The 144,179-nt window shown below is 45.6% G+C and overlaps 2 protein-coding genes across 13 annotated transcripts in view; one reads left to right on the plus strand and one right to left on the minus strand.

The window, feature by feature from the left end:
* Positions 1-25,718, plus strand: part of meis2a (Meis homeobox 2a) — an 88,689-nt gene extending 62,971 nt beyond the window's left edge. For 5 of the 10 annotated variants that reach the window (XM_048227383.1, XM_048227385.1, XM_048227387.1 and 2 more), the window contains exons 10-13: positions 17,762-17,820; positions 19,518-19,628; positions 20,140-20,239; positions 23,779-23,916. In XM_048227383.1, the coding sequence (XP_048083340.1) occupies positions 17,762-17,820; positions 19,518-19,628; positions 20,140-20,198 (229 nt within the window). In that variant the 3' untranslated portion in view covers positions 20,199-20,239; positions 23,779-23,916. Of the gene's footprint in view, positions 1-17,761; positions 17,821-19,517; positions 19,634-20,139; positions 20,240-22,376; positions 22,401-22,575; positions 22,589-23,778 lie in introns of all 10 variants that reach the window. The other 5 variants (XM_048227388.1, XM_048227389.1, XM_048227390.1 and 2 more) reach the window with 3 other exon arrangements.
* Positions 25,719-38,715: 12,997 nt separating this feature from the next.
* cdin1 (CDAN1 interacting nuclease 1) lies at positions 38,716-97,636 on the minus strand. 3 transcript variants are annotated; one of them, XR_007191830.1, is made up of 13 exons: positions 97,546-97,636; positions 96,991-97,128; positions 86,067-86,112; positions 84,901-84,965; positions 83,999-84,059; positions 79,525-79,597; positions 70,943-71,022; positions 70,516-70,565; positions 67,953-68,020; positions 66,015-66,080; positions 65,575-65,680; positions 61,605-61,840; positions 40,009-40,068 (listed from the first exon to the last, which is right to left on the minus strand). XR_007191830.1 is itself a non-coding variant. In XM_048227865.1 (12 exons), the coding sequence occupies exons 2-12, from the start codon at positions 97,089-97,091 to the stop codon at positions 39,933-39,935; spliced, it is 852 nt and encodes a 283-aa protein (XP_048083822.1). In that variant the 5' UTR covers positions 97,092-97,128; positions 97,546-97,636; the 3' UTR covers positions 38,716-39,932. The 3 variants fall into 3 exon arrangements, 2 of the variants coding, with proteins under 2 accessions (XP_048083822.1, XP_048083824.1); XM_048227865.1 differs by lacking the exon at positions 61,605-61,840 and having other exon boundaries at positions 38,716-40,068; XM_048227867.1 differs by lacking the exons at positions 61,605-61,840; positions 86,067-86,112; positions 97,546-97,636 and having other exon boundaries at positions 38,716-40,068; positions 96,991-97,074.
* Between the last annotated feature and the right edge of the window lie 46,543 nt (positions 97,637-144,179).

Raw genomic sequence — 144,179 nt, forward strand, 5'->3', positions numbered from 1 at the left:
ACTGTTCCCTCTGTTAATGCGTCCTAATGCATGTAAGCACGGCCCCACCTGTGTCTGACCATACAGAGACACACAGAGACAGTGTGCGTGTGTGTGTGTGTGTGTGTGTGTGTGTGTGTGTGTGTGTGTGTGTGTGTGTGTGTATGTTTTAACCACACTCATGTACTTGCATTCTGTACAGTATTGTGTCTATTTTGATGATATGTACATTTCCACTTCCCTTTGCATAGTCATGCCATCAGTGCAAATTGAATGGAATTAAACTGAATTGAATTGAGTGTGGGAGGGCGTTGGAGTGAGAGATAGAAAGGCAGGTTAAAGTACACCCCACCGGTAGTATTACGCACAAGGGAGGGGCCGTTAACAGCAGCTGAGCATGTGTCATTGTAATGGCTGACACCAGCATGGTCCTCTCAGTCGCTGGAAATAGTGTATGCACAGTAACAGTGCTTAGGGCGAGGATTTCGCCCTCACTGCTGCCTATCTACACACACACACACACACACACACACACACACACACACATACACACACACACACACACACAGGCACACACACAGGCACACACACACACACACACACACACACACACACCTAGCCATCAATGCAGTGTCATATTTCCCAAAGTGCAGTTCCTGATAGGCAGGCAATGGAACCCCACTAGGTAGGGGATTGTTTGCCTTAAAGGGGGAAGGCACTCAGGTAAGAGAAGAGAGACAGAGAAAGAGAGAGAGAGTCACAGAGAAAGAGAGAGAAAGAAAGAGAGAGAGAGAGAGAGGGAAAGAGAGAGAGGGAAAGAGAGAGAGAGAGAGATAGAGAGAGCGAGCAGGATCCAGCAGCAGTTGTCATTCTTTGAGCACTGTGTGTTATTCTATCAGTCTGGGCTAAATGGGGCCTGACCGCATCCTTTCATGTCTCAGCATCAGGCTCAGCATGACGCGGCCGTGCTTACCAGCATAAACACACTCTCTGCTGCTGCCACTTAGCCCTCTCTCTCTCTCTCTCTGTCTCCCTCTCTCTCTCACTCTCTCTCTCTCTCTCTACATCTCTCTGTCTCTTCATCCTCTCTCTCTCTATCTACCACTCTGTCTGTCCCATCCCTCGCTACGCCCCAGCTTGGCACAGATCAGCTGCTTTGACTGAAAGATGAGCCCGCTGACAGACGGGCAGAGAGGTCGAAAAAGAGAGAGAGAAAAAAGCGACAGCTAAAAAAAGGAAGGAAATTACCCCCCTCGCCCCTCGTTGCACTCCTGTGTCGTGTGTTTGTGTGCGTGTGTGTGCGTGTGTGTGTGGGCAGCGGGCATCAGGCCATATCCATGCCACGGGAGGCATGAGGAGCGCCAGTGCCACGGCAGATTCACCAAACAACAATAGAGCGGGCACGGAGCCACGCGGCCTATTTTTAACCCTCCGCCCCCGCTGCCCCTGCCGCCGCCCGTCTCCTCCGTATCTCTCTCTCTCTCTCTCTCTCTCTCGTGTGTCGAGGAACAAAGACGCACGGCCCCTCATTAGCGGCGAGCCCAGAGGCCAATGGGTGACTTATTAAGAGACGGCCGACCTTTGGCCTCGTGGTGACGTCGGGTTCACGTGAGGGAGGGACAGACGGTTTCGATGTGACCGATGCGTCGGCTGCTCTCTCCCTCTTTTTTCCTCTCTCTCTCCGTGATTCACCCTCATCTCTGAGAGAGGCTCCTCCCATTGGTACTCACCTCCATCGAGGGAAGGGAGCCACTCACTTGTTTTTGTTGCTGTTTTTTTCACTCCATCTCCCCCATGCTCACTGTGCAGGTTTGAAAGCCACACAGTCAGACTAGCTCCCTGACCCCGTTAAGGTCTCCCCGCGGTGTCCTCACAGATAACATCTCTCCCTCTCTCTCTCTCTCTCTCTCTCTGTCCCTCTCTCTATCACTCTCTCTTTCTATCTTCATACTTCTGTTCTTTGTCTCAGAACTCTCCCCATGGAGGCCTGCCTTGGCACAGTAGAACACACACTTCATACGGCCGTCTTATGAGCGAAGACGTTTGTCTATGAATGGTGTCAGGCACGACAACTAAAAACTGAAGGCAGTTTTTCCTCCATCCGTTCGTTCGTTCGTTCATTCTTTCTCTAGATGTCTCATTTTCCCCCCTCTCTCTGAAGCAGCCCCGAATAGGCACGCAAGAGCAAAGCCGTTTTTATGATTTTTCATGATTTTTTATGACCCTCCAGCCTGGCACGAGCAGCCGTTATGAAATGCAAAATAATAACTAATATTTTCCAAATGTAATGCACCAAAAAAGTTTAAATTGGCCTGCAGTGGTGGTGTTCTTTTTCTTGTATTAACACTCTATCCTGATCAGAGCATGGGAATTTTTTACACAAGAGGCATTTAAGTTGAGGCCCCCTCTTTGCACCCAATACTCCCTTTTTCTCTCTTAATCTCAAACACACACACACACACACACACACACACACACACACACACACACACATGCTTACACATCGACACACATGCTCACACATCGACAGGCTAGTTGACTGAAGTTGCTGGTTATCCGTTTAACTTTGACCCAGATGGAAAATGTCAGGCCTTTTTTTGGAAGCCACCTGGGAGTCCCGCGGACGACCATTTTGTGCCCTCTGCTTTCTAAATATACAGCGAGCTAGAGCAGAGGAGGAGGCGGAGGATGCCGCGCTGCCCGAGGAGGGGGCGCACCGCGAGCCTGGCCACTGCCAGAAAGGCCACCGCGCTCCCTGTCATTTAGGGACCGCTAATTGGCACTTAATTAGCAGAATTGCCTCTGTTGTCACATCCCGTGTGTCTGCTTCATCCCCGTCATTACACACAAATATACATATAAATGCATACTGTACACACTCACATACACACACACACACACACACACACCTTCAGCCCTCAACATTTTCAGGCATCTCTTACTATACCTCATCTGTCTTTGCTCCTAGTGCCACTATGATAATCGGTTGGCCGTACGCAATGGAAAACACATATTTACACACGCTGTCTTTGTTTTATTTTTATCAGAGCAGACACCCACGCTTGGCTTCATCTCCAAAGCCCTCATAAAGGAGTGTATTGAAGTATCACGATATTTGGATATGGGGGATATGCGGGTGATATATCACATGTGACGGGTCTACCCATCCATGCAGTGGCCGGACCAATCAGAGGCCTCCCATCCTCAGGCCGCAGTAAATCACACATGCCTCGCTGTGGCATGGGTGCAGCCTGTGCCAGGGTCGGTGCCAGGCGGTGCCAGGCAGTGCCTGCGCATGAATGCCTGAGTGGCTTTAACAGCTCTCCTGCCCACCTGTTAAGAGGCTGTATCCGGGGGTTGGTTGGCAGGTTGGGTGGCATCCTGGCAAGAGTGGACCCATAGCCTTCATGCCCTCAGCAGGGTCTCTCCCTCAACCCACCCCATCCCACCGCCCGCCTCGCGGTGAAATGGCAGCTACGGTGCCGCCAGGTTGGCGGTCCTGGAAACGGCCAGGTGACCAGCACCAACTGGCACCACATGAACAATGAGGCAGATCAGACCCTCTCCCTGTAGCACTGTCTCCCTCACTCAGTGCTACCCCATCACAGCACAGGCAGAGAAATCAGCATGGGCCAATGGAGGGGTGAGTGAAAGCGATTTGAAGAAGAGGAGGAGGAGGAGGAGGTGAAGCAGGGGGAGGGAGAGGGGGGGGTCTTTGTACTCCTCCACTGCGTTTGGCTTCCCCTTCCCCCTTTTTATCCCTCAATGGCCTGGTTTTATTGGCGGGTCGTTTTATAACGAGGCTTTCGTGCTTCAAATGAAAGTGAGCGCCGTATGTGTGGGTGCACTCCTTGTTTTATTTGAAGATGGTAATTTTTTTTTGGGGGGGGTGTGGGGTGCAGAGGGTAGAGATGGGAAAGTGAATAGTGTGTGAGGGAGAGAATGAGTGAGGGAGAGTGGGATGAGAGAGAAAGGGAAGAGGTAGAGGAGGAGGAGGAGAGGAGGGGTGGAAGGAGAACACAAGGGGAAATAAGTAGGTTAATTTATTTCATTTGCAGGTATAGTTTAAGGAAGATGGGGTGGGGGAGAGAGAGAAGGAAGATGGGGTGGGGGAGAGAGAGAGAGTAAAGAAGAAAAAAGGCAGAGAAGGAGGGATGCAGTTTTCATGAATAAGCAGCTTAATGCGCTCTGGCACCCCGAGTGAGTCTTGCCGAAGCTCTCAGTGCCTCTGGCCATCTGTGAGCAGAATAGCAATTTTATTACTTTGTCATTAAACCAATTTCACAGCAGTATTGTTTGTTAATGAGCAGCCGCAAACGAGCGAAGATGTCACGTACTGGAATAGCGCAGAGATTTGTGACCCGATGCTCTCCCTCACTCTTTCTCTCATCCTCTCTCTCTCTCTCATCCTCTCTCTCTCTCTTTCTCTCTCTCTTTCACTCTCCCATCGTTTGTCCTCACTGCTTTTCTCCATCCATCTCTCCCTTGCTCTTTGTGTCCTCCTCTTGCTCTCTCTCTGTCTCTCTTCCTCTCTCTCTCTCTCTCTCCTCTTCATGACCATGAGATAGAGGAGACTGTCGCCCATAAAAGAGAAAACTGCTTAAAGATAAAATGTAAAGTCTATACAGTCAAGGCTCTGTTTATGGGCTTCCATTTGACTTTAGTGCTCATGGGAAGGAATGGTGCTCTCTCTCTCTCACACACTCTCTCTTTCTCTCTCCCTCTCTCTCCCTCCCTCCCTCCCTCCCTCCATGCAGCTGTGAGTGCAGGAATATTGGCTTTGATATGGGACACTAAAGCGCAACATTTTCTGTTCCCTTGGAGGCACCCAAAGAGTAGTTATTTGCACATAATTTAGCCTCAATAAGTACCACAACACATCACTCTTTGAATTAGGAATTGCCCTTAAATGGCTGTTGTTGAGATTTTTTGTTTGTAAGCGGATGTCCGTAAGCTTGGGTACATGGCTTATAGCAGCAATCCGTTTCTTTTAAAAGGATCTTAATTCTACTTACCCACACACATTCTGTTTCTCTCTCACACACAAACACACAGACACCATTTCCATGTTGTGTTGCAGGGTCATGCTTGTGCTTGCGTGACTTGGGTGAAGATGGGTGGCTTTGGTGTGTGTGTGGGGGGGGGGGGTGGTTGTCAGGTCCACGGCTTCCTGTTGCTCTCGCTCTGGCATTAATACTGACGGCGCGGGTCTGAGACAGATCAATTGGCTCTTTCCATTCCTGACGTTATTTATAGAAAGCCATATATCTGGTCCTCCTCGCCAGCCAAGCATGGGGTAAATACAGCCCACATTAGTGAAATAAAGCCCACAGTGTGGGAGGAGAGGAAGGAGAGAAAGAGAGATGGGAAGAGAGGGAGATGGAGTGAGGGAGAGGAGGAGGGAGAGGGGTGTGTGTGTGTGGGTCGCTCCTTTCTGCTGACGCTTCAAATGCACATGGTGAACAGAGAACAGAGTGAAGGAGATGGAGGAAGAGAGAAATGAAAAGAGAGAGAGAAAGAAGAGAGAAAGAGAGAGAGAGATAGACTCCAGAGACAACCTTACAGATAAGACTTTATATAATTAGTCTCTCTGTTTGAGGTGTGGATGGATTGCTGCCGAGTTTGCCCACAGGGAAGGGTACGCTAGGCATGTGTGCAGCCATGCATGCTTGTGAATGTATGGAAGTGTATAGGATTCCATGTGTGTGTGTGGTTTAGCAGAGCTGACCAGGTGTGAGTGGCTGGCCCCTGGGGGGCTTTGGAGGGGGACGGGCTCCTCCTGACAGGCCTGATCCATGTAAAACCTCCTCACCCTGATCCCAGCATTCCCACTCTGTCCAGACACGCTCTCTCTCTCTCTCTCTCTTTCTCTTTCTCTCTCTCTCTCTCTTTCCCCCTTTCCCCCCCTCCCTATCTCTCCCTCCCTCTCCCTTACTCCCTATCAATCACTTAACTTCATAATCACATCCGAAAACAAGCCCTAATATAGCTTTTCCCACCTGCCGTCCCCTTTTCTCTCCCTCACTTCCTTGTTTTTCTTTCCTTCTTCTTCTCCTTCTTTCCTTTCCCCCCCCTCTCTCTTTCTCTTTAATTTATCGCCCGTTGCCCTATGGGTCTGAAGCGCATGCCAATAACCTCATCATGGAGGACGCCATAAATCAATACATGCTTTTGTTTACTTAAGTACGCCTTGCCAGAGTTCAGGCAGTTATGGATGAGGTACCAGCGGAATTAGCGCCAGGAACGCCGTGCCTCGAGTCCCTCGGCGCTGGGCAACAATCCACCCGATGCTGGAGCGCCTCCCAAAAAATCCCGTCGCGGATAGCAACACACCAATTTGCAATTTGGGGAGAGTTAGAAAATAAACAGCGCGGTGCGACAAGGTGGCGTTGGCTGGGCACAGTTAGTTATCAATGGGAGACACTCGATATTAAAATCATTATGCACAGCAGGGCTGAGGAGAACAATGCTTTGCCTATCAGTATAATCAAGGATTCCCCCATTCAGGCTTATGAATATTTATCTCCCTCTGTTGCAGTGATGGTTTCATTTGGGTGTGTTTGTGTGGATGCATATTGTTGGATTGCATTGCTGTAAGATTAGTGCTTGCAATACCAAGCCAGTGTCAAAATGTGCTAGTAAAATGGTGAACTAATATCAATGCATTATTAGGTCAAATTGGTTTTCATTTTTAATATTCTTTTGCTTTACTCACTAAAATGTGCGTATGTGTGAGAGAGATGTGTGTGTGTGTGTGTGTGTGTGTGTGTGTGTGTGTGTGTGTGTGTGTGTGTGTGTGTGTGTGTAGAAAGATCATTGGAGTCACCTACAGCCTTAGGCAGTGGCATCAGCACTTAAGAGAGCAGGAATTATTCCCACATTCCCTCTCTCCTGCCTCCTACCTTCATTAGCAAGGTCTTGGCTGGGTTGAAGAAAGAGAGGGAAAAAAACATGCAGTCGTTGCTTTGATATATTTGCCTAGTTAAGTATAGCAGTAGATTTGCTTATTACATGCCTCTGTTTAGACATAGGCTCACACGGGTCCTATTTGTGAAGCTCCTTTCTCCGGGTGTGTAGGCAGAGAGAGGACCAAACCTGGCTGTGCCCTGGTGACGTTCTACTCTGTTATTTTCGTTTTATATATCACTGGGAGCTGCTCTAGCACAACGCTACACCCCAATAAAGCCTCACAGTAAATTCCGCTAGTTGTGTGAAGCGCTTTTATGCAGATCTAAACACCTGTTATGGTAAAAAAAGTAAAAGGCAGGGGGAAATGGTGAAGTGGAACGGTGTTATCCTCAATGTGCTGCTCCGACATGAATTAGCATGCTGCTGTTCAGTTCTAATTGGGAGAGGGAGTCACTCAAGAGGTAGAGGGGATATACGGCTTCTGCAACTCTTTCTTTTCATGCCTCCCCCCACTACCCTCCCTCTTACTCTCTCTCTCTCTCTCTCTCTCTCTCCCTCTCTCCCTCCCTCTCTCCCTCTCTCTCTCATAGCTCAGGAGTGTTCTCTGGTTCCTTTAGTGTTGAAATAATGTGTTTGGCAGTGGCGACGCTAAGTTGCCAACTTGTCATCCTTGGATGTGAGTGGAGTGGATGCCGTGAGCGGCCAGAGCCTTGTCACATCCAGTATGAGAGCGCAGGCCTGACCTGGGCCAGTGGGCAGACAGCAGGGATGGGGGGTAGTGTGAGGGCGCTGGACACAGCTCAGTGGTGTCAGTGCCACCAGCGCACACACCAGCACACACAGCTATTTTTAGGGGCTGTTGTGTTGCTAGGTCCAGGCCACCAAAACAGACCGCCTGTGTGTGGGGAGGTTAGCAGTGTTTGTGTACAGTAGGCAGTTTGTGTTTCTTTGTGTGTGTGTGTGTGTGTGTGTGTGTGTGTGTGTGTGTGTGTGTTTCTACAATGCTGGGCAGAGTAGCCAATCAATTATTTAAGAGCAAGTCCGGCAAAGTGATAGTAGTGAGACGTTTCGGTTAAACATTTCAATCCAGACACAGACACCACTCACACACACACAGACACTGGGGGCACACTGGGAGATGGAAGAATGCTGACACACACACGCACACACACACACACACACACACACACACACACACACACACAGACACACACACACACACACTGTGTGTTTTATAGTCTGGCCTCTCTTTACAGCACGCTCCTGGAGATACCAGCTAACAGGAGCTCGGTCAGTCTCGTCCAATTTAATAAAGATCACCACACTGCTTTGCCTCTACCTTGCCCCCAAATTTAGTTTGAGCTAAACACATTGAGATACAGACTACAAGCAAAACCAAAACAAAATAAGGTCATCAAAAGGAGGAAGGAGAGTGAACTGTTTCCTCTCTTTCCTTGGAGAGAAAAAGAGGGCTCAACCCGTTTCCAAATCTGAGGTATTTGTGTTACATAAGAGCCGTGGTTGAAGGCTCTCCTCTCCACTGCCAGCCCATTATAGTCTCATCACAGGGAGGGAGAGAGGGGATGGGGGCGTTTGATAGGGGTGCACAGGAAATAGATTGAACTTATTTCGTGTCTGGCTGGCTGGCGGCAGGAGTGTCGGGAGCGGCTACGTCGCTCCCACTGCCAAGACGATGCAGTCAATTGACACTCAATTTTGTTTGAAATATCACGCCTCCGCCGTGTCATTATCAGTTTCCCCTGGTAATCCACAAAGCCGCCCTGTTTGATTCCCGACAATGAAAGATGTGGGGTCGTGGAATTCTGTTACTCGATGACTACGGGGGTTTGATGGAGGAGAGAGAGAGAGAGAGATGGAAAAGTGAGAGGGAGAGAGAGGGGAGTGTGGGAAGGGAAATGAAAGGAAGAAGAGGAGCAGGAGACAGAGGAGGGGAGCGCGCAGGGAAGAGAGGCCCCGGTGTTTTGGATGGCGTGATGGCGTGTGGAGATTAGAGGTGCGGGGGTGCCGGGGATGGGTTGGGAGCGGAGATTATACCTGCCCTCCCTGCCGCGCCGCACAAAAGGTAGCCGAGGCGTGCAGGGGCCGACGTGGGGACCCACCGAATGGGCCCGCTGACCTCTCCACTGCACCCACTCATTTTCAGCAGGCCAGACTGCTGCTGCTGCTGCGCCTCGGTCCCCCAGTAATGATAGGATAGGGGAGCCCTCATTCTCTCTCTTTCTGTCTCTCTCTCTCTCTCTTTGTGTCTCTGTGTCTTTCTCTCCCTCGCACTGTTTCCTTCTGTGGCTCTCCCTGCAGAGTCAATAAAAGGCAGATAATGGAGACGTTTTGTGGTGCCGTGGCCAGCAGCGGCTCTCGCTTGAATGACAGGAGGTCTCGCCGACCCCTGGTGCCCTCGCTGTTGGGCCGCCAAAGCATTAACCAACCCAGCACACACACACACACACACATGCTATTGAACAGAGAGCAAAGCCAGTGCATTGTGTGTGTGGGTGTGTGTGTGTGTGTATGAGCCACAGCAGGATGCTTTGCATATGTACCTGTATGGGTATGGGTGTGTGTGTGTGTGTGTGTGTGTGTGTGTGTGTGTACAAATCATGTTCAGGCGCCTCTTCAGCTGGATGCACATGAAAGAACAGAGCAAAATAAACAAACAAATACACTAACAAATAAATGGGTGACGGCCTGGCTTTTTGAGAAATAAGTGTACCTTACAGCGTTGATCACCCCTGTCAAGTCATATATAGACAGCCTTGACTCAGAGCCAGATTGACATGCACTGGATGTTTTGAAAGGCACTCCTTCAAAAAAAAAAAAAACAGCTGTTATTTCCTGGTGCATTAAATAGCCACGGGTGGATACCGAGTGTGCACCTATGCACGTTAATAAGTTGGGTCTTTCTTGTTCTGAGGAAGGGTTGGAGGTGAGTCAGGCAGTGAGTGCTGGGGGAGGGAGAAGGAGAAGAGAAGATGAGAGGAGGAGGAGGAGGAAGAGGAGGAGGGGGGCGGGGTAGTGAACCAGCTCTCTTAATCCCTCTTCTGCCGGTGATCATCAGAAACAAAAAATAGCAGCAACGAAAACATTCCAGCGTCGAGGTGCCAACCCACAGAGGCACTTGGGATTAATGAGAGGAAAGATTAGGTGCCGTCAGAGAGAGATAGTGAGAGAGAGAGAGAAAGAGAGAGAGAGAGACAGAGAAAGAGAGAGAGAGAGAGACAGAGACATTCTTCCCCCCACAACAGCTTTTTTTAAGGAACTGGTAGTGCTGGAGCAGGTTAGCCTTGCTCTGTTGCTACAATAAGGGCCCTTTCACACAGGTGTGTTGACGCCTGGGGCAGGCTTGGCTAAGGCCCATTCCATTCACAGACAGGCTGATTTGAACAATAACTATCATATCTTTTAAAGAAGGGCGCAAGAGGAGGGTGGATGGGGGATAGTGGGGGTGGGTCGGTGGGGTGGGAGAAGCGTCAAAGGAGATGCCTGAGAGCTTTGTCGGGGCCAAGAAAAACCCCGGTGCAGTTGTCAGAGCTTGTTGATGTAGCAGGAAGAAAAACGCCAGGGTTTCTCTCTCTCTCCCTCTCTCTCTTTCGTTCTTTGTCTCTCTCTCTCTCTCCCTTGCTCACTCGCTCGCTCTCCAGATTCTGTTTTGTGCCGCAGGACAGAACGTGGCGAGCAGAACGGGAAGAACAAAGTTGGGCCGTGCGAGCCAGCAGCTGCTGCTCCCAGGATCAAAGGCGCGACAGCGCCGGCTTCCTGGCCTGCCTGTCCACTCGAGGTGTTTGACGGACAGTTAACAGCTGGGCTCGCCACCACCACCACCACCACCCCCATCCAGCAGCAGCCTGCTTTGCCACACAGGGGTCGGGTCTGGCCATCCTGATGGTGGTGGGGGGTTCAGTTGTGGAAGGCAGGGAGCGAGAGGGTGGTGTGGTGTGCAGCTGGGTGACTGGAGGTTGGGGTTGGGGGTCTGGTGGAGTGGGTGATGGTTATGGTGATGGGTAAAGGTGGGGGTGATGCCCCAGTAAGGGGGGATTCCCTGCTGTGTGATGAGTTTTTTTTAACACCCCCACCCCACCCCCCTTTTAACCCCCAACCGGGGGAGTGCCCGTATCCCTGACCAGGCCACAGGTGTCTGAGTCCAACTGTGCTTATCTGAGGAATTAAGCAGGGAGGGCAGCGAGGTCTTTAGGAGCCCCACTGCAGGCCTGGCATAGCACAGCACAGCACAGCTCTGCTGGGGTTTTTAAGCTCACACAGGTCTGCTCTGGTCTGTGTCACTGTGTTCGGCTGGTACACAGTATGTGTGTGTGTGTGTGTGTGTTGTTTAATAGGCCACAGCACCAGACCTCTGACTGATTCCAGCCTGGCTTCAATGAGCTCTCTGCTATCAGCGCATGCCTAAGAGTGCTAAACCCTGAGTCAAGCACAGCTTAGCCTTCACTGCAGAGAGAAGAAGGGAGAGGGAGAGGAGAAGAGAGGAGAGGAGAGGAGAGAGAGGGTGAAAGAGAGAGAGAGAGTTAGACAGAGAAGGAATGCCGCAGTGCTATTGATTTATTTTAATTAAAAGCTCGTTAAATCGTGTCAGTTTGCAAAACAAATATATAATTCTTTGTCTGATTTTCCACGTCCCGTCTTAATGACTCCTTCTACTTCTGGAGTCCAAGAGGGAGGAAACAGCTTTTAAACAAAGAGGAGAAGAAGTATGTTCTAAAAGAGAACAGACAGGCTCCGGAAAAAAAGAAAGAATAAAAGTGAAAGAGAGAGAGATAGGGGGAGGGGGAGGGGGAGGGAGGGAGGGGGGGGCAAAAACAGGCCTAACAAATGTGGGCCGAGGCTCATGGAAGGTGAGCAGATTTTCCCCTCGGAGAGGTGCTGGGGGAAGGGAGGTATGTAAACACAGTGGCAGGCCTGAACACCAGGGCCCTTGCGGCATGGCCACTCCAAAAACAGCCGTGTGACTCACCACACCACGCCACACCACGCTACACCACACCACGCTACACCACACCACACCACGCTACACCACACCACACCACGCTACACCACTCTGTCCTGCTCCCACTGCCATCTGCACTAAATCAAACACAGGGGTGAGGTAATGCTCACTCCTCGGCTTATGTCTCTTGACTCCTGTTTTAACTTAAGGAAGAGAGAGAGAGAGAGAGAGAGAGAGAGAGGAGAGAGACATAATAGAAATAGCTTGAGGAAGCCTCAGGTCGCTCCTCCTCCTCCTTCTCTTCCGTGCCCTCCCCCTTTCTTTTTAAGTAGCTCCGCAAAGATCTTTTCAGATGGTTTATGATAAATCCGCAGATAGGCACAATCAGGTGGCCGGCTTAAATAGCTACAGTGTCTCTCCAAGACACCGGCGCGCGGCACGGAGATTGCATCTGTGTTTACCCCACACCAGATTAAGGGCCGCCATTGGCCGGCAGACAGCGCGTGACCCTTTTAGGGAGTGATAATTGGGCCATGTTTGCTTTTATTAAATCCACCCTCCCACCGCTTAATCTGTGTACACTTCCTAGGTCAAAGTGGACACTAGTATTCTTTCCCCTCCTTCTCACCCCCCTGGCTACAAGGGGCTGCTTCCTCCTTTGAGCGTTCCACGGACTAGGATTTAATTAGTTTGTGTTGGACTTGTTTTTTTTTTTTGGTTGTTGTTTTTTCTGAGATGGAAGCGTGGAAGGGGATGAGATTTAATTTGAACCAGAGAATCCGTATTGGCAAAGGATGATGAAAGTTGAGCATGTTGAAACTTTTTGTTGTTGTGTGAAGTTTCCCTGTACAAAATTAGGTTCACAGAGTTTGACTGGCAAGCAGAGACTTACTCTCCCGTGCCCTAAAGCAGAATTGCTCACAGACCACGCTTTTACAGTTTTGTTTTCAAACAACAAACTCCAAGACTCAGACGGGTCCTAAAGAAAACGGAATCAGCTGGAACAATATGACAGGTTCTGAGGGACAACACATTTGTAGCCTCTCTCTCTCTCTCTCTCTCTCTCTCTCTCTCTCCTTACCATGTGTAACTATCTCATCATAAACTCGTCAAACCAGTGACCCCGTTCCCGATTGGCTGGGCTGGCATAGTTCCTGCTCCTGATAGGCTGAAGCTCTCTCTCACTCTCTCTCTCTCTCTCTCTTGGCCGTGCTCCAGGGCAGGGTGGTTTGGCATGAGGATTTGTCAGGGAAAGGAATGCTGACAACAGGAGCCAGTTACCAGGTGTGGCGAGCAGTCGGCTCACAACCAGAGGACACAAGTCCCCATTTCCCCCCCTCCCTCCTCTCCCTGACACTCCCAGAGGCACAGAACATACCCTGGCCAGCCCCCAAATGCACTGAGCCACCACGGGCCGACCCTGCCACAACACACACACACACACAGCAGTGCAGTCGGAGCCACAATGAAGAGGGGAGGTGGCAGGTAAATAGCAAGAGCCTGCTAAGCACCAGTGCTCAGGAGTCACACAGCGTAGTGGGGCAGAGCCCTGTGATCCGTCCCCACACCACGCTGGGTACTTTACTTCTTAAAAAAAGTCAAAAAACTCAACTGACCCCCTCCCTACACACACACACACACACACTCCCCTTCTCTCTTCACCCCCTTTTATGTTTGTTTGAGCTGCGATTTCTGGCCTGGGGATCGAATGTTGATCCTGCTCCACGGAAGGCTGGGGTCAAGTGGACTCCTGCAGCTAGGTCTCCATTATTCATATCTTATTGTGTTATGAATCTTTAGTGGGAGAAAGAGAGGGAGGGAAGGAGGGAGGAGAGGAGAGGAGGGGGGGTTGAGTGCTCAGTGCAGCAGTAATTCCTTCAGTCTGGGTTGATTGTGAAAGCCAGTGCACTGACAGGGAAAGGAGAGGAGAGGAGGAGAGGAAGGGGTGAGGAGGTTTGCGGCGTGGTGGTGGCGGCACGTGAGGCACACAGTTTTGGCGCACACCCCCTCACCTCAGTGAAACTGGCAGATGAAAAGGCGCCCCTCGAAAGACTAGAGTCTGCCTCCTAAGGGCCTTTCACAGTAGGCTGTGAGGAACATGCCCTCTCTTTCTACCCCTCTCTCTTTCTCTCTCTCTCACACACACACATACACACGACACACACACACACACCACACACACACACAAACACACACACACTCGCAGACGTTTGCTCATATATACATAGAAACTTGTCATCCACCGAAAGAATTCTGGGTAGTTTGGAACAGACCTTTTCTTCTCTCCTCCTTCTCTTCCCCCCTCCCCCCTCCCCCCTTCTCTTTTTTTCATACACACCCCGCAATTGATTTGTAAAACCTGCTGGCCCTCCCGTTAAAAAAGCGGAGGCCTGTCGGAGTGTTTTCCCCCGGCAGTAATGTACACATTCTGCAGAGTATCCAAAGGAATGACCTCCCTGTGACCCGCTAACCTTGCCTTTAATTATTTGTTTGAAGACAGCGTAGAGTTCCCATGCTGAGAGGTGCAGGGGGAGAGAGAGAGGGGAGGGTGATAATACCAGCCAGTGTGCCTCATGGGGGAATGTGCAGCCAAGGCGGGGGCTGTGTGTGTGTGTGTGTGTGTGTGTATGTGTGTGCGCACACGTAGGGCGTTGGGGAGTTGGGGGGGGGTAGGCTAGTGGTGGTAAAATTGTAGAGGGCCATATTAAAGAGACTACCAGATGTAAATAATAAAATTTAAAAATGGCAGTGGGTGAAACTCGTGTCGCTCCGTCGGCAAGGGAATGGACTCCAGAGGATGACAACCGTGGCAGAGAGACATGGTGTGTGTGTGTGTGTGTGTGTGTGTGTGTGTGTGTTTCTTTCTGCATGTGTGTGAATGTCTGTGAGTGTGTTTGAGGTATGCAGGCTGATGTAATGCATGTAGAACTGTGAATGCATGTGTGTATGTATGTATTTATGTTCACATGTATGTATGTATGTATGTATGTATGTGGGCATTTGTGTACAAATATGTATGAAGACGAAGTGTGTGTGTGTGTGTGTGTGTGTGTGTGTGTGTGTGTGTGTGTGTGTCAGCATTCTTCCATCTCCCAGTGTGCCCCCAGCCTCGGTATGCCAGCGCGCTCTCGCTCCCATCTCTGGAGGGTTCGGCGTGTGTTGTTCTAAGCACACACCATTAGCAGCTCATGGGGGGAGAGAAAACAGTGTTATCAGCCCCAGCTCTGATAATCTCAATTGGCTTCACTCGGCCCGATAAAAGGCGCTCGGGGGGCAGGAGAGGGCTCTGGTCAATCCCCTGGAACCCCCCACGGAACTCTGGCAACTTGTTTGGGGAATGAAAACAGACACGTGTGTGTGTGTGTGTTGAGTGTGTGTGTGTGTGTGTGTGTATGTGTGTGTTGAGTGTGTGTGTATGTGTGTGTGTGTGTGTGTGTGTATGTATGTGTGTGGGGCATTGTTGGTGAGACACATGTGGCCACCAGGGACAGTGCTGACATGAAGGTGGGAAGACGCCTGTCGGAGCTGTGAAGGAAGTGTAGGAATGCCTATTTGTGAATTTGTGAGTGTGTGTGTGTTGAGTGTGTGTGTGTGTGTGTGTGTGTGTGTGTGTGTGCATGTATGTGTGTGATGGCACCATCTTGCCTCCATATCCCCCATCTCTTCCCGCATGTGACTCATTAAACAACTCTCTCATTCTTCCCATTCCGCTGGCGTCATGAACAGAGCTCTCTGGCCATAAAGCGCTCTGATCGGTGGACTAATATAGTGTATGAATCACAAATCAAAACTCCGAGCCCAGCGCTCGTCTCACGTGGCTGTGCGTAGAGAGGCCTTCTGCTCTCATAACCGCTGATACAGCCTGGCCATATTTCACACGTGAGGAACCTCCTTAATGTTACGTGTTTATGGTCCAGTAGCACAAAATGGGTCAAATTCTCATGCTGGAGAGTCTGGAGCATACTACCTGAGAGAGAGGGGACAGAAGAGTCTACTGGTAGTCAGCGTTCTGAAAAGTCTTATTTTCCCCCATGTTTACCCACTCAGCTGGTTTTGATGCGGGATGCCTGAAACTGGGTTCCAGTACTGGCAAAACAACATTTCAGACAGAGCTTAAGCATGAAGGCAATGACAGGTCAATGCCAGCCAGCTTTTTAAAATGGCTGAGTGCGGAAATTAGCTAAATTCTTTATTTTTTCTTCTTTTTGAAGAGAAATATGCATATATGTGAGCTAAAGGGGAGGGACCTGTTTCCGAGAAAGAAATATCTTCGAAACGATTGGGTAAATTCGGCGAAATTCGGAGCTAGTCATTATGGCATTCCAGAACACCCCACCAACCATCACCAGCACAACCACGGAGCCCTGTTCTGTGCTCCGCTCTCCTCTCCTCTGAAGCTCACTCTGCTAATACAGAAGACTTTTCTCTCTTTCATGTCTGACCCTCTCATCCTTCGCTCCCGAGCCTAGAGAAAGAAAGGGACCGAGAGCAGAGAACTTTCTGTGCACTCCCACAAATGAGCTTGACGTCTCTTTTTTACCCCTCCCCAACTGTACGTTTTGTACATTTAAGCATGTCACTTTGAAAAGCCCAGATTACGGCCATTTAAGTTAATAGGAGAAGGTAAGGGCAGGTATCAGGGGTTCATGGGGGATTTGGAGCCCAAATTGATTCCAGCCCTCTCCGGCATCTAATGACCAGTGCTAGACCACTGCCCTCTGTGTGTGCTAGCAGGCCTTTTTTTCCTCCCTTTTCTGTGTGGAATCAGGCGGCAGGCCGTGCAGGATAGCCCCGCGATGATTTGAAACCTCCCCCTAATCTCAAACACATGTTCCTACCTGTAGTGTTAACTCCTCCATGCATTTTTTAATGCTCGGGATGAGGGGGAGTCTCTCTCTCTCTTTCTCTCTCGGGAGTGGCCAGCCTCTCGTTGACATGAACCTGGGCGTCCAGTGCACTCTCTCCCTCACTCTTTGCCTCCTTTCCCCCACACTCCCAGCCCTTCAGGGGGTGGTGGGGGCAGAAAAAAGCTGCTTGCCCCTGGCTGGCACTAACCTCCAGATGACCCCGCTGGCTTTACAGTCAAAAGCCGCAGGAGCGAGGAGGGCCACGGAGTCTTTGTGGAGCTGCACTTATTTGCCGCTATGGCGGTGATAAAACTTCAGACAGCCTAATTGATGGGCTCGCTGACATAACAATACCTCGTGAAAGCGCGGAGTGGCAATGCCTGCTCCTCATTTATGGACAGCTGGAAGGGGTGCGGAGCCCCCTACAATGAAGCCAGCAGGGGGGGGGGGGGCAAAGGGAAGGGAGGGCTTTCTGGGGTGGGGGGGCACTGAATGAAAGGAGCCATTTGTGTTGTGGCCCTTGCAAACTTTTAACTTATTCTGAATTTCTAATGAGTGATAACACACCAAGAATAATGTTTATGTGCACGAGAGAGAGAGAGAGACAGAGAGAGTGGAGAGAGAGAGAGAGGAGAGAGAGAGAGTGGAGAGAGATTTGGGGTGCTAAAGAGGTCCAGTGGGTTTGTGGCATGGTGGCCCCAGTGCCGTGGCTACATTTAATGCCTGTGGAATGTCTCCCCGGTAGCCATGGCGACCCAGTGTAATCAAGGGCTGTATTAAACAACAGGGATATATCATAAGCGACATTAAAAGGATACCTCGTTGGGCTCCCAAGTCTGGGCACAATCGGCCCTTTGTGGAGCGGTTTGGGCTTTGGAAGGCTTGGAGGGCCAAGTCGTTAATGCCACCATAAAGTCATGCAAATTGTATTGTTTTGTTTCTTGTGGCCTCTAATGAATATTTGTCTCACTGAATGGTAGCGGGTGATTTAACGTGTGCCTTTCTCTCTCTCTCTCTCCCTCTCTCTTTCATCCCTCCCTCCTTCCCACCCTTTTCTTGTCTTTCCCAGGTTCATTAACGCCAGAAGAAGAATAGTACAGCCTATGATTGACCAGTCAAATCGAGCAGGTAAAAAAAAAAAGATACACACACATGCTCACACATAAACCCATGCTCACACACACAAAAAACATACCCTAGCCTCTCTATCTGTTCCCATAGCTCTGTCAAATCTGCCCCCTCCCTCTCCGTTGCCAGGATAAACATTCACCCTGATGCCCTCTTGCCGAGGAAAGTCCCCTCCTCCTCCCCCCCTTTCTCTTCCCCTTCTTCTCCTCCAGCACATCTTCTCTTTCCCTTCTTCCTTGAAATGAGAAGTGTTCCACTAGGACCTGACATGTTGCCTGATTGACTCTAATTGGAGATTTCCCAGGCTAACCAGTAACCAGACAGAAGTATACTAGTGCATGATGTCTGTGCATCACTAATTGAACTCCAGAGGAGTTCCATACACGCTTTAAGCACCTTGATGTAATTTTATTTAAATAATCTGCCATATCCTGCTGCATAACACATCCAGTAATTGTTGGTAATCTCTTCATTTTAGTAGAAAGGGCAAAAAAACAGCCATTCCATGTCATCAATTGAATTCACATGACATAGTTTCAGATGCAGATTTATTATTTCCTTATGGCCAGATTAAAATCAGAGGGCCTTGGTATTGCAAACTGATTCGGCATTGATTTCCCATATCTTTGCATAGCACAGATCGAACAGACCTTGCTGTCAGATTAAGTCATAAACATGTCACTCTGAAAATCCACCACGAACCCCACGAGCACATGCATGCTTTACACAGCAACCCCAGGCTCTCAGGCTGTGCAACACATTACTGCAGCAGCCGAAACAAAATACTGAGCAATTTGTCTCTGAGTAGCGCTGAGGCTCTTTGTCGATTATCTGGGGTAAAGAAGCACAAATTGGGGTGGAGATTGTGCAAATGAAGTTAGGCAATTATTGAAATGAGATGCGTTCCAAAACGAAATCCCAGCGAGTCCCCGCCACGGGTTTTTCTTTTGCGAAGGGGGGATTCGCTTTGCCGTGGATATGTGAACGGGTGCTTCCAAACTGTCGCAATCAGCATGCCTCCCAAAGACAGCATGCCTAACAGCTTCCCCCTAATCTTCTGGGCTTACAGATTACTCCGGATAATGCACTCTAGCCCTGGAATACACTCATGTGTACAGACTTCTTTCAGAGAATCAAATCCTTTTAGTGCAATACGACATACACGCAACATATTGTTCAGCGAAAGAGTTTGTCAATTCGATTCATTTTCAGCAGTGTAATTTGTAATGACTAGAATGACAAAGTCAATCAAAAATACCCAGCATAGTCTTCATTCATGGTTGGATACATGGTGTCTGGCAGTAAAGTGTATTTATATTGTCAATATGCTTAAAGTGGACTACTAGTAACATGATGCAAATGGTTTTGATAGGATACAATATACGTTGCATATGTTGTGTATAAGTGTTTCCTTACCGCATTGGAGAACAGCATGACAGCTTGGCTGTTTTCTAATGAAAGAGTGAAAGATGTGTGTGTGTGTGTGTGTGTGTGTGTCTGTGTGTGCATGTGTGTGGATTTACATGAGGATTTGCATGCATGCCCTTTCATGTTGTGTGTATGTGTGTGTGGGGACCATGTGAATGTAGCACAATGTCTTGCAGTATGCACGGGCTGGAGCTTGAGACACTATCTGATTGTCTGGTGTGTCTTCTCTCTCTCCCTTCCCCTGGCGTCCGCGTTCTTACTACAATCAGGTTTTCTTCTTGATCCTTCAGTGAGCCAAGGAGCAGCGTACAGTCCGGAGGGGCAGCCCATGGGCAGCTTCGTGCTGGACGGTCAGCAACACATGGGAATCCGGCCAGCCGGTAAGGCCCAGAAACACACACACACACACACACACACACACTCACTCACACTCACACTCTCTCCGGCCTCTCATCAAAGTACACCACACAATAAACACCAGCCACTACACACTCCCAGACTAACACACCCTCACACACCCAAACTAAACACTGAAGCGACAAAAAGCACCCACCTGCTAGTCAGGCCCAAGCAAACCCTTGGGCTGAGATACTGCCTGCTGCCTGCCTTCCTCATCCTCTTCCTCCCTTTCTTCTATAATGGTGGGATACAGAGCGCTCCACAGCTGTAAGATAGGACTCATGCAGTTCTACTGTATCAAGGGATTCCTACTTTTGATGGCACTCCCCCCCCCCCCCCCCCACACCTGCTTTGATTGATATTTCAGGTGCTTTAAATGAAAGGTGTTTCTCTTCATGTTGGGTTCTTGCTCTGATCAGCTGTGATTCAACCTTTTGCTGACCTATCTGGTGTCTTCTCTCTCTCTCTCTCTCTCTCTCTCTGTTGTTCCAGGGCCTATGAGTGGAATGGGCATGAATATGGGTATGGATGGGCAATGGCACTACATGTAACCTCCATCTTGTAAAGCAAAATCACAAAGAAAAAGGGGGAAGTAAGTACTAGGCTCCTTATCTCTTGGCTTATCTCCTTACCTGTTTGCCCTTTTCAACCAAAAATGCTCACTGATTCTCCTTGATCCACAATCCAATACCACACAACACCCTCTCAAACACGACCCTCTGCTGGCCTTCCCTGTGTGCTTTTCCAACGGGGGGGTGGTGGGGAGTGAGAGGGAAAACTAGCCCCAGGATGAATGGGGGCGCTGGGAATAGTGGGAAGCTCTGTGCTCGCTTCTGATGGCCCCCGGGGAGACGACTTGTGGCGCCAGGCGACCACAACCAGGAAGAGAGAGATGGAAAGAGAGAGAAAAGGAGAAAAAAAAAGTAGGAGGACAGCAAAGAAAAGTGCCGGCACACAAATTTATTTATCACAACAGCGGTGGCGGTGGTGGCGGCATCGCTCTGCACATCTCGCGGGCAGCCAATGCAAATGTTGGACATTTAGGGGAAAAAACAACATCTCCAGGGGCAAGGGGCTGACGGGGAGAAATTAAGCAGGCTCCAGTGAAGCGATAAAGAAGGAGAAGTGAAGCTGTCCTCCGAGTGACATAAATCTGTCAGGCCCAAGGATTGATGCCCAAATTATCTTATATGCAAAGACGGGAGCGCCGCAGTACATTACGGTCCCCGAGCGAGATATACGGGCTGGGGGTGACACATCCGATCCTTCACTGGGGAGGGGTATGGTTGGGGGCCGGGTGGCTGGCTGTTGGGGGGGACCTGAGTGTTTTGATTATTTTTTACTGGGTATTGGGGTGTATGAGGGTGGGAATAGGAGGAGGAGGAGGAGGAGGAGGAGGAGGGGGGGGTAGGCGGGTTTGGGGGTGGCAGTGACTCCAAACATGAGACAGAGATTCAGAGATAAATTTAAAGGGACATAGATGTTTAAAACAGCCACACACAGGAAGACGGGAGAGGAGGGGGTGTTTCTCTGTTCTCTCACAACTCTCCTGTCTTTCCACTTGCTGTGGCTAAATGGCCGCAGCCTGATTAAGACGCCCATTACACCACCCATCCCCACCCCCCCCCCCACCCATCCCCCTCAAGTGCCGCGGCGCTGACATTTGAGAAATCAAGACATATCGCATCCTAACGCCAGCAGGGCACAGGGAATTTTATTTAACACCTACCCGGCTCTGCTCAATGAGCCACAGTATAATAACACTTACCTTGATTAAAAGAACCCTTTATATGTAAATAGGCGGCGGATTTTTCTATAGGGTCACCATGGCGATTCTTCCGACAGAGACCCCCTCCCACACACACACACAACCAACTCCCTCCTTTGCCCCCAGCTTCCCTTACTAATGGAGTCAGAAAAAAACTAGAGTGCAATGTTCCCTAAAACAGCCACATAGAGACAACATTTGCTCAGCTTGAATAATTCTTAATATAGGCTATATAATTTCTAGACTATTTAATTACATAACATATTTTATGCTTCATGACCAATTACATTAATAGCTTAATACAGGGGAATATTACCCCTCTCTTGATTTGATTACGCAGCCACACAATATGGTATATTTGGTAGTTAATTATCGTCAGCCATTGAGCGGGTTGCTCTGCTATAACCGGCAGGAGGAGAGTGGGCCTTTCTGAGCGCGGCGTTATTGTCTTCAGATGGTTTTACCACTCCTGTTAATAAAGGAGCGCTCCGCAGATCTACTTAACAGAATGACTGCAGCTTACAAGGCTTGAGATTACCAGCTTACAGTGTCAAAAACATCTGCTGGGCCTTTTAACGGGGACCCGCTCTAGGTTATATGGAGGTGAGCGTACTCCTTGCATGGCGCTCACCCCCCTGCCCCACACCGCACCTCACCCCGACTCACACACTCACACTCACCCCTCAGCCGGATTGATTTACCTTTTTTTATGACCCCGATAGTGGGCTTTTAAAAGACCGCTTTAACAAACATGTGCATTCGCAATGAACCTGCGTGGAGGAGCGGGTATTAGAAAATGGCGCGGCTTTCAGCCAATGAGATTGGCCATTAATCTCCCCCTTCGCCTGTCCTGTTTTTTTCCTTCTCTTTCTCTCCTCTCTCACTCCCTCTTTCTTTCGCTCTCTCCCCTCCTTCTGGGCCCTCCTGTGTAATTTCTTAATTGCGCCGTACCAAGGTAGAGGAATGTCGAGAGTTAGCATGCCTGGTGACCTTGGTGCGACCCCTCTCTCCCCCCGTCCCTCCCCACCACCCCCTGTACTGTTGCTAATCCCCAGGGGTTCACATTACAAAGCAGTGAAGCCCAGGCCTCTGCCCTGCTCCTTACCTAGACCTGCAGGAGCCCAGCACAACCTAGCCTAGCCTAGCCTAGCTTAGCCTAGCCTATAGCCCCAGGCTCATCTGGCCTTGCCCCACTCCCCTTCAGCCTCTCCAGGCTTCACTGTTCACTTCTAGGCCAGGTTGTTCCCTCCATCCCCAGGTCCATCTCACCCACCCACCACCACCCTCCAATCACCCTCCCTTACCTGCCTGGGTCTGTTTACTGCAAATACAACTCTGAATAACTAAACAGTGACACTACAGAGCAGCCTCTGTCCCCACGGCCGCCACTCACAGCACGGCTCACGCCAGCCTGCCCAGGCCTCCACACATGAAGGAGTCTCAATGCTCTAATCCCAAGGAATCAGCAATCAGCATTTTCCCCTGCCTATCACTGACACCAACCACATACAAACCACACACACATACACACACACACACACACACACACACACACACACACACACACAGTCTTTGCATCTCTCTCCATTTCCTTACTGAAGATGCAGTCTTCCTTCCTGACCAACAAGTAGAATTACCACTCGGACCATATCTTTTTTTTTGTTGCTAGACAAACAAGAAGCTTTGCTAATACAGTATATTCTTAGAACTAGTGTATTGTTACAGTTAACTGGCTTCCTAAATTATTAAAGAAAACTTATTTGAGAGGGTTTCAAATCAAATATGCTCACTGCAGCCCGTACCTCGTGAGAGATGCTTTTCCTGTTACTTAATTCAGCTGGGTAGCGGACGTCTCTCATCTCCCAGCAGTGTGCAATCACATATCACTGCTGAGAACATCAATACAGCTCTTTGCTTCCTTCCCATCCTGCCAGACGTCAGTGTCAGTGGATGCACGCGGGATCGTTTTACAACCTGAACTGACCAGGAATGTATCAGACACTGTATAGCCCACCCTGTCCCTGAAATAGCGCAACGCTTTGTGTGCGTTCGCTAAGTGCTCCTCTGCTAAATTGTGCAGTGCATGCATTTTGGTGGGGGCTGTGGGGCGTGGGGAGGTGTTATGGAAAGTGGGAAAGGGGAGGTGGGGCAAGATTTGGAGGAAGGGAAGCCGTCCAAAAAGTACCCAGCCAGCAGATGTTTCTGTTTGCTAATGAACAAGTCATTCATGTTGCCTGGCGGTCAGGGCGGACAATTATGTGTGTATCAGGGAGTGTTAGCAGTGGGAGTGCACTGTGTGTGAAACTTCCCCTATCAGTTGGCACTGCCACTAACCAATCTCTCTCTCTCTCTCTTTTCCACAGGGGAGTACGTACCTCAGACTGGCCCAGTGGGTATGAGCATGGCCCCACCTGGTTTCGCCCCTCCCCAGATGTCCCCGCACCCCTCCCAGCTCCGACACGCCCCAGCCCTGCACCCGTACCTGCCCGGACACCCGCACCACCCCCACCACCACCACCCGCACCACCACCACCCTCACCATGCCCAGCCCCACCCGGCCATGCTGATGCACGGAGGCCCACCTCCTCACCCAGGAATGACCATGTCCGCACAGAGCCCCCCCCTCATCACCCCCCTCGACCACAGCACTGCTGGACAAGACCTGGACATCCACGTTCAATAGGGCAAGGGAACCCGCCTACATGAGCAAGCGACGATAACAACACAGCTAAGAAAACAGTGACCGCAACATCGCCGCCCCTCCCTGGCAAACACGTCATTTTGAGACTATTTTTTAAGGAAAAAAGGAAAATCATTTTGACCACAATTAGAGAAACAGAGAAAGAAAAAAAAAACAGAGATGGAATTCCATTACGAGCTGTGAGAAGTTTTTTTTAAATCTTGTCAATTTTGTTACTTTCACCAACGGAGGACCAAGCTGACAAGAACACTTTGTAAAGTCTTGGGCTTTTGTTAAAGATCAACAGAAGATGTTTCAATTTACAACATGACTCCAAATGCACACTCTCACATACAAAACACACACACACACACACACACACATGTACACACACACACACACACACACATTTTCACACATACTAACCTATACACTTTCAAAAACACTCCTTGAGTGACTGACACCTTCAAACAATTTTAAAGAAAATCACTCTGGAAGGGTTAAAAGAGGAAAAAAACAACACAAAAACAGACTCCAAGAGTTATAACTACTGTAGTATAAAAACGTATAGAAACTAAGTTAAAACTTGTGCATTTTTTTTCATTGGATCACACAATTTATGTTTCCTGAGCTTAGTTCTAGAGTATGAAAAAAAAGGTTAACCCCCCCTTGCTTTTCACACTGTGTGTGCTGTTCCCTGAAGGAGAGACTGTCTTGTTGCAGCAATAAATAAGGAAAACATCTCAACCAATCTCGGCCCCCTTACAAACACAAACTCTGAAGCTTGCAAGGGCTGCAGCTCTGTGTGTTCCACACCAGGAAAAGAAATCGCACGATGAGAAAGAGAGAAAGAGAGAGAGGCTGCCAACCGACTCCCTGTTCTCTCTGGAAGATACAGTTTGAACAGTTTTTTTTTTTCAATCAACTCCCAATTTTTTTTTTTTTTTTGGTTCATGAATGAATGTTGCCCCATAGGTAAAGTCCTTAGTTTTGAATTGCCCAAGCACTGGATTGTGTTGGTTTTATACATTTTTATTTTATTATTTTTATTGTTTTTTTGTTTTTTTTTGTATCTGGGACTCTTTGAGAAAGAGCCTATGGAAGGAAACTGACCGGTGGGAAGCATCCTGCAGTAGTTTTCTTCGCCTCGGGATCGACATAACTTGCCATATGGACAATGCTGACACAATGTTGGATTCTTTGGCACTGAGAGAAGCTATTGATGGTCGATGCACCAAAAAAACCTAAAGCGTACAAAAAAGAAGACAAAAAAAGAACTTAAATTATGAACTCAAAGCTTGGAGAAAAAAGCTAAGAGAATATTGTAACAAACTTCGTACAGAGTTCAGTCTATTAATTGTTTCATGTTAGATATTCTATGTGTTTACCTCAATTGAAAAAGAATGTTTTTTGCTAGTTTCAGATCTGCTGTGGCATTGATATTGTATGTCCATGAATTCCTTCCTTTTTCAGCACGTGTTCCTCACTAGATGAAAAAAAAATGCTGTCTCCCTTAAGCTTTGTCAAAATACATTAAATACTTGTATGAGGACTGTGACGTAATGTTTAAAAGGTGTTCAGTCACAAATGCTGTAATAAATATTTCATTTTTTGATTTTGTTAGATTTTGTGTTAAGTGTGTGTTGCAAAAAAAAAAAAATCATGCAAGACAGTGTAAACCATTCCCCATCAAAGGCTGCAGTTATTGAGAAAGTAAGCGTCATTTCTTATGTCAGACGCAGTGAGTAGGCCTAGTGAAAAGAGTTCTGTGACATATTCAGGGCCAACAAGTAAACTATCTTAGATGACAGGCCATGACCTAAGTCATATTTGATGCAGTGCATATTCTTACTAAGAGCGTCCCTGAAAGTGTATTTACGTTTTAGTGTGAGTTAAGAATGACTAATCGATTATCATAAAACAGTCGCTCTGTTTTAATCACACGCTACTGCATTAGGCTCAAACAATGGATTAAGCAGTCGGCCTCTACCGTTCAAACGCAAAAGGCTCAGAGCGGAAATTTGTCTTGCTCTGAAGCGACCCCTGCTGGTGAAATCCGAAAGGCCCTTGGGCAGCCCGTCACTCTTCTCATATGCGTTGCTGGTATTTTCCCGCGGCCATCGACACACAGCCTTAAAACAGAAATGACAATCTACTGTCACCCTAATTGAAATCTCGTCTCTCCTGTCAAAAGGAACCCAGACAGTAATATGATGTAACGCCAGGCTTATCAGAGGTCGTATCATCGCCACTCTAAAACAAAGCTTGTTTTTAAAGCAGGCTTACAAATAAATGCCGATATAGCCTACATGGTAACAACAAGATAGATGACTATTTTGTAGGTAAAAAATATGCCTGCTGTATCATTGGATGTTCATCGCCTGCATGAATAGTCTATGGGGTGCATAGGCCTAGGCCTACTATAAATAGGCGAGTCAACACTTCAGCCTAGACGGCAACATTAAACCTACAATTCTTAGGGTAGGTTTGTAGCCTACACATGCGCCTAAAATGTAACATATTACCTGCAACCTGTGTTTAACTTAACATATTACCTGCAACCTGTGTTTAACTTAACATATTTAACTGCAACATATTAACTTATTAAATTAAATTGCATTTAATTATATCACTTAAAATAGCCCACAACATTATTTAAAAAATTGTGTAAATGTGGCTTAATTGTTTCACTTTTGATGCAACAGCCTAGGTTAATATCTACTGTGGTAGTTTGTGTAGAGACAAGCATAAGGGCAGATTTATTTTAGTCGGGTTACGACCAGCCTTGCCCCAAGGATTCTACAAGAGTCTTGATAATATAGGCTATCTCTGAATTTACTAATACTGAATTTACTGTTTAATGTCGTGAAATTATTAGATAAGAAATTGGCATGATGGTTGGATAGTTTTCTGCTCACCTCGAAAGACAAATCGAAAATCACGACAAATGATGCAGGGTCGATAAAGAAAATAATATAGACCTATGTAGGCTACTAGCATGCAGCCTATATTTTTAATTCCGGTATACTTCTCGGCGGTAGGTCAACTAAAATCACACACAAATCCAGTGATAAGTCTTGAAAAAAATGAAGAGAGGGTTACAATAATTTTACCAAGAATGGAAGCAATTACAACCCACCACTATAGTGACAAAATGAAAGTTGCCTGTGTCATGCCTTTCCGTCTTAAATCCATAAATAGATAAAATATTCTAACACATGCACGTACAATTTTACTCAGTAATCAAGAGATCAGGAATGAATAAAATATGTATTATTTGATTTTGGAAGGTTATACCGTTGCCTGCAATAGTCCTCATGCAAGCAATTCGCAATGATGTAGTAGCCTATCCTCAGAATTGGATATGTTAAGTTTTGTCAATCTTGGAGATACTGAAAACAGAACGAAGAACTGTGTGAGAAGGGATTATCAGGAGAGAAATTCCTGCATTATTGTGAAGGAGGGAGACTCTAATATTAATAGTTTTACATCCTTCGTCTCTTTCTCTCTTTTCTCTCCTCTCTCTTTTTTTTGAAGAGACAGAAGGTAGATTGCCTTTGCTGCTTCTCTTTCCCGATTCGGGGTGACAGGGATGATGGATGATCCAGCCGAGCTAAACAACCCCTCCCCTTCATCTCCTCTCTGTCAAAGCTACTTCGGGTACCGCTGCAGGAATAAAATACGGAACATTCCCGCTGCACAATACCCGAGCCAAAGCCTTTTCCTGCTCCTGCATGCGTCGTTCGCATCCAACGATATTAAATGTCCACAATAAACATGCGCAAAACCATGAGCACTCTTGCGCACAAAGGCAACATGTTAATAAACCCTTAACCCGTTGATAATATCCGATCCTTACCAAAGGTCCTCACAATATTTGGTTCCGCAGTGCCCACTCAAAGTGGAGATTCAATAATTGCTTTACATTTTGAATAAAGAATACAACATGCACTAATATTAAACGGAATATGGGGATTCAAGAAAATGTGCAGCCTTATGTGCGTCAAATGCAGTCACACTCACTATCCCCCTTAATAAGTTTCAGCAACTATCATTTTTTAAAACTAAACAGGCAACTGATGTTGTATTTTATTTTATCTATGTGTATGTATATTTAGCCTATCCCTGTATTATCTTTTATTTTGTTATTATTCCCCTGCTGCTATTAATTTCGGAGCCGAGGGAACTAGATAATCTAGCCTACTTGCACGTCAGATGGAGAATTGTTTGTATTTCTCATTTTTAAACTCAGCCTTTGTGAGCTTTCTTTTTGTAGCCGTTTCCATTTTGGGTTGCCCTCTTCTTTTACATTTCAGCAGTTTTCCCCTTCTTTTGCCATAAGGTGTTTCTATGACTACGTTATATATGTGAGAGGGTCAGAAGCGGGGGTTCCTGGGAGAAAAGGGCCGCATTTCGGTGATCATTTATCACTGTCAGCCGCATAATGATTCTCCCTGCAGTCCTCTATTGATGAGGATAATTACATTAGCTCAGAGTGACTGATCAATAAAGAACAGGGAAAATGTTTTATTATAGCAAACCAAAAGGGTTTCTGGAGGGAATGCTTGTGTTTTTATATACTCATATATAGGCTAACTGGTTTCAGATTCAAACCGTTCCACAAAAAGTTCTACTGTTTCGTGTTTGGAAATTGGAAAACCCGACGTGAGTTGTTTATAGCAAAAAAAAACAAAAAAAAACAGCTCGATGGATTTGCGTTCCTTCATGCAGATAGCTGTTGCTGTCCGGTCTCATCTCGTTTCATTTCATTAGAACAACAAGGCCATTGAAGATGGATCCTCTGCATGATCTCCATTGCCTCATTACAAGACAAGAAACGCACACAGCTTATATTGTTTATCAAGTTCGGAATGTAGTAGCCTATAACTACAAGGTGGCATTAAGACATATCTGGTTTGTGTGCCATTAAAAAAATACAGGACAGTGCAACTGCATTAATGCATATGCCTGTTGAAGATTTTAAAGTTAAACTTCTCGACCAATGCTTACACAGTTATTTCAATTACAGGTTGACACCGACACTTTTGTCTTTATGCTTTGGTCTGTTGTCAGGGTAAAGGCTGTCGAGAGAGAGAGAGAGAGAGAGAGAGAGAGAGAGAGAGAGAGAATGTGTGTGTGTGTGTGTGTGTGTGTGCTAATTGTCAACAACTTATTCCCTGCAGGAATGTTGCTAACTCCTTCGCCCAATCCTCTGTAGTGCTAGATGCCAACTTGCATTTACTCTTCATGAACGTGCCTCCGGGAGACAGTCAATAACTTATTATGTAGGCCTATATCCTATTTTTTTTATTTTATATAATCTAACTGTAATATATTCTATTGTAATAACCTACTTAAAATGTTAATATTATACGCTCATTTATTATTATTATTATTATTATTATTATTATTATTATTATATTAGTAGCAGCCTAGTAGCCTACTAGTAGGTCTATTCTAGAAGTAGTAACCTATGAATTATATGACAAAATTGTTCCTTTATAGCAGTGCCATATTCATACGGCTAATAAGAATGAGATAAACATCAAATGCAAAATAAAACACAAAAGGGTTTCTCTGTTTTTTTTCCACCAAATTGTTGAAACAGTTGCCACTTAAACACATCTTAACAAGGGGAAGAATAAGAGGTGTCTTATGAAAAGAGATAAACCCGACAGCAGTCTCTGTTCTGAAAGGAAGATCACATTAATAACTGGCAGGGTAATGTTGAGGACTTTTCTCGCATGGTCGCTTTTTTGAATTAGAGCCGATTTCTTCACACTCCACGGGTGCTTGTCTTCTTAAAAATGAGTGACAGATTTTGCTCTCCCTCCTCCCCCTCTCCTTTAAACTCGATGATGTAAAATTTCTAATTAGTTAAATCGCATTGCTAAAGGGTGCAGAATTGGCAATAGAAAATTGAAATGGTCAGTCGGAGGTTAGAAAAATAAGAAGGGACATATGACTGAAAAAAGTGAAGTGCAATAGAATAAAATAGCTTAGAGTTTAGTCAAGCCTAAGGACCCAGAGCCTTTATTTTTCAATCAGTTAAGATTTAATTAGCGACCCTGGGGCTGGACGATCTGATATTTTCTCATTAGATTCCCTTTGCTAATGTTGGGTGTTAGATTGGCTTAAAGGTTGTCAACATTTGACCGGTCTTCGACTGAAATAATCACGGTTTATAGCTTGAGGACTAGATTCTGCAAATAAATACCATCTTGATCGGCGGAACTAACAGGCGCAAAAATGTTAATGATTTATCGTTGCGTTTCCTAACTTGCATTAGTGCATACATTTTTCGGCTATTTGAACAAAAAAAGGTTAAAAATGTCTTGCGGGAAGCCCAGGGCAGCAAAGTGAGACATTTCACGAGAACTGTAAATAACAGAAAACGTTGGCCATTGGCTCAGGAGGAGAGTAAACAGTAAGAATGGAGACAGGGCTAGGGGGAGAGAGAGCTTCTCCCCCGCCCAAACCAAGCTCAAACGCACCCCTGGGCACAATGCTACAACGTCATGGCGACCCCTTCTGGATGATAAAATAAAAGTAGTCTATGTGCATAACACATTGTCCATACTTAGTTATTTCTAAAACGTAAGGAAGAGAAAACCAACTTTCCAACGGTTCGCTACAATTTTTGCTTCCGTGTCAATTAATATTTCATTGATGATGAGTGAGTTTTTGGTCAGGGTTCATCAACATGTGCGCAGCAGCTTAGCCCTTACAGTCAGCGAGGTGTAGCCTATATAATGACAGTGATAGGCTTGTCCATATTCAGAGTCTAATGAAATCTGACTGCTTAGGCCATTTTCTGTTTGATCATAGGCTGCAGTAATCATTAAAATTACTTGTTGAATTTTCGGGTTTGCATATCATTGCAATCGCAACGCTGAAGTCGGATACATTATTATGTAGGCTATCTGTGGCATTATGTTTCTATTTCAGCCACGTTCATGCATAGGCCACTTGGTTTTGGGTAAAGTAGCCTAGGTAATTGAATAGCGATCATGCTTGCCTAGGCTATATCAGGGACCTGTTGCAAAGCTACCTGGTGTTTAAAATAGCTTTTCATAGTTTTCATGTCATCTCACTTATTCAGTTACACTAACGTCAGTGCAGGGCAAGATGTTGATGGGTAAAATCATAGGCATGAACTAACACACCCAGGAAAGACGCCTGAACCATTAGTCTTGAACCACTTGAAGATTATGACTGAGAGTGGCATCACTAACCATTATCGTCTCGGGTGGCAGTTAGAACCACTCCTTATTTTTCACAACAAAGTAATGGTGTGTCTTAACAGTAGAGAGAGAAAGAAGAGACGGGAAAGGAACGTCGGTGTCACTCACCATAGCCCCTGCTTGCTGATGGCGACTCACAAACATTGCTTAGTGGGGTAAGATTCATTGAGACGTCGAGGGCGCATGAACGTGAATTCGATACATTTTTATCACAGGCCTACACATTTTTAACAACGAAAATATTTTTTACATAATATTTTCACAATTAATAAACAGTTTTATTGTTGCTATACTGACACGCATTCGTCTGCTAGGCTATCTAATATGATAGGCCTACTTGGCTGATGGGTAGACAAACCTTATTTCTGAGGAACGATAGGCTACTAAAATTAGTCTTTTGAAATATAAAACTTAGGTGAGAATCATGCTTTATTCTAATTACCACCAAAGTTCAAACGGTAAACAGTGTAAACGCAGATTACAGAAGATTAGCTTTGAGGGTCTTTGATGTGTCTGGTTTTCCAGCTGCTCAGTGAGAAGGAAAAACGGTTAAAGAGCCAGAAAATGTAAGCTCCGCGGCTTTACAGGCCGGTAACGAGATTTAGTCCACATTTTGGAGACAAATCTGGTGATATTAGGAATGGCCACTTAGTTAACAACCTCGCTCAATCCCTATCCCAGTGAAACGAGTTAAGAGGATAATGCTTAAATAATCAAACGTCAAAGAAGAAAGCTTCTAACACAGAACCTCTGTGGTGAAATAATAGAAGGTAGCCTACTGTAGCACATTGCACTTGTTTTGACATAGCCTAGGAAATATGATTAATTGCAATCTGATACAGAAGTAAAATTTAGACTTTCTTTGAGATAATTGTTCCAGTAGACTAAATAATTACTGCATTCTGATCTAAATACAAAGTAGCCCATTGGTTGCACACCAGCGTTGGTTATGACGTTATTGTTATTATTGGTGCGTCTGTGACCCAGTTAAAGTAGGCTACACTGCGATAGTTCAGTGCAGTGTAGCCGATAGTTCATGGCAAAGCATTTAATTATTTAAGTGTCATGAAGCTTATTTAAAACATGTTGCGGATTTGCCCTTATACAGGTTACATTTTAGTAGCCTATATATAAACAACTAACTGAAAGATTTAAACATCAGTGTAAATACACTGCAAAGATGTTTCCAATTGCATATCTGCAACATGCAGCATTTAGAGTGACACATGATTTTCCTTCCCCTCTTCACCAGGCAGCAGTGGGATCTGTGGGAAGAGCTGCAGATCCACTACATACATGTATGCGTTGCTGGGAATTACATTAAGGTGGTGATGAACACGCACACCTCAGGCCTGACAGGCACCACAGAACCTGGTGGAAGTCACTGGGAGAGCACACATGTCCTCCTAGTGTGTGTGTGTGTGAGAGAGAGTGTATCAGTCTGAAGGAGGGGAGAGATAGCAGGGGCCCTGTTAGCAGTCGGAAGCTCTGGTGCTGAAAAGCAATAGCTAGTGTCAAGAGCTTTTTTAGTCCATCACTACAGCGGGTGGCAATAAATAGCATCAGGGGATGTCCAAACTATGACATAAGCCAATTTGGGGCTCAGGCCACTGGCATGACAACTTGTTGGAGCTGACCAGACTCTGAGGGGCAAGCGAGACCCAGAGACAAATTAAGCTTGTGGTTTCCCAACAAATGTCAATAGTCAGTGAGGCACCTTCATTCCTGTATCTTAGCGGCTCGTATCTTATCTGGCCATACCCGTAGGCAGGGCAATACTCAGGGGAATAGCCAGTTATAATCAGCCATTCGGGCCAATGGCAAGTCGCTGGAGTTAAAACTGATGACTCATCTGGAGACAGGAAGTCTTCTGACACTGAAGAAGTTCATGGCTTGGCCAAATTGCCCAGTTAGTCTAATCAGTTAAAAGACCCCACGTGTACACACCAACTGTTGATAGGTCATTATCTGTGTCGGATTTAGAATGAATTTCAACAGTGTGTGTGCAGACAGAAAGACATGGTAGGAACATAGTAGTTAATATTACCAAATAGGTCAATGACAAGCAGAATAAAGGTATTCATTTTACAAAAATGTTTGATTATAGACAGCAGGCTAAATGTTCAACCATTATGGATTAAGTCTACCATAATATTTCTGAGAAAGTAATTAAATACATAAAGTGTAAAAGCTGGGACATTGAATTATTTCACCCAGGCCTACTGGTCTATTCATTTTACAACATTACATTATGCTGGGATACTAATCAATAGCATTGGAAGGAAGCCTGTCTCTTACATTTAGACCTTTTAAAATTCAGTCGTGATTGTTAAGCAGCTATATTTGCATATGCTCCGCATCCAGGCAGAATATTTAATGCACATCTAAACAAATATGTTTGTCAAAGTTAACTATATATTGAAAGAAGCATAGCAACAGCCAAGGCGGGCGGATAAGGATGTGCCCCTACATTTGAGTGTCGGTGCAAATGTGTTGTTAAAGTGACAAAGTGCTTGTGTTTACGCGTTAGGAGAAGACAAGAACGCTTGCAGCAAAACAGTTAATTGCTCACCGCAGCGAGACCCAACAAAATGCTCATATAGCTTGGGTGAAAAATACCCCCCCCTCCCCCTCAGGCCTCCGGCATGCTCAGCCTCCACCCCTTGCCTCCACGGTTCCCCTCGTACACAAAAATATTATGTTGCCAGTGGCAACAATTTAATAAAATAACCAATCACATCTGCCTTTTCAAACACTTCCTAAATGAAGCCAGGGACCGTCAATAACGGGGAAAGCCGTCTCGTCTCGGTGTGAGGCGCTCTCTCAGCAGGATTTATTGCGCCGTGATAGATGATCATTGGCGCTGTTTTGGCAAAAGCGAGGGAGGCTTGTGAATGGGCGTCCGAGAGAGCGTGTGAGGGCCCGCGGTGCAGCGCCGGGTCCTATCAGCGGGATGGGTAGCTTTGATTTTGTTTAGAGCGCGCCAGTCACCGTTTGAGTTCGAAGGCCGTGAACCCTCCGCAGATATTTTGTGTACACATGTGCATGTGTGGGTTTACACACACACACACACATATTTCCCTCACACTGACACCACCCCCTTCCACGCAAGAACATTTATTTCATAATAACAAGCCAGTGACAGCTCTCATCAGGATATCTCGCTCACAATTGTGAACTTGTGGGAGGGTGCGCCAGGGTTTGTTTTTCCTGTATCAAATTTTCCCCCAGCAACCCCCCTCCAGCAGTAGAACCACATTTTCCTAAGTCATATTTTTAATCACATGTCTCTCAGAATGTCATGCCTGCAGCCCCTCCCGTTGACTGGCCGCTGCCCCCCCCCATGCTGGCCGGGCTCTGTGGAGGACGAGTTGAGCCCACCTCTCTGAACCAGTGGTGACACTGAATCTGGGTCATCTCTGTCAGGGCCCAAATGCCAGTCAGGACCCTGACCTTTACAAGAAGACCATGGCTGCAACCTACGCTCAGAGATAGAGCAGACAGTTTAGCTCTTTCTCTGCCTCTCTCCGAGTATGATCAAAGACCTTTCTTTACTCTTTCCTATGTCTATGACGGTTACCATGGAGGGGACTAATCAAAACAGGCAAGCAAATATAATGACTGTTCAAAATGACTGACATTAGGCATATCAGCCTGCCATAGCTCCAAGCCAACGTAATGACACGAAGCACATGAAGACACAACGTCTCAAGTCTCACTCGAAGGAACTCAAAATATGCTCTCCGGATTTTTTTTTTCTGCCTATGTCTGCTGCCTTGACATCAACTGTTTTTACCAATGTGTGGTGGGCCACAGCAAATGTACATTTAATCCTTCACTTAGCAAGAAGCCCAGTCAACACCTTTCAGCACCCCTCACACAAGAGTCATCCAGGATATATGGGTTTCCACAAACTGGCAATCGTTTTTTAAGAAAGGGGCTTGAGTTACAGGCAAGTGTTTGATGACAGTATCATGCATCAAATAGGGGCTGGTTTAATTACTGCGTGTAGATAAATGTGAACTAGTATCAATTTATGAGTTGTCAGAACATGTTCTACAATTTTATAAAATTATTTATGGTCTGTTCATTTGGTTCTACAGACAACTAATGGCAAAAATGAACTGATATGAAATTAAGAGGCAAGCCAAAATAATTGTTAGTCTTATGCCTACTGTGTATTTTGGTGGTTAAAAAATGTAAAAAAAAGAAAAATTACTGAGTAACCAACATGAAATATATATATAAAAAATAAAAAAAAATGCATAATTCAACAACTGAATCTCAGATGTACTGAGGGTTCATCAAAGTAGCAGACAGTAGAGAAAGTTTTCTTGTGTTAGCTTTCTATGTCTGCTTTTACTAACTTTCAGAAAGCTGTGTTAATAATTATAACTAACTAAAAGATATCTTTGTAGTGTTTTGCAGAGCAACTACAGAAAAAATGCTGTTCCCAGACATGGACCTACTGTCTCAATTTAAACACATCTGTATTTTTTTTTCATATTCCGATTGACATGTTACTTGGCTGCAGCATTTATGTTGTCTCTGTTGTCAGTTTTACATGTTCACAGTCTGCAGAGAAATGATGGCTTTGCCAAACATTTGCTCAATTGAAATATCCATCCCAGTAAGTGGAAGAACATTTCAGAAAGTATAAGCTTCTACTTTCTCTTCATCGACTCCCTTTCAGACCATTCATCACACCACTAAAAACGTTCTTCCAATATCATCTGGCAAGCCAATCTGAAGGCCTCTCCAGAAAAGCGCATATATTTTAATTCAGAAGTCCCCCGGCACTACGGGGAGGCCAACATAGGCTCCAGTGCAGCGGGTCCGACCGAGACAGGACATCCCTTGACCATAAATAACCAGGAATCTCAAAGCTGGGAGTGCATGAGGTGGTCTGCTGCAGGGAGCCCCAGGCACTTTGTGTTGCTCTCCCTGGGTCTTGGTGGTTTGGGTTGGCCGCTCAGGCTTGCTGGGGGATGAGACAGTTTGGGGGTGGCTCAACACGGAGATGCTACACTGTGGAAAGCGCGAGCGACCTATGGGGATCACGACGACGACGGGAGCAGGCGGAGCATTCTGCGGCCAGCTGCGTCGGAAAACCAAACTGACCTACGGGGGCCTCAAAACACGGCCTTCAAAGAGGCCCACACAGAGACCAGCTTCTGCGGTGGTTTGACCTCCTAAACAACCAACTATATTTCATAGCACATAAGTTGCATTCCGGCCCAGCTGATATGACACAATACAATAGGATGACTTTAAATTTCATGCCTCATGCTCTCCTCTCCCAACCCACCAATGGAACTTTACGGAAATGATTTAACACTATTGAAACTATTGAAACTGTTTCAGTGACCAAACATCCCAAAATATTTGAGTGAATCCTGTCTGCCTGCCTGCGCGTAGCAACACTGCTACCCATCTGAGAGTGTGAGTGAGGCACCAGTCAGTCAGTCGCTGGAGGAGGGTGTGAGCTTGGACCCCTGCACCATGTGGGGTCTAGTTCAGTCCTCTCACACCAGATCGCATTGCAGCTGAGCACAAGGAGTGCCGCACTCAGGAAGCACGCACTCCACGTCTGCCTTATTTGGAGAGTAGTCCCAGACTGTTGTCGAGACACGAACAATGAATCTAAAAGGGGACAACGGAGGGTGGCTGGTAATTCAACAACGAAAAAATTAAATAAATGTAAGGAGACAGAGAAAACTCTATGATTGAAGGGTACTTTTTTTTTGGAAAGGGTACTTTTTTGTTGGGAAGGATACTTTTTTTTCTTGCCATGTCATTCTCACATCTGAACCTCTGCCTTTGAAGTGGTGTTAAAAACAGAAGACGGCATAGGGGGAAAACTGTATTTGGATTGCATTGTGTGCAGAAACTAATTTATTGGGGTTGACCCCAGCTTCTCTTTTGTGACGCGGCCATCTTAGGAAACAATGGCAGGAAGGCTCGAAACCAGAGAGGAACTGAATCTGCTGTTTACAGTTTTTTTTTCTACTCCCTTATTCAATCACTCCATTTAAAAAACTGGTTAGAAAGAAAGAAAAACTTGGGGAGTCCATGAGGGGCTATAAAGAGTTGTCTGAGCATTCCATGCCAGAGAAATAAGCCCCCTATTTACAGGGCACAGGGGGATAGTTGTTTTATACCACTTGGGATAGAGAGGGGTGCCTGTGCCTGTGTGTTGGGGAGTTTATGTTAGTGTGTGTGTGTGTGTGTGTGTCTGTGTGTGTTTTAGAGGTGAGGTGGGAGGGGGGTTCTGACTTAGGAAATCACAGACGACCCGCGGCCTCTGTGTGACCCTCGCCTCCTCACGGTGGGATCAAGGCCCTGGATGGAGGGGCTGCTTTCAGGGTTGGAGAGTGTGTGTGTGTGTGTGTGTGTGTGTGTGTGTGTGTGTGTGTGTGTGGGGGGGGGGGGGGGGGGGGGTTAGAGGTTTAAGGGCAACAAATCATGCAACACTTTACTGGGATTTAAAAAAGCAGTGCAGTGGCCGTGTACATGAAGGCTACGGAGTGCTCTATGGGAGCGGGGGATGAGAGAGAGAGAGAGAGAGAGAGGGAGAGAGGAATGGGTAGACTGGATGAAGTGGAGGGGTCAGGCCTAGGTAAAAAGCTCCTTTACGGTACAAAAAAAATGCCCCGAGGAGAGGGTCAGAGTAGGCCTGGGGCTGATTAGGAGGGTAGAGAGAAGGGCTGGGGGGGTTGGAAAAGAGGAGAGCAGGGGCAGGGGGGAGCGAGGGGAGAAGCGGCTCTTGATCTCGCTCATATCTCACCATGGCTCTCCAACTCCGAGGGCTTGTTCTCGTCTTTCATCGAGACAGGACGCAGGAGGAGTCTTAGGGAATGTCAACCCCTGTGCCCCGCATGCATTCTGGGGGATTACGCACGGCACACTGTGTCTCCCAACCCGCCGGCCCTGAGCTGGTATATAATCTGGCGTGCTTAGCCACTTTTCCATATGTTCTGTGGCATGCACACCCAAACTAAAAACATGTCCACTAAAAAATGAACGACAAAATGAGATCTTGATATATTTGATCACATATTGGATACGTTTGATCACGTTCGATTGAAAACTGAGAGTTGTATTGATAGTGTGGATAGTGTGGATTTGCTCAACAGGAGCACAGTGTCGTCTGCTCCTCCAAGCAGTTGGAATGGGCTGGACCCCCTGTTGGGAGGCCATATACTGTACCTCTGAAAATGTCCTTCATCTTTATACTCCCCTCTTGCTGCTACGAGCTCATCTGTGCTTCTTCCATCAAGATCTCCCATAAACGGAACTGTGGTTGTAAACTTGGGCCTGTGAAATGTGCAACAGTTGGATGTCACCCACCCACCCCCCACACATACAAAAAAATCTTTTTAAGCTTCTCACAGTTTTATGAAAATCAGCATCTAAATACACAGATCCTTATTGCATTCACAATGTCTTTGTGTTGGCCATGGGCAACAAGCGGAATGCCAGTGATCATTTATAACTATGCCAGTGAGCATTACTGATGTACAGTCTTCGAGACGGCATATGAAGACCATGTAAGCCCAGCCAGATGCAGAATGCCATTAACAAACCGCTTTCACCGCTCACACTCAATTCATCATTTTATTTCCGTCGAGGCTTTATATACTTGAAACAAATGATACCAATCAAAGACAAGAAAGAGAGGCAGAGAGGAATACATCAAAAAGAAAGAAATGCATTAAAATAAAAGCAGGCACACAGAAAGGCCTCAAATAAAAAAAAATAATAATAAAAAAGAAAAGGGCAAATAGACAGAACCAGACGGCATTTACAAAGCGGCATTATCTCGATCACTTCAGCCCACTTAAAAGCTGACAAACAAACCTGACAAAAGTTTCTCACCCAGAAATAGGGAAAGGGGCCGACTGGCCCGAGGAGTTAAGACCCACCCCGTTTATGTAAGTTAGAAAGTGTGCGACACCATGAGAGAAAAAAAAAGGCAGAAAGAGTGAAAAATAGAGGGAGAGGCACTGAGAAAGAGAGAGAGAAAGATAGATAGAGAGACAGAGAGAGAGAAGGCAGGAAAGCAGCAACATGTGGATAGATGGATGGTTTCCCCCCTGGCCCTGTGGAGCACAGAGAGGGGGTGGTGGCTGGGTGATGAGGGACAGGGCTCTGATAAGAAGCCTCTACCTGCCCTCACGTCCTCTCCTCCGGGGCCCCCCGGCCCTGCGCCGGCCCCCAGTGTGCTTTTAGCACTGAGGTACTACAGCGGCCCGGGCCGGCCGGCCGGAGTTCAGCCAGAGTTCAGAGCAGATGTTTGCCAGTAGTCTCGCACTGCAGGAAAGCGAAATTGCTTCCGGATTCATGTCTCCACTAGCATCCCAACCACCACCTCCTCTCCCACCCACACACACACACACTCATACACACCCTCATCCCTGCGTCTCAGCAGACACTTCATCCATCGCATCTGTAGTACATACACACTCACACACATACATACACACCATCATCTCGACTTTTGCCTGCACTCCCTACGCACACACATGCACGCACGCACACACACACACACACACACACACACCTCCCTTGCGCCCCCTCCCCTGCAGTGGTGTCAGCTCTGGCTCGTCCTGGGGCAGAGGGTTACAATGTCAGAGGGGAAGCAGTCTTTAAGGAGGATCCCTCTGTCCCGCTGGCAGTCCAATTCCGAGATGAACCCGTACCAGTAGATGACCAGGCCTGGCCCGAACCTGCAACACAGCACCGCGAGAAGCCTGTTAGCATTAGCACACACAAGACAAAACCCAAACAGGACCAGATAACCAAAAGTGTCGCTGTTGAAAGTTCATGGCTTTTTCAACACCACTTATTGTGCTCTGTCTTTTGAATTTCTCCGTCGGCTGCTTTGGCTGCGAGGTAGTGTGCGTGACACACTGAGGAATAGACACAATGCACTATACATTGCCCAGGTCTTTTGATCCTTCCTACAGGAAACGTGCCCCACTGCCAAAAACAAAAGCCATCCTTTGATAAGATCGGTGGACGAAGGTGATACTTGCGTAGGCTTCACAATGGGCCTTAAGCAAAGCTGATCGTTCAAATTGCGTCGTAAAAAAAAGACACTATGCAAGTTTTATGCCTCTGAGAATTTGAACGAGGAATAATTAGTTGTTTACTGGGAATGTGCATAGGCTTGCACTGATGGCTTCAACTCCAGCAGTGTCCAGCTGCTACACACACACACACACGGCACAGCCACTTTGGTTTGGTTTGGCTCACAATACCTTTCTAGAGCTCCATAAATAATATTACTTGCCATACTGCTAGCAAAACAGCTTAAGTCGGAACTGAATCGGAGTTCACTTCTCATTGGCGGTTTTCACAGATTGCAGCAAGAATGTAAAATGAGGGGAAAGAGAAGTGTTGAGGTAATTTGAAAACAGCCTTCTGCATGGCACAGCTTGACATCATTTCATGACTCCCCTCAATGTCATATAAATCATCTTTGGAGCTATTTATTACAGCCAGACGAGCAGCAGTGCCCCCCTCCTACTGAGGAGACGGGATCGTACCTATTCTTTGAACTTTGGTTGCAGTGCATAAACCTGGGGTCAGGTTTGAGATTCTCGCTTTGTTGAACGACAGTTGGTCTCTCACTCACTCTCTTTCTCTCTCTCTCACACAGTCTTAGGCAGGCTGGGAGTAACGTGGCTGTCTGCGGTGACACACACCATCCTCCGACAATAAAACAGGGTTTCGGCACGTTCCCCGAGGACGCAGACAGGAAGCCGCCCCGTGGGCTCACCCGCCCCCTCAGGAAGTTCAGACGCTCAGGAAGAGTTCATAAAGCGCGAGAGCGATCAATCACACCATCGAGAAGAACAACAAAAAAAGAGACAGTTGTCATTGACAATGTCACGCGTGCACCCACCGTAGAGACCCTGGGCCGGGGTTTGACCCACGACCCACCTTGCTGATGTCACCCCAAACCACTTCTTTCTTGAACTTGCTCGAATCTGGTCATGTCATGGCAGATACGCACACCCTGCGAAAATAACTGCCTGCTTGACCCACGCCTTTGGACATGCCGGGACAGATCGGCCCTTATACATAACTTATTCCTCTGCCAGACAAGGTGAGCCTCCCCGACAAAAAAAAAAAAAAGAGTAGAACGTGCACACGAAAAAAAAAAAAGCACGTGTGATAGCCAGAACCCGAGCATTCCCTGTTTTACAGTCAGTGATTTACAGTCCTGTATCTCTAGAGTGCGCGGGCCAAAACTAACAACGCTAGAGAAAGCCCCGCAGATGCACAGGCAAGTTCACCGCAAAGTCACACATAGCTGAGCCTTTATGGGCAGGATTCTGTCCTTTCCCCTCCTATCCTTCCCCCCTTAACCCAAAATGTGAAACATTCCCATCGCACAATCCCAATGCAGTATGGATCGCCATTCTTTTTATGGAAATGTTATGGAAACAAAATCTAAACATTTACATTAGATAACTTTGGACTGGGGGGTGTGGAGAGTGGCTGAGCTTCTCTCTGACTGAGCGCTGGTATTTTGTCAGAGCTTTGAGAGATGTGTGCATGGGATGGAAAGAGAGGGAGAGAAAGGGAAAGAGCAGAAAGTACAATTTTCTAATCAGTAGATAAGAGGCCAGCCAGCAATTTATCACATTCATGTAGTTCGTCACAAAATGAAAGTTAGGGAAGAAAATGACAAAAACAGTAACAATGTCACAATCTTCGGTGCTGTAAAGTAGAAGATCAGCATTTAAAATTCAGATCGTAAGCATGAAAAAATTCTTAAAAATGTAAAGATTGACGGGTGGATGGGAATGAGGATGTAGAGAGAACAGGATGCATTGAGACTAAAGACAGAAATAAATAGCATTCTAAATGGATACAAAGCTCCAATGTTAATTGCAGGGTTTATTATGGGGTCTCATGCTCCTCACATCCCCACAGCTTCAGGCATCAGCTCCACACAGGGAAGTCAGTGATCTTCCAATAAACATCTGACTGCGTAACGAGGCAGTGAAATTGTTTGTGAAATGAAACTAATTTGGAGCCGTGGCGGCCCCCAGCGGGCTGGAGGGAGGTGTCGGTCATTGCCTGGCCCGACAAGCTGCCATTAGCCAGTAACGAGCGCTCGCCTGGGCCTTTTGATTTTAGAGCAGGTACCATGCTGGTTAAAACGGCAGCTTAATGAGGGTGCAGCACTTACGAAAACGAGAAGAAAAAAAAAAACAACACAAAAAAACACAAATGGAGGTGCTGAAAGAGTAAGCTGCCATTAGCTAATGTGCCCCCCTACTCTCACCCTCACCCCAACACACGCACACACTCATGCACATGTGCGTAATCGCAGTGCAATTAAATTACTAATTGCAGGCCTCTGTGGTGTCGTCTGAAGCTTTTTCCACAGCGGTTCCTGGAAACTTCCACAAGATACCTTTCTTTTCTTTTCTCTGCACAAATCTTGGAATGACAGAGCACACTGTGTCAGACAAAATGTGTCAGCGGATTCAAAGTGGGGCCCAGGCTACAGTTGAGCCCCCTTTATTGTCATTCTCAACATTTAATGACCCATGATTAATTTGAAGGATAAGACAGAACGTTGATTACTGATTCATCAACTGCAGTCAATAAAACCGTATTACCTTTGCACCAGGAGTTGCCAGAAAGCTTAAATTACCTGTCATTTAAATTAGAATTTATACAAATGTAACAGTTATACATAAACCTTTCTATATACATATAATGTTTCACAATATATGTATATAGAACTCACACAAAGAGAGGTCCTCTGCGAGGAAGACACTACCTCTCCTCCCCCTAAAAATCTCTGGAGCTTTCTTTTCTTCTTACACTCCTAGTCTGTATGCCTAGAACCAATTCAACCTTAGATATGACAGAGAACAGAAAAATAAGGAGGGAAATCGAATATGGTTGAGAGAGAAAGAAAGAGAGAGGGGAGAGGGAAGGCAAAGACTGCAGTCACAGCTCTGGTCAACCCTGGCTCTCAGCTGGTGATTAATTGGTGTTTATTTATAGGGCTTGAACTGGGTGGTGGTGGTGGTGGGGGGTGTGTGCAACTCAAGGCTGCGAGCGAGGCGATAGTGGCACAGAACCTGCGTCTCGCATGTTTTACTGGGGTAGCCGGAGGCTTTTTTGTCGGAGAGGCCAGAGATAATAATAATAAAAAAAGGCGGCCTGCACACAAACAGGATATTTAAAGAGGGCGAGCAAGCGGCCTCGGCTGGACAGAACACAGCTGACGGTAAACAAGCACAACGTCCTGGACTGGGCCGACACGTCGTAAATAACTGCAGGCCAATTGGACAGGCGGAAGGTTATTAACATCCCTGCCTTCTGCCCAGAATAGTTCCATCACCTCCCTTGCGCTTTCGATGCTTTGTTTTACGGCGCTGGAAATGTTCAATTCCGCTCAGGTACGTCAAACGCAAACGTCTGGAGTTGATGACCGGCGAACGGCCCTCGGTGACGGACTCCAAACAAACACAAATGCTGTAATTAAGGTGGGGCAGACGGCTGTAAAGTGGACAGCATCTTCCACCAGGTGTAATTCTCCGCGACGTTTTTACACCCTCTTTTCTCCACTCTTCTGAGGAAAGGTTTGGAAAAAGGGTCGTGATGTGGTTGTACCCGCCATCCCTGATGGCAGGGCTTGGGGAGGGGGTGAGAGTAGAGGTGTGGGGGTGGGAGGAGGAAATTTACGCCCTGCAGCACAGGATGTCAATACGACTGGGGAGATTAACAGAGGATTAAGGTGTTTTATCGGGAAACCTTGGGAACCTCTGTGACCCCGGAGAGAAGGCAGCTGCCCTAGGCCAGGACTCGCATCTCATTCCAGAACATTCTGGCCAGGGCCGCAACCATCATGACTGTCTCCTTGCCCCCGCTGCCCCTGCTCACACTGATGACCTCATTATGGCGTGAGGTATGACCCTGGTCCTCATCCTGGGCTCACCGGTAATTGCATAAAAGTGCTCCAAGCTCATTACCCTGAGCTCAAGTATTAATGACTACCTTCGTATTGGTGAGGTGACATCCAATAAACGCCTGGCCTGCCTGTGATAATGACTAAGAAGATGGCACTTCCAGATTTAGCTACTTAATTTCATCTGAAATGACAAGGTGGGAAGGAAGGTAGGAAATCTATGCAGGAGGGGGGGTTGAGGAGAGGACATAAAGAGCAAAAAAGAAACCAAGAAGATTAGCAACCAGGTGCACATCATGGACAGACATCATCTACTGATGCGATGGAGGGAAGCATGGTCTGTGTTAAGGAGGTGACCATGTTTAACATAAACCTTGTGGCCCAGGATCTACAACCTTGGTTTGGACTTGTGTAAACACAGAGACTCTAGTCTTTACCTCACGTCTGCACCGGTGTCCTGGCCTGGGCTTCAGATCTGCAGCGTCACGCTCCGACTCGCTCTGACATGTGCTCGCCTGCTTTGGCTGCACAGCAAAGCCAAACAAGAGTGTGTCCCGGCCCCCAGTCAGTCTGCCTCCATAACCAGGGCGATTGGTGTGGGTGTGGGGGGCAGGTCTGACGGAGGGGTACCCAAGGGAGCCTGTGACAGAAAGGCCATGCTGTTCTCATAAAGGGCCTTTCAGACCTGGGGTTGAACTGCCTCTGGCTTTGGTTGAGCTCCAATGAAAGGCACTCCGTCTGGTGATGCTTGAAACCATGCACGATTCTGCTCCAAATGGGGACTGGCTCCTGCTCTGGCCTCTCTCTTGCATGTCTGTCAGGGTCAGATGCAGGTTGACCTGGGGTTCAGCTGATGCGATGGATAAGTCTGCTCTATATTGCCCTAAATGGTGCTCTCCATCACCCAAATGAACAAAGCCCTTCATTAAGCCTGGCCAAGAGTGGATTCATTAGCAGATGATGCTCTGGACGACGCTATAGTCAGGGGCCCCATTTCTAATGAATGATCTGAGGCACTACTTTGCCAAGCCAGTCGTGGCCATTTCGAGACACATTTTAACCTCGCATCATTTTTTAGTCACTCACTTTTTTTTAAGAGCCAAGCCATTCCCTGTCAACACACAATATGAGGAATGGGAGAGTCTGGAGTATGTCGGAGAGGAAACCTTTTTTAAAAAAAACAGCACACTTCAATCAATTAGAATTCCAGGGTGAAGAATAAGGAAAGAAAATGTGCTTTGATGACTCTGTGACCCGGCAGTTTCTAGCAGCTGAGCTGGCTCACACTGGAGAGTGAAACCCTGGCCAGAGACTGGAGACACACTGCCGCAGCCTTTCGGGTGGATGATGAATGGCCACTTGTGTCAGAGCACTGGACCAGGAAGAGGAAGTTACGCCGGTGGTGACGGTCAGTCTCGGCAGGCCAGGCCTGCGCAGGAGCTCTGGTGCCACGGAGTCACTGGGGGATACACGCTCCTTTAACCTGTTGTGAAATCCCACCAGCCTTAGTCAATAATTAGCAATCGTCTCTTGGGGGAACCCGAACAAATCCCCCTCTCTAACCCCACCACCAACACACTCCGTTCAGTATCTTGCTGCCGTCGTTCCTTGCGAGCTGTGCCCTAATCCTGCCCTTAACCCCTCTCCGCTAATGTGTTTCCAATTTGCAATGAGCCCCTCGACGGGCCGCGGCTGTAATCAACAACAGTTTGGGTTGAAACCCAAGCCGAGTCTGGCCGGGCTGGGCCAGGCGCCTAGCCTGATGCTGTGTCCAGCGTCTCTCGCATTGTCCTCATGGGGTAACTTCAGCAGGCAACCAATTCACGGTGCATAAACAAGAGCGTGTAGAAAAATGTAGGCATGTCATGTGGGTGACTGGCCCCCAAACACGCACAAAAAAGGGAGGCAGAGTTGAGGAAACCACATTAGACATGTAGTGATGTAGATGTGGCTTTTTAAAAAAATCTACTAATGTTATTTCACCCATGACTGAACTATGCTTCTTACCTATTAACTCTGAGGTATGGATATGATAACACAGCCATGAATCCAAATGTAATTCGGATTAAGTACCCTGAGAAGATTGATATGGTGAAACCGCCTCTTGGGGGTAAAAAAGAAAGATAAATCAACACAGCTTATAAATAGGTGTGAATGTTTGTTGTCTAAAGCCTGAGGCCTGCATGCCGCTGTTAAGGCCCCCTTACCACCACCAAAAAAACAGATTGCACTCAAGGGCTCTGGGAAAACATGGCCTGGCTTTCGTCCAAGTTGCCACCTTTGGAAGTGCACAGTCGTGTTACAACCACTAAATCAATGTGTCAGCGCTAGGCCATCTGAACTTTTGTAAAAGTCTGCATTACTTATAGGCACTTAGACATAGCAAATGTAACTGTTTGACCATGCCGGCAGTGTAATGGAGTAGAGGAGGGAACTCTGCAAAAGAAGGCAAATTAAGCCTTTCATCCAGTAGAGACAATGGCAAAGAAGGAAAGCATTGGCAGAAAAAAGTTATTAAAAAACACTAGGATCTGTATGGCAGGGTTAGACTTAACAGTTTGATTTTGGGAACCAGGCCTAGAGACTTTGGTGACTACAGCACTCACACTCTAGTCAAGTTTTTTTTTATTATTAGTGGCTTGATTGGGGCAAGGAGGCGTGAGCAACTGGCTACAGGAGCACTGTGCTTACTCAGCAGTGTGTTTACATTCCTGGGGATAATTTTAGCCTCTGGGTGGGGGCGCAGTGTCATTGGGTCTTTTCACCAGTTAAGCAGCTCGGTGTCAGGTCCTGGACATGTGGGTGGGTGGGCACACAGAGGGCGTACTGATGCACACACACACCACCGGTACCACACTTAAAAGCAAATACTTGACATTAGTGGCTTACCTTAAAACCTGATCCTGACAGCTGCGACGTCTGTTTCATGTGACAGCTTATTTAACTTACTGTAAGTACATTCTAAAATACAACTTAGGTGTGTAGCGCTTAGATGTGTTTATAGCTCATTACAATTATATTACATTGGAATATGTAGACTACCAATATAAGAAGACTTCCACGACCATGTTCTTCAAGCAGTGTTGACTAATCACCAAAGCACTTCAGCCTTTCCAGCCTGCATCTTGCAGGAAGCTAAGCAGTCACATGTAGCAATGGCCTTGGTAATACCACAAGCTCAGCGTGAGATCTCCCTCTATCTACACACATACATGTGTGTGTGTGTGTGTGTGTGTGTGTTGGGGGAGCTCCATTAACCACACTCCCACGCCGGACGCCTACCCAGTGTTGTCTCCAGTGATCAGGGGCGCAAATCGAATTTCATTGTAGTTTTAAAAAATTTGCTAAGCAAACAGAACATGCACGAGCCCTGTGGCCACCTCTGTGGAGAGCAAGGCCAGGGGCAGGAGGGGAGGGGGGACTGGACTGCAGCCTTCCCTTTCTGCAGCCCTGTGGGACTTCAAAGGTTGGAGGCTGGGATGGAGGGTGGGGGTTGGAGGGAACAGGGGTGTGTGGTCTTCACCGAGTGGGCCGGCCACACTAATTAGCCGCCGGATCAAACTGGAAGTTGGAAGCATGTAATGAACGAGCGGGACTGAGTGACACGCAGGGGTCGGGGCGACGCCAAAACAGCAGTCCTCGGGCAATCTGGTATTGATTTTCACTCGTTTGGGGAAGCGAGCTGAAGGAGGGTGCTAAGGGCTCACTGCTTGTCAATCTGACAGTTTAACCCCTGTCTGAGGCAAGGGAAACCAAATCCAAAGAAAACAAACAGGGGATTCTCCTGGGTTGACAGTGCTGATCTGGGCTGGTGGTGACACTCCAAACAATACTATCCACACAGGGAGAGGCAGAGAGCAAAGGAAAAGAGGGAGGGGGGGCTACAGAGAGGCCCGCTGTGTACATATCCTGAAGGGTTTGCATTGACCAACAGCTTTAGACTACATACTGACAGGTGGTTCACTGGCCAAAGAGGATGTGTCTTAAAGACGTATAATAGCTGTTTTAAGTTTCAGAAGATGCATTTGAAAATGTCAAAAATACCTTTATAATGAACTTTTACTGGTAAATGGTCAAATAATGTACCAAAAAAGCAGAATTGTGCTTGCTAACATTAAAGGCCATCAATCCATGCAAACCTTTATTACAAAAGAGCCGCCTTATCCCTTTGTCTGTTAAGCTGTCAGTGGAGTGAGATTCAGCCCCAAAGCGCTTCTTCTGTTTCATATTTCCAAACCACTCGAGAGAGCCAAGGACTCTTTCCACTCCCCATTCAGACTGCTTGGTTGTCTCTGTCAGGATGCCAAGCGTGACTCCAGCGGGGGCCGCACTGAGGTGGCTCACATCCTCTTCTTCCCTCTCCCCAACGTCTGTGGCCCACCGGCAGAGGATTTACCAATGGCTGTCCGCATCAAATTAGAGCCAACCCCATTGTCCTTATTATGGCTTTGGGAAAACGGCATCATGGGCAATGCTACGGGGGTCCGCGCTTGTCACTAGCTGTCAGCCAGATGCGGAGTTTGGATACACGCTGCTGACAGGTAATCTTAACGTCTTCAATTATCTCAATTAGTACTGTCATAAACAATTCGATGAGTGCTCGGCCAACACAAACAGATAAACACACACACAAACACACACTCAGTCACATGGAACGCACGGATATTAATGAGAAGAGTAATGGGTTTATCAGTGGCTGAGCGGCATGGCTTTCCTTTTGTCTCCGGGTGTCCCCAGCATGCTCAGCTGTGCTCTTTGTGCACTGCTACCTGGTCAGTTCCAATTGCGCCATCTCCTTTCATTAGCACATCTCTGGGCGAGAATCTGAAAGGCCATGACAAAATTCATTTAGGAGGAGTGGGAGCAGATTGCCTGGAGCAGGTGCTATAAGGGAGATAAAGCAAACGTGTGAGGGTGTGTGTGTGTGTGAGAGAGCGAGAGATAGAGAGTGTGTGTATGGCAGTAAGATCCGTGGATGTGTGAGCATTTCAAATAGCTTTTTACTTTTTTCATTTGAGATGGAAAGGACCAGAAGTTCTGCCTCAAAGAATCTGTGGCTTTATTAGGCAACACAGTTGCTGGACAAAAAGGTAACGCCAAGCATACATTCTTCTTTGACCACTTCCATCAGGGTAAGGTGACATCAACAAATATTATCTCTGGCACGACTTAACTGACTAACACCTGCTTCTAGAGAAAGTCCAATATCTGCCCATGTTTGATTTGGTCTCTCCTTGTCATGATTCCTTATCATTACACAATGTCAACACCCACAAACAGATTGAAATCATTTATTTGTGTGCGTTATCGCCTCTTTTGTGTGATGTGTTGCACAGAAAAAGGCACCACATTGCTACTCAAAGCAGGTTTCACAGGTTCCAAAAGCCTCTTCTAAAAAGAAAAGAACATCCACATCCATTGACAACACCTTGATCAAGCATAAAGTAAAGCACTTCATGGAAAGTATTAAGTGTTGTGTCACTGTGACATAGACAAATGGAATGTGGTGGGTGTGAATGAGAGGGAACGAGGTGGACAGATGGAGAAAGGTCCTCCTTAGAAGGAGGCACTCGCTAAACACTGGACTCCGGCAGTCCGAAAGCTCCAGCATCAGCCGGGCCAAGAAACAGAACCCTGTCTCCAAAACTGTCAAAGCCAATAGAATGGGAGCGATGCAGATTCGGGGCGCGCCCCTGTCTCTGCACTTGACCCCTGGTCATGTGTGATGACTGAGACGGCATAGGGGAAAAAAGATAGAGAGAAAGAGGGAGCATTACAGAAAGAAAGCAAAAAGACAGAGAACGCCTGTGACAGGGAAGTTGTAATAGGAAATTGGTCTTGGCAACTATTTGTTCAAGCACCAGATTTTTTTTTGTGCGTGTGTGTGAGTGTGTGTGTGTGTGCCACAACAAGGCCCATTGGAAAACAGGGCAGGTCTCCCTAATGAGTAATCTATTTCAAAGCAGTCTTGTCTGGGCATGACAGTTTACCGAGAGGCTTGAAGAACTGGTAATTACCAGTGTTACGGGGCAATTAATGCATATTACACTGCGGCACTCATGGCGGAGACTGTCAGCTCCCCAATAAAAATGAGCACTCTTCAGCACAGAGGGTGACATTAATTGGGCCCTTAATGACTATGCAGGGGAACCAAGCCAAATAGGAACAAAACAAAAGACTCTGTCTGACTTCAGGAGTGGGGTGGAAATTGTCCTAAAAATGAGATTAATTGCTGTTGAGGAGAAAAAAAATAAGAAGGGGGGAAGAATAAAAGGGGGGGAAAGAGGAGAAAAATTATAGGGTTGTGAGAGCAAGGGCTTCTTGTAGCGATGACAATTCCATTAATTAGTCTATTTTATATATTCTTGCCATTTTGGAGGCTTGCCGTGTACAGCAATTTATATACGTGGACAGCAAAGTGGTGGATTGAATGAGAAGGAGATGACATGTAGTGCACTTAGGAATTACTGGCTGTTTGCATGACATTTTTCTAGAATCATCCGTACAGGAAACAAAAATCTCACTTTGCGGCCGCCACAAAATGCTCTAATATGAAGGGTAATCATCAGTGCTCTCAAATGTCTGCCATTCCTGACCACAAGTGCTGAACGTCTATGGAAGACAGTGTGTGTGCCTGTATTAGTGTGTATGTGTGCCTGCCTGTATCTATACATGTATGTGTGAGTGCATGTACATGTATGCACAAATTTGTTTGATGTGTGTTTATGTGAAATAGCTTCAACTTTTACAGGGAGCAAGCGAGTGCAAAGCAGGTCTATTGTCTGAAGAGGAGCCATTTCTGCCGAGTGGGATCATTTCATGTCGACATGGATGGAGAGGGCTTGAGCTTCCTAATGAAAAGGCTCAGGGGGCCTGAAGTGTTTCCTGCTCTACTTAAGGCCCAAACCTGCATTAACCCACCCTTTCATCACATAGGGCCTCGCAGGCTTCACTCTTTTGCTAGGTTACTAGCATCACGGTTTTACACCAAATGCATTACGCCTTACACTGAATGATTACCACTCCTCATAGTTTCTGTGGCAGAAGGCCTTACCTGAATGGGTGAAAGTTAGAACATTTTATATATATGCACAAATAAACATATAAATTTGAGCATGCAAAACATGGCATCATTTGCATGCATTTTTTATTTCTCCACTCGCACTCTGCTTAAGTATGCAGCCGGGAGAAAGGGAGAGGGTGTGGAGCACTGCCTGGCTCGCCGTCACGCTGCACACTCACACTGTCATTGGTGATGATAGAACTTCCCCCGGCTTCAAAGCCGCTTTGCGTCGGAAAAGGGAGAGCGAGCAAATATTTGAATTGCAAAAACACATCATCTTTTCGAAGTATGTGCGTGGTGTATGTGCGTATGTGTGTGTGTGCATTGGGCTGGGGGGTAGGGGTGTGTGTAAGGGGCAGGGGGAGAGGGTATTCAAGACAACTCCAAAGAGTTAAAGACCTACATTTCCTGCTGCATGGGCAAACAGTAAAGGAAATAAATAGAGAGGAGAGTGAGGTGTTGGGGTTTGGAGGGAGGGAGGGAGGATGGGAAGGGGAGGAAAGGGACTGTAACATATTCAGCCTAAGCACCCTCCTCGGTAATTTAGCATATCCAAATTTGTGTAATGGGATGTGACACATTTTCGAGGGGGGCTTCAGAGAGGGAAAGAAGAACATATAATGCGAGGAGAGAACCATAAAAGTGTTTTAAGCGGCCCTCGCATTTAGCTGAAATCCACCATACTAAATCTGCAGGGTCTCAAGCCACCTGACACGGTTTTGATTACGGACTGAGGTGTAATTACTTAAGCCATCCCTTCACCAAAGGCTGTAAGCAGGGAGCGGCAGCACACGACACTCGACCCAACGAGCCGTTTTTGTTGAGCTGAGGCACAAATGCAGCCTTAACCGCATATGCTGTTTTTTTCGCAAGCAGTTTGGACTCTTTTGGAGCTATTCTGTTCCGTTCTCATCCCGAAGCCATTCGGAAGCTTCACAAAGGCTGTGGAAAAAATCTCTCCTTGCCTGATGACTTTAAAACTGCTCCAAGAGAAGTGGAAACGGCCGGTAATAAATAACCACTGAAAGACAAACATTGTTATTAATCATGGCATATTTGAAAGTGAGTTGTCGTCATTTTCACGCCAGAAAAAACATGACATTTAAGTCGGAGAGATAGTCTTGCCGCAAAACAGCACTCATCTTCAGACTACTGAAATAATACTTTTTTTCGTCTCCAAAAAAAGAAAAGAGAAAAAAGAATAAAACACTGACATGTTGAAATATGGCATGAGTACTTCTCAGGGATTGAATATTAACATCGCTTAGTATTTCCAGAAAGTCAGAAAGCCCCAGAAATATTTGCAGCGTGATTCACATGGGAAATAAAATTAATTCTGACATTTAAAATGACAGATGAGAAATTTTCATTACTGTACAAAAATAAAAAAAGAAAAGTACAGCTGCCCTTTTCAGTTTCAAATGCAAGGCCACGACAGACAGGCAGTCTGTCATTTATTAGTGGCATTTTAACGTACAAGCGACTTCTATCTTAAGTACCCACTATTTGTTCTGATAAGGGCTTTTTCCAGCCTTGAGCTAATCCAACTAAACAAACATCTCTGAAGAAATAGTCAGGTAATATACAGTCATATGAATCCCGCATACAAATATTCCACAGGCGAACACACGTTATTTCATATCAATAAATGTCATGTTATTGGGCAGTAACAGCAGACATACAACGTCTCTGGGGTTCCCCCTCTGCCACAACTGACACCACATCCTTCAGTCCGATAGCACCCCCCTCCGCTCTCTCCCATCCACAGGCCCCACCCTTTGGCTCCCCGACTGTATGCAGACACGCTGGAGACAGCCATGGACAGGAATCAAAAAGAGCGGATGATGGATAACTTAAGAACACAATGACCTCTGTCACAGGGGGTTTGCCCTAAATCAATCTGTGTGATAAGAAGCACGCCCGCTCCTAAGACGTGCACCTTGGAATGTGCGAGCCGAGCCGAAGTCTTATCTGCGGCAAGAGGAAGTCTGAGTAATAAGCATAGACAAGCTACGACAAAACCACTAAAACCATGTTGTCAAACACAATTTACAATGTATATTCTCTCCTCCTCTTGTGCTGTTAAAACAGTCATTATAAGAGGGCCCGAGTGATAGGAGCTTGTGTTTATGGCTTGGGCTTTTCGGAGGCCTGCACGGATATTCTGACCAGCAAGGGTCACATGGTACTAACTGGAGAGAGTGAGCACCTTGGGGCTCTCTGGGAGCGCCGTGTCAAAGCAGATTGGGCCGGGTTCATCAGCAGTGATACATGCAGGCCAGTGTTGGAGGTTGAAGTTGAGACAAGGGCCGACAGGAAAAGGGGACCAAGCACTTTGGAAGATTACAGCATTTAACATGTTAAGACCTTCCAGTAGTTTTTCATTTAGTCCCCCTTTCTGCCCATGATCCTTGCTCTCTCTCTCTCTCTTTATCCCTCTCCCTCTTCTTTAGGGGCTTGACTTTCGATGCGGTGGCATCAAAACGGAAAAGCGAGACCAAACATGACATCAAACGTGGCAATTACGTGACCCCTTCTGCCGGAGTCAACGGTTTAAAAAGTCCGGCTTTTAGAGCACTGATTAAAATATGTTTGCTTTCTCATTCGAGATGACATTTGACAAGGTTGGTAATATTTCAGCATACTGCAAAAACATTCTCGTGGCCATGACCATTTTTTTCCAGGCTCTGGAGCGGTGCAGGTAACCTCCAGTGAAAGTTTCCCATGAACTCAGTGATATAATCGCAAACAAAACAAAAAAAGAACACAAGTCCTGAGAAAAGAAACGGTTTAAGGTTTTAAGCCAGCGTGTTCAATTTCCCTCCTAATGTAGCTCCAGCAAAATGTTTTGCAATCATTATTCAAAGAATTTATCCCCTTTCTAATTCAAACCACAACGATTACTCAAAACAGAGGCGGTAGTCTTTTCTCTGACCGCGGCCCACTCCTTAGTGGGTACTCAGGGGGCTGTGGACTGTCAGCAGCTCCAGGGATTGAGTTCCACAGACTGCTAAACCCCCTCATTGCCAAATTAAGGGAGGTGTAGTAGACAGCCCTCTAAGTTGCACACAGTAATCAAGAGACCTACCTTCACATGTGATTTAAAGCAAGCAAGCGAGTCTCAAACGAACAGCAGTCCCGAGCCAGCGAATGTCATACTTTTCAAGGATCATTTTCATTGCTGTTTCGCATTTGAAATGGAAGGGTCTGGCTTGTTCTGTTGGAAAGCGTTGGTTAATCTTTCAGGCTCTGAAATACAAACTGTCTGCCCTGACAGGAGCACCACAATATGGCAAAGTGTAGCAGGGCTGCTTGGACCCAAATAGGACAGAGAGGGAAAAACTGGGTCTGAGGTTAATAGTTTTCACATTCGTTAGCCATGACGCAGGATGGGAATGCGATCCGTCACTCTGGACAGTGCACTAGGATAAGCCAGCTGCAGCTGCGGTCAAACTGAAGTGGCATATTCTATCAGGCGGCTTTCACCAAACAGCTCCACTTTCTTATTGTCTGACTGACATTCTAGCTCATAAAAATATATAAAGAACAGCGGCCACTTGAAATACAAAACATGACAGATGACAGAGTTGGAGAGGTCCAAATGTGGCGATGGGTAGAGCAGCACGTTTGGTGACGGCCGCGGAAGTGATAAAGATATTCTTCAAACAGAGGGATGGATTACCCTAATGTCTCCGTCCACATCACTCAAAGGAGAGGGCAGAGTACTCACTCCAGAGGAGTTTTTGTTTCACTGATTAAAAAAAACCTTGTCCTGCTATCTCGCTTTAGTGCGGACGGGAGGATATGGTAAGGGGTCTAGAGGTATCACTCGCTCTCGACCTCCCTGCTGGTGATGAAAACGTCGCGTTTTGACAGCATGCAGAACAGGAATGCTCCTGCGCCTTAACCCCTTCCTCTTTACTGTACGAGACAAAAAGGCTGGCAACCGAAGCCCCATGTTTATGACGTGGAGACAGAACAAAGGGCACTTCTGAGCCCATCCTGGCAGTCTCGCTCTGTTCAAGCCAAAGCGGCATTCATCAGAAAGCTTTTCAGATTAAGACCAGAGAGCTTTAAACTAATTATTTATACACCGCCCGTGTGCAGACGAGCACAGGGAAAGAATCAGATGACCTGAGAGATATCGTACATTAGTCAGAATTGATGAACGAAATCAAAGGTCAGGGTTAGAGATGCAGAAAGCCCTCATATGTCTCTGATTACGCCAGATCCCCCCCTCCCTCTCTCTCCCTTCCTTCCCTAACACACGACCAGGAGACCAGTAATGTTTCTGCTATCAGGGCAATCAAGAAGGCAACGAAGAACATGAAACTCAAAACTCAAAGCCGAGATGTGAGGCAACAGCATATAGGAGCATCTGAGATTTTACCACTTAATGTCTCAAGCCAATGTCCAGATAAAAAAAAAAAAGAAACAGTATATTTCTTAATTGACTCAGTACATAGGTTACCATTGTGGAAGCAGATATGTATAAACCTATGCCTACTTGCTGTGAGGTATGTGTGACAGGGAATCCTATGTCAAACACCTAATGAAAGAGAAGCCAAGACTCCTGACCATTCCAAGCTCATATTGATTATCCATTACTTATGTGCATTACTAGCGACCTTTACATAAATCCTGGTAGATGGTCAAATCATTGACAAGTAATTGAAAGAATTCAGAATAGTTGTCCATCAATACATATTTAAAAATGCTTTTTCCAGCCTTGAGCTAATCCAACTAAACAAACCTCTCCAAAGAAAATTGGATTAATAATGGCAAACATCAAAATGAATGGTGGAGCTGAGATTTTTTTTTTTTCTGTTGACAAATCTCAACAGTTGAGTTTACTATTAAAAGCTTTTGTTTATAGATATTTATTTTGTGAAGTCTAGTCAGCACATTGCTAATTGTAATTTATACAATGGGGACCTTTGGCTACAGCAGTGTTTGGTTTAAACCTCCCTCTGATCACACTCTTCAAGGGCCCCCCTCTAGGTAAAGGAGAAAAAAAAACATCAACCAGTCGGCCCATCACACTAGGTCTTAGCCCAAAGAGGTCAACACGAAAAGGGAAAAAAAGAAAGAAAAAAACAGGCAGACAAGGGCCTTTACAGATGCCGCGAAGCAAAACCATTCCAGGGTAACCTCCTGATGAGGTCTGCCTTGGCCAGCCAACATCTGGTCCTCAGTTTGCATGACATGATGGTCAAACCGGGTAATTGATGGTGGCCAAGAGGGAGAGAAAGGGGGAGAGAGAGAGAGAGAGAGAGAGAGAGAGAGAGAGAGAGAGACTAACATTTGGGTGTCAAGCAGTGAAAGGACAAGGTTGCACAGAGGACAATGACTTTAAGTCTAGGTTATTTATATACTCACATATCCCACATAAGAGCCACTGAGAGCAAGTAATTTCCAGCAGCCAAAATACTGAAAGTCGCATATATTGCTGTCTCTTAATTTCAATTCATTTCTGAACGCAGAATATGACTAAACTGAGAACAAAACACACAAAAACATAATGGCTAGGCTTTCTTGCCATTAAGAACTCTATATGGAACAAAACCTTGCAATCCAAATGCAGTAGAACCCTACTACAGCCTTGATGAACCAAATTCAAAGCTGCTTTCTTGTATTTTTTTCCTTAAAGCAGACAGAAAAGACAGTGGCAGAGATGCTTTCTGGCTACCAAGCTTCTCTCAAGCCAACTGTCATGACTGCAACCCAATCGCCTGGAGAACAAAAGCCGTGATTGTTTCAGATTAATTTGGTCTGGTCGGGATGGGGGAAGCTCCGTTCGCCTGTCATTCACAACTGCCTCCAACTCATGGTCCAGTGCCCTTTTGTGGTCTCAAGTCTCCAAAGAGGGATCTCGGCAGTTTTCTGCGGCCTGCGCTCGTCGGGAGTCTTCCATCTCCGGGCCTTTCTGGGCGAGGGATGCAGCCGAGTGGAGTTCTCATCTGGCAGTGCCATTAAAGCGCGGCGGGAAGTGGATGAGAGGAGACACTTCATAATGGGAATGCTGAGGCAGAGTTGAGGGGACTGGATGGTGTTATCTGTTCAGTGTTAAGAGTGGCTGAGGGGAGGAAATGAGAGGAACTCCGAGGGTCTTCTATTTCGGTTCCTCCTGCTACTTTTAGGCATTCATTATAAAGATATAATATTGTCACTCCATACATTCTTCACGCTTGTCGTGTTTGCGTCACTCTTGCAAAGTTCGACAGAACTGTGTCAAGGTACACCAACAACCTCCAGCTCCCCACACAATCAACACACACTGTGATACAGTGATGGAAATGAAGGAGTTTCTACCTCCTGATGGTGATCGGCTTCTCTCTTTCACACCCATCTCGATAGCTCTTGGCAGTTTTCAGGGAGCCCGTGATGAGAGCCTGGGGACACAGAGGGCCCTTATCACACGAGCCGCCTGTGTTTCCTTTGCGGCCCGGCGCTTTTGTGGTAAACAGCTCGGCCGACAATACGAGCGGACTGATAAGAGAGGCGGCCAGGGGACCGCGACGCGGTGGCGGCAGAGATAGTGACGGAGCACTGACCGCAGACGGGACTTTGGTGGGCGGGGTACGTGTCCCGTCAAATGAAATGGTGCCTTATTGAACTCTCTAATCTGAAAAAAGCTAAATTTACCCTTCCTGGGAATTTACTGCATGGCTGTGCTGCTGTTATGATTGTTGTATGTACGCAACAGGTAAACATTGACCCAGTAATATTGCTAATAATGAGTAGTAAAATCTCATATCAATAATGACACTGTAAACGGTTGATCATTCACAAATATCACCCTCTATCACAAAGCATTTTGATAGTTAATAGACATTATGACAGAATAATTAAAAAGATTAACCATTTAATTTTTGGCACAAAGTAGCATGCACTGAAACCAGTGTAAGGCTACAAACATGTACATTTTACTTCAACATTATTTAATATTTATAACTATGGTCAAGGTTTGCATGTTTCACCCACACTCAACAATGTTGTGATTACAGCTGAGTTATGGCATACAAAAGAATAAGATGGCCAGAAAGCCAGACTTCTAAATTACAGAGATAGTCCTATAAAGAAAGAAAATCATTCACAATCATAAAAAAGGAACCTTTAAACCATATATTTACAAAGAATACTTTAACCAACATTACCACAATCTCTTTTACATATTTGTAAAATATGTTGACAATCACACAATGAACACACTAGAACAGATAAATGTGTGCATTGTCTGCAAAACGGATCCTATTGCTTCACACTTCTGGATGTGGGCAGACGTGCCCGACAGCTATATGTGTGATCTACAGTATGCGTCCTGTTTGTGGCGCCGGCTCTATTTGTCACGAGGCTATCTGTGTGCGTGTCAGAGAAAATAACGCTTGTGCGTCTGCCGTCACGTTCGCCACTCCGCAGCCTGCCAAAAACATCTCTGGGGTCAGAGGCGCTGCGCTGCGCGGCTCAGACCCACTGCGGCCGTGAGAGGTCCCCCGTTAGATTGGGTTTTACAAAGAGCCATTTTAATAAAGTCCCTCCACTCGCCTTCGCCCCCGAGACAACATCTCACCAGGATGACAAATGTTGCTGACTTCTGCCTGCAACCAAACCCGGAAGGTCAAAGAGAGGAAAAAGGCGATGGAGGGAGGCAGGGAGAGGGGGACTGGGGGAGGGAGGAGTGTGTCTCTACACGTCTGACGGCATACATTTTGAAATATGACAAAAAAAAAAACGTAAGTTAATTTTCCACCAAAAAAAAAAGAGAAGGAGGGAGGAAAAAGAAGGAAGGGAAAAAATGGTAACAAAGTGGGAATTCATTGGAAAGGCCTCGCTGCGGTTCCGACCTCAGTTTGTCTTCGGGCTTCCATTTTTTCCGTCTCCATGTCATGTCACACTGAGGCTTTGGGGAAATATTGGCGAGGTGTCCCTTCTCTCTTTCTCTCCTCTCTGCACTCCCATTCCTTGCCTTTTACAGCAGAACAGCCATGTCAAAGCTGCTCACAGCCTCAATGCTAAAGGCGCAAATTTGTATAATGTGAAGATATGCTCATACGTTCTCTCTCTCACACTCACACACAAACAGATAGGAAATAACTCCAAAATGGAAGTGAAATAAATCTTTCCAAGGGTGCAGTGGGAGCAGAGGCATGCAGATTACATGCCGCAGCATTAAACAATGCGCCTAAATGGGCATCGCAATCCTCAAAGCATGAACATGGGGTGTCATTCTGCCATTAGGGCTTAAAGATGCATGTGTCACACTTTGGGATTCAGTGGTGGCAAATGCCATGTGCCAAAGGCTCTGGGAGCAAGAAGCTTTGGTGAAGCCTTGTCAGGTTTAGGAGCCAAGCTCCTTAGGAAATTAAAACTTTTCAGTCTAGCACTTTCCAAGCACCACGCAGGAAGCTCAGTCGATTCTAAGACTATTACTGTTGACAAGCTCACAGATTCTGATTCTGATCCTTGTGCTGCTTCTTTTTTTTAAAAGTTATAGGTTCTTGAGAATGGAGAAACGCTGGTTTCAAATCCATTAGAGGAAGGTGAGAGTATATGGTGTTAAAAATATTTTGCCACTGTCTGTGTGTGTATGTGTCTGTGTGTGTGTGTATGTGTGAGAGAGAGAAAGCCAGGCTGTGAGTGTGTCACCCCACTGGCACGGGGACAGTCCCTCAGGTTAGCCCTGTAATGTCCGGCCTCATCGGATCATCAGAGACACTGCCCTGGGCTCCCTCTTCCAGGTGACACGCTCCATCGGTCCAGGCCTGCCTGATGGCCCACATCCTGCTCGCCTCCAAATGAAGCCCCATCCCTCCCTCCCGCCCCTCACGCTCACTCACGTTCACACACAAAGGCACAGACTGACAGCCATACAGGCAGACACAAAGACGCGCGCACGAATGATGAACTACACCTCGCTTTGGTGTGAAAGCCAAGGGCTATGGAATCCAGTAAAACTTATGTCTCTAGACACTGACAAAGACAAAGAGACAAATGGGCGAACACTCTCAAACACAAAGACATGCACACAGACAGACACCCACACCTCTTGCTTGAGTGTGCCTGAGAAAACTCAGTAAAGCTTGTCCACAAAGGAAGAAGTCATTACCAGCATATTTATTAATTAGACGCATCTGGCCGCACTGGGTGAAGATGAGCTCGGGCATGATGGACACATCCATTAAAACGGAATACATTATGCAATATCTCGTATCAAAAAATTATAATTTAGTGTCGGGGCTATCTGATTGACCAGCCTAAAACTATAACAGGATTATCATCACAGCATTTCTCTCGCTGGCCCTGACACCAGGAGCCAAATTAATTGGAAAGTTCCGAGGGCTCGTCAGACATCTGATTGAGGTTATGTCAACGAATTCCTGATGAAACAACACCCTTTATGCATGCAGAACATTAGACTCCAATTTTCAAAGTTCATTTTGTGACAAAGGGAAACAAAACCATGAAAAATGAGAAAGCTTGGGTGTTTTCATTAAAAGCCTATCCTTCATTCAATAAATAACATGCTATCAATATGACATTACATACAATGAAGTAAATTGAAGCTGAAAATAGGTTCATTTGATGCATCTCAGAAAAAGCATAGAAAAAATCTTCGCGAGGCAAGTTTTATGTTCATAATCAGTGTAACTTTAAAGCAAACACCACGAAAAAGGCATCCACCAAAACATAAACAATTTATGAAGGCGAGCGATAACATCAAATATTTCTGAAAAGTCTAGCCAGTGTATGACAGCCTCCAAAATGCACAGAGCCCTTTCATAGGGGGGACAAATTAGCCGTGTAGTCCTATTATGCTGTCGTAAATCATCTTTGTCAACCTTTGACAGTTTTTTATCAGATGTAACCTTTTCAAAGCCTCTATTAGGAACGCTAACATTTTCAACTCTGACACATTTGTGGTTTACGAATTGTACAGCTGATTAACTTTGGGCTGAATGAAGCAGGGAGAAATGCTCATTTTCCACAAGGCTCTTACACCAACTGACAGGGGGACAACATGGACCTATTCTGGCTCTTTGAAATGACCTTCAATCCCTGAATTATAAAACATGCCATTGAGGAGGATTAGTTTGTTTCAGAGGAAAAAGACTGCTTGTGTCAAATAATTTTGGAGTTTAACCAAAATGTCACTACACTGAACTCTGGAAAACTCTCTTCACAGTCGCTGCCAGTAAATATTTATGCATAGTTAAAAGGGATTTCCGAGCAAATGAATATATGGAAGGAAGATGCATCACCTTTATCTCTTAGGTGGAAAGATGCACATGTTCCTGTTCTGTAAGCAGAGTGGCCATGTGGAGCAGGAACTGAGGCGGACGGTGGATCTGGGGCACAGAGCTGCATGTCAGCAGTACTCTGCTTCTCTCTCTCTGACCGGGATCCAACTTTCCAGGAACGTCTGGTCGTCTGGGGACACCAAACTCACGCACCGGACCCACAGAGAGCTGGCCTGCACCACAATTCTCCGCTGTTCCTATAGGGCAATCAACATTTCTGACTGCATCAGCAATAAAGCTAAATCCTCCATATAAACTACACGCTAAACCTCCCAATATACAACAAAGCCACCATGAAAGAATATGGAAGTAATAATTTCAACACTGAGCCATCAATACACTTTTTATCTCAATCTTTATAAAGACAGTCCCGCTCACAGCCACCCTCGGTTAAATAAACTTACAAGCATGGGGGAGTTCCTTTCCTCTGGGGTCGTTTCTCATTCCATCCAGTGTTTAACCTTGTTCGCTCCCTCCCAAAACACATGCAAGGCTTATTATGTGCTTAATATTCAGAATCAGGTGAATAATTTTTATGCAACTCTGATGTTAGGAGAGGAGATGGATAACTCAATTACCGGTACATCCGTCACTATGCTCCCTGGCACCCAAGAGCCACCAGCCAAGATTGATGGGAGGACCTAACCGTTGGCTTTGTCACCAACGCATCCAGGCACTGGGCCTGAACATCCTTCCCCCCCGTTCTCTGTCTCTCCTCTTTTCTGTAGCCTTCATAGGCGAAGCGTCATTACCCCTCACTCCACTGAAGAGAGTTTATTATGAGGTTAGTGTTTTGGCAAGACTATTGTTCGGATGATGAATGTTGTTGGTGAGGGGCTTTGGAGGGAAAATTAGTTGTGTCATTTTGAGAAAAATACACCGCCATTCCTCACCCTTTTTTGCTGGAGGGCACACAAAGAACAATTAACGGCGGTTACAAGCGTTGGCACTTGTTTAAAGTGCTTTGTTGAAAGCAAACGCGGTTGAAAAATAAGCAAATCACGGCAAACGTCAGTCAGTAGTGCCGGGTGATTAAAACCGGGATTGCTGCGGCACAAGGTCAAATACTGGAGAACCCCGAGCACACAGCAGCCATTTTTTTAGAAAGGGGAAGAAGGATGAAGCCATGTCGAAAAACTAAGGTCCACATCCTGCACAGGAAACAATCGCCCACATGAAACGCCGAGGTAGTGGTGATGTCAACCAATCATTCTATTTCTTTCTCTTTCAGTTTTTCCCTCGCTTGCAATCATTCTCTGTCTTAGTCGCTTCGGGTTATGGATGTTATAACGAATGCTCCAGCCTCTATCTGCTAGTGTGTGGGTAGCTCTGACCGCTCAGTCCGAGACGTTGGCCTAACAATGGGAGAGCGCATCCAAAATGTCAGACGTAAATGTCAATTAAAAATTACAAGGGAGCATGTAAAGGTGGGCTTTGAAGGGACTGACATTTTTGCCTTTGACATGGATGAGTTTATCAGGGCAGGCAGTCGGCAAACATGCCCGGCATCCAGCACTGTCAGATCTTAATGTGCACGGCCAAGACAGAAGGGGGCCCACTTTGTTAAATGCCGACGTCAAGGTCCCCAGCCATCAACTTCAGGATCCCACTTCTGACTCCATCCATCCATGACTGCAACCCACCCCCTCTTTCTCCATCTTGTCTAGGTGATAACAGGGGCATGGAGCTCAGAGGATGCCTGCGTCTCCAGGCTGAGAAACATGGGGCATCTGATGGCTGTTGAGGCCTAAAGAGGTCTGGGGAGCAGCCTGCGTCTCTCATCACAGGGACGTAATGGGAATAAAAGAGACGTATCTCCATAAGCTCCAGTCACACGACACGTCATTTTCGATTGACTGGGACGTTTTGAGCGCCGAGTGTTTTTGCTCGTGAAATGCCACATCGCTCATGGTCTAGGAATGTTCTCCGTCGCAGGCCAATATTTTCTGGTCAACAACTTTTCAAGGGTTTTAATGAGGCCCCACTTCAAAAAAAGTGCAGATCACACTCCAGTGATTTCCGACTTCCAGAGATTCCCCCTCCACTCAAAGTGTCAGACAGCAGAACCAGAGGTCTGAACACATGCGATTTCCAAATAAAACAGCACAGCACTGAGAAAATAAAACACATAGTTGATTATGACCTTGGCATCTATGAGCAGTTATATTTCGTCTCATTGCTCAGTACTTCGTGAATCATCTTCTCTCGGTCACAGATGTTCCGTTAAGTGGCATCTGTGAAGCTAATCAGTAGGGTCTTTTGTCTATGAACTGGCACTTCACTGTCCCTGAGATCTACTCAGTCACTGGCAACAGATTTCTAAACACAACTAAGGAACACAAATATGTCAACCTGTGAAATTCACTGATAATACTGATGCCCTTAAAAGACTGATATTATTAATTATAGTGGGTTAAATAAATAATAATAATAATAATAATAATAAAAAACACATGATTTGTTAACATAAATACTGTATACATAAAATCCTTGCCCAAAAATCCACACAACCATACCTTGATCCTGAAGCAAACTAATCCAAGATTTCAGAACAAGGCATTGGAAGGAAAGGTTCATCATGCTGAACATATCTCCTAAGGAGGTATACAATACATATGTGTGCTCTAAAAAAAACCTACTCAGCAGGTGGGTAGTACTAAGCAGCGGTGTGCTACTCTGTGCTGAGGTCGTTCCGCAGAGTGGGCGAGCTCGCCGCTGCACAGGCCTCGCTAGACACCGCACTGAGGTCAGAGCCCTCCAGCGCTCCAGCAGCATGTCACAGTGTGTCAGCCAGCCGTCAGAGCAGAGAGGGGGCTGCTGAGGGTGACCTTTCAGCGCCACGCACGAGGGCCGTGTATAAGCAACCCCCCACCCCAGACACACTCACATATACACACTCTCTCTTTCTCTCTCTCCCTCTCTCACACACACACACTCTCTCATACTTGGTTACTAAACCTGTAAGGTTAAGTCAGCAGAGCGGTAACCAGCTCCATGGTGAGTGAGCTCGGGAGGCTCCTCTAAGATTGAAGTGAAGACGCTCTAAACCCAAACTCAAAGGGTACTAACCCAGGAAACACAAGTACGTCCAGGATTTACGACACAAATACTATCACCATTGATTGTCATGAGTCCCCTCTTGCGAGACTTGGTAAGGCTTTAATTAACATGCAGTGACAAGACTCATACTGTAGTTTCATATGGAACAACTCTCAGAGCAATGCATACGGGCACTATAATGGAGGGGCTTCATCTTGTAGTAGACCATCAAAGGTATGTCAAAAACCAAAAGCACACTTTATTTCCCTCAGAACACACTAGTATAAATGTAAACACAGTCAACTTGTAAAGACAAGAAGTGCAGATGTGGCTTTGTGTTTGTGAGGACAGTGTGCCATTATCCCTGTGCTGTCTGTAGAAGCATCACTTCTCTTTGCCAGGAACCTGCAGGCTTACCCCCATCTCTGACAACAGACGTATGGACTTAATCAGCCACTGCCCCTTCCCAAACAATCCCACCACTCTGGAAACATTCTAACTGACAAGCCGGTCCCCAAGTCACCCCAGGACCAGAAGCATCACAGACCAGTGGAGGTGGGCAGCGTAATGCCCTACCACAACATGTGTGAGCTACTTCACTGGTGGGTGATCTACTTCTCAGCTTTTTTGCACGTCAATTTTGTCATTCAACAGGACCATTAAAAAGAGTGAAATAGCGACGCATAAAGATGGCTCATAACTTGATTTTCACAGCTGTGTTTTTGAAGAGCAAGGATACTTGGGAGTGACTGACGCGTAGCATTGGTGTGTTCCAGAATGAACACATAAAGCCCAACAGTAAAAAACAGACACGCATGCAACCAAAACTGCACTGTCATAATTCCAAGGAACAGGAAGGACAAAACAACCAATGTGGCCGGAGTATGAGTACCTGTTCCAGTAGCTCCAGAACTGCTCGTTCAGGTAGGTGCGGTGACTGTGGTCATCTCCAAATGAGGCTTTGCTCTCGATCCAGTGGACCATGTGTCCCTCCACAGCTGTTAGGGGAGAGGGAGGACGAGAGATGCGTGAGGCACATGGTCAGACGGAAAACACTGGGCATCAGCACTGGGCAGCGGATCTGCTATGGCGTGGCCTTTTGAGATGGGTCCATGCCTTCCTCAAAGCTAACAAAGTTAGTGTGGGTGCCATGAGCAAAAAAAAGCCCACACACACACTCATCCATCTGACCTAGCAACTGTGTCAGTCGGTTGTGTTTTGTAATAGGGGAGCCAGCCATGGCCTCTTTTTAGGGTTACTGGCAGTCATACATGGCTGACCTTACAAGTCCAAAAGCAACTATAAAGTGATAAAGGACATGGCAATACCCACCTATTGGCACCTCTAGAATAATGTCAGGCGTCTTGTCGTAGCCTTTGGCCCGTAGCTGGTTTTCATCTGAAAGAATTTTACAAACACAACACAACGTCACACAAGCTTCCAAAAGAAAATCTACCAGGGACAGAGCATGACAGACATGAGGAGCCTAATGAGGACATGAGACATGTTAACAAAGTGTAGTCCCTGTGTCTGTTCATCTGGAATGCAAGAGAAGGGTTTCTGGGTAGACATTTCAGGAGCTGTAAGGGACACTTGGGAGTGGACTGTGCAGTGTGCAGACATGGATGTTCTGGCTGGTAAAGGTTAAAGAAGCCCATTGTTGCTCAGTCTGGCTTGTTTCACTGCTTGCTGCTACAGCAAAAAAACTTCATAAAGTCCGGCGGCTGTGACTGCAGCCAGCGGAGTCCATAAAGAATGATGTGGGGGTGGGGGGGGCGGGTTGCAGGCAGCCACGGCAGGGGAGGCAGCATTACGGCAGCCGTAAGCGTGACCCCTGCTCGCGCCAGGCCCAGCCATTGTCCTTGACTCCTGGCGTGGTTTGGCCATTATCCTCGGAACACCTGATTTCTCCATTAAATCTCAGGCTGACCAGGTCATTCAATTCCGGGGGCTCGTCGCTCTGTCTTCAGCCAAGCTCGACTAATGGGGCATGAGGGGCTTTGGTGGTGGTGGCGTGGAGGGTTGGGGGTGAAGCGGGGGGTTGTGGTGGCAGAGGCGAAGGTCTGTGGCAGACGAGGGGGTCTGGGGCTGTGCGCTCTCTCGCCTCACACCTCCCGGGCTGTTGACATTGTCATGCGGCGCCGATCGTCTTTTTACATCACCTTTGATTAAAATTAATGGCCCGTCCCCACTGTTGGGGAGCTTATTTCCCATCCATTTATCAGCCGGACCATCGCCAGAGCTGCAACCGCCGCTGCCACTGCCCGGATCCACCGGCCCCCGCCTGCCCCAAACTCTGACAGTTTTAGAACATCGCTGCCCCACCGCCCCCCTCTAGTAAGGTCAGCACTGTGGGGCCAAATAAATGATATCTTCTTAATGACACAAAGAATGATCCCTTCCCCTCCACTCCTTTCCACGCTCGCCTTGTTCTTTATCTGACGCGAGGGGAGGGGAGGTGTGGTGGGGCGTAGGAAAGGGAATTTCCCCGTGAACAATTTCACACCTGGTCACTCGCCACCTTGACCTAGTGTATCTGGACAAGATGATGTGTTCAAAATAAATAAATAAAAGGAAACACAATAACACACAAAGGAGGTGCATCTTATACACAGAACTGAAGAGACGGTTAAATAACAAAGCACAGACTGTTTATAAGTCACTAAGCAAACATTTAGTAACGTCATAGAGTGTTAATTGCAACAGCCATTAATGTGCCATTCTGTTTGATTGGAAATACTAGCTAAAGAGCTCAATGATCTGTTTGATCTGTTTGATCAATTTGCCTTTCCAACAATCTATGAAAAACAGATTTAACTTACTAGGAGAAATACATGCTACCTAAAACTAGTTAATTTAAATGATATATAGATTTACATGATTAATTTATTTGCTGCTGTCAGCAGACATGTATCAATTGCAGTAACAATTAGGCAAAATTAGAATTGTACTCCATACTTCAGAATTTTAATCTCTACAGTTTGTGATTATTTTCCTTAGCCTCAGTCCATTCCTGGATGACTGTCTCTTTTGTGTTTAGCTGCTACTTTTTAAGCCCTCCATGAAATATTAATTGCAGGCAACTGCATAAATTAAACATATGGGGTATTAGATAACGCAGTGCTTCTTTGTTTGCAAATCAATAAAAGATAACATGCGTAGGATCAATCGCAACAGGGTGCCTGAGCACTTGCCTGCCACATACCACCAGGGTTAAAATGGAGACGGAGAGAAAAGTACTGATTTAAGACAGGCTGTGGGTGGGCTTACCTAAAAAGGACAGGTTCTTCTCGCTCAGTTTGTCTCGGAGCAGAACCTCGTGCTCCTGTCCAATGGCACTGAGGGGTGGGTGGTTAAAGAGGGTCACATGACCGGTGACATTAACACACATGGGACAAGACGACAGCGTGATCGTGCAAAGCCAATGACGTGTACCTGATGTGAGTTTCCTTCGTTTATTTCCAAATCAATGTCCACCATTAAACACAAAATAGATTTTAAAACATACTGGGAACATTTGCTTATCTTCGATATCTTTCAGATGGGATTCAACGATTTAAAACAGGACATCTACCTTTGCACAATGTTGCTATGGAAACAATAAGACTGCTAAGAAGAGTTGCTGTGGCAACGCCTAGGGAGTGCAAGATTGTTTGTGTATTTTGATGCATTTAAGAGGGGTGGGAATAAAAAAGTTGGAGAGTTCCTGTCATTCTGTTTTACCTCTCTCATTTCAGGGTAAGAGCTTGGAAGTTTCCCCCATCAAAGTGCCCACATTAGCTTCTGGCCCAAACAACCAGACTGGTTTACTCCTCAACCCTCATTACAACCATACCACTATTGTTAAGTATATGTAGTTCAACACATTCATATTTACTATAATTCACATAACATATAGTAAATATGAACATATAGAACAATGTTGGTTCAATGTAATGCACAAGGTTTACCTAGGCCACAAATACAGGATCCCATTAAAAATAGAAATATATGACTTGACTACTTAGAAAGCATCAATATAGCATATTTCACTCATTTCAGCTCCCAAATGTTGAGATGTTGAGATGCTGATATCTGGTCTCACATAAAATGCCTATATAGAGTGCAGTGACAAATCTGAAGGCAGTACTACTTGTAAGCTCCATACGGCAGGTTAAACAAGCAAGCAGCTCTAAGAGCCACAGACCATTTAAACAGCAATTAATGCATGTGCCTCAGACACACAGGGTTTTCTCCCTGCCCACAGCAGTGGGGCGGGTTTATGAAGTGCGGGCCGGAGACGCTGAATGCGCCAGGACACGGGGCGCGGCGAGTGTGACAGGAGCCAAGGAGGGGGAATGAGGACGGAGGGCGGGGTGGGACAGGGTTGACTGGCCATGAACACAGGGGCCCCAGTGTGGTCCCCAGCTGCCGCCTCCTAAACAGCTTGTAGACGTCCCTCCTTTACACAGAGACAGACAGACGCATGCACGGATACACACACACACACTCACTCAAGTCCACTGGCTTGGGGTAGCCAGTGATGACCTGGTTTTGACAGGCCATGACTGCCCATCTCTTGCTCTCTGATGACTGCCAATGGCCCATTGCTCTGTTTTGAAGGGGAGCGCATGAAGAGGGGGGTGGTTTGTCTATATGTGTGTGTGTGTGTGTGTGTGTGTGTGTGCATCAGTGAATAAGTGAGGCACAGAAGCTGAGAAAAGTGAAAGGGGATGTATAAAAGGTCATCCGCGAGAGAAGATACAATGAAAGAGAAAGGGTCGAGCTTCATCAGTTGGACTGAGACAGAAAAAGATACATCCAGACAGAGAGAAAGACAGAGTCAGAGACAGCAGTGAGGAAGAATGTGTTGAGGAAGTGAGTGTATTGTGTATGTGTGAGTGGGGACTAGGGTAAAGACAGGGGGGTGGGGAGCTCACAAACAACCCCTCCTATAGCTCACCATCTCACTGACATGCCAAGAACTCTCCAAGGTGCTGATCATTCTTATTCTTCACTGCATCTCCTTTGCAGTCATGGAACCACAAACAAACACAAACACACACACACACACACAACACACACACACACACACACACACACACACACACACACACACACACACACAAACTCATAAGGCCAGAGTCTGATCTGTGGCATTCACAGCATACAGCACATCCCAAACACCAGAGGAGGTGGAGGAGGAGGTCTTTTCTTCTCCCACTCACTCGGCGTTGGGAGTGCGCCGCTGCACTGGAGCCCGTCCGCAGCCGCCGCCGCCCGTCAGAGCGCCGACTCCTCACCGCTGACAGCCGCGCGCTGGGGCTGCGGTTACGTGCCGGCGCTCCGTCTGGCTTTCTAAGGGGGCTGCCGCATGCTCTAGGCTTCTGACGTGGTTGTGAGGGGTGGGGGCAGGGGGGTGTAGAGCCGGAGGAGGGGATGGGGGGGGCTCAGCCTCCTGGAGAGGAGGAAATAAAACGTGGCGGCGGCAGCGTAATAGAGGAGGCTTTGGGGATGGGAGCCGCCATAGATGCTCGCCTCGCCGCGCTACACTTACGTCGGGGCCCCGCTGCAGCGCACAGGAGTTGACAGACGCATATAGATCAGGCCTCCTCCTCCCTCCCTCCTCTGCTTACTACCCTCCCTTCTGCCAAACACACACACACACATGTATGCAGACACCCCCCCCACCCCCATCCTCTCCCAGTGATGGGGAACGCTGAAGCGCAGACAGGATGAAAACACCTTCCCCTCTCAAGCAGAACTTTTATGTCAGGTGAGGCTCGACACATCTCATCCCCCCTCCGACGGCTCCTCGTCAATTTGGGGCTTAAAATTTTATGGGAAAGGATACTGTTTGATGCAGTCAACCAGCGGTCCATAACAGCAGTCATTTATTGTGCACTGAAAAAGAGGCGGAAGAAATATTACGGCGCAGCAGGGCTGGGGGGTGGGATGTGTATGTGTGTGTGTGTGTGTGTGTGTGTGTGTGTGTGTGTGCCATTAAACAGCAACGGCAAGGAGAGGATACACTCGAAACGACGGCTCGGCTTCACGGGCGGCTAACGCTGGCGCTGGTCACGTGACTTTATTAGCACAAGATCCTGAGGTCTATCAACACTCTTCTTTCCTGCTCTGTGAGGGCTGCGTACTGAACATTTACTGGCAACATGGCTGTTATTTACAGCTGGGACATAAGGGAAGGTCAATCTCATAATCTACTGCCTTCAAAAACAATTCAAGGCAAAAGCCAAAAACAAAGACTTTGAATTACACCTTACCTGAGCCACATGATTAGCTAAAGGGAGATCTGGGATCAAAGATGGCTCTCTCAGCATGTTGTTCAGGACTTGCTTCGAAACTGTGGAGAACAAAAGGAGGAAAACAAGTAATGAGCAGACATGTACCATATAAACATCTAAATATATACCTTTCCCAGGTCTATGTCCCTGTACTGTGTGTGTGCGTGTGTGTGCATGTCTTATCATTGCCCCTTTTTTTCTGATGCTAAATTGGGTGAGGAGGTAGATTCAGTGTCATCCGTGGCGAAGCTGACGCAAATGACATATTTAACATCAAATATGCTGAGGAGCGTCGTCTGTCTCCTGCGCTCAATTGCGCAAGTGCTCGGAGCCTATTGAGATCTTCCCTAGATAAATGTTTCCCTCTCTGGAGCTAGCGCCGTGTGCAGTTTATCTATGTTATGAAGGATGAATATTTTGCATGTTTCATCCCATTCCAGCACCGCTAACAGCATAAATCAGGGCACAAGCCAGCCGGATTGATTCTCCATTACTGAAGAGCCCAAGGAGTCAGAGAGAAAAAAAAAATCCCTAAATCATTTTTAACAGATTCGGATTAAATGGATTGTATCATTGTGTGACGAAATGGTTGAGAAACACCGTTTTAATGATATATACATATGGCCATGACAGAGCTGCTGTTCAGGCTGACAATTTCAGGAATGTTTCTATCCATGGGGTGAGAGTTACAGAGTGGAATGCCTCCTCCTCCCCTTCCCTTTTCATGAATCTGATGCACCTGGCATACACAGTGTGCAACCCAACCCAAATGCTTTGGCAATAGAGTACAACATTATGGTCATGCTAATAAAGCTTCTTTTGAATTTGAATATAGAAATGAAGAGAGAGCGAGAGTGAGAGAGAGTGAAAGAGAGTAAGAGAGAGAGAGAGAGAGAGAGAGAGAGAGAGAGAGAGAGAGAGAGAGAGAGGGAAATCATCCGTCTGCAAGCCAAAAGGAGTTCAACCAGGAGACAGGACTAATTAGGGCCTGTTAATATGAGCCATGCCCAATGAAATAGCATCAACCTACAGTTTGGCTATTTTTACAAGACCTGCTTCTGTGGTTCTCCTCCCGTATAAGCCTCTATTGGCTATAAAGCCTCGTTACAATACCATCACCATGCTAAAACACATAAAAATGATCTGCCCCTCCCTACACACCTCACACTCCCTCCCTCCCTCCCTCCCTCGCTCTATCTCTCCAAGGTGCTGCTCCTCGCATCTCATATCAAACCCCTGGAAGAGGAATAACAAATATGCTACTGTGATCCCAGGTCTATTCTTCCTGGTGTTAAAGAGAGTCAGAGAAAGAAAGGGAGCTAGCAAGAGAGAGAGAGAGAGAGAGAGAGAGAAAAAGGAGATGAGGAGAAGAGGAGGGGGAAAAAGAAGGCAGAGAGAGAGAACAAAGCTCAGTCAGCACTCCTCCTCTGGGGCTCTGAGAGGAGAGAGAGAGGGGGGGGGGGAGAGAGAGAGGAGCAGGGAGGAAGCGGCAGGGCCCGGACGCTTTATTTTCGCCACTCATTTTTCTCCCGGATTGGTGCCTTCACACACGGATCCATACGGCAAGCAGGGTTATATTTTCCCCTTGAGTTAGGACACCTCATGACAAATGATAATGGATAATCAATAAAGAGGGGGGTGCTGGTGGTGGGGGTTGGAATATGAGGCAGCAAACTTTATGAAGCCAGGAGACATATTACTCCCCAACACTCGTTTCCCTTAACAAAGTCACTACTCGACTGTGCCTAATAATCTGAAGGAAAATCAAAGGACCCGCAACCACATCAGCAATATTGGCAACTTATTCCACTTTAATGGCATTTTGATTGATTTTTTTCCCCACCTAATGGTACTTTTATAGATTTGACGCTGCTCCTGCAAAACAGTGGCGTGTAATAAACCTCCCTGAAGGCAAGCAGCAGCCATTAAAGCTCTTGTCTTACTAGCACTCATAATTGGAGGTTGACCACCATCACATCTTGGTGGTTCAAACCCACCACATACGCTTGAAGGCTGGGGTCAGATTGTGTTCCATCTTTCCCCTCCACTTGTCTGTCTGTGTGTTTGTGTGTCTGTGTGTGTGTGTGTGTGTGTGTGTTGCTGATGTGGTGGTTCTCCGATAGGACATGATAAGGGATGAGGAGGTTCTTCCTCAAACTCGCCACCACCACCTCGGCACCAACCTGCTTTTTTGAAGGATGGGGTTAAAAATCATCGTAAAAGGGCCGACCTTGGAACTGACATTGTGGGGTTTCAGCCGCGCGCTGACCTGCTGAAAATGGAAGGCAGGCGGCTCGTAAATCAGGCGGCTTTTAAAATGAGTTTACCCTAATGCCCATTCATCACACGCCGTAATGCCATTTGCAGGCTGGGATTCGCCCGAGCCTGAAGCCTCCATGGCTGTTGCTGCCGTCGCGCACAAACGCCGCAGTAAATAACAACAGGGCCCAACATCCGCGCATGGCTGACGCCTCCGACATCAGCATGCATTTATTAAAGACACCCCCGCCTCGCAAACACACGTATACACACACGCACGCACACACAAAAGGCTATACAAACACACATCAACTCATATATACACTTGCACTGTAAACACACACACACTCTCACTACCACGACACACCAACCTGCATTAATCAACATACACATATTGACACACATTAATGTTCACACATACAATACACACATACGCAGAATAGTCAGGCACACACACACACACAAGTCTCTCCGCACACACGCCACCACCCTTTCACACACAGAAGATTCACACAGATTGCACTCACAGTCACACATGCACAAATTACCGTCCCCTACAGACAAACACACACAAACACAAGCACACACGCACACACGCACACTCACTCGCCACAGCACACATCACCCACCCTCGCCCTCCCTTGCTATCCCTTCCGTACATATTACACCTACGCACAAAGCCCTGCAGCGGCACATAACACACAACAGCAAACTGTAAAGATTCGGCAAATTTATTGTAATTGTCCCGCGTCGGCATAAATTGTGATGGAGGTATCCCCCCTGCAGAAGAGTGCATAGGAAGACAGAGCGAAGGGGATGGGAAAAGGGGCCCAAGCTTCTCCAGGGACAGAGACAGCAACACTTAAAGTGCTGTTTGCCAAACAGAAAAGCAATAAAGAAATAAATAAAACCCTGCCTTCATCACCGGCGCAAGTCTCAGACCACGCTCTAATAAAATGATGAATGGTGGAAAACATACAAATGCTGCCTCGCCTTATTTCTTTTCTCTTGAAGTCGTTTTCTATGCTTTTTTGTATTTTTGTATGTGTGTGTGTGTGTGTGTGTGTGTGTCTTTTTTCCCCTCTCCTCACCTCCTTTTCCACTAGGGTGAAAAAGTCATTATCTAAATCAGAAAAATGGAGAGAAAGCTCATTAGAAGGCAACATTTGTTGAGGGAGGACCATGATAAACAATAACGAATGATGCTCGTTATTGGCCTTGACACTGATGAGCTCCTCGGCAAGTTTGTTTATTAATTAAAAAACCCACTTTTACCCCCCTCTCCCTTAGACACCCCCCACTCCCCCATCCTCACTCCCTCTTGTTCCTGTGCACAAGCCATTGAGCTGCGAAGGGGCGTCGTACATCAAACTTCATGGCGCGGAGGAGAGACGGGACCTGATAATGCGCGCCGCTAAAGCTGATTTTCCATGATGAATCTCGGAGCATATAAATTGGCTAATATCTAAAAACATTTACAGATACTAGAGGAATTGACTACTTGTGGGACGTGATGGATGGCCCCGCTCCACGCTGGCGGACAGCTCCGCAAATCTCTGCAGCTGCCTAAAGCCCCTCATTTGATTTTCCAATTTACTTTTTTTTTAATCTATCCTCCTGTACAGAGCAAGAGAGAAAGAGAGGGAGGGAAAGAGAGGGAGAGACAGAATGTGAAGGAGAGAGAGAGAGATAAAGAAAGACAGAGGGAGAGGGAGAAATAGGCTGCTGTTCTTTCTCTGTCCTGTACACTCTAGTGGGGTGGTGGTGCTAGCTGGAGATGCACTTTAGCAGAAGAAAGAAAAGGAACTGAGATAAAAGAGAGAGAGAGAGGTGAAAAACAAGGAATGAGAAAAACGTAGAAATTAGCAATACAGAGTGAGGAGAAAAGGGAATACTAGGAAAAGAGAGGAATGGGAAGGATTGAAAAATGCATGCCTGAAAAATAGAGGGGGAAAGAAAGCAAGAGAAAGAGAGAGCGAGCGAGTGAGAAAGAAAGAGAGAGGAGAGAGAGAGAGAGAGAGCGAGCGAGAAAGAAAGAGAGAGGAGAGAGAGAGAGAGAGGAAAGGGAAAAGAGGCACTGGTCCCAGTAGGGTTAGTGGGGCAGAACTGATCTGCTTCCTCTTGATTCTCCGATAGCGGTGAGCAGTGTGGGCCTGGCAGCCAGGTTCTGCTGGGTCACAGCATTAGGTAGCGCTGCGGCTGACTTTAGCTCCACCACTGGACAGCCGTAATTAGTATACTTGTCAAGCCAAGAGGTAGCACTCGCCTGCTTACCTCATGCCACCTCTCCTCTGCCCTCCTCCCTTTCTCCACTCCTTCTCCCGCTCCCTGTCGCTAATGACGTGCTCCCTATGCTCATTACTCAAATCCGCGTTCACCCTTTCCTGGGCTGTGTACTCTGCCTCCGATCACCGGTTGTACACACGAGCTGCAGGACTGATAGTGCTATAAACAGGCTCTACTATATCAATCTCCCCATTTCACCCCAAACAGCCCACCACTAGCCCCAAACCCCACCATCATTCAGGCCAGGAGAATAAGCTTGTGGGTTCCGTTTCCCCCAAGAACCACATCCATTCGAGTCATTCAGTTTTATTTCTATGATGTCTCCACACACCAAATGAGACAGAAAATAGCGTATCTATTTATCATATTGGGCATTTATCATAACAGAAAAAAGACATTTAGCCAAAAGTAAAATGCATGTACAAGCCTTTGTAGAACCTTCACAGGGACAGACACAGCTATGGACACACAAACCCAGAGACAAGGACACTCCTTCTGAAGATGAGAATACATCTTACAGAGGCTTAAATCACAGTGTTCAAACTCATGTGGTAGGAATCTAGTTTCATCTATAACCCTGGAAAAATGGGAAAAGACCAAATAGCCAGCTCCTTGTCAAAAAAACCTTAAAGCTAAATCTACCTTACCTCAAAATCACACAAATAAAAGTGGGAGCAGAGCAACAAAGGGAAGAGGGGAGGGAAGAAAAAAAGACAGATGACAAAGAGGGGAAAAAAGAAAGAGAGAGAAAGGAAAGAGGGAGACTGCCATCTGTTCTGTTGACAATGAACTGTGGACCTAAACACCCACAGACACTAAGGAGGGGAAATAACATGGCACCTAGAGTTCTACTACTTACAACATAATTGTCGCCATCACTTGCAACCATTAGGAAAGGTAACCATTAAAACCATTTGCCATGGTCACTGTCCTTAAAGAGATGTTTAGAGGCATTTTGTAGTTTATTCTGGGTAGAGAAATGGAGACAACTGACTTTAATAATGTATGCTCTCCCTGTAGTTCCACTGTCCATTGTACTGGCTAAAAATCTACATGCATGAGAGACTGGCCAAATTTGTAGATTTTTGTTTTTATGAAAGGTGAAAGCTTCTAAAACATCAAGTAATAAAAAAATAACAATATGTAAAAGAATTAAGGGCATCCAATGTGTAATACTGCACATAGTGAAACAAAATTGTGCTACGTTAAATAATAATATTCTGTACATGTTTCAAAAATTAAATAAAATGTCATCTTACGGAACAAATGATTTTTTCAAAACATCATGATATTCAACTGAATCAATATTCCCTTCTTCCCTCATCTGCATCACAAATAGGGGAGTTATGGATATTTGGATTTTTTTTTTTAATGTGATAAGGCTGCTTTAAATATACTAATTTAATTGAATGAGTCTGCTAAACTTTATGTAAGTTCATGCATGTGTATGTGACTGTGAGGTAAGGGGGCGCATGCACACACACACACACACACAAAACCAGCCCACTGAAACCAGGGAAAAGAGCTGAAGCAATTTATAACTACATATTGATCTGGCACCAGTGATTGTATGTACATTCTGCAGTCCCACAGGCACAATTTACTGTGTCTCTTTAATGCAAAGGAGAAAACAGGGGAATAAGAAAATGGTGCTGGCTGGGGCTAAAGTCACTCCCCAAGTCTGGAGCAATGTCCCTTACATTGAAGTCTATTGATCCATGCAGTCTGTCAGGCATGCATACACACACACAAATACACACAGACCAACACACACACTCACAAACTGAGGTTGTAGGGTTTTGGGGGAGGGGAATGATGGATGTTTTGCCTATAGCCCTGAACAAACCTGTTAGCTAATTGCCAGCAAAGACAATTATCCCTGCATTGTTTCATAATGGAAACACATTACAAAACTCTAATATACACACAGGGAGATTCAATGGTTTGACCGCGGAGACCATGTGCACAGAATTTCATTGCCAAAGGCCAGGCAGGTCACCGTTGAGATGGAGGAGGAGAGAGCGTGTCAGAATAGAAGTCACTCGGACTGAATGGCCAGCTAGCAGCTTCCGGCATCGGGGAGCCTAATGCTACGAGTCTGATGATGGAGAAAGAAATCCAGCAACATGAGAGGCATGCTCAGCTGTTGCACAATAGAATAGAACTTGGACAATACATTGGAAATATTGTGCTATTCAAATCAAGGACACCATCATACTGTCTGGTGTTGAAATACTGACTGTAATGTAATGGAAAAATAAAATAAAATATGGTCTTCAGATAAATGACATGGTTGACAAAAAATATGTAATTTAACACAATTTAGTTGCTTAAATGGGAGAGGCATATACACAAAAAAATATAATAAAAACAATTTAACCAAATTTATGATGCATGGTAACGACAGCTAATTCTGTACAGATGCCTGGCTACGTTAGCACTAGCTTCCCAGAGAGGGTTCCCCTGACAGACAAAATACAGACTAGCAGTCCAGAGGCTCCCTAGTATTCTCTGGAACACAGCCCCGCATCAGAGGCTGCTCGGACTACTATTTTGACAAGCGCTGGATAACGGTGGGTCCAAAGCAATCACAGGCTTGACGTTGACAAATGGCTGTGCTGTGGTGAAGTTGAAAATAACACACATCCACTTTAATCTCTTTCTTGATTAAATCGAAGGCGTACAGTTTTGACATCATGTGATTCACTCATAAAGCACCTACTGACGCTTTTTCTTGCCAGGATGTGTCCATTGAAATGATATTGAAGCCGTGTGCGAGCATTGGGAGAGTGGGCTGATACATGTGTGTGTGTGTGTGTGTGTGTGTGTGTGTGTGAGAGGAGGGAGAGAGAGAGAGAGAGTTGAGGATGAAAGGGAAACGAGATACACAAGTCCAGCGCTTACAAAAAGGAATCTCAAAACCTACAGGCTATGACATGGGGTTAGGATGAAGAAAGGGTACCACAGGGGGAGACAAGGACAAATAGCAGCTCAGACAAACAATTATGTTTCTTTTTGTCTGTCTTCCAAAGGGAGCTACAAGAGGACATGTCCTTTCCTGCCATACGAGTACACCACCAAAGCTGTTATTTACATGTAACATACAGATGAGAGAGCGATGAAAGGTGTATATATGATTTTCTATCTCTGTCAACATGTCGAGACCCATCAGATGTGCTGAACGTGGCGTATCAGGCTTCACTTCACACAGGCAAACTGCATTAGACAGTACACAATTACAGAGCTGCTCCACGGTCACTTTGAATATCACTCATATATCATTACAACTACAAGCCTGGCCTTAGAGCACGTACAATGGTAAATAGACTCCTAGTCATCAGGAAAAATCAGTGACAACTCTATTGTATTTTGCACCCCACATAGCAACTGATGGATGGTTTTAACTTAGGTTAAAACCTAAACCTGTTATATGAATGTTTTCCAGCCATTAACATTCTAAAGATTGTGCACAGAAACACATAATTGTCAAAAGACATGAGTCAAATAAATGAGTGACATTTTTGTGTGCATCACATGTATTTAGTAGCTAATGTGTATTTATATAAAATATTTATGTAAACATGTTTTACTGCTAGTAGTAGATAGTTCACTGTGCGTCAGTAAGGAGTTCCCAGAAAGCCACTGTTTGCTCCCCCTAACTTTTATCACAGTTGAATTTTGTAAGCACAACTGACACAAAGGAGCAGAGAGGGGGAAAGTGTGTGTGAGTGAGCATGTGTGTGATAGAGAGAAAGGAAGGGAGTGAGAGAACGAGAAAGAGCAGAAACAGAGAGGGGGGGAGGGTTATAAATAACGTTGATGAACTGAAGTAGCATTGATCTAAACAGCAGTTAAGTGGTGGGTGGTCTGCCCAATGCTTAATTGTCAGTCATCTGCCCCAGGTACTACTGGTGGTGGGGGCCTGGCACTCATTAAGAGCTGTGTGGGTTGAAGTAGCAGCAGGGTGACTGGGAGAAGGAGGAGGAGGGGGTGGTGGAGAGGGTGACTCTACTCACATGCCGTGCCCTCCTGCTCCTGTACGAAGCGCTCCACCACGAAGCGAGCCAGCAGGGCGGGCGACAGGTCCACCTGAGAGCAGAGGGGAGAGGACAAAGACTAAACAGCAGTACAATAACCACAACAACCACAACAACGACAAGAAGAACAGGAACAAGACAAAGAGGGGAAAAGGGGGGCGAGAGGTGGCAGCCATCAGCCTTCTGCCCCAATCAGTGATGGGCTCGCTCATGCCGCCAATAGCAAAGGGTGGGGGAGAGGGGGTAAGAGGGGTGGGATGGGGTGCTCTTGACAGTTTCTTCACTCTGCAACCACAAAGCGAGAAAAGAGGGGGAATTATCACTTTAAGTCGCGCCCACTCAAGACGATTCTTACGAGCATTATGTGGAAGTGGTTACACACAGCATGAATGCCGTAGCCAGTTCCTGTAATCCCGTTTGCATTTGTTAAAGGGGCCCCGGCTCTTCAGTTGAGCCTCTTCAATGGAACGATCCTCTCTTGTTTCAGATGTCACTCTGACTTTCAACGGAGCTCACATTAATTGGCAACCGACAAACCGTTGTTTTGTTCAATGTTTCACTATGGCTGGTAGACGAATGTTTAAATGATGTGCTTTTAAATGTTTTTAAGTGCTTTGTTTGAGCAGTATTTCTGCGTTGTTTTGGCAAATCTTCCTGGTCCAGGTGGAAACAGTTGATAGTGAGGCATAGCCAGCAGCAGATAGGGAAGGTAAGACCAGGCTGAATTACAAGGAATAAAATGGGTTTTCCAGGAAACGGTAACAGTCAGACACAAACACTGCATTACTCACTATGTTAAATACCTAAATTGAAGACGTATGATATTTAATGTATCTATGTGTTAAAAGTCGTCATATTTTACCCAGATTTATAGAGGAAACCTTGAAAACAGGTCACTCATTCTCCAGTCAAAGATAGGACAGGTCTGCAAGATAGTGAAACCGTCATGCCTGAAGCTGCCATCATACGAAGAGTTCGGGGGGCTCTCTTACGGAGAGCCAGAGGACCTGTAACTGCAGCGCACCTTTGAAGCTAAAACACCTTGAAAAGCTGCGAGGGGCAGGCGAGGAGATCAAGGCTGAGTTTGACGTGCGGCGCGGCCCTCGCGTCTGATTTCGCCGTCTGATTGCAAAGGCGATGCTTGACAGAGACAAGGAGGCAGGCCTACCCCTCAACACCCCTCAATACCTCTCGGCTTCTTCTGTCGTGTTCCACCGCGTATAACCCACCTCACCGTGATGGAACAATAGAGGCTAATTATCAAAATATCATTCACTGAAGCACTCCACGGACATCAAGGGAAAACAAATGAGAAGTGTAACATACAACATATTCAGAGTGTATAATTTGCGAATCAGGGAGAGAAAAAATGAACAAAGGCGTAGCGGAAGCACAAAAGGAAAAAAAAAAGATCTTATTACCCCTCCTGCCTCTTTAGTATATTAAACACGGCCGGCCTGCTTCAGCCAGATCCCTGCTGCAATGAAACAGGGCGTCATTATAGCCGGGAAACATTTTTTCCTCTTGTTAGCATAATTGGGGCCTAAAAAGTGAATCCTCGGCTGGCTCATGGCTCGATTGTAGCGTTTTATCTCTCCTGTGATCCTTCCGGGTGCTGCTAGAAGCACTCAGCGCTACGCACAAAGAGATTTACCGGTGGTGTTATTTGTTAACATCGCCATAATTCTGCATAGAGAGTACAGCCGCACGCAAGACCAAACATGTCTATAATTATTACGGCGAGCAGCAGCAATGGCATTCGTCTTCATTAAGGATCCTGGAGGATTCTCTTTTTTCCAAGTGAGAGCTCTCTTGCCTCCTTTAGCCTGCAGGTCTATCTCTTTACCGCAGTGTGAGACTCTTGCTTTTTTGCCTTTTCTGAAATTCTCTCATGTTTTTCTCTCTGCATCTCTCATTGTCTATAATTGTCTTCCTTTCAGTGCCCCCCACCCTCTGCCTCCCTCTCTCCCCCCACCCTCTCATTTGAAATCTCTGGATAACAATTGCACACCAGCTCCAGTAACCCACATCAAGGCTGACACATGAGAAATGGCAGCATTACCCAAGGTGGGCCGGTCTGAATATGGACCAGCTGATTAGTTCAGGTACTTGCATCCAGCTAATTTTCATATTAATCATGGGGCTATTCCCCTCCAAAAGTCAGACACCTCCACTTGAGCTTGAACGTGAACTGTAAGTAAGGCTTACAGCCTCCCGCTTACAGGCACGACGTCAGAAAAACCATTTCAGCCACCAGGAGTTAGATTTATTAGGGACAAAACACTCTTCGTATAAACTGGAATTCTAATGTTAGACCTCATGATCCTGAAAACAGGAAATAAAAAGGGAGAGAAGGAACACATGTGTCCGCTCATATACACACATAGTTTCACACACACACATACACACACAAACTCTGTCTTATACACACACACTACAAAAGACAGGAAGGAAATTATTGAAGTTTTCCTCCATTTTAATAGTTACCACTTACTGGAGATAAACTGTCTCATAAAAGGACTTTGACTACATCAATTAGCAGTCGGAGGGATCATACATGGCTTTGCGTAAATGTTAAGAAGCCTATTTATAATAACTTTTAACTCTGTTAAATGGCGTGTACCATTATCTCAAGAGTTGATGTTAATTTACTAAAAAAAAAAAAAAAAAAAAAAAAAAAAACACGTTGTACTGATAGTGAGCTTTTATCTGTCACAACAAATACCACCATTTCTAGACTATGCTGACCTGTGTGTAGGTCATACACCTACTAGTGCTAACCACATGAACTGATTGTGATGACTGTGTACTGTCTCATTATGATCATTGTAAGTCTCAAGACAGAAAGATCTAGTGCTCTAGACTTGTGAATTGTGTGGATAAAATGTGTCCTCTTTTTCCATGTAAGTGATGTTTAACTCATAGATATGAAATGGTGTTTTCAAAACTGTAGGTAAATAAAATATATCAATCTGTCAACAGTTCAGCAACAGTATGTATCATAATTTATAAGACCCTAACTCATGTGATGTTATTTCCTTCACTTGTTTTAAGGTTTTAGTTTATGATTGAGAAGAATTACAAACAGAAACCATATTATCACCAACATTCTGTTTGTTGCTCATCTAGAAAGGCTACTGTATAAAACTTTTACTGTACTATATTTTACTGTTTTACTTTAACACTAAGATGCTTAGATGGCTTTACATATTGCATATCAAGTTTACATTTTTAATTGAGCATTTCTGCATACGGTATGTTTGACATATTTTAATTCTGTGTCTCAAACCTGTCACTTGATTATGAATTCACTAATACGACTTGTGGGTATGTGGGTACTTGAGGATAGCATCTTTACCTGAGCAACGAGCCCCAGGAGGGAAGGCCATCTGATTAAAGATCTGAGTATTAACCCACTTTATCTTTATTATTATCTGAGTAAACAGTGAGTCTGTGGCTTTATGCGATGCATTTAAAGCAATCCCGGGGCTACCCACAGACCAGCCAGCCACCCTACTAAATGCAAGACACCTTAGGCCCACCAGACCTCTTTTCACTAGCCATTAAACCTTGAGTGTAACCCAATGTTAATTGTTAATTTGCTGACTGGCTGCAATGCACAGGAGACACTGCTAGCTGTGGGGGGAGAGCCCCATTCCTTCTTATTAATGTGATATGTAGGAACTTGCCCGTGTGTAACACTTTAATGGCCACAGCGTCAGGTCATTTTTTTAAACAAACACTCGGTCAGGCTCCACTCCTACAAGGTCCAGCCGCCTCCTCTGACCGCCCACTCAGGAGAACCACTGCAGGGCAATCCCATTGTCTTCACTTTGCCCTCCTAGTCAATTTAGCCGTGTTTGATACATACAATGCTACGATCGTTAATATCACTTTTATTGCCAGCAGTAGAAACATATTTTAGGGAATTTGCTGATCAGGCTCTAGCCAGAGACCTGATGTTGCAAAATAAACAATAGAAATGATTTGGGTTAATTATTTAATAACGTAAATGGATTTTATTTGTCAATCATGCCTTTTTGCTAATTGCTGTATTTATGAACGTCAATTATTATAATGACGCAAACAGTATTTTTACATCTGCCTTGAAGAGAGTGAGGACTAATTACATTAAATAATTGGTTAATAAGGGTGGAAACATTTGCTCAATTTTCATAAGTACTAACAGACAGGGCAAAAATTTTAAACGCCACACAGGGCTTTGAAATGAGGGGGTGTTTGGGGATAATTATGTTTGTTTCAAAAATTTGCTGCAGACTTGCTCGAGCCCTTCAGAAAGAAAATAAAGAGTGTATGACAGCAGAATAAGAGTGAGGCTACGAAGATTGGAAAGACGGAAACAAAGAGAGAGGGAGGGAAAGAGAAACCAGAAGATAGAGAGAGGGAGGGAAAGAGAAACCAGAAGATAGAGAGAGGGAGGTCAGACCATTACCTCATTAGCCATCTCCAGTAGAACAGGGGACGAGGGACGCTTCTTGGCTTCAGTCAGGTACCTTCATTAGGACACAGAACGACAGAAGTGAACAGGGGAAGAGAGGAGGAGAAGGAGGAGGAGAGCAACAAAAGAGGAGAGGAGCAGGCCAGCCAAGACATGCTCAGGTCCCTGATGGCCTCGGCCTCCATGGCATATGGCAGACTCGCTGTGGTTGAAACGGCAACCCTCAGACGTGTCTGATTCGCTTGCTCTCTCTTTCTCGGAAAAAAAGGCAACAAGATCGTTAACCAAAATTTTTTTTGTTTTGTTTTTTGTTTACCTCCAACCTCACCTTCCCCCCCACCCCTACCCGTGTCCTCTAAAGCCCCCCAGAAGCTCTCAGAGATCAAGAGCAGATCATCTCGGAGGTTTCTGTTGTTATGTTAAGTGGATTACCAGAACATTATCTGCCTCTATTCCGCTAAACAACGGTCTTAATAGGCTACACGCGGGCTAATTGTGATATGCAAAGAGGCTTTGCCGCCGTCAGTCTGTTTTGTTTTTTCTCTCATTTCTCAAAGAAATTGCAGATAATAGCCTGCCATACGTTGGAGCAGGGCAAATATCCAAGAGCACATTTTGTTTTCTGTTTCAGCAAATCTGTGTTGCTTGTGAGAACTCAGCAGGTGCAGGGTGTGAGTGAGTGAGTTGGTGTGTGTGTGTGTGTGTCTGTGTGTGTGTGTGTGTGTGCGTGTGCGTGAGGGTGAGGGTGGGGTGGTGGTCTGGACTAAGCAGTGATTTGTTTGGAAGAGATTATATCTGTCAGTGGGGCCCACCCACTCACAACCTAATCCCACTCCATTTTGGCCATGATCAGGTGAGTGGACTGGGCCAGGAAGTCAAGACAGGACATGACCTACCTCTGGTAGTAGGCTTCAATGACGTCAGGGGCGTGGTGTTTGGATATGGTTCTTTTCATCCTTTTCTGAAAGGACCACATTGTCAACATTAGCCATTTTGTTCTTTTCCAACTTGTACATAGTAATACCAAAAAAGATTGCTTCAAATAAATTGTATCCCAAATGCTAATTCTATTATACTGCCCAACAAAGAAAAAAAGCTTTCTTTCAGACCAGGTATAGTATGGCCTGCTGTTGAGTATGCCATTGTGTATAAGCAAGGGGGTCATAGTAATTGAATCGCAATAAGTTGCGGTGAGGGTCAAAGTGAGTCACAGCAACCTTGCTCGCCTACCCCCCTCACAAACCTTGTATTAATTTCCTTCTCAATTCAAAAAGAGAGTACTGCCCCTCCTCTTCATCCACTTCAACCCTTTCTTTTTCTCTCTCTCTTTTTTTAAATGCATTCAATTGCCATCCCGTCCAGGGGGTGGGGAAGGAAAAGAAAGAGCATTGCTTAAAAAACAACTTATTTAAAAACTACATAAAAAGAAAGAGAGAAAGAGACAGAGGGAGAAAGAGAATGTAATTCCACCGAGACACACCACATGACTGACACCTGTCAGCCGGATGATAAATGACTCCATTTTCTGCCTCTGCAGCCTTCTGCCACTCCCGGCAGTGCTCATTCATCATCGTCCGCTGTCAGCCGCCCAAAGCAGCAGTGACAGTGCGAGTCAGCAAACATTTAGCACGCCGGGCCGCTCTACACCGGGAAATTATTATTGTCAGAATAATAATGGTTTAGCATAATTTATTACAGGTCCACCAAATAAGCAGGGGCTAGATGTTATTAGACAGATGGATGGGAAAGGCTTGGCAGCAATCCACAGAGACTGGGGCGGGCCCACGACGTGAAAGAGCGAATGGAGAAAGAGGTGGGGGGAGGAGTGAGGGTGTGTGTGTGTGTGTGTGTGTGTGTGTGTGTGTGTGTGTGTAAGGGGGGGTCGGTTGGGGGGGTATGGGAGAGGAGGTTAGGTGGAGGAGTGCGTGTGGAGGAAGGGAGAAAGGGGGGTACATCCTCCAAACCAATCAGAGAGCTGGCAGTTCAATTACAAAGAAATAAAGGGACATTCATCATTCAATTAGGCACCTGTCAGGCCTCACAAAGGAAGAAAACTTCTAACCTGGTACTCCAGGGAGAAGATGCTCAGAAGAGTGGACTGCGAGTGACTGCAACAAATAAAAGAAGGACAAAGTTAATTACCAGAGAGAACTGCACAGAGACAAAGGCGTCGAGGAGCTTCAAAGCCGAGGCCAGCTGCCCTGTAATCTAAAAGAACATGAAAACAAGTGTGGCAAAGTTGTTCCAGATGAACACCTCGGACAAAGGAATCCCGCCACGCTGCTCGGGGAAAGGTGGGAGGTTTTGCTGTGTGAGATGAGATGAGAAAATACCATATTACACTAACCCTACGCGCTACAGCAGAGGGCCAGAGTGGCGCTATTAGCTTGTACGGCAGCATAAAAAGGTCCCGCCATCTTGTCATGAAATATTGAAATCCACCGTGATCTGTACACCGTGAAGTCCAAGTATACGCAGGGCCGAGACAAAACAGAACAAGCTCATGTTAATGTCTGATTGGGTTTGAATCTGTTAGCAGCTAGGGAACGCCTTGGTCATTGGCAACATATTGAAATATATTTTGTTTGCGGTGAGGGAGTCTCGGCTGGGGAATGCCTCATTCCTGTGTGGGGAGGAAGGGGAGCTGTTCAGGGTGGTGGAGGGGGTGGAGAAAGTTTGCCTCACTGTCAGCACTGGCATATGGGACATTCTGGAACATTCCCACTGCAGCTGATGGGCTTTGAAAATGGAAACTTTCACGGCAGGAAGCTGGGACTCCCAGGAGTCGGTCAATTCCATGGGTTGCCATGAGCTGCATTCATCTCCAGCTCCACTCAATGTCAAACACCTGGCTGTGTGTGTGTGTGTTTGTATGTGTGTGTGTGTGTGTGTGTGTTCAGGGTGGCAGGCTGATGGTGAAGGGGATTCAAAGCCCCCACAACACAGCCTCCCAAACCCCCTCTATGGATCAAACATTTTGAAAGCGGCGACAGATTTTTTTCTAATTGGACGCAACAAACAGCCACACGGCTAGTGCAATGGTTGTCTCCAGTGGATAAGTGTTTCCATGGAGTGCTCTCAGTACATCGGATTGTTAAATTTAATGGACTTTTCCTTACAAGTCACCAGAGAATAGTATGTAAATACCAAGCAGAAGCCCTAGTTTCCTATCTGCATTGAAATATTGCCTCTGTATATGCCTTGCCCATCAATCAGTGCAACCAACTAAAACAAATAGAGTTTGAAGAGCGACCAAAGACTTTTTTTTTAGATTTACTGATGGAGCAGTTTTTACTACACAATTTAAAGACACATTTTGGTTGATACAGTGGATACATTATGAAACACATTATTTGTGTTTACATATAAAGCAAACAAAGGGTTAACCACTGACAAGTGTACATTAAACTGAGGTTGTGGGGGTAAAGAAAGAACAACATCAGGCACTTCTGAGAACATACCCCCACAAGTAAACATGGCTGCCACCACTGTTAATTTACTGTGATATCTCTGGGCCAAAGGGTGACTGCAATTAAGTGAGCCATTAAATGGTCAACTGTCAACATGTGGACACTTAAAGGAGGTGAATAACAACAGAAAAAAACCTTCCTGACAACCTTGCACCTGAGCATCTTAAGAATATTACCATGCTTTTCTTGGTTCTGGCTGGTCCGCTTCTCTGAATCAAACATCTGTTAGGTTTTAAATGGATTACCCTGCATAATGATCATGATTACCGCCTAATTGCTAAATCTTTACCCTGTTAAGTTTAAAGGGACGTAAACTGCCCTTAATATCTGTGAAAACATATCTGTTTCAAACTGCGGGGGATGACATGCGTTTTTTCCCTCTGTGTAGGTTGCATGTTTTGTGTGTGTGTGTGTGTGTGTGTGTATGTTTGATATTTTCTTCCATCTCCTACGAAGTCTACACATTTTCCGTGAGATAAATATATGAAATAAAAGATACAACAGGGTACAAATCAAGTCAAATCAGGTGAAACCGAACTTACACCAAGAAACCTAAACCCGAAAGACCTTCATTTCTGGATGACTTGGTTCCAGCAATGGGTGGTGTGCCTGTTATATGGCCTGTCTTGTGTTTGTACCCAGGCAATATTGTGCAATGCTCCCCTTTCCACTGAACAGACATTAGCAGTAAGTTATTGCAAGTTCAGCATTAATGTATATTCAACCTGTGCTCTCACGGATGCTCTGCACTCAATTCATGCTAAAATATGGGCCGATGCACAGCGCTTTACAATCAGTGCCTGGCCTCCAGTGAGAACTCGGAACAGTAGCATTACAAAGCCGACATGTTTACTCCCGACGCCCCTTGCAAAGCTAACTACAGGGTTTTTTAAGCCTTTGTTGTCCACAATTATGGACAAATAGATGAAAAAAACACGACCCATCTTTAAAGCTCTACAGAGACAAAAGAAGGCAATTCAAATTGATGCATGGAACAAGTGCACACCCATATCATCCCACATAAAGCGGGAGGGGGGTTCATGTCCATTACTTTTCCATACTGTTTAATATTTCATGACTTCAATTTCAGACAACGGGGAAAAACCACTGATTTGCTTATTGATATAAAATTTATTAGAGTACTACATCAATTCGCTAAAGCACATGAGAACGAGAGGAACTGGAATGATAGGGTTGGATTGAGGCATTCTCTGGGCAAGGGAATTGCTTTATCTGTGGATCAGATTCCTTCTCACGCCAGGGCCCAGTCAATGACATTGTCCAGGGTCTGTGGTGACCTGACCCCCTGATTACATCTGCAAATACTCCACCAGATAAAGGCTGGTCATTTCACACCTTCCTGAGTACACGGACGGGGACTAATCTTCACACCCTCTTCTCCCTCCTCCTCACACACCCCCACCAAACCTAACCAGGCTTGGGACTTATCACAGCCCACAGAGGCTCTAGAGTAAATAGATACCTCTCATGACACCCCTGCAGCCCACACACACACACACACACACAAATACACAGTTTTCCTAAATGCAACATAATAACCCATGGAATTCCTCTCTGGTCTCTGAGAGGTCTCAGGTACCCCAAGTCTGAACTAGAAGGCACATTCATATGCAGGCAAACCTGAGAGGAACTTCGCCAATGTTCCAACTACCGAATGCAAACACCTCAGTGGGCAATAACAGTTTTTGCATTACTCGTTTTACTCTTTTGCTCTAAAATTCCTCTTTATAATATACTATGTTTCAAAGCTACATAAATGCTATAGTCTTTTACTTAAAACTGTGAAAAACATACACGTAAGTGTATGCAACACATTTCAGGTGGCGTACGGTTTTCCATCTAAAAGCCATTAGGGCATCATCACAGAGCCATGCTGAGCCTCTAGCCTGTAATTTGAAGCTCGGAAAACAGAAGGTTAGGAACAAGAGCAGCGCTTAGAAAATCATTCACTATGAGCATAATTATCCCCCTCAGCAACCTACCACGTTCAATTAATATGCATGGGGACCGAAACGATATGGAGGGAAATTTGATAAAAATAATCTCCTCTCCCCGACTGAAATGTGGCCGTCTGCTTACCTTTGTTGTGATTTATGCCATATCATTCTTATGGAGCTAAATTGTCTGAAATCATAGGTTGTGTGAGATTCGGTATTGTAAAATTGTACCTTTGTTTCTTTCCTAGTCAGCCCTTCCAGTTATGTTACACTAAAAAGGAGAGGTATAACTCCCTTTCCCATGTAAAATAGCCTATTCTATTTCCGTCCACCCATCATTCCTGTGTTAACAGATCCCTGAAGGGAGCACAACTCCATTCACATCTCAGGCTTTGGCCAAATTAAGAGATCATATTCAGGCATAGCAACCACCACACCCCTGGATCACCTCCATCAGCTTCGCACAGTAAATAAACCAGCATGGATGGAGCACAACAAATATGGGATAGCGATAAATTGCATCTCAACCTAATTAAAATGATATCCTTCCAGCTATTCATTATTTTCAAAAAATCTCTCCCCACTTACAAATAATTAATAATAATAAATGGCAGTAATTTAGCTAATGAAAGCCACCTGGCTAATGACATGCGAATCATATGTTGCGACAGTACTTAGCATTTGGACGATCCATACTCGAAGAGCGGTGCATATCTGGGCTCTTTAGGGCAGAAACCTAACTGAGGCATAGCTAATTTTTTACTAATGACTCTGAACAGGGGCTCAAGATGTTTTGTGGAAAGAGAGGCGGGGGAAAAAAGCTTCAAAGCATTCTGACATCAGAGCTGATTTTCAATGGTTAACATTAACATTGTCTTGAATTTGCAAAAACAATAAGCTGAAATTTGAAGATATTGGGTGATGTTAACATGGCGATAATGCAACTGTGTAAATTTGGGGGGAAACTGAAAAAAAAAAAGTTCAATCACCCCTTACGAGAACATGATGGGCTTAGAAACTGTTATGACAGTTTGAGTAGGAGGTTGTGTTTTTTTCCATGTATGTTCTTGGTGCCTGAATCAATATTTTGCAAGGGGAAAAACATACTTTGCTGGATGTGTTTTGCTTAAATGCATATGTAAATGGAACTAATTATACATGCTGATAAGAGAAGCTGAACATCTGCTTCCCCCAAATTTGATCCCCATGAACGAAGCACACAAGTATGATCAATCTGACAAACCAAAACTACACAAACTCCATGGTCCTAGTTGCATGGCTTTTATCTTTCAATAAAATAGAATATGAAAACTATCAGCAAACAGTTTGGGGTAACTCTGAAACCACACACATTTAAAAATCACTAACAATGTAGCTACTATTCACCACACTAACACTAAACTATGCCAATCAACAGCAATTATAAACATTAAAACGTACGTATATCTTCATACATATATAACATATTTACACAGCATAGTTTAATAAAGAGATAAGCTACACTTGCTCTTGAAAAGGGGTGGAACTCTAAAGCAGGATTCCCAATGAGAGGGGAATCTTCGGCGGAGGATGTCACAACAGCACTGCGTGGACACTTTGGTTTAACAGCAATATACTGCTGCTTTGCTACAGGAGGATGGGAGGAGGAGGAGGATGATGATGATGATAAAATCAGTGCCTTGGAGGCAACAGCGCCGTCACAGGCTTCATCTCACCACAGTGGAAACGGTGCTGTGCAAGACCACATGTCTGACTTTAATTATGATACAGCCTGAAAGGTGGGGCTCTTTAGTCTTATTTGTGACAAAACATGTTAAGTTTTATGAAGCTGTAGCAAAGAGTATGCCATAATTGTCATCACACCTACCTCCTCTCAAGCTCAAAACAAAAAGAGAGAGAGAAGACAAGAGAAAACAAGGCTTCTGTTAGCCATGGTGTGATGAGCGTCCTCTAGTCGAGCGCAAAAACATATCAGACTAACTGACCAACGGTCTCCTTCCCTACAGCTTGGCTCCAGCACTTGTATCATTCTGGGCAATTTGTTCCATTCTCCTTTCTGCAATTGATCCCAGTATGCAAACGATACCTGGGGCTAGAGCCACACACACACACACACACACACACACACACACACACGCACACGCACACGCACACACACACGCACACACACACACACACACACGCACAGTGCTCCATGTGATTTCATTCCATATGTGTGTGTGATTCTTTTGCGATGTACTATTTTTAAAACATGCCATTCTGTTTCCAAGGGTTGGGGTAGTTCTAGGACAACAGGGTGGCCACTACAGTGGTGTCTGTTTAGTATGGTTATGACATGATATTAAATACCAAACAACACTCATTTCCTCAGCTTTTAAAAAGTCATCTTTTGCCAGATTTGCTGGTATTTGTGGCCACTCACTCCGCGTTGCTCCCCGTACGTTTTCATAAGGTTCTGACTGAAGTTTTCAGTGCTCGTGTCTGCTCGACATCTCCAATATAGATTCCTGGTTTCAAGAAACCATCAGCTTTCAGCACGTGCTTTACAGTCAACACAGGATCTGCGGAGAAAATGGTAGGTTTGGTGCCGGAGGAGGAAGCGTTTTATTCTTGTGCTGCCAAAGTCGCGTAAGCACAAACCCGCTTTCACTCACAGAAACCCCAGCGAAAGGCTCCTCTCACAGAATCTCTCTCTCTCTCTCTCTCGTCGCCACTCGGCTTCCTCCCTGCCAAAGCCCTGACCACATAAACAATTCCAGTCCTGTCATTAGTCCTCCCGTATCCCAGGCTGCACAGCTCTCCGCTGGTTGCAGCGCGCCCACAAGCCCGACCTGCCAACTCCAGTTTCTGCTGCAGCCGTGAGCCAGGGATGTGTGGTCTGGAGGGTGAAGGTCTGGGCTGGGTTGGGGAGGAGAGGAGAGGACAGAAGAGGAGAGAGGCTGCGGCAGTGGGCGGCCATGTTAGCTGCTCCAGGAGCCTGGCTAGTGGCTGGCGAATGTCATCGCTACACTCTCACAGCTCTGACTAAGCAAGAAAACATCATTTAAAATGGTGGGGGGAAAAAAAACACTAAGAGAGCAAGGCCTCAGGAAAATGAATATTGCACGAAAAATGCTAACAGATGCAGGCAGATCCTGCAGAACTGTAGTTTGGATGACTGGCTTTGGCTAACTCTTAACTTGGATAAGTGACTCATAATATTTTAGACCTGCTTCACAAAGCTTTAAGCATCATTGTAAGAAAACATGTGCTTTTTAAAAAACAAAAAATACATTTATCAAGCAAAGACATATGGAGATAAAGAGTAGCACGGACCCCTCAATCCAATCCTTTCCACTACACAGTTCCAGTAACATTTACAAATCCTCCTCCAAGTATGTTCACCTTGGTTAAAATGGCTGTGCATGCTCACCCAAGTGAGTTAAGGCATAATTCAGCCTCTTTTGTACAAACCAAAGTGCTCTGGAGAGAGATAAACACTGTAACAGTGATACATAATCGATGAGCAAAGGCCCTCTGCTTCAAAACACCATCAGCTCCAACATTACCATCAAAAACAAAACGTATGTGCCCGCCAAGGAAAAAATAAAAAAATCAGCATATCAATGGCACATGCCATAACAAGGCTGGCCTGGGCTTCCCTCCACAGATCACGCTAGATAAACCCCCAATAACAGAGAAATTAACAAATGCTTGACATTTGCTCAACATCCATTATTCTGACACTTCTTCAGAATTTCAAAAGGCTGAGCGCATGCTTAATCAACATTCATATTCCCCGAGCGGGCCAGCGGCACCATATTGTGGCCCGCCTCAGTGCTGATGAAAACGGCACATTAGGGCCCGCTTTCGAAAACGGTCGGGGACTTTGTGCCAGCGATCTGAACGCACGCATGCATGTGTGTAAGTGTGTGTGTGTGTGTGTGTGTGTGTGTGAACAGACCAGGGAGGAGACTTCATACTTTCCTTTTAAATGCATCCAAACACAGAAGCATCTGCCCTTTATGCCCGCCCTCCACACCATACACACAGACACACGCACAATCAGTCTCCAGACTTCAGCCAAGCCCCTCCGTCTCAGCTCACGAGACATATGCAAAACGAGCCTGAATGGCATTTTAAAGAGGGAGTAATCATTACATCCAAATTCATTCATAGGGGCTTTGCAGAGGGCCAGAGAAGGCGTTTCTCCCTCTCCCCTTTCTCTCTTCAGCGAGCCGGCATAGGGGGTGGGGGGGTGGTTGGGCTGAAGGAGGGAGGGGTGTTGACAGTGGTCCCCAGTGTGCTCCAGGAGGAATCAGGCCAGGAGAGCAGACGATCATTTCCAATTCTAATATTATACATGGAGGTGAGAGAGAAAGGAGGCATGGAGGGGGGCCTGATGTCACATCCCGCCAGTGGCCTATCACGCCCCTCCTCTCCTCCCTCATTGTGGCTGAAGAGAGTGTGGGGGGGTGGGGCACAAGGGGTTAGACACTAGGCAGGACAGGCCGAGCCAGCCGGGAGGTGGGCTGCATTTGCATGCCACTCCATTGTGGGGTGGGGTGTGTGGGGGGACAGAGTGACAGCACCGTGTCCAATTCTTTTCCCCTCAGACCGGCCGGGCGCGGAGGGAGAGGCCAGGCTGACAGATGACTCTCAACATCTGTGTTACGTGAGCGATACAGATGAGGAACTCTTGAGTCTCCAATGAGATCCCCACACCATCCACCAACCCTCTCTCTCTCATACACACACACACACTTTCTCTCTGCTTGATAGACTGCAGACGCCCCCGTGTAAATTAGCTTTAAATAGCCAATAACATTATCATGTGGAAACGTCCACTTTGCTTACCCATTCCAAAATGAGCCCGACCGCAAAAAAAGCTATGACAAGTGCCGCCCTGCTAAATACAAATAGCACACATGACTGAAGTTTAAATTTACATTCAAAGCCTTTTTACCCTCATTTAATAATTCAGTAAGCCACACATTTACTTTTCAGGTGTGAAATTATTTTTGTCTGGTGCTACTCAAATGTAACTGAGTTATTGACAGTGCATTATCATAATAACTCTTCACTTCTGAGTTATCCAGACAACAATGACAGTGGACTGAAATGCCTAAGGGTGGCTTTCCCCTGAAAAACGTGGTCCATACAGGTTATAATGTAACGTAGCTCAGATGAATTCAGAGTACAAAGAGGCAAAGCTAACTGTACACATTAACTCCAGAGTTTTATGGACCTGCTCTTTAGTGCTTTTTGGGGTATTAAATCAAATCTTTCAAAATCATCACAGCACTTTCATACTTGCAGTGCACATTTGCTGACTAATCATTAGGAGGAGAGTAATGGCTGCACTAGTGGAGAAATTGTGTAAGTTTAATAAGGAAACAAACATATGGAAGGACGCAGCATTTTCTTGCATTTACTCTGGTAGGGGATGAGTCAAAGTCAGCCTCACCACACATTCAGTGTGGAGGGTGTGATGATGACAAGGGTGGAGCGACGGTTGTGGCTTCCCTGTGAAGTGCTGTGGTTTCAGCCCTCCAAATGGGACCATCCAGGCACAGGGACTGCTGAAAGACAGGCGGCTACCCATCCACTGGTCCCTCTCTCTTTCTCTCGTTACACACACACACACGGAGGAGGGTGCTCTTGGGGAGAACAGTGGTGGTGGTGACGGGGAGGGGATGTGCATATGCGTATTTGTGTGTGTGCATGTGTATGTGTGTGTGCGTGTGGTGGGGGGAGGTTGACTGCCGTGCCTCAGCGCATGCTAAGAGATGATGGATGGCCTAGTCGATATGTTATGTCTTAAGAGCCTGATTTCCTGCCAGTCCAATCACTAACCCTCCAGAGCCCGGCTCAGCTGATTGGACAAGCAGAATAATTTTGCAGGCTGTGAAAACACGGCTGCCGTGCCGGTCTGTCAGGCCACTTTTTGACGACATTCAGGTTTTTTAAAAAGCAGAGGCCCTCGCAGGGATCCCTTTACACGCAGGAAATATGGACAATGACTTGCAGGTAAAAACAAAGCCTATCACACCACATGCACTAATAACCATATGGCCATTATCGGAGTGAGAAATCTCCAGGCGTGCAGTTTTGCTTCAATTATGCCCAATACTAGTTATTTGAAATGATATGGCTAATTGAAGAGTGGACTACAAAGGGGTACAATCTAGCCACATGGCAGCGAGATATTATTTCATAAATCTCTCTATATATATTAAAAAAGTCCATGTGGACTGTGAGACATAAAAATGCATCAGGGGGAAGTAGGAAGTAGATTGGCGGGGGCTAAGATATTCGATAAAATGCTGACACCAATAACAAAGCCATGCTCAAGGTAGGCCGTGCGGCCCCCTGGGAGTCCCGCACCGTACTCTAGCAGTGATTACAGCACAATGGAAGCGGGAGAAGCTCCAAATTCATGCGACTTCTTAAGTGACCTCTAAAGGATCAGGGCTGTCCTAGTGGCCTTGGGGGATTACATGTGTAACATTCAATAAAGACCCTGGCCTCATTGTAAAGGAGAGAGACGCAAACACAGCCATTAACCCCCAGAGCGAGCATGCTGTGGACCAGAAGTAATGCAATAAAAATGGGTGTAAATGAATAAATAAAATAACAGTATAAAGGACTGTTAAGGTAGTGCTAACTGTTTGTTATGTTGTTGTGTTTATTGGAAGTAAATATGAGACTTGAAAATGCATACCGGTAATGAACACTCACTGAAATAAAATCAAAACAAACCAAAGACACTCTTCAGTCACTATATAATGGTTGTATAAACAAAGTATGGAAACAAGTCACTGTACATAACATGACAATGTACCTAAATGGGCTGCAACTAATAATGAATTTCATAATTGATTAATCTGATTATTTTTTTGAGTAATCGATTAGTTGTTTGGTCTATAAAATATCAGAAAATGGTAAACCAGTGTTTCACAAAGCCCTACATGACGTTATTACCAGATTATTACTTTGATTATTATTACCAGATGTTCAGTTTGTGAAGACAGAGGGATAAAAAAAAACAGCAAATATTCACATTTATGAAGCAAATATAGTTTGTTTAGAATTTGTTTTGTTTTCCCTTAAAAATATTCAATTACCAAAACACAACTGATTGATTAATCAATTAATTGTTGTAGGTATAATGAACAGTGTGCCCTTTATAACAGACATTTCCACGAATTACCAGTATATTTCCATAGGCTACTACTGATTAACTACATAGATTAACAGTTGTGTCGCAGACATTACAATACATGTGGAAAAACTGAGGTCCAGTCCTACTTTAAAACAGAGACAGGGTAGCATAAGGTAATTTCAAATGTTGACTGGGCCTTTTGACCAAACCTGTTTAAAATACCTGAATTTAAAGGGAAGATTAACAATCCACTGAAACATGTATTCAGTGGCTCAAAGTAATTAATTATGTGTGCATAAAGGGTGTTTAACTTTAGTATATAGTAAATTTAGGGGGGGAACAGGTGTAAATGCCATTAGCAGGTCACAGGTCAATCAATAATAGTAGCCCATGTCTGAAAAAGCAGACACTTACTTTGGAAATTTCTCCTTGAGCATTTTCATACACTGTCTTGTTGGTCGAAGTTGCTCTGTGTATCTCGCAATGGTTTTATATTCCGTCCGACAAATCCTCATTTTGATGAATATGGTGATACGTTTTTGATGTCATCAACTAAAAAGGAGAAAGATGTTGCCTCATCATTTCTTGGAGACACCAACAGGCAGGCACACACACAATATAGGTGTTTATTTAATTCGGGATAACGTCACATCAAATTAGGAATGTGTCAACATGCTAATGAGACTATCCAGTCAAATTGTCCTTTGTTAACAGGAGCAAGCATACATGCTCCATTACTGAATGTTTAACACAGCTTAAACGTTCCCTGTAGATGCCTGTTGCTTTGGCTACGAATGCCACTCTACCACCTTTGCTATGCGTTCAATGTTGGTAACCTAGCCAGCTAACGTTCACCGCTTAGCCAACCAGCTAATATCAATATTTTTATTTGCGTCACGAGAAACAGTTGCTCTGTGTATACAGTCGGAGAAGCATGCGACAAAAACGAACTTTACAAACAGTATTTACTTGTCACTGCAGCACAAAGTCATCTTTGTCGTCACTTCACGGCAATTTCTCTGGAAAGAGTTTGGTATCTGCCGCTCGGTAGTGAGAGCAGCTGCAGCTCTAACTTCCTGGAAGCTTCCCGCGGAATACTTCGAACAGTGACGTTTGTAAGAACTCAAAGCGGATTGGTTTAAATGTCAGGGATTAAGTATGATGGGCTGCAATAGGTGCAGGGCTTACTCACACTTGGAAGTCTGTGAAATTGATGTGAACATAAATATGCCAGCCATGAGATGAGATATTAAGACAGTATATTTAATGGAATTAATCTGTTGCAGTAGTAACCGGACAAGTAAGCTATTCTCTCTCAGCAGCATTATACGTTATTGTAGAGAGCACCTGAGTCCAGTCTACTGCAGTGCAGTGACACAGGGGTAGGCTAACTTGAAGCCTTTTTGCTCGAGAGTAGCCTACTTGTTAGAAGCCCACCATATGAATTTAATTCCAGTTGGAATAATGACAAGATGGAACACTGATGATTATTTTATTTTTATTTTTTGTATAAATGTAGCCTATAGTTCTATTTAATTATTGTACATATAAATAGTAAAAATGTGTAGCCTTAGCATTATATCATCCTATATTAGGGTGACTAACAAGTGCATGTGGCCTGCACAGTTGGACATTTCCATAGACTACTTATTTGATAGAGTTATGTTATATATATTTACATCTAATATCACAGGAGGGGTAGGATCTCTCATTTCTTCATTTATGCATTTCCAAACTGCCATTATAATATTATTCCATTCATTTTATTTTACAGTGTTACTCATGATGGGGAAAGGGTGATATACAAGCAGCATTTTTCTCTCGTTATCTATTTGTATAGGTTGAAGATTTAGGAATGCTTCACATCAAACTGAAAATATTGTACTTTCCAATCTCTAGGTAGGTTTGAGTTAATGTACTGAGTATACATACATAAGACTAGTTTGTCATAAATCATGTCAATGATCAATAGCTTTTTTACTGTGGTGCTATTCTGTAACTGCTCTCTAACCAGTGTTAAATCTCCCTGTGTTAATTGATTTTTTTCTTCTCCACACAGCAACCATTTTGTGCAGCTATGCAGAGAAGTATCCACACCACCACTCAGAGAAGGTTGATTTGCAGTATATGATTGGTGGTTAAAGGTCAGTTTAAGTGCAGCTAAGGTAAGAATTGAGTCAGGATTATTGTGATCTGATGAGCACAGTAAAGCTGTATACGACTGTGTGAGACGATAGAGAGGGGACTGCTGATTTCATATTCAAAGGAATTTCTGACCAGGACTTGTGAGGGTTAACGTTCAATTTACTGCTGACTTTCCTTCAAACTATGTTGGGATAGTCATTCTGGTGCCTTTCGGGGAGGGAAACGCTTGTGTATGTGTGTATGTGCGTGTGTGTGTGTGTGTGTGTATGGCGGTGCGTGTGTGTGTGTGTTTGTATGCAGTTACTGAATCGAAAGAGATTCAGCAACCATAAAAGACCAGCGTATTTGTATTGCTATTGCTATGAGACAGATAAAAATCAGGTGTCTGGAGGCTGTGTGTTCTCTGATTGGTATAAAAGGCCGAGGTCAGGCAGGATGGAGCCATTTACCCTCGCAGGTATCAAAGGATCAGGGTTTGGGGAGCGGTGTGTGTAATAGGTCTAAAAGGATCAGTGTACTGCGCTGGGTATAAAAAGATAAGAATCAGCGGCTGGGGAGGCAGCGGCACACTGTAATGGGTGTAAAAAGGCAGGGATCAGAGGTTGGTGAGGCCGGAGCAGCGTGACGGCAGGGGAAAGCCGCGGCGGTGTGTGCCGTCGTAATGGGGGACTGGGGAGGGAGGGAGAGAGAGAGAGAGGGAAGGGAGAGAGGGAGAGAGCGTGCGCGTGCGAGGCTAGAGAGGAGAGGAGAGGAGGGCTTCTTCTGGGGCCGCCGTGTAAACAGGGCCACGGCGCACGCAGTGCCATTAACCAGCTGTGAAGCCTGCGCACAGTGGGAGATGAATTTGCAAGGGATGTTTCCTCTCTGATATCGCAGAGATGCCGCGCAGATCTCCGCTCTAGAGCTCTCGGCTGCGCCATTGTAGTGCTAAGCACCGTGCTTGTAATGGAACGTATATATACGCTAATGGCCGCGAAGCGTTTACATTTATGTGTGTGTGTGCATACTGTGTGTATGTATATATAATTTTACCTGTGTGTGTGTATGTGTGCAGTACTGTAGATGCAGTTGCCTCATCCTTTTGTTCTCTTAACTGGGACAATGTGCTGTGATCACCATTGTGCACTACACTGACTTATTTTTTGGTGTGATGTTGAGGAATAAATGTTGACATGTAACATAGTCCTTTCAGACTGATCATATTTTTCTGAGCAAAATAAAATGTTAATGCCATTTAATAACAGAGTTAAAATGCTTAAATGCTTCTTGAAATGATATATGGTCACTGATCACTCTTGTTCTAATTTTAATTTTCTTAGCTGTCAGGGCGTTCCATATTCTGTGCTGAAAAGTCAAAGGCCTGACATGAGGTGAGACATAGCTCAGGAAATGCCTGCAGTATTAGCTAGGTATCAGTTTCATGCTTTCGGAAAATGTCTCACAAGCGACATGCCCGCACCGTTAGAAAATACCTACAATCATATTTTACATCAAGGAAGACCAGACACATGCTTTTTTTCTGAGCCTTTAAAGCTGCTTCTCTCGTTCATTTTATTAGCCTTTAATGAATGTAATTAGAGGACAAGTAATTAAATGTAATTGTAATCACTGTGTCCTCCTCCCTCGTTGTAAATTACTCCAAACAACATGTGTGGTGTGACCAAATTTACTGGATTAATCGCGGATAGATAATATTTTTTTGGATAGTATTTCACAGCGAACGGCCGCGTGCAGAAACAAAGGCTGCGGCGCGGGCTCATTAATCATTGTCAAAGTGGGGCTCTGGTGCAATTTGCATGACTGAGGCGGCGGCACATGCTGCAGTTCGGCCCAGGCTGCTGCTGCTGGATCTCTCTGATTTCCCCAAACCGTTAACGTCGCGTCAATCAGGGATAACCCCGTAATGCCCTGTCTGACGCGCAGAAAGGGCAACCCCCCCAACCCCCCGCCCTGCGCTCACACACACACGGACACACACGCATACACACAGACACACACTCCAGCTCCCTCTGGCCCTGAAAAAAGCACTGATTTCAGGCTAAGCACTAATTACTCTGACATAAGGAAATTTAAAGACAAGCCCAGGATGATGTGCCAGATTATTAAGAAAGACGTGACGCAATCCAGGAACTTAAATGTGCTGAGCTAGAACTATGTCTCGCCTCTGTTGGGAGGGGAGGTGTTTTTTATTATATTGTTTGGGAGTAGAGAGTACCATGCGTATGGCAAGCTTTCGATCTGTAGGAGGGTGAAAAACTGACTTACCGTGGAGATTAAGCTATATCAAATCTACTTGTACCTGTATGTGTGAAAAATAAACTTTTATCTCGCCAGGCTTTTCAGCACACCATTGTGCCGGCCCTCAGAAAGGCAATTTCGACTGATAATTGGGTTCAATTGTGAAGCAGTGTGGTTCAAAACGGGGCATATTTCTCAAAGCTCTAATCTCTCCAGCAGCTCCATATGCTGCATCCTAATTATCTCATATCAACGTTTGAAAAAGAGAACCCCTTTCCCTACTTCTTACCTTTGTTTTTTAAAAGCCACAAAAAAGTGAGAAAAAAAAATAGGCTGCGTTTTGTGTGTGTGTGTGTGTGGTTGAGGGGTAGTGCTGGTGGTGGTGTGTGTGTGTGTGTGTGTGTGTGTGGGGTGCTGTTTGTGGATGTGTGACTGTGCATGGTGTCTGGGCCGCTGCTACCTCTGCTGCCCCTGCTCACGCTGGGCTCTCTCTCCCCATTCCTAATATCCTCCAGGCATTTTTCTCATTATCAAATATTGTTTGATGTCTTTGTTTCTTGATGATTAACGGTGGTCACCAAACACTGGTCTGGATTGTTTAAAATTTAATTTTCATTCTGTGAAGTACCCGGAGAGTGCCTTGCTGGTTGGGGATGCACATATTTTATGCATGCTATTTTTCAAGCTAAAATGTAAGCAGATGCCTTTGAAAAAAGGAAAATGCTTGGTAAATTTCCAGGAGTGTCTTTAAAATAACCCTAACGCTATTGTGGATAGCTTTTTGAAATTGAATAAAATGATAGATTGTGACAGGGCATGTGACAGTTATGATAGAAACATGGATAATCTCAGTATTTCTGTTGAATATTTTAAAATTGTATTGCTCTGAATAGGTTTTTTAATAAATGCAATTTACTGTATTTGATAGTGGAATTATCACCAAGCCATTGCTGTTGTTTACCAAAATTATAATCCTTTAAATTCTAAATGGTTTATAGCTTTCCGGTTAAACATATGACTGTGGCAGAAATGCTAGAAGGATGAATGGTTTACCCGAGAAATACGATTCATGATCTTCTTGACATTGTAAGCAAACAAATAGCAAACCAACACTCTGCAGTAATGTCACCATGTCAAAACTATATTGAATACTTGAAATATCTCAGTATCCAGGGTTGAATAGCCACCATTGTATCTCTCTAATGACATTATCTTGTGAAATTTGGGGAGAAAGAGAAATGGCAGAAATGAACAGTACCATTGTCTGCTGTCTTATTTAAACAAATCGTGAGAGTAGACAGAAAGGCAGAAAGAGAGAGCCAGAGAGATAGAGAGAGGGATAAACAGAGAGAGTGAGAGACAGAGAGAGGGAGAGAGAAGGGAGACGGCTGCGTAAATGAAAGGTTATGCGTTGCCCTGTGTGTTTGTATTGTCAATAACTGGAGAAGGCTGTCAAGAAAGTGAGGAGATAAAGGTCAATAACTCTGACAAATGTGTTTGTGTTTGTACACTCTTGCCGATAGCACCCTGACGTTCGAGGCAGCGCCTGACACTCCACAACAATAACACAAATACTTGTGCTAATAATAGAATAGTAATTATTTAAACTGGAAATGAGGGAGGGCCCCGTAGACACGGTTCAAGCGACAAGCCAAATGTCACTCAAGTGTATAACCCAGGAGTGAGGCACAACGGATATTTGCAAAGGTGACAATGAAGTGCAAACAGCAAAAGATTGTGTTGCCAGATCATTTATATATTTTTATTCCCACAGCCGCCTGAATAAATAGCGCCACTAATGTGTTGTTTTAACTGATCTTGGCTAGGGCTGGAAAAACTGTGCCAGTGATCAAGATTGTCAGCCCCTTTAGCGAGGCATACATACATGCATAAATTGACAAGAGATACCTGAGTGCAAAAGAATTGCCAGTGTTGAAGCTTCCATATATTTGTGTTGTATTAACTTTATTTTTTAGTCACGTATCATTTGGAAATTAGAACTGTGAACATTTTATTTGCGTGCACAGTTCTATTCGAAGAGAGCAATACCAAGTTTTTAATTTATTTATAAGTTTCTCATTAGCACACAGCACTTTGTAGTTTTCAGCGCAGCCAAATTTTTAAAATATGTCTTTTCTTCCCCCTTGGGTGTATAATGTACCAAAACAAACGCAGCTAATCCACAAGAGATGCTATGAGACAAACAAGGGACATAACTGTGTTTTGTTTTTAATTGTTTGAGAGGAAGAGGGGGAGAGAGGCATGTTTAGTGTATAGGCTTAGTTGCTATAGTGACACAGAAACACTGGACCTTTCTTGACAGTTTTATCTGGTGTTTGAATTAAACGGAGGTGTTAACTCACCCAGTTAACCCACATACTCTAGAACTTTCCTTTTCCATAGTTACAGAGAGCACAATTGCAGTGGATTTACTTATTTGTTGGCACTCCAGAGTAAGTGTATGGTGCTTGCAAGGTGTTCTTCACTGACAAATACACTGTAACACAAGAATGTGTGAGTGGTATATATTTAGTGCAACACCAGCTGCTTCGAAGAGAACTATTTTCTTTTTTGTTTCTTTCCGAAAGGGGCATATGCAAATTTGCAATTTGTGGAATATATATCACTGTAGTTGTTACTGACATATTTTTCTTTCAATTTGTTTTAATTTCAGGACACGTCTCCAGTGCGGTGTGTAGCATGAGGGTTGGTGTGTACTTTACTGAAAGCTGAGAGGCTCTTTTCTCTGGAGAGACGCTCAGTGGAAAAATCGAAAAATTTGAAAATGCTTGTTTACCTGATGTTGTGAGCAAGTGCATAATGTGAAATGCACTTTTAGCAGATATATTAATTCCATGGGGAAAAGTGACTACACCCCCCCACCACCATCCTCAGTACTCCACCATCACCCCCACCTACCCCCACACTTTCGCCTGTTTGTTTTTGTCCATATTACCTTGTGGTTTACATTTTGTGTGATTATGTAAATTCCAGGGCTGTTTCTATGCATTACAGGCCGGCGCATTGTCAAGATCTTTTGTAAGGCAGTCAAGGAGCTATTTCTGCATTCTTTTATTATCTGAGAGTGCAACAAAGAAAGTCTTTTGTTCGGCTCTCTCCCCCGCATGCACCTCCGCTCCATGACTTACTACTGTCCCCTAGTGGCTGTTCTCTCCACTCCTTCCCCCAGTTTTGCGGTGAGGGTGTCAGGCTCTCCTCCTCCCCTGCACTGCTGCCTGTTCCTCTGCGTACTTTTCCCTTCACTGGTTATCATAGGCAAACATGTGAAGCACATATTTGCAGTATTGTATGGCAGAGGGCTTGAAAAAGTCAGATTATGTGTGTGTGTGTGTGTGTGTGTGTGTGTGTTAGCAGTGGCTTTCTTTTCAGTGGGCAGCTTAAAGAGAGTCAACAAAAACAGGAACCCCACGTCTTTGTGCCCATTGTGAGGCCCTAACTCATGTCAATAAGGGCATTGTTTCCTTGGAGTGACACACCGAAACTGTGACAAGAATGTTATCAGACCTGTGGAATAGGGTGTGCAGATAATTGTGCTAAAATGTAAGTATGATTATTTGGACAAGCCCTATGCAAACGTGCTCAAGGAAAGGCATTCCGCCCACCATTTCCTAATGGGTTTGCCAGGAACACAGCAGTGTTTGCTGTTTGGAAATAAGACTAAAATTTGCATCGTAACTCTTATTCTGCAAAAATAGCAAAAATATATGTTTTATTTTATTTACTAATTTATTTATTTTGTGTGACAAGCAAGGATCACTCAAGTGTGTCTGTGTTTGGTTTGTTTCCCTTTTTGTCACAGGCAATTGGATTTTTTTTAACTCCTGTGATTTCCTAGGACTCTCGTAATAATTGCGAGGGTTAAAGGGTTGCTCCTCACAGACACTTCATGGACACCAAGTCAAGTCACTCATGTCAAATGACCAATTAAACGGGGTATAGAGGCTGGCAAGGAAGTCTCTAGTGCCCTCAGCCCCATGGGAGACCAATCAAACGCGAGCTCTATCACTCAAACGTAAACCCCATTCATTCATTAGCCATTTAAAGTCCCTATCATTATTCATTACAGTGCTGTTCACTGAATTATTTTGGTAAGCTTTTGCTATTAGTATCATTGTGTAGTTAAAAAAGACACTATCCTCATGTGAATTGGAGGACTTTAAAATGCGAAGAGAAAAAAAATTTAATTACTTAATAGTGATTGTTGTCTGCACCACCTAGGAGCTGCCGAGGTTTGTAATATCTTAGTATTGGTATCTTAGTATGTTACATTTTGTTTCATGAGTTATGTGAATAACGTGCATTAATTTATAAAAACAGTAAATCTACAGGCATTGTATGCAATGTATCTTACCCATATGACTACATTACTGCCCTTCACCTATCATTGCTGTTGATATGATTCAAATATGTTGGTAATTTTTAACTATTTTAAGATTTGTGTAACAGGCAGTGCAGGGAAGTCAGCAGTAAGTTGCAACTAAGGCATAGTTAGCACAGAGTCGTTGAAGACTGAGGACAGTGGTGAGGTGATTACTATGAAGTCATCCGTTTCCTACCGGATCACCAGTGTCCTTGGAAACCCTACACCAGATTTGGTCACACTGCTTATTAAGCAGACAGGTCCGAGTGGGTGAGAGCAAAATATTTTGGATGTTCAGTTAGAGCTTTGACTTCTTTCTCTGAGTCTTTAATAGAAACAAAATAAAATATATTTTCTAAATGTATTTTTTATTTGTAGGTTTGGATATTTGTCGGGGATATGTATTACGTACATAAAAACACATCTGAACTATGTTTGTTGTTTCTCTCCTGCATAGTTATAGCACCCGTCTAATTCTAGTAATCATTTGCTAAATATTGTCCCCCTCTCCTCCACACCATTACCTGAGAGGCCATTAGTGCATGTGCTGGAACTTAAGGTATACATTAGCTCTTATCGATCGCATGTCGTGGGGATTAGCATCCCATTTCCACACACAAAGCTGGCTCCTTTCCGTGTTTGCTAGATCGTTGGCTTTCAGGGCTCACCTTTGACCCCTTGCCGAGGGGCTTAAAGACACAGATAGCATTCATTTGGAGAGATAGGCTACGTAAATACATCCTGTAAACAACGAACAGGAGGAGTGGGTTTTTTGTTGTTGTTGTCGTGTGGCTTTATCTGAAAATTTTGAAATACTGATACTGATTGTCGTGTTATATTTGACTTGGCACCGAAGCAAAGCTGCCGAGCATATAAATGTAGCTCACCTGACAGTTTGTCAGGGGACCACAGCTGTTTGTTTTCTATGTACATTTATTTTTGTTTCAATTGCCCAGGTCCCTGAGCAATTGCTTTTATCTATATATAGTCCTTCCCTGTTTAAAAGTTTGTGTCCTTGGCAGGGAGGTGCTCTGTTACATACCGCCAAACGCGACTGAGGGCAGACCAGGGTGAGACAGTGCAAGGAGTCTTAGTTATGGAGCCAACTGTTAGATCTGCCCTTAACCTAAACTAACACACGCAGGTGCAAGAGTGACGGGCAAGTGCTATATTCTCTCACAATGTCACCAGTTCATCGGTGATAGAATTTCATTGAAAATATCGGCGTACTTAAGAGTTTTTTTTTTTTCTGAAGTCGTATCAAAAGATAAATATTTTGACGGGGTGACAGAGTCCAGGCCTTGCACTCGAACGTCGGGTTGAGCAAATGCAGGCACTGCCACAGAAACACAGCACTGAGGCCTAAGACATGTAAAGAGAAATAACAATTTTTGCTTTTATAAGGAGCCATTCATAATAATGTGTTTGTACTTTAGAAATGTATTTATGTGTAAAGCACACATGTGTTTTTAAACAAAGTAGGGATTTTGTCAAGAACGTCACCCTCCCCCCCATACACACACATACACACACACACACACACAAGTGCCACCCTGTGTCTTGGCATTTACAGTGTCGCTTATGGACCTTGTTAATTTTTACAGCCCGAGTTAATTTTCTCTTTCACCCCTCTGGTTTTCTCAGGTGTGTACAGCTTTCGCAAAGTGATTCTGAGAGAGAGCTTGAAAAAAAAATGCTTGCTTAATTTATTAGAGTAAGTGCTAGATTTATAACTGCTCTAGTTATGGAGAAGTATTACTGGTCCCCAGGGAGGCCAAATTACTGTTTACGGTCGGCCTGAGAATGGCTAAGCAGATGATGAAGCACCTGCCAGACTTTCCCTCCATCAGCTCTGTCTGTCTGCTCTCCTCTCCTCTCCTTTTTTTCTCCCCACCGCATGCTGTCACTCCACGCTCCCTTGCGGGGTCTACGCAGAGATCTGTCTAGAATTTAACAGCCTCTACCAACACCTCTCTCCCTCCCCCTATATGCACAGCATCACTTCCTCTCAGAAGATTAATGCCAGATTCTTATTTTTTTTTGCACTTAATGCAGTGCAGAGTTGTCTCTCGGTGGAGATTTATACTTTAGCAATTCATGAATTTTAGTATGATTGTTAGCCGAACTGGAAAATATGTGTTTGGTTAATTGTTTAAATGGCTGTTCATATTTCAATTTAAACCAATTTAGAATTTGATGAGGTTTTAAATTAATTTGTTGTAGTAGTCTTGTGTGAAAAGATATCAGGTCACACACGGGACACGCTCCGTTGAATTGTTTTGAAGCCACTTGATGATGAAGATGCTGAAAACTGGTTTTCCCAAAATGGTTGACCTTGAAACGGAAAAACACCTGTGTTTGCACCTGGCTGCTGAACCTTCAAGCATTTGATAAAATATCTATTCCACAAGGAAGTGTGATATTTCAGGCACTCTATTTGTTGTTCACTCCCAAGACCTGATTCTGCATTTTGAAATTTAGGTTTCTTCCTTCATTTTTTTCTTTCCTCTGTTTTTTTCCTTCTTCTGTATTTCTCCTTTCTTTCTTTCATTTTTTAGTTTTCTTTCTTTCTCTCTTTCTTTTCTGTAACCCTCCCTTTTTGTGCCTGTTGTATTGTGCTGCACACTATAAACTGCATCCTTTACACACACACTGCTCCTGACTTCAGTTCCTGTATTTCAGCTTTCAAAAGCAGCTATTTAATTTATCTGCGCAATAGGAAACACATCTAATTTTGAGGTCTCATAATTTATTTTTTCTTCTAAAAAAAAAACATAAATCTCACCAGACATTGTTTTTTCCCGTCTCTCTTGTCATTCCAGACTTAAATCAAATTGTAAATTATTTTTGTCTTCCTTTTTTGTCCTTTTTAAAATTCATTCCTCTGCTCCATGCTCTGAGCGAACTATTTATACTACTCTTTTTTTTATGTTTTTATTTTTTATATGTTTGCATATCTAATTACTTTTGTGGAATCCAAACAACATTGTGGGCTAATCGAGATGTTATGGCTGAACTTCATCTTGGCAGTGGCCCATTCATCACTGCTCCTAACAAGCCAACGTGCGCTGACGTCTCAGTCAGGGCGACCATACAACACTGTCACCTTCCCTCTGCATGCAGTGTTAACTGAGCTGAGATCATAGCTGCATGGAGAGATCGTGCAGAGGCTTGCAGTGTGTGTGTGTGTGTGTGTGTGTGTGTGTGTGTGCGTGAGTCCATTTGAGGAAGTGAGTTTATTTATTTGCTTGTTTGTGTAATATCATAGGTTGGCTTGTTGTGAATCAACGTGTGATATTATAAGTGAGAGATGTTGAAAATGGTTGAAAAATCAGTTTGAAAGCCACATTTTAGGTCTATCTATTCTTCAGCCTAAAGATGTGCCCTTCATCAAAATTTGTTAATGTCATAATATGACCTGTAGATATTTCTAGTGTATTTATTGTTTTATTTTTGGTGTTTGTTTAAAAGCAAATTACCTTTAGATTGAATGATTTTTCTTTATAGTATTTTGGGATATATCTGATATCAAAGGGACAGCACATACACCGGACAGTCCAAAATGCATTAAACCTGAAGAGTTTATGGAGAATATAGGCTGACATTAACTGAAATACAAGTTAACCTATAAGTGGACTCAAAATAGTACAATTTTGTCACAAAATCATTGTCTAAGTATGCTGTGAATGCTTCAAGGTGGATGATTCCAATAATACCTGGCCAGACTTAGAAAGAGTAGCCTGGAATACAGGACATTATCTTAAAAACACCAAAACAACAGAGTCAGGTCACAGACATAATCAAGTGATGGAGTGTAAGTGCTCCCTCTCTGTCCTTCTCTCTTCTCTCTCGTTCTCTGTGTCCCCCCTTCACCTCTGTGCAGTAGTCTTCGTTATTTTACACGCTGTCCTGGCCCTGTAATGATCGGGCCCTGAAACCCACGGGGCTTTTGAGTAAGTAATCCTCTCCATGCTGTAATTATGGATTATCCCCTCTCTTAGGACACTGGTAGCCAGGGTGGGCTCCTGCTCTCTCTCTACCCTCTGCACTGGAGGAGCTGGAGCAAGCGAAGGAGGGATGGAGGGAGGGAGGGATGGAGCGCTGTGTGTGGAGGGTACGGGAGATTGAGGGAAGCCGTGGATTTGCCCAGCTGTCAGATTGATCTACGGTTTCAGAAGTGGGTTGCCCGGCACTGTGGGACCGATTTCATGCTCAGGACCGGTGTCTCGCTTCGGATGAGGCAGATTTTGGACCGGGTTCGAACTCCCGGGTTGCCAGAGAGGGTTGTTTCTGTCGGTGAGGCGTTGCTGGTGACATGGGGAATGCCGCTGACATGTTTGAGTGATTAATAAAAGTAGTGCAGATCCCCTTGTGACAGAGAAAGACCCTGGCCAGGTCTCTCTACCATGACATGGCATGTCAGATAGCTGCAAATGCCATAGTTGCACTGATGTTTTCTGTGAACAGGGCCAAATAAATCCTCTGAGGATGACACTGGCAAACTAGTTTTTATCTCATCATTTAGATTTCCCATCCCAACTCATCTCTCATCCACTCCCTTCCTGTCACGCTTCACTGTCTTGTGTGAATAAAGGCACAAAGCCCCAAAAATACACTTTATAAATAATAATAATAATAATAACAATAATATGTTGCATTTAATTCAAGCTAGTGTTAAATGTGGTGTGTAAATCTACTTTTTTCCGGATTTGAGCATCAGATCAAAGTTGAGTGAGATGTTGAGATCAAACCGACACACCCTTTCTGCACCTAGGACTTCCCAGCCTCGCCCGACCTAGTGCAGCTGGGTCGCTTCTTCTTTCCATTACTGACAAAATGTCCGTTCCCCATGATTTACAGAGTCTGTTATTATGTCTGGAGACTTGGCTGTGTTTATTTGTTTTGCCATATGAAGCCTGCTAATGTGTTCGTTTTATGGTAGATTGGTTGTGTTGTTAGAAATATTCTGAGTATTTAGTTTAAAAAATGTTGTTCTGGGGTTCCAGCTAGCAGCACTGATGAAAGATGGACACCCCTGTGCCAAAGTACAGTAACATATCCAGTACAATCAATCGGTCACATAACAAAATTGTATTTGAGTGCCAAACCTTGTATCCATATTTCAACAATGTAAATTACATGTCTTGAAATTGACTGTTGACTTTATTTGGTGATTTGATTCAGTGTAAGACTGAAATCCATGATATTTTGTCAGGGTTAAGATCCAAGTTTTTTTATGCTGCTGATGGCAAAGCTGGATGAGACAATCAGAATGTTTCACTCTGTAAACAGCTTGCAGAGGTCAAAGAGGCAGCATTAAATCCTGCTTTAATTATGGCCATCTTAGTCACAGCACGTAACTGACAAAACCAAAATGGTACCTTTTCCAGTTCTGAGGGTTACATTGTAGCTATAATAGCAAACATTTACTATTTCTCAAAACATTACAGAATAATATTTTTTTTCGCCTTTTGGACTTGTATCAAGAGGTTGAACTCTCCAGAACTGTGACTGCAACTTTGTTCCTCAGAACAAAGAAAAAATATATAATTTTACATAAGTACCCCCTCAATGCATTCTGCCACATTTAGCGCTTGTCAGTTTGCAAGGTTGGGGGGGGGGGGGCAACTTTATGAGACCCATTTGAATTGGAGACAGGCTCAGTCGTGTTTTTCAGCATCAAAATAGCAGCCATCAGGGCATAATGGGGGAGTCAGCGCTGCTGTGACGTCCGTTGGTGAGAGCGGCGGGGGTCGCCTTTACCCTGCCACTAATGGAAGAGGGGGGAGAAAATGGCCGTGTCACTTCTGTCAGCGTCTCACGTCTTCAGCCCCAGACAGTCGGTGCTTTTTTTTTTCCGTGCCCGGGGGCCGTAATTCGGTGCCATTAAAAGTGCCGGAGGAGGTGGGCCCCCAACCAAAACGGAGGGCTTTGCGCGGGCATCATCAAGACGCTCTCGTCTGCCACCTCAGCCCCTTACCCCACCCCCACTTCGTCTAATTCCCCATCGCCTTTCTCACAGGAAACTTTTGGCATGGCTTGAAAGCGTAACGACCGGTTGCGCCACTAAAACGATCATAAAGTCAATCATGTGGCTAGAATTACCGAGCAAGCTCAGTCAGCCGCTCTGCGTTCCACTGCCGTGCCAGAGGCGCCCCCCCACTCCGGGCTGTGTGAGTGTGCGCTTCAGAGATGGACAGCCCGGATCGCTGCTGGACACCAGAACATTTGTATTCTTAGTCTGAGGTCCGGGTCAAAGGGCCATCAAGTGAACCAGGGATACAGGGATGAAGAGAAGATCGGTTCTCAACGTTAGACAAATACACTATACACACTGAGTGTTAATAAAATTAGCAAAACCATAACCGCAAAAACATGGCTTCTTACAAAGGCACACATGCATGACGTTTATTTCTCATTTACCACAAGTTCTATGAAATGATTTGCCCTACATATTTAAACAGTTAAATAGATTTAGACTTTTGTATCAAACTGAATAGAGAGCTGCATAAAATGTAAATATTGCACTACCCTGTGTTTTGACAAAATAAAGAATTTGGATAATGATAAAAAGCTCATTTGAAATATGCCTGTTGCCGAGATACCATCACATAACCACACTTTTGTTATTTCTTATTAGGAGGTACGGGAGTTTCCCCAAAGAAAGAGGTAAAGAAAAAAGTGAACAATGAATAATTTCTGACCAAAAAAATCTAATACTTCTTGAATACAGCAATAAATACACTGTGATTCTGACCCATGGTCAGAAGCTTCCAGAAGTCTCACACTTAGTACCACACACTAGTAGAAAGTCTGCCTTCCTCTGATGAACCTGAGGTGCTGATAAGGAACCCTAGCATGAACTTTACATCACTAGAGCACTGTATACATAGATACCCATCCCTCCAATATTTTCATTATTCGTCAGAGGGCCTCAAGAGTCCACCTCTCAGTCTCTCTCTCTCTCTCTTGCCCTCTCTCTCTCGCCCTCTCTCTCTCAGTGTCTGATGTTAAAACCATGTGCTGTCCCTAGTGGCTATGTGCGTAGATGCTGGAGCAAGGCAGCTTTCTGCATACAGTTAAACACAGCTTCACAGGGCCTGCTGTCAGAAGATTCTGCTGGGCGCCCTGCTGGCTCCTCACACTAAAAAAACAACGCCGCTCTTTGGTGAATGAGACTTCTGTGAGATGAAAATAGGCCAGAGCTGAGTGGCAAAGCAAGGTGTGGCCTGGCACGGCGTGTGGCGCAACATGGCGCGTGGTGTAACATGGCGTGGTCCTGTAAGCATTCTCATCGGGGGCTGTCACTGCCCGCCCAGAAGTGTGAAGAGGAGAGCAGAGTGAAGTATTTGCTCTCAGCTCTGTCTCATCTGTGACAGTTCTCAGGGCATTGAGTTTGTTAGCAATATTCACAAAATGAGTTTCATCAGGGAGGCACGAGTCAGAGAACGTCACCGTGGGATACCAGTGCTTCCCTCATGAGTTTTTCTATTAAGTTCTCTTATCCAACCTCACCATCGGAGCGAATAACAGTCAAGGCTATGACGGGACTCTAATAGAACACAGTCTATATCTACATGTCCATCAGCAGGTGGGGAATAAAAACAACATCCAGATTGCTAAGATTATTGAAACAGCATTTTTCTGCATATGATAGCAATATCAATATTTTAGGCAATTGCAGAAAGTCAAGGAAATGTCCTGGCCTGCAGCGTATGTGTACTCTAGGATGTTGGAGTGAGAGACTTGTGTGGCTTGATGATGTTTTGATTAAAAACATTCATAGTCTGCAGGCCCCCCCAGCTTCAAAGTGCTTAGTGTCTTTTGATATGGGAAAAAAGAAGCTTTCTTTTTCTATTCCTCTGTTAGCTTTCAGTGGTGATCTTCAGGCCTTTCCAGAAGGTTGGAGAATAACTTCATAATCTGGGCTGCGTGTCACTATGTTGTCCTGGTCTTGTGCAGGCACCACACCAGAAGCCGGACACAATTTGTGCGTTATATCAATACATCCCGGGCACTTTGAGGGTACACATACTGTGTGATGTCATGTATAATCACGTATCGCGAAATGACTCGTGTCTACCATTGTTGAATGAAAGACACCAGCTTTACATAATAGCAAAGGTGTTTGACGACAATTTCTTTCCCGAGAGCTTCCTAAATCAAGGTGTTTGACAGCAAGCAGCCGAAGTGTTCCTTGCATCAACGGTGAAATTGGTTTTACACAGTTCACTAACTTGAAAATTGTCTTCTCTTCTGCTCAGGCACAATTCATTTACAACTCGTCTTTGTTTTTATGGCATGCCTCACGATTTCATGTCTCTATATAGACCTGCGTTAACACATTCAATTCCGAGGTGTGGACCATCAATTAGCATGAAGTTTGTACTCTTTAAAGCTCACCAGCTTTATTAGCATGAGAATCACATATCATTTTGATTCAAAATATTTATGTTTTTATAAATAGCTTGTCTCAGTGGCAAATTTTGCACATAATGTACAAAAAGGTAGATGTTATACACACTTCAAAGGAGTAGCTGAATCAAATAAAATCTTACTAAGTTAACCACATTATTTTTCAATATGTCAGTGTCTCAAAAATACATTTGTTGGTGATTTGAATCTTTTCAAACTGTGCATTAGAAGTCTTGCTCAGTGGTCAAAGTTCAATATAAGTAGCACCTTGAGCACTGTCAGGGGAACTATCCCTTCACAGAGCATTAAAGGAGCTCTTTGGCTATCACTCTTTTTGCCACCATGATGTGGCATCAGCATAGTGGCTAATGCATATCTGAGGTGCACTCATGTTATGGGTGTGTTTCCAGTGCTGGGGCCCATCTGTTTGAGGCCCCACTCTCAATCTTGTTTCTGTGGATCCTGTCAGTGTTGAGATCTCAAAGCCTCCTCTGCTCCTCCCCTCCTTTGACACAAACGTAATTTGAAAATCATTCCGAATCAGACGTTTGCAAGGATCGCACCAAACTTTTCTGACAGAGTAATAACTGTCCATTTCTTTCCCAGCCTGTTTTTAAACCCAATACTGAAGCCCCCCCACGTGTTCCTGTCCCCCCATTTCGCCCCTCGCTGTCTCTCCCTTTCTGCAGCAAAATTAATTACTGTGTGTTTTATTTTATGAACGTGTCAAGAAGAAATGATGAATGGCTAGTAATATCAAGATATTATAGACATAGTCCAAGACAGTGGATTACATTGTGAAACCCCCACCCCCTTACACACACGCACAGCCATTCTTTGTCACACACACAGTCACACACACACACACAGTCACACACCAAACACATACGCATGTACAGCATCACATATGCGAACCAGCCACAAGAGACATTAATCTATGGCTTCATATTTTGTTATTAACTTACTGAAGGACCAGTCCAATCCGCAATGTCACTGGCAGTGCTACAGAGGCGTAATGGAAGTGATCTTTAAACTGGGCTTCATAATGGCCATCTGAGGCTCCTTGATACAATTGCGGTATTGGTTTGTACGGCGAAGCCCTCATTACAGTTCAAAATGAGAACAGAGCATATCAGCTTTCAGTAATGAGCGACGGCAGTGTGAAGGTCATCTTAATGGGATTTAACAGGTTGGAGAGACCAAAAGGTAACATCATTAATGAGGACACCAGACCATCCTCCCAACTCGGAGGTTATTAATTGCATCCGCCATGTCCCCTCCTGTGATATTTTTTTCTCTTTAATGCACTCGACCACTGTCTTAGATTCCTTAAAGCGGAAACGAAGGAAACAAGGGCACAAGGCAGAGACAGAGAGAAAGAGAGAGAGAGAGAAAAAGAAAAGTGTTGAGCCGGGTTCTCGTTGTGCCGACGCTCTTGAAGATGTTTCTTTGGTGTTTCATTCTTCCTGCCTCTGTGGCCTCAGACTAATTTGAGATGCATGCATGACCAAACACACACACACACACACACACACACACACACACACACACACACACACACACACAGATGCACACATGGTTACACTCATGCAAACATACACACACACACACACACACACGCACACATACACATATACATACATACAGAGAGAGAGAGGTTTGGAGATGCATGTCATTACCATAATTCTGCCTCACTTCCTCTGCTGGGAAGCATTTATTGGAGGCTACAGTTTTATTCATTGCTCACTTATGGGTGGGGGGACATCAGAACCAGCTAGCAAAAACAATGAACGTTAGGCATCCCAGGCATTAGAGCAGCAGTCAGGCACATCTAGCCTCTGTGTGTCCTGGAGGTTTACATGCATGAGATATTCAAGAAAGGAAAATAGCCTTTCAGTCGCCTGCATTTGACTAGATGGTGCCGTGACTGAATCTGCCTTTATTGAAACTGTGATTACGGTGACAGTGTTCTCTTCCCATACAGAGAAGTCATGACAAGCTGAGGGAATTGAGTAGGTCATTTTATGTGTTTGCTGTTGTGGTAATACTTTCCTTTTCATGACCTTAGAATACCCTTGCCAAATACTTGGTATGCCTGGTGTGTGTGTGTGTGTGTGTGTGTGTGTGTGTGTGTGTGTGTGTGTGTGTGTGTGTGTGTGTGTGGGCATAACTAAGCAGTGCACGTGGCAGCCACCTGTGTAGCCAAGGAAGGCTTCACCTACAACAACAATTACATTAACCTCAACATTGATCGGAAACACAGGCAAATCATAGCCAGAGGTTTAGACATGCAAATATAGAAACAAGTCCACATTGCTTCCTGAATTGGGATAATTGCACTTGGGCTTCTGTAACATTTATTCCGGTCATTGGTTGGTTGGTTTTGTAATTAATGGTGGTGATGTGAACACTGATACAAACCTGCCTGATTGTGTTGTTGACATTAGAAAATGTCAAAAATGTGTTTCTCATATTCTCAGCGGTAGCAGGCATATTTTCTCAGATATTTCAACAAATGTTACAGTAGTTGAGGTTAGAGCATAAATTGCTCTCTTTCGTCTGTGACATTTCTACTCTCGCACCCTCATCTCTTCTTCTTCTTCTTCTTCTTCTTCTTCTTCTTCTTCGTCCTCTTCTACTTCTAGTGCTATAGCTACTATTTCTTTTATACTGCTAATATTATAAACTTTTTCCACCACTCTTCCCTTTAATTCTGCCGGGTGCTTTATTCATGTTTTGCAGCAGTTTCCCTGTTTTGTCTATGGAGGTTGAAGTCTTCACAGGATCTTGGTTGAGAATATTTTCCCTGTGACTATCTGCCACGTGGGACATGCACTGCAGGGCATGGGTTCACAGGTGAAGGCTCCATTTTGAGTCTATGATCCATCATCCTCCACACATACAACCCCCCAAGCCATTGACATGAAGTGGTCAAAGACGAAGATGAATAGCTTAGAGTTGGAAAAAGGAAATTTGGGTAAGGTAGGAGGGTAAGGAAATTTGGGTAAGGTAGGAAGGGTTCGACTGGTGGAGGCATATTTCTCAAAAAGTAAAACATCTATAAAGAAGAAAATGTTAAAGAAATGCAAAACTTTCTTAAAAAAATATGTGGGGCATAATTTTTTAGACTAAGGAGGGGGTGGGGGTGAAACACTGTCATGCCAACTGCTCTGACTGAGTGGAAACGGCAGCAGACGAGGAAAAGGGAAAAGCGAGAGGTGTTCCGCCTCGGCTCGGTGTAATTCACTGCACTGCATTAAAGCGCGAGGGGGTTTTAGAGGTGATAAAAAGGCACGGCAAAAGAATATCGCTCCGTAGATAAGCCAGTCACCCTCCTTCCACAGGCTACATCCTTTTTATTGCATCTGGCAGCAAATTAAGGCAGAGAAAAGAGAGAGGGAAGAGAGGAAAAAAATAAACCCGAGGCTAAGCCTGAGTCTGGTGCCTGCCTCACTGCGCTGGCTTGCCCTGCGCAGATATTATTCTTTGATTTTTAGATGAGATCCTTCTGATGATGATTATGAACCATAAAAAAGATATAGTCCAATAAAAGGACCAAAAAAAGGCGGGAGTTCACGGTGCGGACCTGGGGGCCGTGTTAAGTTCGCTCCGAGCCTCCGATGTTTTCTCCTTCATTGATTTTCAGAGATGATTACCTTTCTTATTTATGGTGGGAAACAGGCTGATTTGGGGCTGTAATCTACCACAGAGGCCCCCAGAGGCGAGGTCTAACGTCTCGCCCTGTCAGGTCCTCTCAGGGCGGGACAGCGGGGGCCTGGCGGTGACGACCATGTCCGGCGAAAGCCAGATATTACAGAATGTCTCCTCTTGTGCGGAGGAAGCGAAGTACAACTCAGCAGAGCCCTAATGTCTGTGTGACAGCAAACCCACTACAAAGGCCCAGATGAAAATCCGGAACAGATGACACTGGCCATGTTGATATCTATAATAAGCTTTCTCTTTTGTTTCCTTTGTTTGTCCCCTTTTCAAAAACATCTTAGTACTGGGGTGGAAATGTGTCTGTCGCATGGTTTTTGTCCTGCATTGTGGCTGGCCTACCTCGAGGGTCCACCCTGAGGGCTCATGCATAAGCTGCTCTCCCGTGGCCGGTGTTTTCTGCTTGCATTTGCACTTGCTTTAGCTCTTTGTCCACACAGAGACCTCTCCGGGCCCTTCAGATCATCAGTTGCTGAATAAGAGTTTTTTGGTGTAAAGTAGCGCGAGCGTGACCCTACGGGCCGGTTGTTGGAAGAGGAGAGAGAGGCCAGCCGAGGGGAGAGATAGATAGAAAGAAAGAAAAACAGACAGACAGAGGAAGAGAGGGAGAGAGAGAGAGGGGGAGAGAGAGAAAGAGAGTGGAAGGCCCTGTGGCCAGGCGGCCAACGCTCTCCTCTCCTCCCATCTCTCCTCTCCAGCACTCTGTCAGACAGACAGCAGGCTCCAGCGCAGCCCATTCAATGGCACTGTAGGCAGCCTCTCTGATGTGACACACGCTGTGTGATCTCCAGATGAGACGAGCCAGGGAATAAAAAGACCAACAGCCACGAGAAGAAGAAAAAACTCCTGATGCACACAGGAAATAATCAGGGCAACGCAGGCAGTGTTCAGAGGAATGCAAATATTTTCCAAGCTGTGGAGAAAAACAACACATGCATCACACAAACACACACACTCATACAAACAGAGTGCATACTAGACAACATCCATGCACACTAGCCCCAGTGCATTTGCATAAAACATTAAGCCGAACAAAATGATTACACCTGACAAGTTGAGTTGGAGGGAGAACATCGCTGGTGGCAGGCGGTTAGTTGCAGATCGCACAATCATTTCCTCGTCAAGCGACTGTTCCACGAGCCGATTACTATGTGCCGTCACAGCGGCTCGGCGTGATTAATCTCCACCCTTTTGTTTTGCGTCTCCACACCACCCTTTTCTCCATCACCTCCCACGAATCCGATAACTTCGCCTTAAACCAAGTTGCCTCTGCACCTTGCAGATAGGGCATTGTGATGGATATGCCGACAGTGATGTGCGGCGCTGGCTTTTTGTTTCCGAGCCGCTGTAAAAAATCGCGCCTGTGCAGCTTTGTATTGTGTCGTCCCGTGTTTGTCTTGTAATGCAATTAAAGCGCGTGTGTTGATCCACCCCCACGTTCGAGTGCAATTGTTTCGAACACACTGGCAACTCTCTTCCATTCTTTTGTGACATTCCCGTTTAACCCGAGATGAAAAAAAAAGTGGGGGATCGTTTTGAGAAATATTAAAGTGCGGCTTGTCGGCGAGTGTGTGCACTGCTGGTTTATATTTCGAGAGATGAGCATCAAACAGCAATATCCTTCTTTTTCATTTGAGTGACTGATGAAAAATCTGAATGCTGTGCTCTTGGCTGAAGGATAGCTCCTAGATACAGAAGAAAGGAGGGAGGGAGGGAGGGAGGAGGTGGGAGATTATTACACACTTTCATGCTTCTCACCAGACAACCCTTCGGTATGTTAATATTTTTCCTGAATATTTTTTCATGCGCAAAAACTTAAGAAATGAGTGCTGATAAGGGGTGACAGCAGCGGAGGCAGGCGTGATCTTCAGTGTGACAGACAGTGTCAAAAAGCCGGGTGATGCTGTCACACTGACAAACTTTTCAAACGGAAAAAAAGAAAAGGGGAAAAAATGTATTGACGTGGAGCTGTGAGCTTCCTTCTCTTCAGCATTGGCCCTGCAGATTAGAAATGGTAACAGTGCTTAATTATGCATTCGCCCTGTTCTCTTCCTACATATGCCAACAAACTTTAAACATGTGTCAATATATGGCACGGTATATCTGGCAAATGCCTCAAAAAAGAAATGTTATGTAAAAAAAAGACAAAGAAGACTAGGCTGTGAAGTTGTGCCTCTGCTTTGAATAGCAACATGGTAGGTTGTCGATTTCAGAATCAGCTTTGATATGTTAATGCTGATGAAAATGGATTTCATTCATGTGCTGCTGTGTCTATTCTAAGCTATGGAAGAGAATGGTTTCAAATGGGGATGAGACAAATCTGAAGCTTAGCGTTGGCTAATTAGAATAATTTCTGTTGCCGAGCCCCCCACTGGGAAAATGCTCCTCATTTAGAGGAATTCATGCATTATCACATTTTAACAAATCGGAGGACGAGCTCTCACAATTACTTAACCATGTTGTCATTTACAAATGCAGATACCTCCCTGAACAATTCTCTTCTCTTGAGAGTTAGTTTCTTCAAGAGATGAACTAAGTTCATTTCTGTGACGCTTCATGGAAAATAGATTTCTAGAGATTTGCTGGAACATGTAGCATCTGACATGGAGAATACCGCTGACTTCAAGCAGCGGGGGTCAGCATTCGAGACTTCTGGCGTGGGCTATTCTTTGCAAAAGCAGGTGTTGCCTTGACATCTGCGTCTATTATTGAATTTTTCTTTTCTCTTTTAATCTTCCCTGTACTTTTATTAGAGCAGTAACTCTGCTGACCTCGTCAAGTCTGTTAGGATCAGAGGGCCATTACCCACAAGAAGAAACAGCTGGCCGCCCATTGTTTGGAACCTACCAGCTGTGTCTATTTTCATAACCCATTTTCCTTTTGTTCCAGTACACCTCTCTATACAAGTACCCAAGTTGTATTTCACCATTCGTGAACTCTTGATCCCCCACACTGGTCTGGTGATGGAGAGGGGTCAGGTGGGTGAGGGGGTGGGGGATGATGGTCACAGGGCTGGACTAGAGGGAGATGGGAGGTCGGATCTGTAATCACCTAATCCAAACATTCACTCAAGCAATCTCATTACTCCACTGCAACCGTTTCATTTTATCCTTATCTGGTTTCAATCAGTCCCTTTCTCATTATAGCTTGTCTCGGAAATGTGATTCCTTTTGTCTAGATATCTCCCTGAAAACCCCCTGCATATTCACACAGGCCAGCCAGCTATCAGTAGCTCACTGTTTGACCTGTCCATCAGATTCTCGAATAAGAAGCAGAAGAACGAGAAGAGCTTGAAAGTTGTTATGCGTCGGTCATCGGAGGCAAAAAATAAATAAATAAACAGCCAGGCATGGGAGACTCTGCTGCTGCTTCTCGTCACCGGACAGCCGACCAGCGCCGGGGCCTGTTTGGCACATCAGCCCGCGTCTGTAAAACGGATGGCTAGTAAAGGGGAACTCCCCCTATTCCCCTGTCTGCCCCAGCCGGCCCCCCCCACCCCCCGCCCTCATGTAAACGGACATTAAAACGAAACCTGACCCTGGCCCTGGAATCTGTAAGGTGCCGCTTTTTTTTTTTCGTGGAAGAGGACTGGGAGGAGGCAGGGAGAGGGGGGACATGTTGGGGGGAGAGAGGAGGCTGGTGGTGTTGGGGGGGGGGGGGGTGAGGGGTGGAGGTGGTCGGGTCAGGGAAAGGTGAGCGACTAACAGAGGCAGCACCCTGGGTGAACTGTCGGAGGAATCTGAGATTAAAAAACTCCAGAAGTTGAGTCAGAGATAATCACAGGATCTGGAATTCACAATAACAAACTGGCCATATATCTACCTGTCTCCGGCCTCCGAGAGAGCCACAAGGTCAGAAAAATGGCTGCGTTCCATCAACAGCTCTTTTCTCTCTCTCTCTCTCTCTCTCTTTCTCACTCTCTCACTCACTCTCTCATTCTCCTGTAGGGCCATGGATGCAATATTTTGAAATTTAAGAAGAAAAACTTGTGCTATTTTATGTTTACACATATCAGCTGACCAACACCAGACTGATTACAAAACTGGCCAGCACTTTTTATTTCTTTGCATTCACATCTGTGTTGATGTGGCCCCTCTATCAGTCAGCAGGGCTCTGTCTTATCTCCCTCCCTGTCCTCCATCTCTGGGGGGCAGAGATACCGTCCACCCTGCTGGGTTTCCTCGGAGCTGGGTACGAGGCCGGCGGTGGCCGGGGCAGGTAGCCGTGTGATTTACATAGTCCACTCCCCCCGGCAGCCTCATCACACTCATCCCCTGGGGAGCCCTGTTTGAAGAGGTGCAGCTTTGCGATAATTCTCTGATTTACGAGAGTTTCCTTCCCACCCACCCCCCACACCCACCAAACCTCACTCCCCCAACTCAACTCCTAACACGCACACACACACACACCAGCCAATACAACACCCCCCCAACCTCCACCCCTGCTCCTCTCCATCTATCTGAGATGTGACAGCTTCATTATTTTTTTTTGTTTGTTTAGGTTTATTCACTCGGGTTAGGGGACGGGAACGGTTAAGTCTCGTGCGAAACCCGCCCGCTAGCTGAAACGTGCCGGTTCACGGGCTCATCTCGGCTGAAGCCGAGCCGAGCTGCTTGTTTGGAAAATAATTTGTCCCTCCGCATCACTCTCGAATCGTAAAATTGACCGACACTGGGGCGCGAGCGTCCGTCTGAGATGTTTGTAAACAGCCTCAGGGCATGCTGGGAAAGAATGACTGCTGTGATCTCATTCACTGCCATCTTGAGGGACAAGAGGCTTCATGCTCCTAGTCGCTGAGTGACTTATCTGCACACTGTCTGTTGACAAGTTGATGACACAGTAATACACGTGTGATAATAATGGTAAATGATTCCTAAATATCTTGCTGTCCAGCAGGATGAGCTCTTGGCTTCAGAGCTCTGTGCTCCAGTGCAGAGAAGATCCAGTGCAGCCTACTGTACCCCAGCAACAGCACACAGACTCTCACTTACCTACCAAGCATATTTTAAGCAGTGAGGGAGAGGGAGACAGATAAAAGTAGATGAAAATAAAGAGAGAAATATAGGGAAAGAGAGAGTGAAAAAGGATAGATATGGAGGGAAATGGAAAGTGAGAAAGAGAGTGAGTGAGTGAATGAGTGAGTGAGTGAAAGAGAGTTTCTTCATACTCTGTAATCTTCCCTTCATGGCCGCATTCAAATCATTTGCTCCTTCAGTCGAAGATTGAATTGCGGTAAAAATTGACTTCCTGTTCTGAGGCACATATAAATTTCATTCATATTGACAGATGCCAAACAGAGAGGCTATTGCACGGCATTTAATTATTAAGAACATTGATCAATGGAGTGATTTATTTCTTGTATTTCTACAAAACAGTTTACTTCAGACAGTCTGCTGAATTCAGTCCATTTTCTGCTTCGTTAAAGGAAAGTTAATATGACCATCAAAACCAGCGGTACTTCTTTATCTCTCCTTCCCTCTCTCCTTTTGTTGTTGTTTTGTACTCTTTCAGGAGAATGAAACATGATCACATAAACACTCTCCCTTCAGCAGATGGACTGTCAGATTGCAGGACGCGTTTCACAGTATTTAAATGTTACGGTTGTTTGGGGCAGGATGCGGCTGCCGCTGCTATCTGTTAGCGCATCACAGGGTCTGCACAAGCAGGCCTGGCAGCAGCGCAGCCACAGCGCACTGAGCCCGATGATGAATGGCTCCTTTTGGCAGCGCGCGGCGCGCGCACACAGACACACAGACGCACACAGCCACTCACAGCTTCCTAGGGCATGGCGGAGTGGGTGGAAGCAGAGATGAAGACGTCAGAGGTGGACATTTACAGTCGCGGCCAGCGCTTTCGTGCCCCCAGCCCGCTCGTCTTGTCTCCTCTCTTCTCCTGCTTTTTTCGCTCTCTTCGTTCCTAACCCCCCCTCCCCCCCCAAAAAGCAGGGGGGGAAAAGAATCCGTACACAATCAACTATCCACAGAAAATCATTCGCATCTGTCCCACAGACAGAGGATGACGAAAGCTGGGTGAGGCAGAGGGCCGTTTTACGGTGGGGTGGGACTTTAAGGAGACATCACTCTCTGTCTTTTTTCTTCATTTCAATCCCCTCCAACACACACACACACACACACACACACACACACACACACACACGCACTTCCTCTCTCTTCAGTGGTTCAAAGTAATCTTGCTGTCAGTCACACCCAGCAGCCCCTCCTACCCCATCCGCTTACACTCACACACATGTATACACAAATTCGCAATCTCTCTCTCTCCTTCTCTCACTCTCTCTCTCTGTCTGTCTCTCTGTCTCATTTTCTCACGCACAGCCTTTTCTTTCCTTTCTTCAGGCTCCAGCATGCACACACGAGATAATCCCATTCTGTATGTCCAAAACACAGACTGGCCTCTCGCAGCCAGTTGGCTCTGCACAAGGCACAGTCTGAGGCTCCTTTCTGGGGGCGCATGACGCATGATACCTCAGGCATCAGATTCATCAGTAGTGCTGGAGACCAGGCAGCGGTGGAGGAGTCTGGGACTGGCCCGGTAACCTTGCACGAGATTCAGCGAGCTGCACTCCCAGGGCGAGTATGCAGTTGGAGCCTGAGAGGGAGTTCTCCGCCGCGCTTGCAGGGGTTTGGTCAGCGGGTTCTCGGCCAGCGCCGGGTGTTGGGTTGCACGTGACGCAACGGGGCTCCGTCTCAGGTCTGCATAGCGCCAGAAACACAGTGGGACGTGGAGGAGAGAAAGAAAGACCCCCCCCCCATCTCCCTTAACCTCCATCTTAGATTCAGCCCACCTTCAGAAGCGTATGGAAAAGGACAAGTTTGGGTTGGCCGAGCACCCCCTCCAGCTTCATGTGTTGGGGGCGGAGGTGGGGGGAGTGGGGTGGTGGAGGAGGAGGAGGGGGGGGGGGTGGTGGTGGTTAGGCGGGAATCTTTTCCTCTGTTCTGCACAGGGATCTGATGATCTCACTCGGTCGGGGATGGGAAAGAGGGGGATTACTGGCGTTCCGAGCGGAAGGCTGTGGCTCCGGGTTAGCGTCCCAGGCACAGTTTGAGACAGACACCAGGAATGGAAGAAATTAGCCAGCGAAGGGGAGTGGGAACACGGGCAGCTCGGCCGTGCCAGAAAAACCGTGGATTCGGGACTCGACGGGGGAAAAATAGCACAGGGCAAGAGGAGAGGGAGTCGGGGGGGAACAGAGCTTCATTCCTGGGCAGACGCAACTGGTGGAAGGGAATCAGGAGTGGTATAAAACACTGCTTCTGACTAGACTTTGTTGAGTGAGTGCATGTGTGCACACAAGCATACTGGTGACAGTGTCTTCAAAAGCTAACTCCCCAGTCCTACTATTGAGCCACATGTCTCACCACAAATAGAGTGTGATAGAGAGTATCTGCATGAGGGATACCTTCACTACCAGCTGTTGCTGGGAAATTACGATATTGTAATAGACGATTAAAATGTGACCTGTATTAAGTAATACATTTTGAGTTTGAGATGGTTGATTGAGATTGTGTAGGAGGTTGAGCTACACAGTCTCTCCAAGGCCAATAAGCCAAGATTAATGGGAGACCCACCTCACCTGGTCAAGTCCCTGTTTTTGTGTGTTGATTAATTAGACATGCATCAGGAGAATGTGTCCAAGGAGCGCTGCAGAACAGCAGAGCTGTGGGTCAGTAGAACAGAACACATCCATCTGTACATTACAGCAGTCTTACCACATATCATGGCTGTTGGTACTCACACTGAACTGAAGCCGCACACACACACACACACACGCACACACACACACACACACACATACAACACTCACACACACTCACACACACGCAGATGGAGGGCTGTAAAGGGTGAGGCCTGGCAGTAACTCCAGCTGCAGGCCTGGATGAGTCCACTGGCTGTTTCTGCTGCTTTCTGCTCTCCTGGGTTTGATATGGGGATATCATGTTTAGCTGGCCCTGGAGCCATTCAGTTATTTAAGCAGTGCAAGGATTTGGCTTACCTCCAGCTTACCTGTGTGTGCGTGTGTGTGTGTGTGTGTGTGTGTGTGTGTGTGAATGTGTGTGTGTGTGTGTGTGTGTGTGTGTGTGTGTGTGTGTGTGTGTGTGCATGAATTGATGTGAAAGAGAGAATGCAAGCTCTTTTTATTACTGCAAAGCAACCATGTCATCTGCAAGTCACCAGGGGCAAAACTCCCATGTGCTGTCAATCATGACTCATTTAACCCCATTGGATGCGCCTTTTTGCTAACAGCGCGCCTGATCCAAATCACTGGCTCATTCAAAACACTCAAAGCCTCTCATCACATCATGGCTTATCTCACATCACTAATAGTCAACCACGCATACCTCCTCTGTGGGTAGACGTCATTGTGTAGGATACCACATAGCATTCCATGCCTTACCGACAGATGCGTCTCGCATCGCACACAATTTCACATTTCAGCTAGCGAATATAAAACCACTAATACAATTGTTCACTGTAACAAAATACGAGGGGCGCAGCTGCAGAGGAGACGAGACTAGCAGCCTCAGACGCGCGGAGGTTTTTTTTTTTTTTTTTTTTTTTTGTATTATTACATACTCTCCAGGCCGCTGGACTTAGTACAAACTGCATGTGGTGTTTACTCACACCGAGAGCGCTCAAGAGCTGTATATCTTTGGGAGTGAAGGTTGCTGGTGATGGGGCGTGTTTGGAAACAGTAGCCGCCGCGCTGCAGAGCAACAGACCGAGGCTGCAGACACAGGGCCTGGCTGTGATAATACTTTAGCAGAGAGAGAGAGAGAGAGAGAGAGAGAGAGAAGGAGAGAGAGAGAGAGGGGCCCTCCACCCCCCGGGTGTGCGGTAGTGCCGCAGTGCTCAGGCCCCCTGAACAGCGGCCCCATGCTGGGCCTGTCTGTGGACCAGAGTTTATGGAGACGGCGAAGATAGACTGGCGAGGCAGTTTTGAAGTCCGCTTTGGGGAATACGCTCGGTTTCCTACGGCATGCTGCCCTGGGACCTAAAGACCTTTCGAAAGGAAACACTCTGAAACAGAGAGGGAGGGAGAGAGAGAGATGCAGAGAGAGAGGGAGAGAGAGAGATGCAGAGAGAGAGGGAGAGAGGGAAAGAGTCCATTTGCTGTGTCTCAGACCCCTGTTTCTCTGTTCACTAAATATGGACGAGAGGGGAAAACCCGCCTTCCCGTGGGATTGTCCCCCCCCCCACACTCCTCCTCCTCCTCCTCCTCCTCCTCCTCCTCCTCCTCCTCCAAAAAGAGAGACAGAAAAGAAAAGAAAAAAAACACCAGGGATTTTTTTGTGGCGCGCGGAACTCAAACAATGACATCCAGAAAGGCCAGGGGCGATATTTTTAGTGTCGGGGCCACATCCAGGCCTAGGCCGTAACTCAGACTCACGCACATACACACACACACACACACACACACATACACACACACACACACACACACACACACACACACACACACACACACACAGAGTCACGCATGTACACATACACATGCAGGCCCCGGGTTTGCTTACAAGAGGTGGAGGGCAGCGAAAATAAGCATTGCGCCACTCGTCTTTTTCCAGCCTCACACCATTTCCTTTGCCCCCATGATCCGTCTCTCTCTGTTATCCCTCTCCTCCTCCTCCTGGTCTTCCTCCCCCTCTCTTTTTCCTCCCGAGCGTGGAGTGTTAATGATTCTTTCAGCTAAATGTTGATAGACGTGTATTTATTATCCGGGTAGATAAGCTAAGGGAGTGTTTCTTCACATAGTGTACCTAGACATATACATTAAACACCCAAAGTCCATTGGACCCATCAGAATGACAGGGGTAACCCCAGGCTGTAAAGTGTGTTAAAGTTCCAAATCACTCCCTACATACACACACACACACACACAAGCACAAACACACACACAGACACAGACAGACACGCACACACATACACCCACATGGGGCGCACACAGGCACATGGGCCTGGATTCAATCTGTTCGCCGTAGTTTGTCCACACCTCTAGCCTGGATTCAGTCCACCTCCTGGAAATGTGCGCCTTCGATTTTTGACTCGCATATTTACCCGAGTCTAGACCACCCCCCCCCACTTCTCATGACAAGTCACACATTCGGTGTTTGGAAAAACAAACAAAAGCGGGGCTCGGAGTCAGTCATTTTCAGAAATACAGCCGTCCGACCGAAACCAGACCAGTGACCCGAGTCTATCACTCACTCTCTCCGCTCCACTCATGGCACCGTGGAAAAAGAAATCATAATAATAAAGCAAAACGAGGGAGGAGAAAAAAAAACAAATGCAACAACGCAGTTTAAATGTTTCCAACTGTGAAGCGTCGGACTCAAGTGGCTGCCCAGCTGTTTGCTTCCCTTTCCAAATGAACTTCAAAGTGTGCACGTTGCCGTGCGCCAGCTCGCTACCATGGAGACGGGCAGGTCGCTGGAGAGGAACGGAGTGGAGAGGAGGGCAAGAGACTAAGTCTTGTGTTTTTTTTTTTGTGTTGGTGTTTTTTTTTTTAACAGGAGATAAATTCATCTCTCTGCGCATGAGGTCATCAATTCAACATTTCCTCCCCTTCTTTGATGAGTGGAGGCGGGCCTATCCAAACACACTCTCTCCCTGCATGGCTGGAGACTGAAACTACTCTCTCTCTCTCTTTTTCTCCCTCTTTCTCTCTCTCTCTCTCTCCTGTCTGACCATGCTTGGGCTTGTGCCATAGACTTCTGACACAGCCAGAGGAGCATATTGAAACCTGCAAGTGCAACAGAGGGCTTTTGTCCGTCACTGCACAGCAGGCTTGCTTTGCTTTTCCCGCTCTCACTTTCTCTCTTTCACCCTCCCTCTCTCTTTCTCTCTCAGTCCCACCCTCTCCTCTCCCCATTCTCTGTCTCTCCATCCATTCATTACCTTATCCTGACCCTCATGGTATGCGTGGCCAGGAGAATGTCTCCTCTTGGTTGAGTGCCAAACACTTAGTTTAAAGGAGAAATTAGATATGGTTATTATTATTCATGCATCATGGTCATGCTCCAACCATGACTTAGGAAGTGCACTCCTGTGACCAAGTCTGTCCTCCTGTCTGCCTGCCCTCTCTCTCTCTCCTCTCTCTCTCTCTCTCTCTCTCTCTCTCTCCCTCCTCTTTTCCTCCTGAGCCTATTTTATCCCTCTTTTACAGCAGCTGTACATCTCATTCAGTGGAATCAATAGTAGCATTATGCGGCGTGTTTTGATAAGTGCGCCTTTTTTTCTCCCTGTAGCGGCAGCACATGCTTGCGACAGGAATGGCTAACCTCAAATCACATTGTTTTTACGGTTCCTCAGCTACGCCCAAACACCTCTCGGATCAGGAATGCCTCACATTCTGCTGCCCGGCTGGAAAAACACCAGTGGCGTGTTGACATAAGATACATGGGATTGCCCCTGGAGGTGGTGGGGGGGGGGGGTGGTCTGGATGGTCTTTGGGGAGACATTTCCTGGGAGTCGCGGGGGGGATTTGTGCTGGAACATGCAGGACTAATCACAGCACCTGTGTTTCTTTCGACATAGCCACAGGCGTCACGTGACCTGGCGTAACGGCACAAACACACACACACACACACACACACACACACACACACACACACACACACACACACACACACACACACACACACACACACACACACACACACACACACACACACACACACACACACACACAGCAAGCGCTCACTCACAGCAGCTCGCTCACGGCAGCCCTCTCTATGAGCGTCCCTCTGGCCAATCAACACCTCCGACCGACCCCGCATTAACCCGCCGAACAGAGGATCCATCTTCTCCCTGATCTATTACTGACAGGGGATCATTACGGAAAAGGTCACACCACCGAAAAAAGTTAACAGAAGGTGCCCGCACTCCCAAAAGGTCCTTAATGATTATACACTGTCCAGAGAGATGGGCTGGGGTACAAAGAAAGAAAAACCTGGCAATGCACTCAGAGAGGACTGTGGCTGATGATATGGGACGAGCCGCTTTGCCACGGCCCAGAGTGATACCACATGGCCCCAGCCGGGGTCGCGTATCTGGTAAATATTATTCCGCGGCGAGGGCTCGCGTCCACCCCGCGAGCAGGGCCACGCAGCTCCTTGGAGGAGCCTAATGTGGAACAGAAGGGCCAGCGCTTCGCTCATTGTCCGGTGCATTAACCCCAATCAGCTTAGGAGTCGTCCTGACATCAGGGAGAAGGGGGGGAGAGAGGAGATAGAATGAGAGAGATGGATAGAGAGAGAGAAAGAGAAATTCTTCTCAACATGCCACAGATTCTTGTCACTCTCCAGTGATTTGCTTCTGATTGGCTGATCTCTTTAAGATGCTCTTCTCAGTTCTGGTATGCTGTGGGACAGAATTTGTTCAAATGTTCCACAGTCTCCTTCAACTTTTTGCCTCTCAAGGCCACTCACCCCAGTGTCCTGCACGACCCCCCCTTGTGATCGCCACATCTGGAACATTCCCTCAGCACCCCCTCCACCTTCTCCACTCTCTCTTCCTCTCTCCCCGAGAGGCTTCATCACAGTGGGCATTTTTTGGCAAAGCCAGGGTGCGTTAATGGACCACAGTCTTAATAACACATACATTTTGCATCAAGAGGAACATGTGGAGGAGAGGCCGCACAGCTTTGCCTTATTAGCCTATTTCTCCACTTTATGAATGGGCTTTTTTGGGGGGGGGAGGTGGGCGGGCCATTATTACAGGGGTCACTGCAACAAGACACATCAAACGAGGCAAATCTCCAGGTGCTCTGATCTTTCACAAGCTATTTTAAAATGCAACGATACTTTCCACCTTACGCAGGGCGAATAGCCTCACAACAAAAGAATTATACTCTTCTTCCATCTTTTATATGGAGAATAAATAAGACATAAACTTACCTTGCAGTTTTATTATGTTCATGAGGAACTTTTACAGTACATTTTTTGTAGTAGTATAGAAAAGTGTTGCCTGATCCCTCCCTCAGAAAAAAAAAAAAAAACCTGATGCCAAAGACAGTCTTCACATCCTGGCAGAGCGACTGTCACTAATCAGGCCCTGGAGGCCCATGTCTTCCCAAACGTGGCTCCCTCTCCATCACTGCAGGCCTGTTCCCGGCATGTCACGGCCCATGACAGGTAAGTGGCCCCAGAAAGTAAGACAGAGACAGAGAGCGAAAGGGAGAGAGAGGGAGTAGGCGCTGTCACACTCCTGATGAGAGATGCCCCATCCGCTTTTTAGCACCATGCATATTCATTGGGGCGCACAGCTCCAGGAGAAACACTGCTGTTTTTTTAAGGGCCCCTGTTGGCTGATTTTTATTCCTAATTATGCCCCGCATCCTGCAAAGACCGGAGCGCTGGGTGGCACAGACGAGGGGTTGAGGGGCCGTCAAAGCTGATGCCAGGCCTCGTCACTGTTGTCAGCCTGATGCCTCTAAGAGCTCAAAAACGGCCCCACTTGGTTGTGGCTCCCCAGGGCTTCGCTTGCCAAATGGGCCCTGTGACCAAAACAGTGGCCCCCTCCGTGTGACAGGAAGAGGAAGGGATGATGAGGAGCGTTCCGCACGCACCTGACTCCCTGATTTGCTGCTGCTGCAGTTATTGGCTGTTCTGAAAGTTTTTTGCACAGCTCAGTGGATTTGCCCTTGCACCTTGTTTAAGAGAAGTGCACCGCCATGACATTGGCCAGATAACTTTTGCTGCTCGTTTTTATTGGACTGAAGATATTGGACCAGAAGCCGGCCAAGTAAAACTGCTGCTGACTGACCAACTGTCAGAATCACATTATTTGCTGTCTGACCATGGGCTAGTCAAATAATTACTTTTTGACTAGCTTCGAGTGAAATAATTGCTTTCGTGTTAATGGAGGCCAAGGTCAAAATGAGATTATTTTATATTCATTTATACTCATTATTTTACAGTTTGTTAACAATATTACTTTTAGTAGTTGTGATTCCATAGCCTGAAGTTGAAGTCTAAGAGAGCCCATGATGTCCCATGATTAAAACATTACTTTCTGTTTCAGTGTCAGAAGCAAAGAATATGGATATTTGGAGTGGTGAACTTGACATACCGCAATTTTGCTGACAACTGTTTAGACCTTGTCTACTCAAAGGACAAAGTTAGTGACCACAGACAATGGAAGAGTCCTTCCCAAAACGACTTTATGCTGAATTGCTTTGAATCTGCTCTCGCAGTGAGGGCTGGTGTGTGGGAGGCCTCCTTGTCTGGCTTTTTGCTGACACACGCCAGAATGCGGGGGATATTCCCCCTGGTCCCTGGTGGGGTGTTGCGACCACTGCCCTTGCTCACCTCAGCTTCCACTGTCCCAGCAAGCACACTTCCTGTTTGTCGGACATCCACAGCTGGGAACGCCGGGAAGAACACGCTCCTCTCCTTCAGTGAGCGTGTGAATTGTCCCTTACAACCCATTTTTTTTTATCATTATGAATGTCACATTTAAGCATGTACTTGAGAAGGATGAGTTTGAGCATTTAATCACCACGTAAAGCCTTAAGATGCAAAAGTTATGTCTTAACCTTGCAATGGCATTCAGTACTTTGAGTTGTAGCCTCAGCACTTTAGACCACATAGAAAAAAAGCCATTGTGCTGGCACAGAGAATGGAGACACCTGATATTGAGGTTGCTTCTTTTTCTGCTTGTGTAATCTATCCATCGCTCCACTTATCTGTTCGAGACTGACCACATTGCTGTACCAAGGTATCATCTGACATAAGATTTAATGCCACACTGTGTCACCACAACTCTCTCTGTTGGTGTCTTTCTTTCTATCTGTCCGTCTGTCTCCCTCTCCATCCCCCTCTCCCAGTTACAACTCTCTCTCCCCTCTCTCTTTCCCTTCTCTCTCTCTCCCTCTGCTGCCAAAACATGAACGACACGGGAGAATGATTAAAGTTTTACGAAAGGCAGTGCACCCTGACCCACGCCCTTCCTTAGTGCTCGTACCCTACCTTGAACGTTTTGTGAAATTTGAACGACCCCGACTCAGAGGTTAACTAATAACGGAGACATTTGTGAAAGATGCTTCCCGAAATATAATGTATTGAAAAATCTGTTTCCTGGCTTCGCTGTGGTTCACATAACCTCTCGGCTGACTTGTTAATGACACTCTGTGAAAGAAGAAAAAAAACAAACACGCGCACACACACGCGCACATACACGTGTGTGTGTTTGTGTGTGTGTGTGTGTGTATGGGGGGGTTACGGGGACTTTTTTGTCTGTGTCGGAGGCATGACAGAGGCCCCAGAAGAGATTGAGGATCCACCTGTGCTGATTTTAATGAAGAGAAAGTACAAACAGAGCATCCCGTGCTGTGCCGAGGCAGGCATGCACATCCGATTCAGCTGGACATGGCTGTTAAGCATGACTCCCTCTCAAGGACTCTTTTGGAGGAATATCCCTTTACACAGAGAGCAAGAGGCAGGAAACACTGAAATGTCTGTCTACCCTCCCAGCGCTCCAGCCCAGATTTATGCCCCTGCCCCACACTCACAACCTATGGGGGAATTGAGAGGGGTAGTGCTGATGGCAGGGGAGGGGGTGCTCAAGGAGTTTGCAGCAATTTTTGCTCGTCAGTGAGAAACTAATTTACAGCCCACGCTCGCTCTGTAGCATGTTTATATCTTCTTTTTGGGTATAAATTACATTTTCGAAGGGTCTGTGAAAAGAGGAGGATGACCCCCTTTTCCTTTTTCAATCCCTCCGCTTTTTTCTGTTGTTTAATAGAACTGGAAAAGCAGGTTGCTTCCAGGATTAATTCTCTCTTGAGCTGCACCCCTGGTACATCAATAATTGTCTGTCAGAATCAGAGTGCTTTGACAGACAGCTCGTTTGGAATGTGGCGTGAAACTATTTCACAGTTCAGTGTCAAGGTTGCGGTGTATCATCCAAATCCTGGCTAATCGGAGAGTCAGTCAACCCCACCTGACAGACAGGGACTCTTTGGCGAATGAATTGTTGATGTGTTTTCAGAAACCCGTACGCCCATAGAGGTTTTATTTTGGTTGGAGCCCTTTCAGACGGATGCGGGGTGCTGAAAGGATTTTGATTGCCTGCGAAAGTATTTAATGCCCAGCAAATATTTGCGATACTGTCCATGGCGCGGAAACAATACATGCATTTGCAAGCATTCTCGGTTAATCAAGCATCGCAAAACAAACGAGTGGAAAGGCAAGGGAGCGGTGGAAAAAAAGTACCTTCAGGACCGGACTCGTGGAAAAGAAGGAGAGTTGTCCTGAATTTGCTCTCCTTGGAAGTCTTGAGACAACAGCCAGGTGTTTGTGATAAGTGAGCCAGGCGGTTTTCCCCTAACAGTTTTATCACCTGCATGCCTATTGTGTACATGGATGTTTATAAGGACAATTAGGTTCGGAAGACCAGGCTGAACTCAAAGCCTTTGTCCTGTGAAGACTCCAAGAGGTACACTGGAAAAATACAATATCTTCTATGTCAGCACTTAAGGTCTATATTATTCTGCCTCAGGATATCCCTTTCCTGAAAGGAAGCATTCTCTCTCTCTCTCTCTCTCTCTCTCTCTCTCTCTCACTCTCTGTCATTGCTCTCTCTCTCACTCTGTGTATGTGTGTCCTAATGGAGCTATTCAATTACAAAAATGTAAACCTGTATGAAGTGTTTAATACCTTGTCTGTCAGGCTATACACATTTAAAAATCGAACGTCTTGAAAAAAACTTAATAGCAGTATAATATTGTAACAGGTTGGAAAGACAATGCAACCTTCCCCTTCACTAAAGACCCATCACGCTGGTGTAATTGGCCTACACGACTCAGTGGTTTAAGGCAGAAGCAGTCCACTTTCCTCCTCGTATCAAGGGATTTCCTTTGGGTCAGAATGAATGAAACGCGAGTGATCCTCACATTTTAAGCACCGTGCCCTGAGGACTCTTCTGTATCATCTGACAACGGAGGCGAGTCCTGCGCTCTGTGTTCTGCCCCCACTCTCCTGCTTTGTGAAATGAGGGGGTCCACATGTTCCTCGCCTTTCTCTCCATCTGCCAAGCGCTCTGCTATGCAAAATCAATAGCGGGTCCATTTGGCGTATCATTGGCGCTTCCCCACCGAACCCGGATGGCGATGATGCTAAGATAACCCACGGGTGAGATGCGTAAGGGAGATTTTCAGGCTGATCAATAAAGCCAGGGTGCATTATGCATTTAATTCTGGCAGTATGCACTAAGCAGTCCCCAGTTCACTTGGCCCACTCTGTGCGATGGTGCATTCAAGAGAGGGCTTCTCTTTTTGTGAATCAGTCACGTCTCGACTTGAAATTGTAGGCTTAAGTTAACTTAAGTCATCCCAGATGCCCTGAACTGCACTGTTCGAATTCCACGGAACAGTCGAAGGGCCAAAAAAAAAAGTCTGAGAAAAAGAAAAAGTCAGAAAGAAACGAAAACAGCTCAATGCTGTCATGCGAGAGCGGCGTATGGTTTTGTCCTGCACGCTACTGACCACATAACATGCTCGCGTGTCCGTTTCGCATTTCTGGCTGCGTGCCTGCGTGTGCATTTGTGTGTGTATATGTTTTCACTGCTTGCTGTGTGCATGTGTGGATCGTTTGTGCGTCCCCATCGTTTTTTGGGGGGCTGGGGGAATGATTGGAGGCCTGTCCTTGGATGGCAGCAGACAGGAGTGATGTGAGCTTGTATGACATCACCCACTAATGGCTTCTCCCTAAATCATGGCCCTCACCTTGGGGAGGTTTTTAAGCGCGGGGTCCTCGGCGCTAGGAGCTGCTCTGACAAACACCACTTAAGCCTCAGCCTTGTGCTTCCTAAACAAGTATTTAATCCCCTCATTAAAGATATATGAAACTGGAAATCAATGAAGGCTATGGGTTAGACCCTGGTGCTCCACACGAAGGCTCTAATGGCTACATGCTGTTCGACATTACACAGTCTCCTCTTGCGTCTATATACATTACAGGATGGAGGAGAAACCCTGCCATTATCTCATTAGTGACCAGGCCCTTTGCATATTCACACTTTGGTCTCACTGTATGCTTCCACTCACAGCATCCATTTTTTCCTCATGCAGCTCCGTGGTTGCCCTTAGTAATTTCATGACTACCTGGCTCTCAGTAACCCTCTATTACAATTTGTGTGGTTAAAAAGGAGTTCTCAATGCCGTGTTGAAAAATTAATTGATATGAATTTCAGTGAATAGGCTTCATTCAGAACCGGGTTGGTGTGTAGGTGTTTGAGAATGAGGCTGTGGAAAATTAATCACCAGGCGCAGTGTGGCGAAATGTTGTTCAATCTGACGACCTGGTAACAAGGGTACCCCCAAGGTTATGAAGCCCCCACTCACTTCCAAGGCAGCAGACCCTTATTTCAATTGTCCACAACTGCAGGAGTAATAATAACAAAGGGTGTTGGTCAAACTTATTAGCTGACTTCAGCTAACACTGTGCCCAGGCGCGTTGGAACCCATTTCATATCGCGGGTAACTGTTAAACACTTTATTTTGTTATTAAATTGCTCCCTCAGAATTCCATTTTTATCTCCCAAGATATGGCCAGTGAATCACCATTAAAGAGCCCATCAAGCTGTCAGGGAATGTGGACTGCAGGTGCAGCGGCGCACGGGCTCACTGTAAACAAGCAACCGAGGCGCCCCTGCATAATGGAGGCTGGGTCTTTTTTATGTGCTTCAGGCTGACTTAAAGAGATCCATCCCCCGCTGCTTCGCACCAAATTTGATTCTTAACTCGGGCCCGGGGTTGCTGAGCGTTACAAACGCCCCCCGTCTGGTGGGAGGTGGGGGTCTCGTCTTTTGGATATGAGAGAGAGAGGGGTGGAGCATGGCGGAGGGTTTGGTGAGACTGGCGTTTGAAATGAAAATGGAAAGACCCCCCCCGACACACACACACACACACACACTCTCTCACACACACACACACACACACACACACACACACACACACTCACACACACACACACACACATCCCCGTTATTCCCCGACACGGGTCATTACATGGGGAGAGCAGGCAGGGATGCTCCTGTCTCATCTGCTGAAGCTGTTAGTGAAAAGCTCACCTGGTCAGCCTCGTAGAGCTCTCGTAAGGGATTGGACATAAAATAGGTTTTAATTGTAATGTGGTAGTATAGCTGTGGAGTGGCCTTACACGCTGCCGCAGGGATCATAGAGCAATAAAGAATGGCTGTAGTGCAGGGTCAATGTCAGGGGAAATGTGTCCACGTCTGAAAATACTACGCAATCTGAGGACACTGTGATAGACCCTCTAAATAAAGAACTTGTTCATTAGAACATCTAAAAAAGAATTTGTTCAAAGCACAGATGTTCTACTATCACCAGGGTGCATTGGCTGTCTCTATTGTATGTTTAAAGATTGTGGTATTAGTTACGTCTGAATTCTATTACTGAGCTGAGAGTTTAGAAAATACATGAACAAAATAGGTGGTATTGATTACATGACCTTTTCATTTCCTCTCTCCAAACTGTGATTTCTCATAACTGAAGCTTTCCTCCACTGGAAACTCTGAGCTAGTTCTACATTTACCCCACGTGTTGTGGGTAGCACCCTGGGCCTAATTTGGTCTATGTGTGTGTGTGTGTGTGTGTGTGTGTGTGTGTGTGTGTGTGTGTGTGGCGTATCTGTTAGTGATTTGGGCTGGACGGGGGGTAGCCCAGGAGCCAGGTGTGACTCTGCACACTCTCGGCCCCACTGACAGCTTGGCGAAACTGTAAAAGATGCTATCTGAGGGCAACGAAAACAGCACTCAGCGGGTCTGTCAGGGAAGATGGACAAGTTAAAACAGATGATGCAAGCCAGGGCGTCCCCCCGGCCCACAGCCCCCCCACCACCCCAAAAACCCCTTCCGAGCGAGGCCTTGCGTGCAGCGCTGGTGTTCCTGGGTCACCACATCTGGACGGCCTCACCTGGTGGCTGACAGCCAGGCGGGGGGAAGGGGCACTGAAGACAGTAGGAGACTTGTCACTCCAGTGCGCCACAGGATCCCTCTGCTTCAGATGGGATATACACATACCTCTGGTACTGGTGTGTAAATCCTTGGCAACGAGCTGCAAATGGGTTCCGAAACAAAGGCCTAAGCCTCGTAAACCCTTAAATCAAAGTTGTTCAACCTGTCAGCTTGACAGCCTTTTTTCCTAAAAAGAACACCCTGTGTTTTTAAGAAGTCCAAACTCAACCCTTTACCCCACTGTCACTGAATAGGAAAGTCAAACAGTAGAGATTTTAAACAAAGTTTTGTTTGGCTGCAGAGAAATTGGTTTATTCAATGTGGTGAAAGGTATCATGACAACATTGCAAATGAGGCCTAGAATCTGGCTGAGGCCTCCACCCTTATGCACGATGAGTTTGGAAGTACTGGATATTATACATATGAGAGGACAAGAGGGCCTGAGGTGTGTGTGTGTGTGTGTGAGGTGGGGGGTGTGTGTATGTGTGTGTGTGGAGGGGGGGGGGTCACATTGGTGCTCTTCCTGCTCTGCTGGGGCGGCGTGTGGTGCTCTGGAGGCCCGTGCTGATTACCACGTGGGGACCGGGCCACAGAGCGTTTTCATTAGGGAGAGGTCCAAGATCATACAGGAAGGTTCCGGACCATTAATACATTTGAAACGGCAAATGAAAGGAGGAGGGGGCTGCCGGGCTTGAAGGAAGAAGGGAAGAGGGGGTTCGGGTGGTGGGGAACTGGTTATTTTGAAAAGGGAGAACCCTGCGGAACAGGCATGAGAGCCTTAGTGAATAAATACTGGGATCATCTTAACCCAAAGTTTCCCCCCTTTCCCCCTTTTTCTTTGGCTCTAAGATCTGCAGCCAATTTTCCTGCAATTTACAATAAATTGTTTGTGAAATCCTCGTCGATCTCCCCCACTGGGAATCTATTCCCAAAAGCAGAAGCAGTGAGAAGCTGCCGCCGCTGCTGCAGGGAAACTGGAGAATTTGAAGTTTACTGTTTGTTTTTGTAATATCTGCAGTTGAGTCGTTCACACCAGTAGATAAATAACATGCTTTTCTGATTGACAAATCACAGCTGAACACCAGCCAATGACGTGAATGGCATGGTGCAACTGGACGTATAGGATTCATACACACTTGAGATTAATTAAATTAAAGTCAACATTGCTTTTTTATTCAGGTGTCTTTTTCCTATTTCAAAAGGAATAAAATATAATGAACTCTGTTGTAATGTTAAGCTATAAGGAAAGGAAACAGAGCCAGCTGTGTAGAATCTGGGCCATTAGAGATCAACGTTCTCTCTTTTGTTTGGCCTGTGTAATATTTCCCTCTCTGTGGCCGCACTGTAGGTATACATTACCGACCAGCAGGACCACTGCACGTCCACTGAACAAAAGGAATCTTCAGGTCATTTTCAAAACTTGTTAATATTTCATCTTGCATACAGTATTGGTCTAATGACCTGTATTGATTTCTCATTTCTTATTCATGCGGTCTGGTGCCACAGTAAAATGCTAATCACATATGACATCTCAGTAAAGAGTTTAGATTTCTCTGCCTAATGTTTATAAATGGGCAAACAAGTCTCTCTTCTGCTGCATTTAATCATCATAATGGATTCAGGATATTTGGTCTTGTGATTTATTTGTAGTTTCTGGAATTATGAATTGGAATTTTAGTGATTCATATTTTATTGCTTTATGTTTTCAGAATTACAATGGGTGTGTGGTAGGGGTGTGAATCTCTCATGTAAAAGACGATACGATTCGCATCTAGATACATGGGCACGATTCGATACAAGAAAAGATACATGTTCATAAAAAACGATTCAGTACGATTCGATTTGAAGCATTCTGAAAGATTTTTTATCATTTGCTCAAGGTGCACATTAATTTTATATTATCAGTTATCATGGTCATGGTTGTCAATTAGGCAACAAAAATGTGTGAATATGATTATCTAAACTGAGGTTTGTTTCATATACTGTATTGAAATGAAAAAATAATAGTCTACATTTCAGTCAAACACAGCAGCCAAATACAACATATTTATTATAGACTTTATAGATTTTATAGAGTTATATCTGATTGTTTTCATGGAGCTGTAGCCTTGTTGAGGTAAGACAATACCGAAATAAAATAAAACAGTGCTTAAGACACTCTTGGCCTTTTCTCATATAGCCTACAAGAGTAAAATAGGCCTACATATCAATGAACTCTCTGGGTTTATTTTGTTCCAACGGTAGACCTAATGCAGAAACCTATAATGCCACAAGTCTGAGTGAATATGAACAAAATAATTGGCTAATAATTTGTGCATCGTTTTAGCAAGGGCCAAATTATTATTTAACATTAAGGAAATCCCTTCATCAAACGTAAGGCTCTACAGACTATCGTTGCTGTTTAGTGTTTAATTTCGCGCTGGATTTTGAAAAACAAAAGAGTAAAAACTGTAAAACAAACGACCGAGTGCGAGTTGTCACATGCTTAAGTTGCAGTAGATGTATGGGTAATGAGGTCATTTGACAACTTGAATGTAGCCAAAAACGAACTGCATTACCCACAATTCCGTGCCACGTATAGTTTCAAAACCGGATGTGGGATGAACGCGTTGCTTGGAACGTAAATGAGAGTCTGAGCGAGCAGAAAAGGTTGTGAACTGATTCGTGACAAGTAAATCGATATAACGATCGGTTCATTTCAGTTTTATTCCGATACGGGGCTTCACGTATCGATGTAGCCGTATCTTACACATTAAAAACGGATACCGATATGTATCGGTTAATCTTTACACCCCTAGTGTGTGGTATTTAATGTCTGAAGTGTCCTCCAAGACTTTGTGTCATGAAAGGCTGCAGTAATTAGTCATGCAATCATCACCTGCACTACATCTGTTGAGAAGGTGAAATAATTAGCATATTTTGGGATAAAATCTCACTCAGGTTTCATCACAACCACAATGCACAGGAAACCCAACAGCATGTTATTCTAGCTGATTGCCGGTAATTAAGTTCCCCTAGTGTTTTTTGTTGCCTCGGCGAATTCTGCAGATTGGCTTGGCAGGGTGGAAACTCCAACCGAGCATCAAACAGCAATGTCCAACACAGACACAAAAAAACTCCATTTCGCACATCGATCCTCTGTTCGTCAAGATTAGCAACTTAGCACGCACGGAGCAGAACTTTCGCTGCGCTTTCAAAGTTCTACCATGTAAGCAGCAGCAGCAGCAGCCGACATTTTAATTGATGTCTTTGTGGGCACTCCTGAGCGATTTCACCTCATTAACACAGACTCGTCGGACGAGACGAGACGAGAGGAGTAAAGTGGAGAGAGATGCTCTGCATGCTGTGCTCCACCACTGAAGCGTGTCATGCGGGGGGTGTTTCTCGTTTCGCCCCCCTGCATAAAGGGCCAGCGTCTCGGGTAGAGTGGACGGCAGGACATGTCAACACAGCTGTCCAGCTGACAGTTGTCTCCAAGGCACTCCCACTGCCATGGACACGCCGTGGGATGCCGAGGTGTTAATGATGGAAGAAGGAAGACTTTAATGTGGACCACAGACAATTAGGGTCTCTTGCACAGAAGTTAGTGTGTCACAGGCATTGCACTTGTGAAAGCGTTTAATTATTTGACTCGTGACAAGTTGCTGAAAAGGAAGGAAGGTGGGCTGACTTTGTAGGAGTTGCCAGTTCTGGACTACTCCTTGGTCTGTTGCCTCCTTAGCTAGCCAGCAATAAGCTGAGGTAAACAAAGAGTGTATCTTGATTCAATCAAAGCTGCCTCAGTGCACTAATAGACCTCTGCAGATGTTCTACAGCCACAACACAGCACCCCACACCTCTAGCATACATTGTTACAAGAACCGACTAAATCAGGTGGCTCTTGCTTTGCATTCGAGAGATGGCCTAGCGCTCCTTTCATCTCAACCGCACGTTTTCAGACTGACATGAAAGGAGAGGAGCCACCTCTCAGTCAGCAGTGACTCTCCATTTGCCCTCTCTGCCAGGCGTCTTTTGAAAATAATCGGACCCATTCGTGTTTTGAACAAAATAATTTGGTCAACAATTTATAACTCTTCTTGGCTGGCGCTGGCAGAGACGGTCAGACGGAGATCTGTTTTGTGAGGGAGATGTCTGGATGTGGTGTAGAGTGATGCTCTGGGGGGTGTAGTTTTTTTTTTATGAGAGGCTGTTTCTAGCGCGCCAGGTTTTTGTTTACACTTTCATTATATCTCCACTACATTATCTGATGCCTCCATCCCGTTTTCAATCTCGGCTCGGGGGTTTTAATCTGGCAACGCGCTCCGAGCACTCGCCTTGCCATGCGGGGGGATCCGAGAGAGGTTATATTACGGCACATGAATCAACGCAAAATGAAATGCACTCCAGTCGCTTTCAGATGGTTTTAATTTATGGCTGGACAGACTGCAGATAGAGAAAATGCATTTAATGTAATCTGATCACTTGATGCAATGCCAGATTTATGATACATCTGAAATGAGGCCTCCAACTTTTTAAAAAAGGAGCCAGTAGCAATAGTAATAATAACAAAAATAATAATAATAATAATAATAATAATAATAAACATATATTTCGATAACAATGATAAAGGAGAATATTTGGTGGTTGGTGGTGTCCATTGACGTGGGCATCCCACACCCCAGTGGTAAGCCCAAGTCAGTATCCCAAAGGCCCAAGCTGTATTGACATCCCAATTATAAATTTCTCTCTCCTCGTCGTTCATCGGAGAATAAATCAATCTGTGAGCGCTTCATATCGGCTGTTTTACTTGTCCATTATTATCAGTCCAGACTCTACTGGGCTTTTGGTTAGCACTATTAAGAGATCCACAGGCATCTCCCTATGGAAATGAAAGCCATGGTCCAGTTGTAGTGTTCCAAGCCACAGAAACCATTGGTCATTCATCTGAAGCACATTCCGTTTCTGTTCTGACTGTAATAGTTTAAAGATGACAGTGTTTTCATAATTGTATTCTTTCTTCATCATGCAGGCCCTCAAGAACACATACATTATTTGGCTCTGCTGGAAAGCAAACCTCAAAGGAACACTTCTTTTGGGCATCCCCACATAACTTGTTTCACTAAAGTATAAATTTAAAGAAGGAACTGAAGCTGTTCATCCACAAATGACCACACCGCTGTCAAAATGTCCCTTCTTTTTATATTTTTTTATGTCCACAAATTGCAATAGTCTTTGACAGATCTACAAACATTAAAAGAATGTACATAAACCAAAGAAGAGGACCACTAAGTAGCAAAAGCAGACACGCATAAGATCTTCAGCTGCAAGAAAAGTACTTTGTCCTACCAGACACTGGGATTGTGTTCCACACACTGTATTTCTCAACCAGGGGTTTGTTTCATCTTATTGGCCCACTTTAACCATAATATGGACTCTGAATCTCTTGGTGTAGTTTGATCCTACATAACACATCACTGTGTCATAGTAAGGTCTAAAAATGAGTTTGGCAAGACCTTTTGGATGTTGGCATAATCCCGCCAGAAGGCTCAAGTTCAGCAAAAGAGTAATGTTTTCTTTCCTTTGATGCCATTGTGTAGGAAATCTGAGGGAAATATTTCTCCTCTGGACTTCACAAAGCCTGTGGCTATGACACACTGAACAGGAAAGTTGCTTCACCCAGTGACCATTAATCCCCGAAACTGTGGGCTTTACATCACTGGAAGATAAAACCAGTTTAGAGTCGATGACAGTTGTTTGTATGTCAAAGGAGTCCAATGCAACAGATATTCTGAATTCACAGCTTGCTTTGTTATGTTAGGTTCAGTCTTTGTTGAAGTAGCAGGCAAACAAGCACTAAAACAAATTGAAATTTCCCCTCCATCCCATTTTTCAGTGCTTTTTATTTGGCATTGGCTAGTCTGGATCTGCAGTTTTGATTCTCTTGTAATTTAACTTGAATGGGTTTCAGCAGTTCTGTATAAGAGGCATACTAATCACAATTAACATCCGAAAGGAATAAATACAGTAAATGCTTTTACCCTTTTACGAGCATAAGAGGAGTTAATGTGTATGGGAGTGCGCACAAAGAAATTTATTGTTTGCTGCCTGTTTATTGTTAATCCATGAATCAAGCTCAGAGACCATTGCTTTCATTAAAATAATTGAACCCATGACGACAGTGTTCCTCGCTACATTGTGCACTACTTCCCTAAGTGATGATAAACCCGGAGCCAAGCCCACTTGTATATATTTTTTTATGCCAACACATAGTAAAACTCTCCAAAATGGGATCCTGTAAAGGCTTTGATGACGGTAAGATGAAGTCTACAGTCTGCAGCACAAAAGCGACTCTTTCATAATACATTCGGCCAGCAGGGTCTCCTTTTTCATTCGAGAGCTGTTAAAGGACTGACGCTCGGAGGTGTAAGAGGGGGGACAATGTTGCGACACTCTTTAGGAAAGACATCAGAGGACAGGCAGCCGGGCCTTCTCGCCTTTGCCCCTTAACGACCTCACCCCTTCTTTCCCTCTGCCACTCGTTGCCAGATATGCGGCAGGGCTCATAATGCCCCCTTTGTACCTTTCCTATTATCTGTCCCTGCCGAGCCCTCCAGCCATCGAGGGAGGCAAGGGTGCCGCCAGAGCACTCGCCCCCCCAGACAAAGCCCCCTCAGCCTCCCTACTCTCCCTCCTCCTCGTCAGGCAAGTGCAAGGAGGTTCAAATGAAGGCTGG

This window comes from Alosa alosa, chromosome 19, assembly GCF_017589495.1.
Source record: "Alosa alosa isolate M-15738 ecotype Scorff River chromosome 19, AALO_Geno_1.1, whole genome shotgun sequence".
Taxonomy (NCBI): domain Eukaryota; kingdom Metazoa; phylum Chordata; class Actinopteri; order Clupeiformes; family Clupeidae; genus Alosa; species Alosa alosa.

Excerpts from the sequence above, each read along its gene's own strand:
- cdin1 (XM_048227865.1), bottom strand. The coding sequence starts at position 97,091 with ATGAGGATTTGTCGGACGGAATATAAAACCATTGCGAGATACACAGAG. Across the intron at positions 86,113-96,990 it reads CTCAAGGAGAAATTTCCAAA|TCACTCGCAGTCCACTCTTC; the intron begins GTAAGTGTCTGC and ends TATTTGTTGCAG. Across the intron at positions 40,069-65,574 it reads TTCTGGAGCTACTGGAACAG|GTTCGGGCCAGGCCTGGTCA; the intron begins GTACTCATACTC and ends GCTGTGTTGCAG.